The 134,592-nt window shown below is 40.9% G+C and overlaps 13 protein-coding genes across 21 annotated transcripts; 5 read left to right on the forward strand and 8 right to left on the reverse strand.

The window, feature by feature from the left end:
- Positions 1–18,672: 18,672 nt before the first annotated feature.
- Positions 18,673–22,378, reverse strand: LOC124537987 (apoptosis-inducing factor 1, mitochondrial-like). Its single transcript, XM_047114988.1, has 9 exons — positions 22,098–22,378; positions 21,633–21,670; positions 21,011–21,202; positions 20,666–20,723; positions 19,925–20,590; positions 19,716–19,847; positions 19,258–19,643; positions 18,914–19,186; positions 18,673–18,821 (listed from the first exon to the last, which is right to left on the reverse strand). The coding sequence occupies exons 1-9, from the start codon at positions 22,168–22,170 to the stop codon at positions 18,750–18,752; spliced, it is 1,890 nt and encodes a 629-aa protein (XP_046970944.1). The 5' UTR covers positions 22,171–22,378; the 3' UTR covers positions 18,673–18,749.
- A 281-nt stretch (positions 22,379–22,659) lies between these two features.
- On the forward strand, positions 22,660–30,644 carry LOC124537928 (hamartin). Its single transcript, XM_047114888.1, has 3 exons — positions 22,660–22,922; positions 23,931–25,530; positions 28,496–30,644. The coding sequence occupies exons 2-3, from the start codon at positions 23,941–23,943 to the stop codon at positions 29,543–29,545; spliced, it is 2,640 nt and encodes an 879-aa protein (XP_046970844.1). The 5' UTR covers positions 22,660–22,922; positions 23,931–23,940; the 3' UTR covers positions 29,546–30,644.
- On the reverse strand, positions 30,645–59,554 carry LOC124537929 (rho GTPase-activating protein Graf-like). 3 transcript variants are annotated; one of them, XM_047114890.1, is made up of 17 exons: positions 59,116–59,554; positions 54,690–54,847; positions 48,843–48,914; positions 48,356–48,457; positions 48,064–48,279; positions 47,514–47,588; positions 47,367–47,436; positions 47,193–47,290; positions 46,929–47,111; positions 46,652–46,788; positions 46,387–46,577; positions 44,196–44,301; positions 43,859–44,128; positions 32,124–32,166; positions 31,908–31,995; positions 31,188–31,281; positions 30,645–31,066 (listed from the first exon to the last, which is right to left on the reverse strand). In XM_047114890.1, the coding sequence occupies exons 1-17, from the start codon at positions 59,273–59,275 to the stop codon at positions 30,895–30,897; spliced, it is 2,235 nt and encodes a 744-aa protein (XP_046970846.1). In that variant the 5' UTR covers positions 59,276–59,554; the 3' UTR covers positions 30,645–30,894. The 3 variants fall into 3 exon arrangements, with proteins under 3 accessions (XP_046970846.1, XP_046970845.1, XP_046970847.1); XM_047114889.1 differs by having other exon boundaries at positions 31,188–31,284; XM_047114891.1 differs by lacking the exon at positions 59,116–59,554 and adding an exon at positions 55,064–55,297 and having other exon boundaries at positions 31,188–31,284.
- Positions 59,555–61,495: 1,941 nt separating this feature from the next.
- On the reverse strand, positions 61,496–62,878 carry LOC124538084. Its single transcript, XM_047115089.1, has one exon. The coding sequence runs from the start codon at positions 62,876–62,878 to the stop codon at positions 61,496–61,498; it is 1,383 nt and encodes a 460-aa protein (XP_046971045.1).
- A 3,021-nt stretch (positions 62,879–65,899) lies between these two features.
- LOC124537877 (zinc finger protein 330 homolog) lies at positions 65,900–70,836 on the reverse strand. The gene is made up of 7 exons (XM_047114828.1): positions 70,552–70,836; positions 70,229–70,379; positions 69,134–69,245; positions 68,810–68,929; positions 68,483–68,644; positions 66,462–66,533; positions 65,900–66,139 (listed from the first exon to the last, which is right to left on the reverse strand). Exons 1-7 carry the CDS (start codon positions 70,689–70,691, stop codon positions 65,994–65,996), a joined length of 903 nt encoding a protein of 300 aa, XP_046970784.1. The 5' UTR covers positions 70,692–70,836; the 3' UTR covers positions 65,900–65,993.
- Positions 70,837–71,060: 224 nt separating this feature from the next.
- On the forward strand, positions 71,061–74,662 carry LOC124538022 (lysoplasmalogenase-like protein TMEM86A). Of its 2 annotated transcripts, XM_047115022.1 has the most exons (5): positions 71,061–71,104; positions 71,257–71,391; positions 73,022–73,194; positions 73,971–74,352; positions 74,419–74,662. In XM_047115022.1, exons 2-5 carry the CDS (start codon positions 71,362–71,364, stop codon positions 74,506–74,508), a joined length of 675 nt encoding a protein of 224 aa, XP_046970978.1. In that variant the 5' UTR covers positions 71,061–71,104; positions 71,257–71,361; the 3' UTR covers positions 74,509–74,662. The 2 variants fall into 2 exon arrangements, with proteins under 2 accessions (XP_046970978.1, XP_046970977.1); XM_047115021.1 differs by having other exon boundaries at positions 71,067–71,391.
- Positions 74,663–79,270: 4,608 nt separating this feature from the next.
- On the reverse strand, positions 79,271–81,404 carry LOC124537954 (charged multivesicular body protein 2a). The gene is made up of 6 exons (XM_047114946.1): positions 81,106–81,404; positions 80,662–80,836; positions 79,978–80,190; positions 79,714–79,811; positions 79,472–79,569; positions 79,271–79,397 (listed from the first exon to the last, which is right to left on the reverse strand). Exons 2-6 carry the CDS (start codon positions 80,827–80,829, stop codon positions 79,297–79,299), a joined length of 678 nt encoding a protein of 225 aa, XP_046970902.1. The 5' UTR covers positions 80,830–80,836; positions 81,106–81,404; the 3' UTR covers positions 79,271–79,296.
- Positions 81,405–81,489: 85 nt separating this feature from the next.
- Positions 81,490–84,062, forward strand: LOC124537951 (replication factor C subunit 2). Its single transcript, XM_047114941.1, has 4 exons — positions 81,490–82,218; positions 82,382–82,603; positions 83,499–83,735; positions 83,805–84,062. Exons 1-4 carry the CDS (start codon positions 81,853–81,855, stop codon positions 84,030–84,032), a joined length of 1,053 nt encoding a protein of 350 aa, XP_046970897.1. The 5' UTR covers positions 81,490–81,852; the 3' UTR covers positions 84,033–84,062.
- Positions 84,063–84,423: 361 nt separating this feature from the next.
- On the reverse strand, positions 84,424–87,489 carry LOC124537952 (glucosamine-6-phosphate isomerase). Of its 4 annotated transcripts, none has more exons than XM_047114945.1 (6): positions 87,092–87,486; positions 85,819–86,054; positions 85,562–85,744; positions 85,312–85,496; positions 84,947–85,120; positions 84,424–84,613 (listed from the first exon to the last, which is right to left on the reverse strand). In XM_047114945.1, the coding sequence occupies exons 2-6, from the start codon at positions 86,042–86,044 to the stop codon at positions 84,569–84,571; spliced, it is 813 nt and encodes a 270-aa protein (XP_046970901.1). In that variant the 5' UTR covers positions 86,045–86,054; positions 87,092–87,486; the 3' UTR covers positions 84,424–84,568. The 4 variants fall into 4 exon arrangements, with proteins under 4 accessions (XP_046970901.1, XP_046970898.1, XP_046970899.1 ...); XM_047114942.1 differs by having other exon boundaries at positions 84,470–84,711; XM_047114943.1 differs by having other exon boundaries at positions 84,505–84,711; positions 85,819–86,060; positions 87,092–87,489.
- Positions 87,490–87,729: 240 nt separating this feature from the next.
- LOC124537950 (E3 ubiquitin-protein ligase TRIM33) lies at positions 87,730–97,127 on the reverse strand. The gene is made up of 20 exons (XM_047114940.1): positions 96,625–97,127; positions 94,795–95,059; positions 94,598–94,714; positions 94,407–94,521; positions 93,865–93,979; positions 92,854–92,964; positions 92,637–92,785; positions 92,246–92,408; positions 92,028–92,172; positions 91,757–91,950; positions 91,572–91,589; positions 91,291–91,495; positions 90,874–91,011; positions 90,633–90,794; positions 90,410–90,558; positions 90,202–90,303; positions 89,933–90,132; positions 89,649–89,856; positions 89,442–89,573; positions 87,730–89,373 (listed from the first exon to the last, which is right to left on the reverse strand). Exons 1-20 carry the CDS (start codon positions 96,766–96,768, stop codon positions 89,239–89,241), a joined length of 2,967 nt encoding a protein of 988 aa, XP_046970896.1. The 5' UTR covers positions 96,769–97,127; the 3' UTR covers positions 87,730–89,238.
- Positions 97,128–97,660: 533 nt separating this feature from the next.
- LOC124537971 (ADP-ribosylation factor GTPase-activating protein 3) lies at positions 97,661–102,419 on the forward strand. The gene is made up of 9 exons (XM_047114971.1): positions 97,661–97,819; positions 97,896–98,087; positions 98,179–98,310; positions 99,005–99,118; positions 99,392–99,496; positions 99,636–99,734; positions 99,824–100,089; positions 100,182–100,455; positions 100,598–102,419. Exons 1-9 carry the CDS (start codon positions 97,745–97,747, stop codon positions 100,832–100,834), a joined length of 1,494 nt encoding a protein of 497 aa, XP_046970927.1. The 5' UTR covers positions 97,661–97,744; the 3' UTR covers positions 100,835–102,419.
- Positions 102,412–104,647, reverse strand: LOC124537972 (tRNA:m(4)X modification enzyme TRM13 homolog). 2 transcript variants are annotated; one of them, XM_047114972.1, is made up of 7 exons: positions 104,393–104,647; positions 104,235–104,272; positions 103,962–104,152; positions 103,618–103,812; positions 103,086–103,403; positions 102,897–103,018; positions 102,412–102,825 (listed from the first exon to the last, which is right to left on the reverse strand). In XM_047114972.1, the coding sequence occupies exons 1-7, from the start codon at positions 104,546–104,548 to the stop codon at positions 102,445–102,447; spliced, it is 1,401 nt and encodes a 466-aa protein (XP_046970928.1). In that variant the 5' UTR covers positions 104,549–104,647; the 3' UTR covers positions 102,412–102,444. The 2 variants fall into 2 exon arrangements, with proteins under 2 accessions (XP_046970928.1, XP_046970929.1); XM_047114973.1 differs by lacking the exon at positions 103,086–103,403.
- Positions 104,625–108,237, forward strand: LOC124537970 (prolyl 3-hydroxylase sudestada1). Of its 2 annotated transcripts, none has more exons than XM_047114968.1 (9): positions 104,625–105,170; positions 105,298–105,464; positions 105,540–105,827; positions 105,981–106,196; positions 106,289–106,444; positions 106,536–106,661; positions 107,038–107,191; positions 107,332–107,567; positions 107,704–108,237. In XM_047114968.1, the coding sequence occupies exons 1-9, from the start codon at positions 104,942–104,944 to the stop codon at positions 108,022–108,024; spliced, it is 1,893 nt and encodes a 630-aa protein (XP_046970924.1). In that variant the 5' UTR covers positions 104,625–104,941; the 3' UTR covers positions 108,025–108,237. The 2 variants fall into 2 exon arrangements, with proteins under 2 accessions (XP_046970924.1, XP_046970925.1); XM_047114969.1 differs by having other exon boundaries at positions 106,292–106,444.
- Positions 108,238–134,592: the final 26,355 nt, after the last annotated feature.

Raw genomic sequence — 134,592 nt, forward strand, 5'->3', positions numbered from 1 at the left:
TGATTTATATAATAATATGTGTAAAGCTTTTACTAACTTTAAGAAATCTCCGAAAGTAAGACTTACTGAAGCATATGGGGAAACTAGATTAGAAAATTTAGAAAAACAGTGGAATAGATTTACGGATAATCATTCAAAAATTGTTATGTTACCTAGAGATGTAAGTAAAGGCTCGGATTATCTTTCTAGCGATTTTTATGAAAAAGTTGAAGAGTTGTATTTAGATTTTAAAACAGAACTTAAAAAGCTGATTAAAACTTATAATGTATCCGAAGAGTTTCAGTCTAGTTCAAACACAAAAGAGTTTAATGTTAGACTTCCCAAAATATCCATTCCTGTTTTTAGGGGCAAATATTCAGAATGGTTCTCGTTCCGAGATCTTTTTCTTTCTTTAGTGCATAATAATCCAAGTCTGGATGATGTTCAGCGGTTACATTATTTAAAAACTCAACTTCAAGGTGAGGCAGAACAATTAATAAAACATATCCCCATTACAAAAGCCAACTACAAAAAATGTTGGGATTTGATAGAGAATCGATATAATAACAAGCGATATATGTGTAATTGTATCTTTAAACGTTTGTTTGCTCAACGGGTAATGAACCATGAATCGTCCAGTGGTTTAAAAGATCTTCTTGATACTACTTCAGATTGTATGCATGAGTTGTCAAATTTAGGTATTAATGTTGATTCATGGGACCCTATTGTTATATATGTTGCCAGCTTGAAGTTGGACGCTGAAACTCGTAAACAATGGGAATTACATGCAAATAGTTTAAATGAAGATTTACCTACCTTGACTCAATTTAAAGATTTTTTAGAAAGTCGTTTCCGCGCCTTAGAGTTTATGGAACCTTCAAAAAATAAAGCTAAAATAACCCCAAACACTTACCAAACTAAGTCCTTGCATGCCGCTTCAGATGTTAGATGTCCTCACTGCACCGAAAGCCACAAGTTATGGTCCTGTGGTAAATTTGCCAAGGAAGATGTAAACGTACGGCAAGATATTGTGAAGTCATTAGGACTTTGCTTTAATTGCCTTGGTAATAATCACACCGGAAAGATATGCCGTGTACCAACGACATGCCGTATTTGTAAGAGGAAGCATCACACACTTCTTCATGGCAAAGCCAGTTCGTATACAGTGACAGTTGCTACAGATATAGATGAATCTGATGCAACTGAAAATGAACAAGAGGAAACCTACCCGGAATCGTCAAACCTGACGAATGAGGTCACTAATGGTATAATTAGTAATTTTGCGACGAAACAGACACGTGCACAAACATTATTAGCTACAGCTTTTTGGTCAATATGGAGATACGAGAAAAATAGCCGTAAAGAGATTAATAGCATTAGAAAAGAGATTATCGAAAAATCTTGATCAAAAAGAAAATTATCAAAAGGTTATAAAAGAGTACATGACCCTCGGTCACATGGAACCAATAAGACATGAGTCAGTAGAAAGAGAAGGAAATGAGAATGTCTGGCTACCCCATCACGCGGTTATTAGACAAGACAAGAGTACGACGAAGACTCGTATAGTATTCAACGCTTCAGATAGGAGTGCCAATGGTATATCTCTCAATGATACATTAATGGTCGGGCCTACTTTGCAATTGGAACTACGTCAAGTTATCATGCGATGGAGACTGCATCCAATTTGTCTTACGGCTGACATTATCAAAATGTACCGTCAAGTTAAAGTAGCCAAAAAGCACGTAGATTATCAAAGAATAGTATGGCGTGATGATTCTCTATCTGAAATAAAAGACTTTCGACTATTAAGAGTAACGTTTGGTACATCCTGTGCGCCTTATTTGGCGGTCAAAGTTTTACAGCAAATCGCTATAGATGAAGGAGAAAAATATCCGTTAGCAGCAGGAAGAGTAAAAACTGATTTCTATATCGATGACCTCATGACCGGATGTCAATCTGAAACAGAAGCAAAGGAAATATATAAACAGATGAATTACCTATTAGAAAAGGGTGGATTTAAGCTACAAAAATGGACTAGCAATCGAGAAGAATTGATGAAGTGGTGGCAAGAAGAAAATATAGGAATAAAGGATAGAGAAATAAGTGAAGACAGTGTAACTAAAATTCTTGGTCTTACCTGGAATCGATGCTCGGATACATTTCATTATGTAGTAAAAATGCCTACAGAGATGCCTGAAACTAAAAGACAAATTATCGCTGAAATATGCCGTTTGTACGATCCTCTTGGGTGGATAGCTCCATGTGTAGTCACAGCAAAGGTTTTTATACAAAAATTGTGGCTTACAGGACTTGACTGGGACGTTAAATTACCATCTGAACTTTTGCTTGAATGGAAAACCTACCGGAAAGAATTGTGCAATTTGAGTCGCTTCCAAATACCCCGCTGGGTTCAAAAGGCAGATAGTGACATACAGGTAGAGCTACATGGTTTTAGTGATGCATCGACTGTAGCGTATTCAGCCGTCGTATATCTAAGATGTATTACAGCTCTAGGTCAGGTTGAGTCCCATTTATTAAGCGCTAAAACTAAGGTAGCTCCAGTGAAACAAGTGTCTGTCCCACGTCTGGAGTTGTGTGGAGCTGTTTTGCTTACTAAGTTGCTGGCTGAAGTGTCCAATGTTCTCCAAATAGATAAAGCGAATTTACATGCTTGGACGGACTCTACGATTGTTTTGGCATGGTTAAGCGATCATCCAAGCCGATGGAAAACCTTCGTGGCAAACCGGACATCTGAAATTCTTACGCGTTTAGATGCAGCTCAGTGGTCGTATGTCAAGACGAAAGATAATCCCGCTGACTGCGCGTCACGAGGTGTAAAACCATGCGACTTAATATCTGAGGAATTGTGGAAGTGTGGGCCAACTTGGCTACGCAACAACAAAATAGAATATGCGAAACCATTGTCTATATGTACCAAAACGGATTTAGAAACGCGACTCGTAAAAGCACATATGGAAGTCATAAACTCTAACAACGACGCTGAAGATTTAACCCTAAGGTTTTCATCATTACGAAAATTAATAAGAACTCTAGCGTACTGCCGAAGATTCCTAAGGTTGACACAGCCAAATGTATATAAAGAGAAATCTTTACCATATCTTACGGCCACAGAACTTCAGGATACACTGTTCAGCTGTGTTCGACAGCATCAATCTCATTTTTTCGCCGATGAAAAACGAAATCTTGTGAAGTCAAAGAATGTCGGAACTAAGAGCAAGATAAAAGCTCTAAACCCATTCCTCGATAAAGTTGGACTCTTACGAGTAGGAGGTCGAATGGAGAATTCAGAGTTACCAGACAATAGCAAACATCCTATTATTATTAACGGAGACTCTCATATAGCCAAACTTATTGTTACTGATGCTCACGAAAAGACATTACATGGTGGTCAGCAATTAACGTGTAATCTAGTTAAAACAAAATATTGGGTCACTAACTTAAAAAAATTAGCCAAAAGAGTAGTTCATTCTTGTATTGCTTGTACAAGAAATGCGGCCAAATTTCGAACTCAGTTAATGGGTCAGTTGCCACCTTGTCGGGTAACACCTGATAAGCCGTTCGCAAACTCCGGTGTCGATTACGCGGGACCCATTGCCATACGTACATCGAAGGGAAGAGGCCATAAATCTCATAAAGGATATATTTGCCTATTTGTTTGCATGGTCACGCGAGCTGTTCACATTGAAGCCGTTTCAGACCTCACGACGGAAGGATTCTTAGCTGCTTTTAAGCGTTTCGTCGCCCGAAGAGGTCGCTGCAATCATTTGTGGAGCGACAATGGCACTAATTTTGTCGGGGCCTCGCGCGAGCTTAAAAACTTATTTTCACACGAAAAGTCGTCTATGGGAACTGAAATCGCAGCGTTACTGGCCAACAATGGTACAGAATGGCACTTCATTCCGCCGTATGCACCAAATTTCGGTGGACTATGGGAGGCAGGAATAAAAAGCACAAAGCACCATCTGCGCAGAGTTATAGGCGACTCTACCTTAACATACGAAGAATTGTCCACTGTTCTAGCACAAATCGAAGCATGTCTCAATTCGCGACCACTTTCAGTTGCTGGATCAGACCCAGACAATGCATTACCATTGACACCTGGCCATTTTTTGGTTGGCGAGCCATTGTTAACAGCCCCTGACCACAACTATGAAAATAAATCAACAAGCTCACTGCGTCGTTGGCAATTAACACAAAAAATGTTGCAGTGTTTTTGGAAGAGATGGTCTCAGGAATACTTGACCCATTTCTTTCAAAGATATAAATGGAATATAAAAATCCCAGAATTGAAAATAGGAGATGTGGTTTTAGTGCGTGAGGACGGCTTACCTCCGGCTAAGTGGCTTTATGGAAGAGTGGTAAATCTTCATCCGGGAAGAGATAAACTCACTCGAGTAGTTTCTCTTAAATATAAAAACACGATCGTTCAGCGTCCAGCTTCGAAGGTTTGTCCCTTACCACTTGCAACTTAAAAGTGCAACTTCAATCTTTACTAAAGTTTTTTTTTTTATTGGTTTAAGTTTATTTTTGTCTTCTTTATCTAATATGTATAAATTCGTATATTTAAGTTAGCTGTTACGTTACTTCGTTTATTATAATTTATTTTGTTATTGTGATGGGCATATTGAAGGACTATTTAGTCCTTGGGGGCCGGTATGTCCAATCGATTTTATGAATTATATTTTTTAGTTTACTATTTTTTAACTAGATGGCGCTAGTAGTACATTGAATCACGCTATCGTTTGGTTTGGTCAAAGGTATATAGTCTAAGTATGGAAAATAAATAAACACCTATACGTTCCGGGAAGTGTGTTTCATTTTAGCATGCATATCACTATCCCTGGCTTTGTAGACACATGATCAGTACCTAAATAAAACAAAATCTTTACGTAATCAAAACAATAGTTTTTTATTTATTAGTTACAGAAAACCTCATCATAAATTATCCTCTCAAAGATTAAGTCACTGGTTTAAGGATACTCTTCAGCGCAGCGGTATTGACACTAGTATATTCAGTGCACACAGCACACGACATGCTGCTACATCAGCTGCGAAAAGGTTAGGTGTTAATATCGAACTAATTAGAAAAACCGCAGGTTGGAGTCAATCCTCTTTGGTATTTGCTCAATTTTATAATAGACAAGTTGTTGAAAATAATTTCGCTTCTTCTATTCTTAGTTTACTTTAAGATGTTTATTTAGATTATTTAATTTTTTTTTTATAAAGCATATACCTACATAGTAAAATATACATATATATATTTCCATTTGTTTATTATTTTCTTATTTCACGTTACCTTCTCTGAACATCCTACAATATGTTAAAAGTAAATCGCAAAGAATGAAGCTGCGAAACATAATTAATGGTCAAACGAACTTACCTGTAAGTGAAGTTCGACCACAATTATGTGAGCGGCTTCATTCGAAGCGATTTACAATCACCCTCCCGTAATAGTGTTGAAATAATTTCATGCAGTATGCTTTACCCTACCCTGCTACGTGAAATAAGAATAGAAATACTTTAAACGAAATGACGAGTCCGAGAGAGATTAGACCGAACCGGCGGGCAGAGGGGTACGTAAACAAAAAAAAAAAAAAAATGAAGGTACCCTCTGAAAATCCGTGCAAGGCTGATACGTGGGAACGCATCTACAACATGTTAAAAGTAAATCGCTTCGAATGAAGCCGCTCACATAATTGTGGTCGAACTTCACTTACAGGTAAGTTCGTTTGACCATTAATTATTGTATTCAACAAAATATTTTATCTGGTTTCTTATTATATGTGTACAACTTTTAAGTAAACTCGGAAGGACGTTCCTTCAGTAACGTCCTTGGTGGGCGGTATGTTCAAGATCAAATGACATTATGCCAAATAATCATTTAGTTTATTATTTGGTCAATAGATGGCGTTAGATGTATTTTACATCGCGCTATAGAAATGTTTTTTTTAAAGTACAATACAATTTTTGTAATTTGTTTGTATATATGCTTAGATCTTTAAAATCACGCAACGGATTTTGATGCGATATTTTTAATAGATAGAGTGATTCGAGAGGAAGGATTTAATATGTAATACATGGATATTTAGTAAAGAATGAAGAAAAATTCTGTAGTATATTTAGTATCAGCATTGCACCTGTGCTGAGTCAGTTTATGTCGCTAGTTTTATTATATAGATTGCAGGGAAGTGGTCACAACTTATTCGTCATAATGCGTCACCAACCTTGGGAGTTACGATAGTAAGCCTGTAGGTATAGTGGTACTCTTCAAATCGGAACATAAAAAGACTAAGTATTGCTATCTGACGGTAGAACAGTTGATGATGGTACCTACACGGACTTGTACAGTCAGAGTAAGAAAACCTTCGTAAGTTTTCAAATTCATTCCATTAGCAACTATTAAACTCTTATTATTAATACCACAGGCCGGTGACGGGCAGCAGCGTCACCGGTGTGAGAAGCTACGTTCTGCGATCGCCAACCCGCCTGCCCAGCGTGGCGATTATGGGCAATAACCTCCACATGCAGCAACGGGCTGATGATGATGATGATGATTATGAAACTCTTAGTCCCTTTTGAATCTAAACATCAAATAATTACGACGCAAATCAAATCAAATCAAAATAAACTTTATTCAAGTAGGCCTTTACAAGGACTTTTAATTCGTCATTTTACAATTAAATGAAGCTACCACCGGTTCGGAAAGTATATTCTACCGAGAAGAACCAGCAAGAAACTCAATAGTTTTTACAGCATTTAAAAAACAAATACAGTCATGTTAGTTAATACAATTATTTATATTAAATAATCCTATAATCCTAGCAAAAAGAGTGTCTCTTTTTGATCTCGCGGGTCGACCAGACAGCCTTTTCACTTTTTTTAGATTTATAAATGTACATCGCATACCAGACTTCCTCCAACCTCAGGATTGGATGTGCAAGGTGGATTTGTTGCAGGCCTATTTCAATCTGCCGGTAGCCCGGTCACATCGTCGTTTCCTACGGTTGATATACAAAGATCAGGTGGTAGAAATGCCATGTCTCCCTTTCGGCCTCAGCACAGCACCGAAGATATTTGCTTGTTTAACGAATTGAAAAACCTCGACGATTACCTCATTGTACATCAAGACCCGAGCGTTTTGTCCAAGCAGGTAAATCTCCTATTGAACACCCTACAGTTCCTGGGTTTCCAAGTGAATTACGGAAAATCGATAATAGTCCCACGAAAATGCATAACTTATCTAGACATAGTTTGGGATCCATGGTCAAATCGCAAATACCTACCACAGGAAAAATCTGTGGCCATAGTCACCAAAGTCACACATGTTTTAGAAAGCGGCAAGGTATCTCTAAAAGACTTGCTGAGTTTGGTGGGTGTATTCAATTTTGCCAGTTTTGCTGTCCCTCGGGGGAGGTTAAATCACGAGTCCGAGGCATCCTCGGACCTTGCCTTGGGCACAACTGGACATCAGAACATTATCAGGCACCTGGAATGTAAAGAAGCAACAACTGCACAGCAATCAAAAAGAGTTGCTTGCCATTTTGAAAATCACGCAGAGAAAATGGCTGGGAGATCGATCGATAATGATTCAATCTGAAAACCGATCAGCGGAAGCATATCTTCGCAACGAGGGGGGAATGAAATCTCAACCTCTAACGAAACTAACTCACCGCATACTTCGAATCATCGACGATCAACAGATACACTTTAAAATCCATCACATTCCGGTTCTATTCAATCCACAAGCGGATTCATTGTCCAGGCTTCACCGTCCTCTGGAGTGGCATTTAATGCCGAATTGTACGTAGATCGTGTTTGTGAATATGGAAACACCTGTGATCGCCCTGTTTGCGTCGAAGACCGCCCGAGTGGTGGCGAATTATGCAACCTTAGATCTCAAGGATCACGAGGCAATGTATCACGACGCTTTCAATATACCATGGAATTTTCCGCTGGCATGGATCTTTCCTCCACCCTTTCATATACCCAGTGCTAATTCATCTGAACCAAGTAACAGGCCTATATCCTATATCCTATCAGTGGTTCCTCGTTGGGAAAAGGTATTTTGGAGAGCGGACCTGAAATCACGGAGCATCGCACCTCCATTCACATTGACAAACCTGAAGCGGTTTTTGATCGACACGATGACAGGGCTTCCACCTCCGAAAGTTCAGGGCATGACTCTGGAAATCTGGAAATGTGGGGGTGGTCTGAGAAGTTATAAACTTTGAATTTCGCCCAGATATTATTGCTTAGACGTTCCTGGCGGCCATCCACATAGAAAACATATAATGTAGCGTGGTCTCGATGGATAACATGGGCAAAACTGCATAAAATAGACGCAACCAAACCAGAAGATTCTGTTTTAGCACAGTTTTTAGCTGATTTATATTTAAAACATAACCTATTTTATAACACAATTCTTCTCCACAAATCTGTAATTCTTACGCTATGTAATGCAGAATTGTCCGGTAAACTGAGTGAAGATGTTTTGTTCAAAGATATTCTGAAATCCATCATTGAAAAACCCTAAAGTACAGAAACCTCCAATTTGGTATATTAGCATTCTGTCAAATGACATGGAAAATTATTCTGTAGATAATAATAATATATTTCAGACGGTCCGACACGTGGATCACCATCCCCAGCCTCCCGTACAGTCATTGCAGGGGGATAAAAGCGGTTTTGAGAGATGCAGGCATTAAAACAACCCCTGGAAGCATACGTTCCGCTGTAGCTTCGAGCAATTGGATTAACAATTTTCCTCTTGATTATATTTTGCCTCGAGGAAACTGGAGATCAGCTAACACTTTACAAAAAATTTATCGGCGTGAAGTTTTATCTTTTTCAAATAGTAATTCCACCTTGACTTCACTGTTTAATCCTGTGCATTGAAGTCATTTAAGGAATTGTATAAATTGAACTGATTTAAATGATTCATTTTCATAACTTAATTATTCATATCTAACTTGTAAAAGGAAAATGTTTTCAAATATTTTCATTTCGGTTGAATTATACATTATTTCCATTTCTAATTAAAAAACTTATTCTTTAGAAGCGTTTTACCTGAAAAAAAAACGCATATTAAACTACTTACCTTATTAGAAGCTTAGCTTCTATTTCTGCCTGGTGCATAATTACAGACAATGATTACAAGGGAATCGCTGACTGCTATCAGCGCTTCCCACCAGGCCAGGTGAAAAGAGAGGGTAGGGAGAAAGAGACATACATACCAGGGTAGAAAGAGAGGTAAAATGTGACGGGAATCGGATATGCCTATCTCATTATTTAAGCTTCTAATAAGGTAAGTAGTTTAATATGCGTTTAATTTCAGGTAAAACGCTTCTATTACATAGACGAAAATGATGACTGCCAATTTAACATGCGAGAGTTAAAAAATGTCATAACTACAGAGCATATTCCCGATGAAAAAACTATTAAAACATGACTCATAGACCGCTATCACAATGAAATTGTTATTTCGACTAAATATGGATCCAAAACCATCATATGTTTTAAAAAAATCAACCCCGATATATTAACAGAAAATTCAAATGCACGATAATAAAGAGGAAGAGAATATTTGATGCAGATCAGTGTACGATCCACTAGTCTCTGGGATAACACTCACTCTCCCTCTGGCGTCGAAATAAAACATCATCACCAACACAGTGATATGAATCGTGGTACCCGACTGTATATTTCACAAACCACAAGTACAGGACCGACTACGACTACAATAGGCTATTTGACAATGCGAAAAATAAATTGTGAATTATTGTCACCAGTGTATATTATGAGTTTAAAAATGGTTATTTAGTAACGACAGTTGAAAATAATACTTATTTATTTATTTATTTATTTATTAGGTTTGCTAGCATTTACATGCTACATTTTAATGATATAATTTATTAATTTACATACTAATTACTTTCTAAATGTACAACTATATTAAAGCAAACACGACATGTACGATTAATATATACATCCTGTTTAAGTGGTTCTAATTTGACAAAAATGTAAAAAATGATCACATGGTAGAAAAAATTAATAATATTACAATTACAACAATTAAAATAAAGTTAAAACGATTTCTTACAATTTAAAATAAATTGGTTATTTAGATTACAATATCATCAATTTAATAATGGGTTAACAGTATTCAACAATCAATCTAGTTAACATTTAATAGCGTGATTATATGGTTAGACGATTATTATAACATATTCATTAACGACATATGCGACTGTTTCTGTAATTCTAATTATTTCTTATTTGCTGACGATCTTAAATTTCGTATCATATCCTCCTCCAACGACGTTGAGTTGCTCCAATGCGATTTAAATCGATTAAGTAACTGGTGTGACAAAAATGGAATGAGTCTCAATGTTAGCAAGTGTCATCTGGTCAGTTTCAGCAGATTGAAATCCATTCCACAAAGATCATATATACTTAAAAATGTCTGTTTACGAGAATTGACTGAGATTCGTGATCTAGGCATCATTATTGACAAAAAATTACGTTTTCACACTCATATTGATTCCACGTGTTCAAAAGGATTTAAAAGTCTTGGTTTCATTTTACGCAATTGTAGTGATCTGAAAAATCCTTCGACTTTGATCACATTGTACAACGCTTTTGTCCGTAGTGGTCTTGAGTATGGCAGTGTAGTCTGGAACCCGCACTACGATGTTTACGTCAAAAGGTTGGGAAGCATGGCCGTAGGCAGGCGGGGGTTTTGGGGGTTCAAACCCCCCCCGAAATTTTTTCGCTAACCGCTATCGTATTATCAAAAAAATATTTTGCGCTAATTAAACAAATAAACCGTAAGTATTTATTGGTTTTTTCAGAAAATTAAGGCGTTTGGTCTACATACGATAATAAATCTAAACAAAATGAATCATTTTACGCAAAGACTAGAGGCAATAATAATAATTATTATATAAAAGAATAGTCCCGCATTTTTAAATTTGGACCGACAATTATTGTTTCAATATTGACAAATATCCAGTGATTAATCGTTTTTATAAAACAAAAGTAAAAATAGATATTAATTCATACATTTTTTAAATAAATTTTTGAAGTTGCATTTTTGACAAATTTTGAGAAAAGCTAAAAAACGTGCTAACTATAAATTGGTTCACTTTTGGATTATGCATATGGGGGTTAAAATTATAGCAAAAAGTCATCCCTGTCACCTCCTAACGGATATACGTCGAATTACTAATAACCCTGTATATTTTATTCAGAATATTTATACTATATTATTATTAAAAAAAACCGGCCAAAAATGTGTCGGACACGCACATAAAAGGGTTCCGTAGCTTTAAGATGGGCCATAAGATGGGAATTTAGCAATCTTTATTTCTACCCTGGCTCACTTCTGTATGTAGGTATGTAACATTCCTACTTATTTTCATCTAGGGCAACTATCAGTTAGGGCAACTGCACGTCATAAGTTGGTCGAGTTGTATAAAAATAACTATGTATCGTACAGAGTCCGCTATAGTTTTCGTTGAAAGTACTTACTTGGAGGTATACAGAGCACATTTTTTTCAGAATTATTGTAATAGTATTTTTTCAGAATTATTGTAAAAGTTAAGGGGGGGGGGGGCATCTAATTTTAACTTTGTAGTAGTATATCTCAAAATTGGATGATATTGATGTGTCCAAGAGACTCGAGACTGGGGGGTTTGATCCACATGGTTTCAAGGCAATTTTTGTTGTATTTAAAGATAACTTTTTAACGATACCCCACACGATAAGTCGATAAGTCGATTTTTTTTTCGAATTAACTTTTCTTTATACAACGAGGGGGTTCAAAAATGGTTATTCTTCGATAATTTTAAAAACCGATTCTTGGATTACCAGTATACATCTCTCCACCAATTTTCGTGGCAATCGGTGCAGAAACGGCGGAGAATGAGCCAGGACAGACAGACGGACAGACATGACGAAACTATAAGGGTTCCTAGTAGACTACGGAACCCTAAAAAATGGATAGTCGGCGCTCTTCACCGAATAGTCGCCGACTACGAAAGCAGCTTAACTCCTGGAAGACTACTTTGGTGCATCCTATTATCCTTCCTTCCTTCCTTATATATCCTTCTTCGTCGTCGTCGTTCAGCCAATGGTAAATTACCTTAGTCATGGATGGGCGGAAGCAGTTGAGAGCAAGAGGGTGGCATTGGCGGCCAGTCTGGACACAGCGAAGGCCTTATATAGCGTATGGCACAAAGCGCAAAGCTTCCTTCCTATGGGCTTCCCGGGAAATTATGCAATTGGATCACCAACTTTTTGACAAATCGGAACATTAAAGTCGTTGTATATGGTAAATGCTCTAATTTTAAATTCGTTAATGCCTGTGTTGAACAAGGCTACGTTCTATCACCCACTCGGTTTCTTCTGTATATCGGTGACTTATTGCAAATCTGTAACATTCACTGCCATGCAGACGACAGTAATGTAGACACCTTATACACCGGTCGGGCTAATATTTCTCGGGAAAACGTAGGAGAAAACCGGAACAAACTTGAATCTGAAATCGAGTCTTCATTAAACAAAGTCTCCAGCTAATTTTAGTCCATATATGATTGCTATTTTGCTATTAAAATATCTGATGACGGGGATTTACTCTCCCTTAGTAGCTTCGGACCCCCCGGCTGAAATTAGTCCACTTCAACCCCAAAATGAGGCAAGTTTGTGCGTTAGCCGCTATAAAAAATTCAAATTTCTCGTATCTCCACGATTTCAGAAGATTCAAATAGCCGCCACAGCTAGTATTGGAATACTTGACGTGGATATTTCGACCCTCGTTCACTTCCGCGGTCAATGGGAACGCAAAGCCAAATTGGCATCAAAAAAGCTCGGTGTGCTCAGCAAGCCAAGACAGTATTTTACGCCGGCCCATCACCTAAATCTATACAAGGCGCAAATTGAACCCCATATGGAATATTGCTCACACCTCTGGGCGGGTGCTCCCCAATACCAGCTCCTTCCATTTGTTTCTCGAATTATCGACGATCAAGCCCTCTTCGACCTGCTTGATCCTTTGGCTTTGCGTAGATATGTTAGATCACTCTGCATCTTCTACCAAGTATTTCACGGAAAATGTTCGGAGGTACTGTTCGGATTAATCCCAGCTGCTGAATTTCACCTTCGGACATCTCGTCAAAATTCAAAGTTTCACCCGCACCACCTTAATGTTCAAAAATCCACAACAGCACGATTTTTAAGACGTTCTCTACCTTGCACAACCACGAACCGATACGACTTCGAAACTTTAAAAAGAGAGCGTACTCCTTTCTTAAAGGCCGGTAACGCACCTGCAAGCCCCACAGTTGTCCATGGGCGATGGTAATCACTTTCATACATTTTTTTTTTCATAAGGTGAGCCTCATGCTCGTTTGCCCCCTATAAAATAAGTCGTCGGTTGTCTTTTACATAAATGTGTATAAATTATGTATAATTTTAATATATTTATGTTTATTTTATTAAAGGAAAAAAAGTAACAGGTTTACCTGTTACTTTTTTTTTTGGAGCACGAACCCCCCCCGAAATGAAATCCTGGCTACGGCCCTGTTGGGAAGCATTCAAAAACGTTTCTTATGGCATCTCTGCTTTAAATTCGGCTTAGCAAAAAACCTCCCTAATTACAAAGATCGAATAGCCTTTTTCAAAATGAACACCCTTGCCGATCGAAGACGCTTACTGGACAACATGTTTATCTATAAACTAATTAAGGGCACTTTGGATTGTCCAGACTTATTATCGCAAATACATATTTCTGCACCTTCCAAGTCATTACGCACTAGCAAACGCACGTTTTTTCAGAGCATATGTCTAAATCTAATTTGGGTCATTACTCCCCTCTCAATAGAATTATGAGAGCCTATAACTCAATAAGCGGAGACAAAGATTTAGATATTTTCGGTAATATAAAAAAATTTAAAAATAAAATATTAATTGTAAATACTCAAAATTGTTTAGTTTAGATAGTTTACTTATGTTATCTTTATTTTAATTTATTGTTGTTATGTAAATAGTCTTTAATTAGCTTTTTACCTTCTATTTGTTGTCGCTTAACTTTAATTTTGTGCATGCTGTTATCACCTATAAGTAAGATACCACTAGTCTTATTTTTTATTCATGTATTTGGAATTTTTTTAGTGTGTATTATGTTGGTGATCTAATAAATAAATAAATAAATAACGTAAAATTTCGCATAAATTAAAAATTTGAAATTTGGATATCAATAAAGTATTAGACGTTTTAATTCTGTCTATAACTAGGTATCGGAACTTTGGGAGGCTTACAATGTTTAAATCTATTGAATCGCTGAAGTCATTGAGCAATTTGGACATTCGAGCAACTGCTGAGTGATTACCAAAAACTGTTTTCCGCCGTGGGGCGGAGAGAGGTTTTCCTGGGTTACGAGGATATCTGGATGGTGCTATAAAGTTAAATTTGGATAGTAAATGGGGACAGTCAAGTCAAATACTTAATTTATTCAAAAATCAATAAATAAAAATGCATTTTTCCAAACGTTTGTCACGTGACACAAAACGCTCCTGATTGGCCGGGCTTATGATGAAGTCATTTTCTTGTAAACCTTGCCTTTCTACTATATGTACCGCAGATTAAAATACAGCAAAGTGACGTCACCGACCCCATTGCAGCGCCATATTGTCCAAGTATCGTTTTCGCGCGTTATTTAAATATGGAATTTTTAATATGATATTTTGCGACAAATATGTACTAGAAATAAAAAAATCAAATTTTACTGGATCCCTTAACCTCTACTGAATAATATAAAATGGATTGCAATAACCAGTCAAATTTTTTCAGCCTATTTGATTACGGTTATCAATCGATTACGGTTACACATCGAGTACAAAAATTCAAAACATAAATCAAAATTTCTACTTATAAAAGTAGAAAAGCCCATAACGCGGTTTAACTTTTCTACGGCGCTAACTATCGACGAACAAACAAATAATATTAATATTCGTAATTTTACAATATCAAAACAATAGCGTGATTCAGTATACACTCAGCGCCATCTATTAGTGTAAAGTGTAACTAACTAAATACTTCCGAAATTACTATATTATATTTTACATAAGAACAAGACAATAGCGTGATTTAACTCACTCGCAATACCATCTATCGGAGAATAGTATAAATGAATAATTGTAATTTTTTTTTTTTTTCGAAATGTGTATTGCTGTTGGCCCTATTGGCCTCTACAGCGTCACCGGGTGGGGTAGGCGAGCTATATGCTCAGGCCTAGTGATGAGAGCCCACTGAAGGGCCCAGAATACGCGCATCCTAAGGGTGCCTCCTATGAGGCCGGACCTCGGCTTAGGACGCCGTCGTCGACTCCAGGGAGGAATGACGTGTGCATTCAACGTCGTACGCCTAGGCGCCGACGTGTCGGTAAATAGGGACCTCGACCCCGCCGGCGGGGTCGGTGTGTGTTGTCTGTACCTATCTGGGTAATGTTGTCGGCAGTGAGTCTGTCGACGGGATCGTGTAGGACGTGCTTAGGACGCCTACGGATCGGATAGGGAATAATTGTAAAATAAATCAAAGTTAATATCTACTAGTCAAACCAATCAAACCATAGCGCGATCTAAATGACGCACAACGCCATCTAGCGACAAACAGTGTAACAATTATACAAACAGTGATGTCAAATGATTCAAATTACGAAGAGCAGTTTGGGTTCCGCAGCAACCATTCGACGACGCTCCAGCTGACGAGAGTTCTCAGCCACTTAGCCAGTGAGAAGAACAAAGGGCATCCCACGGTCGGGGTCTTTCTGGATATGGAAAAGGCCTTCGACCGTGTGTGGCATGCTGGACTCCTGGCTAAGCTCTTGAACACCACGGCGCCTCTCGCGATGGTGCGAGTAGTAGCGTCATTCCTAGAAGGCCGAAGCTTTTATGTCTCGGTGGAAGGCGTGGATTCCCAACCGCGCCCCATACGAGCCGGAGTACCCCAAGGTAGGTGTTTGTCACCGCGCCTATACGCGGTGTACACGGACGACATTCCCACCCTCCGCGACCATCTGCGTGAGGGTGAAGAGGACGTACTGTTGGCCCTTTATAGGGACGACAGTGCGTTCTTCTCGTCGTCCTATCACCAGATCGTCGCCGCGCACAAGATGCAGCGCTTGCTGGATCTTCTTCCGGAATGGCTCGACAAGTGGAGGATGGCCGTCAACGTCGGTAAGACGGCCGCTCTGCTGATCGGAGCCAAGAAGCCGCTACGTCAGCTCACCCTACGAGGCCAGGACGTGGAGTGGCAAACCTCAACCTGCTACTTGGGGTGTCACATCGATCGATCGTTGCGCATGGTTCCCACCGTTGATAGGGTGGTGAGTCGTGCCGCGGCGGCTCGGTCGATGCTGTACACCCTATTCACATCCCGGTTGCAGCTGAAGACCAAGTTGAGTGTCTACAGAGCCTACGTCCGCTCGCGCCATGACGTATGCGGCTCCGGCCTGGTTTGCCTTATGTTCGGTAAGCCAGAGGAAGAGGATACAAAACCAGCAGAATCGATGTCTGCGTCTCATAGTAGGAGCTCCAAGGTACGTCAGAAATGACGTCATACATAAAGACACCAGGACGCCCACCGTGGAGGAGTTCGTCCGACACCTCGCGCGCACCATGTTCGCTCGTGCGGACAAGAGTTTGAGCGGGCACCTCTACGGTATCGCACCGTTACATGCCAGACCACCTGAAGGGCGTCCTCAACCTCGTGAGCTCCTGCTGCGGCCGACCACCTGCCCCGACGCAGACATCGACGCAGACGATCTGGAGCTAGGATAGGACGACAAACCACCGGACATGACACCCCAAGGATGAGACAACCATTAGAAAAGACTGCCAATACTAAGATGAAGACACCACTGGGTCCACGCACCCAGACCCATTGGGTCAAGAATAAATGACGCGGTAGCCGAGGCTACCGAGGAGGACAAGCCCGGGTAAGGAGGGTAACCTCGAGGCCCGTACCCAAGCCTAGCCTATGGCCAGGCTGGAAGACCCGTGATGATGTCAAATGATTAAATAAACCAAAATTTTATTTCAAATGTTTCTTTTTTTCGATTATCCTTTCCCGCTGATTATATCTATAGAGACCTCATAGTACTTGAATAATCCATTATAAAAAAAATTCAAAAGCACAAATTTTCAACTGGTAAACTTTTTTATATATGTTACTAGCGACCCGCCCCGCCTTCGCACGGGTGCAATACTGATACTAAATATACTACAGAATTTGTTTATTAACGTTATCACATTGCAAACTTATCAGTTAATTAGGTGTTAATCTTCACTTAAAATTAAAAAATAACTGTATGTAAAATGTACAAAATCACATTAGAAACCTCTAAAATTATCAGTATTTATCTTCTATTTTGTCCACGTATTATGTATACAAAATCAATGTCTTTAAATCACTCTATCTATTAAAAAATACTTCATCAAAATCCGTTGCATAGTTTTAAAGATTTAAGACATGAACAGACAGTCAGCGATAATCAATTTTGTTTTAAACTATTTAGTGATAACAAATAGACAGTTGCAACAATATACACAGTTTTCACTCATTAGGAAATACAAACCGCTTTGTCCCTGCGTTTTAAAACTGTAATATCTTCGACACTATTCATTTAAATTACATGCTGTAAAGGGCCATATTGATTTATATTTAATGCACAATTTATTTAAGTGCCACGTGCCACAGGCACGCGCCTCAACAATCAAAAGAAAGATGCGATACGAGCCCCTTGATTGACCCAATATAAACGGTAATTTGTAACAAACATATTTCTTAAAGTATTCTCGTATTGTTTTTTGATAGATATACTTTAGGATTTCTTGGCTGACACCAACTCCAAATATAGCAATAATTATAACTACGTTATATAATCGTAAATCGACTTTTAAGTAGTCTAATATTTTTCATTTCATTTTACTTAGGAGGACTCTAAAAAATATGTTGAATACGCAATTATTTTTAGTATTTTTTAGTGCATATTTATTTGTTATAAAATAGTGTTTTGTGTGAAGTCGGGTTTTTCTTTTTGTTAAAATTTTTATTTCTTCTATGGGCATTTTTTCTGTATAGTTAGCTCGATTGGAAGCTCTACTAATCAGGGTCATTTCTCTGCATGTCTCGTCTATTGTGATTGACTAAGCTAACTAGTTGCTTCTTGGGTACTTTTTCGCAGCATTGCACAGGAGTTTTATGGAATATTATTGCACAAAAACTCCGTATTTTCTGATAAAAAAAAAACAGTTTTGAAACATAATTACAACATAATTTGAGTAATATTTTTTTTATGCTATAGATTGCCGGACGACCATATGGGCTACCTACTATGTTGAGTGGTCACCATTACCCATAGACAATGAAGCTGTAAAAATATTAACTATTCCTTACATCGTCAATGTGCCACCAACCTTGGGAACTAAGATGTTATGTCCCTTGTGCCTGTAGTTACACTAGCTCACTCACCCTTTAAATCGGAACACAACAATACTGAGTACTGTCGCGAAAGTAGGAAAGTCGCTTTGAAAGTCGCGGTCACGCTTTAATCGCACCTCAGTGTTCAGGAATCAGTCAGTCAGTAAAATACATAAAAAATTATTAAACACAATATTTATAAACGTCATAGTTTAGTTTAATACATCTTTATTTCTAAATAATTTATACAGTACAGTAAATGCTCAGCGATATTAATCTTCCTCGTGCGGTGAAAACAGCTTGGCCACCTCGAAGAGATCGTCGAACTCGCCCTGCGACAGCACCTGCGACACAACGACACATTGTAGCGACGGAACCGCAACCCGCGTCCCCCGCGCCCCGCGCGCCCTCACGCCCCGCACCCCCCGCCCCACACCTGTCTGGCCACGTGCATGCGGTTGAACAGGTTCCACAGCAGCACGCCCACCACGCGCCGCTCGCGCACGTAGAACACCACGCCGCGATCGTAGCGCCGCGGGGCGCCGCCGCCGCCGCCGCCGCCGCCGCCCGCCGCCTCCCGCGCCAGCTCTGGCGCCACCTCGGTCGCGCCGGCCTCGGTGACCGCTTTCGTCTCCGCCGCCTCGTCACCCACGGCGTCCGCCGAGAACACTCCGACTGTCGGCAGCCGAGCGTCTACGATACCGATAGCCTGAAGCGCAAAGGGAGAAGTTACTCGGGGTACTGTAGGCGACCAGCGAACGTGATCGGTCTCGAGTGCACCTCGTAGCCGAGTCGCGGGCCGAGGTCGCTCCAGAACATGCTCTGGTGCTGGTAGTGGCGGGGCGGCGCCAGCGCGGCCATGTTCTCGCCGGCCAGGCGGCCCGACACCACGGCGTGGTCGTGGTGCTCCACGCGGCGCCGGCCCAGCGCCTCGTCGTAGAAGCACGCCACGTCGCCCGCCGCGAACACGTCGGAGCGCGCCTGCAGCTCCGCGTTCACCAGCACGCCGCCCAGCTCGGGGTGCAGCTCGAGGCCGGACGCGCGCGCCAGCTCCGCCTCGGGCTCGCTGCCGACGCACTCCACCACCAGGTCGGCCTGCAGCCGCTCGCCCGACGACAGCTGCACGGTCACGCGCCCGTCCCGCACCGACGAGTCCGTCACCTCCGCTGAGGATGGAGCAGGAGCGCATCAGTGTATACGGCCCCAACGGAGCTGTGGGCGCCGCCGACCCCACTGACCTTCGGGTAGCAGCTCGACGCCGGCCGCGGTGAGGCGAACCGCGACATCCTCTGCCAGATAGCGCGGGAGCACACCCGCCAAGGGAGCGCTCTCGCGGAACACTTGAATGACTCTCTTGCCGTCCTCGCGCACTGCAAATAAAAAGCAATGAGAGAAAATATCGTCGCCGTTGCCGAACACTCGACGTGACGAGAGTCAGGGCACTGACGTCGGTCGGCCAGCGCGACGGCGAGCTCCGAGGCGAGGAAGCCGCCGCCGACGACGGCCACGCTGCGCACGGCGGGCTCGTCCAGCGCGGCCGCCAGGCGCGCCACGTCGCGCACGCCGCGCAGCGCCAGCGAGCGCCCCGCCGCCGCCGCCGCGCGCAGCCCCGCCACGCGGCGCGCGCGCACCCCCGTGGCGATGAGGCACTTGTCGTACGTGACGGTGTGCGTGGCGCCGCCGGCCGCCACCAGCTCGGCCGAGTGGCGCGCCGGGTCGAGGCGCGTCGCCCGCCAGCCGCGCGCCACGCCCGCGCCCGCGCCGCCCTCTCGCAGCCTGTCCGCCGGGGTGTAGAAGGCGTTCGGCTCGTACGTGACGCTGCGGCGGCGGCCGTTCCACTGGCGGAAGGTGAGCGCGTCGGGGCTGGCGGCGCGCGCGGCGAGCTCGGGCTCGCGCCACAGCTCCTTGCTGAGCGGGGGCCGCATGTAGGGCAGCGCGGTCTCGGCGGCCACGATGAGCACCTGCGCGTCGGGGCGCGCGCTGCGGATGGCGCGCATGGCCGCGAACGAGGCCGTGCCGCCGCCCACGAGCAGGTACTGAACGTGAGCCGGCAGAGCCTCTCCGCTGGCCGGAATCGCGATTTCAACTGTCTCCTCCGCGTTTTTCTTATCACCTAAAACATTATACGTACGATGAAACGTTGCAAACCATCGACCACACTAATGTACCCGACGATGGCAATACATACTCGGTATCGTTGTCTTCTTCTCCTCGACGTCCTCGCTCATTTTGCGGTACCAGTATACCTGTTAATAACTTTAACAATTAGACAGAAATTTAAAAAAATATACCGGTCGAATTGAGAACACTCCTTTTTTTGAAGTTCCTTAATTATCCAGCCTGCCTTAAGGGCAACCATAACAAACTCCAGATTTCTACATAATCTTGTACATGTCTATGTAATATCAAAAATATATTCTTTAACGATTTACTAAATCTTCATGCATAATTAGATGTTACATATAACGGTTATCTTACATTTGTTTCATATAATCAGGTGTCTATTAATTATAAAGCATGTAAAGTAACTTACACCACCCAATGATGCCGTTAGAGCAGTGAGTGCAGCGAGAGCCGACCAAGCGCGCGGGGTCCGCGGGGGCGGCGGGGGAGGCGGGCGCGGCGGGTGCGGGGCGTGGGGGGACTCGCCCTCACCTGTGTTAGATGTTGCATGGCTTGATCTTTCTGCTTTTGTCGTCTTTGCTCCAGCAGAACTTAACACTGTCTACAGAAATAAATACTATATATTATAATTAGTAGTAGCATGGATAGCTCATAACTATTTATGCAATATTTGGAAGGTAAACAGAATTTTTTTAATAAAATAAAAAAATAATGTAATTTATTATTAAAACAAGTGTTGATCATATCAAACATTAACTACAATATATGAACAGCCAATACTTCAATATATATTAAGTTTTTTATAAGCTACATAGTTAAGTATTTCAAAATGTGGTGAAATATACTAAATAGTTTTACCGTTCGATATTTCCTCAACTTTCTTGTTCGCTTGTAGAAAAATAATAGTTTAGTATATACATATTCTTATATGAATTACTATATAATTTTAGCAACATTGTACTAATAATTGCAACTAAACTAATTTATTAGTATCTTGTGTAAGTTCTCAAAAAACTTGGAATAGATCTCACCTGTTCCTCACTGGCTGCACTGGAATGAGCACAAATACCTTAACAAAATAAAGTTGGTTTTAAAAAACATCTAGAATCATCTTGACAACTTGCAATGTACTAGTTTATCTATACAATAAATACATGCTACTCTTTTTAAGTGCAGTTACTCATTGTCTGGTTTTATCCATCTAATGCAGTATTTTATAATTTTATCAGAAATTATAACAGCAAACATTCTCATAATGTAATTTTTAGAAAAGTTTTTACGAAGTATGTAATGTTTTTGTCAAACTATTAAGCAGAAAGTTTTCTTTAATAAGTGTTATCAAATATTGAACTTTTCAAATATAATACTTCCTTTACTGAAAACCTAAAGTGATTCCATAAGAACCTCTATGTACGTTTTAACATACTGCTACATAAGCTAATTTTATTTTCATTATATTAAGAGTACAACCAATATTATTTTAATTGCTCACTCACGGAATACTTTAAAAACATCTCTTCGAGATACTCCCTGGCCCTCGATATAAATGCTTGCCAATGCTCTGAGCATGGTAATTGTCTTTTAATAAAGTCACAATAGTAAATATCCTTGTGTTTTTAAGTAACTTTATCTAATTATTAAGTTCATTTCTATAAATTTCATAATACACTTAACTACAATTCAAAATACAGAAGAAAATGTAGGTTAGGATTTTCATTTCAGCCTAGCACAGAATATATTCATTGTCGGTATGTTTGACATTTATTATTATTAACGTTAAAAATATAAAAGTATGTAATGCCTTAATTTCAGTCTGAACTCTGAATAAAGGCCGTTTTACAAAATAATATGAAGAAGACATTTTTTTTTAATAATTCATTAAAAGACGGACATTCATTTAATGAATTTCATGACAGAATATATTTTTATTTTATTTATTAATGCCAATATATTCATAAAACAAAAAAAAATTAAAAAAATATATTTTTAAAGTATAACAATAAAATATATTAAATATTGAATTGAGTTTCATTTCTTACCTGGCAATCCTTTTGTCCAATACAGCTGTAGGTTATCGGAATACTTACTGTCAAAAATAGCTATAGAAATTCGTATTCTAAATTATGTCAATGTCAAATGTGTCGGTCTTTTTCGTTGTGTAGATAAATATCATATTTATTGTAGTTGTACAAATATAGCTTAGAAAAAATTAAGAATAACTACTCGGTAGTTATAGACATCTTTTTTCCGAGTGACAAAGCCTTTATCAAAATTCCTCCAGCTGCGATAAACGAAGGAACTTCTCTCCGTACTGCTAATTGGTGAGTATTTACTATTTATTGCATCACAAGTCACAACAGTGAACGTATGGTGTATTTGTTATTAATATTATTCAGTGTAGGACCGATCTATTTGTTTTATAGTTAATTAATAAAGCAAACACATCTTAGAAATCGTAGAGAATATAGTCTGAGCTACTGCAATGGGATTCAGCTTTGATGGATTCTAATATAAGGGAAAAAAAAGTAGCTGTTTACTTGTTAACACTTTAAAGTAGTTTGTGAAGCAGTGCTACATACACTCCCACAAAATTAACATTCAGGAGAGGCAACACACCTATCTCTGGCCAAAGTACTGGTTTAAGAATATAGTGAATTTGTCTGAAATCATATCAGATTTATCAATGTCTCCCATAATTTTGATACAGATTTGTGTTCTTATGTTTTATTTTGTCTTTTTCTACATGAATTGGTCTAAATCTTTCCTTAAATGGAAGCTAGAAATAGAGATTATTACGATCATCGAAATGATTACACTCAATTCAGTTAGTTTTAGCAGTTGCTGGTTACACCTGACATGTCTTAATTTAATAATATTTAAAAGGAGTACATAATGTAACATTCCACTTAGTTTCTAAAAATTATCATTCAATGGGAACTATATAATATAATTTCTAGAATGGTTACTTTTATTGTACATTTTAAACACTATATTATTTTTGCACTGACTTCAGACATGCTCTAGTAAATAAAGTGAGTTTTTTCTTAGCAAGTCAAATTGAACATATTATGTTTCTTCATTCTATTAAGACAAAAGTAGCTATTTTTTACCTAATCATATCAACATAACATCTTTGGAAAAGTAACTTTAATAGTGTCTTTGAGTATTGTCAATAAGCTCTGGTTATATACTGTAAAGGTATAACATCTGTAAAATTACTCATGTGTGCAATATATAGGTCAGTCAGGAAAAATAAATCAATTATTATTGTCATTTTTTTTATTGCGCGGCAGGTGTTGGAATATGCATTAACATATACTACATTTCAGGTGGTCGGAGATGTTGGCTGCGTGCGAGACGGGTGAAGTGTTTGCGTTGCTAGAAGCACGCGACACCGTCGACAACTTCGCCGCCCTATACAACAGTGTCCGCGAGCCGTGGCTCACGCGCGCGCTGCTGCTGTACCACGCGCGCACCGGCTCCACCCGCGCCCTCGAGCTGCTGGCGCGCGCGCCCGACGCACACGTGCAGCACCTGCTGGACGCGCTGCTGGAGCAGCTGCGCGGCGAGCGGCCCGCGCGCCTGCACGCCCTCGCCGCGCTCGCGCCGCTGGTGGCGCGCCGCCCGCTGTGGCTGCACCGCCTGCCGCACTCGCTCGCGCGCGACTTGCTGCGCGCGGCGCGCCACGAGCGCGACCCGCTGCCGCTGCTGCACGTGCTGCTCACGCTCGCCGCGCTGCTGCCCGCCGTGCCCACTCTCGCCGCGCCGCATTGGCCGGACCTCGCGGACGCGCTCCTGCGGCCCTCCGCGCTCGACCCACCGCCGCCGCCGCCGACCCGAGATCACTTGCAACTGGCGCAGCTCGCCCTTTTTCACGCCCTGTACGCCACGCACCCATGTACCCTGCTGGAAACTCTTCGAAGCGAATGCGCCACGGGAAGCAAACGTGACATCTGGGAACGGGGCGTGGCCCCTCTGCTGCGGTCGGTGCGTCTCCACCCCGCGCTCGTGACGGGCTCCCGGCAGCGTGAGGCGGACGCGGCGCGCTGGGCGCATCTCGAGATACACGACGTGCTCGCCGAGAGCCGACGCCTCTCGATGCGCGTCCGAGACCGAGCCGACGAGCGAGCGCACTCGGCGATCGCCGTTCCCGGCCCCGTCGCCCCGCCCTCCCCGGCGCCCGGCTGCGGTGCGCACGCGACTCGCGCCGCCTCCGCCCTCAGGCCGGGCGCGGAGCCCTGGTTCGCTCTCGGCGACCGCTGCGGCGCAGACTCCGCACCCAACACGCCCCTCCCCGCCGACGTCGACGCCGCCGAACCGCCCGAGGCCGCCGTCGAAGCGACCCCGGAGAACACACCGGCCAAGGAGACCCGAGCCCAGTTCCGATTTCCGACGGAATCCGCCGCCGTTCGCGCCATCGGACGGCGCTCTCAACCGCCCTCGCCGCTGCGCAAGGAGACGTCCCCGCCCGCGGGCGGCGGCCCCGGCGAGGGGTACGCGGGGCGCCTGGCCCGCGTCGCTCTGGAGAGGCGCGCGGCAGAGTCACCGGTGCCGTTCGGTGGGGGCCCGCCGCCGGCCGGCGCCGTGGCGCGCCCGGAGCCGAGCCGGGCGGCGCCGGCCACGGACAACGAGCCACTCAACGTCGAAGACCGCGAAGTACTGGAGCTGACGGAGCGCGCGCGCACGGAGCGCTCGTGGTCGGGCGCCGAGGCGCGCACGCCCGTGGCGCGCGACCCGCGCGCGGCGGAGCGCGGCGGGCGGCGCGCGGGGGCGGCGGCGCCGGCGCGGCGCTCGGCGTCGTGCGAGGCGCGCGTGCGCGGGGCGCGCTCGGCCGACGCGTGCGTGCAGACGCTCGACGTGTGGCCCGCGCCCTACGAGTTCCTCATTGCCGATTTCTACCGCAGCCTCCCCGCCGATGAGCGCAAACAGGTCAGTACGTGCCCGTGTATTTAGATATCCACGTCGTACAGACCGTCCGTTATTTAAGTGTTCAATGTTCGGTTAATTAAATATCCTCCTAAATACCTCTTCTCCTCTTCCCATTGGAATAGACTATAATATATACCATTCGATGCACAGAAGAATAAGTAAGGTGGCATATATTTGAATTAATGTGAGGCTTTTCATGGTATAGAGCGTGAGCGCTTCAATTTAACGAGCTTCCATAAAGTATTCGTGTTCAACCAATATATTACATTTTGATTGCTTTTCGGTTCTTTGTGCGTATGGTTTGTGATACAAATAACAACATATATTTTCTCAACGTAATACAGTACCTACAATATTTCTAGGTATCACTTTAATCAAATCAAATCAAAATACTCTTTATTGTACACCAGTAAATAAATCACATATACACGGTTAGATGAAAGATGTACAAGAGGCGGCCTTATCGCTAACACAGCGATTTCTTCCAGGCAACCTTAAGGTAGAGGAAAACAGATATAGAAAGAGGTAGGGGTGTACAGAGCAGATATAAACATAATAAATAAATACAGTGTAATATTAATATATTAAATATATATATAAAATAATGTACAGTACCTGATATCTAAAATGCATACATATATATATCTATCTAATTAAATTCAAATTATAATGTACAAAAATCAAATTAATGTCTCGCGGAAAAAAAAAAACAATAAAATAAATAAGTAATTCTATTAAGTACAGCAATTAAAGTGCAAGATAGTATTGTCTCAAGGAATTTTTAAATGAAGCAAGTGATTGTGCACGTCATACTTCAACAGGAAGAGAGTTCCACAGACGAATAGCCTGAACAGTAAAGGAGTTTGTATAGAATGAGGTGGAATGAGGAGGGATCTTTGAAAGTAAATTATCTTCTGAACGAAGAGAACGATTGTGACTTGAACCTTGAAGGATGAAAGAGTATTGAGTAAAGTAGATGGAGTATATGAGTATTCCTGCGATAACGAATCGGGAGCCAGTTGAGCTTTTTGCGAAAGTCGGAGATGTGATCATATTTACGGAGACCAAATATGAAACGAATGCAAAGATTTTGGAGGCGCTCAAGCTTGTTAAGTTGCTCCTCTTTTAAGTCAACAAAGCATGTGTCAGCATAATCGAGAATTGGTAATAGGAGGCTCTGTGCAAGCGAAATTTTGGTGGGAATAGGTAGAAAGTTACGCAACCTTCGGAGCGACCCTACCGCTGAAAACATTTTTCTGCTTATGTTACTCACCTGTGGTTGCCACGATAAATGTTGATCAAAAATAACCCCTAAATTTTTGCATTCGGTACTAAACGGTAAATCAACACCATCCAAGCGCACAGTAGGTAAGTTCGAAAAAGAAATGCGTGATATTAATTTGGAACTTCCGATGACAACAACTTGACTTTTTGTAGGGTTTACCTTCAATCCAAGAGATTTTGACCATTTAGCAATTTTATCTAAATTTTCATTTACTGAGTGAATAGTTTTAGCTAAATCGGTAACTTTACTCAGTGAGTATATTTGGAGATCGTCTACATACAAGTGGTAGAGAGATATAATATGGGAGGAGATAGAACTAATAAATATTGAAAACAAGAGAGGAGATAACACGCTACCCTGCGGCACGCCAGCAGTAATAGGAGACCAGTTGGAGAAATAACCGTTAACTCCTACACGCTGCCGACGCCCACGCAGGTAAGAATGAAACCAATCAATTACTTGTGGAGATATGTTAAGAGAACCGAGAATAGCAAGAAGGATATCAAAGTCCACGGCGTTGAAGGCATTGCTAAAATCTAGTAATGTCAGCACCGTAACTTGTTGATTATCCATTCCTAGCCTAATATCATCAGAAACCTTGATCAAAGCAGTAGTCGTACTGTGACCAGGTCGGAAACCAGATTGTAAAGGATTCAGAAGGATATTTTTGGAAAGGAAATAATTTAATTGAGTATGGATGAGACGTTCAAGGACTTTCGAGAGAAAGGGAAGGATAGAAATGGGACGGTAGTCAGAAAAAGAAGGATTTGCTTTTTTTGGAAGTGGTATAATTTGCGCGTCCTTCCAGGAATCAGGATATTCACCAGTATTAACGGAAAGGTTAAAAATGGAAGTGATAATTGGAGGAATAATACCCAGGATAGGAATGATAATTTTACGACTAATACAATCTGATCCAATGGCGTCAGAATCAATTGCTAAGATGTTCTTCTTAACATCACCCTCAGTAAATTGATTAAAGACAAAAGCAGGAAAGTCGGGAGTAGATTTAGCTGAAACTTCTTTTAAAGTGTTACACTTAATAATAGTATCGAAAGTTTCGGAACGAGAGAAATGTTCATTAAACTTATTTAAATTGAAATTGGAATAATTTACACTTTGAGTAGCTTTTCCAACTCCTAAAGACTTGAGAAATTTCCAGACTTTAGCTGGTTCTTCCTCTTTGGAAACAGATTTATGAATGTGGCGTCGTTGATTGTCTCTACACATCATGTTGCATCGATTTCTCACCTTTATATATTTTAAATGGTAGTAATCAGTAGGATTTGATTTATATTTTAATTTGGCCCGATTTTTTTTTTCTTGTATTTGCCTTATTTCTTGGGTGAGCCAAGGCGCTGGAAGGTGCTTTATACGTACTGGTCGAATTGGTGCGTGGACATCATACAAGTTTGTTAAAAAGGAATTAAAAATCGTAGCCTGTTCGTTGACGGATTCGTAACTTGCAACTTCAGCCCAGTCAAGCTTAAGAGCATCTTCACGTAGAGCATTCACTTTAGATAAGGTTTAGACTACTTCGGTGCAATCTTCATTTATCATCTCTGTCAGGAGCAGTGAGGCCCGCGGCCGTCGCGATTAGAAGACTTGGATAACTTCATCACATACTACTTCGGGGTAAATAAAAAATAAAATTTATTCTCAAGTGTATAATTGTTCCAGAATGCGGAGGAGAAGATCGACGAGCCGACCCTCCCCTGCGAACGCCTCGATAGCTATCTCTCCGAACTGTACTCGGGACAGGGCGTCGCCGACGCGTCCGAGCTCGGCGAGCAGCTCGCGCTCGTGCACGCGCAGCTCATGTACGAGCGCTGGCGCCGCGAGGCGCACGCCGAGCGCAACCGCCGCCTGCTGGGCCGCTGCCGCGAGACGCGCGCGCTCGAGCTGCAGAACGCCGCGCTGCGGGACCGCCTGCGCGCCGCGCACCACGAGCGCGACGAGCTGCTCGCGAGACGCGCCCGCGACGCGCCCGCCGCGCCGCCCGCCGCCGCCGCCAGCGAGCGCGAGCTGCGCCTCGAGGCCGCGCTCGCGGAGGAGAGCGCCGCCAGGCTGCGCGCCGAGGCCGCGCTGCGCGAATGCGAGGCGCAGCGAGCCATCGACGCCGCCGAGCTGCGCCGTACGCGAGGGGAGTCCTTCGAGGCGGCGCGCCACGTCGAGGCGCTCGCGCGGGCCGCGCTGGCAGCCGAGCGGCGCTCCGAACACGTGCGACGACTGCGGCGCGAGTTGCTCGTGCTGGCCGAGCGCGAGGCGCGGCTGAGCGGCGCCGTGCGCGCGGCCAGCGGGGCGGCGGCCGGCGCGGAGGCCGAGCGCGCCGCGGCCGAGGAGCGCGCGCTGCGGGCGGCGCTGGCCCGCGCGGAGGCGGAGGCGGAGGCGGCGGCGGCGCGCGCGGAGGCGGCCACGGCGCGCGCGCACGAGCTGGAGGCGGCGCTGGGCGCGCGCGACGCGGCCGTGGGCGAGCTGCGGCGCGCGGCGCGGCACGCGGGCGAGGAGCACGCGGCGCGGCTGCGCGCGCTGCAGGACAAGTGCGCGGCGCTGGCGCGCACGGTGCGCGCGGGCGAGGGCCGGCGCCTGGAGTGGCTGGCGGGCGCGGCGGGCGCGCGCGGCGCGGCGGCGGCGGGCGGCGGGCGCGGCGCGCGGCCGGCGCTGGCGGACTGCAGTCGCGTGCGGCGGCTGCTGGAGCGCGACGACGCCGACGTGGCGGAGTCCAGCTAATGGCGCGTCCGGCGGCCGAACGCTTCGCTCGCGTGCGTTCCGTAAAAGTCTAGGTCTCGTAAGCTCGAATCGACTCCGGCTCCGCCCGAGGCGCCGCCGAGGTAGACGTCGTGTTTCATGAAAAAATATTATATGATATGATCGCTGCGTCACTTCGCTCACTCTGTCGACGTACATTAACTGCACAAGGACTCTCCCGGCTCGCGCGCGCTCGAGTGTTGGTTTTGTGTTTTGTGTCGGGCCGGCGTTTGTGTTGCTGACACGACGTCTGCGCGTTTCACTGACGTCGTGATTAATTTTCAATCGACTTCCCAAGTGTGAATCATTTTAACGATCACTCGACTGCTCCGCGTCGAACTGTCTGATATTATTATTATTATTATATATCCTAATAATTTAAAAAACCTCCCCTGATTGAAATAATCTGATGTCGACACGTTTGTAATAGTTTAACTGTATCAAGGATATACTACTTTTGACACCAGAACTGACTCGCCTGGGAACATTGATAAACATTGTAAAAGATAGTTCTGTTGGCGTACGAATAATCTTTGTAAATAACGACTGGCACCGACGTAACTCCGCCGCCGCCGTGACGTCACGCTAGCAAGCCACTCGTACAAGTTCGCGAGCGGTGTCGCCGTTTGTTCGCACGTGTATATATGTTGAGTAGACTAATGGCCGTTTGCTCGTTTCAAATGCTAGTTAAGCTAAGTCGAGTGTTACGTAACATAGTCGGATTATAATAATAATTAACTAGTTTGGCGTCCGCTGTAAATACTGCTTGAGCCGTGACATGTTGTAAGTAGCGCTAAGTGGAGGGGGGAGGCAGTCCTCTCGCGTAATGCAATGTATTCTGTTCTGGACCTGTTTTGTATTGAATAAGGATAGACATATATTTATTAGGTTGGTAACTATTGTAAGTTAGTTCTGTTATAATTTCACAAGCTTCCGATCAATGTAACGGCGCCCGCGCCCTAGGCTAGTCCGATCGCTTAATGAACGTTATTTAAAGTGTACAGTGTTTAAAGGAAAGAATACTACTATGACTATGATATACTGTGATCTGTAAAGGCGAAATAAAGTGAATTAACGAAAAGGCGTTTTCATTAGTCATATTTTATATTATAATATTCTATGATACAAATCCACATACACTAAAGTATATTTGGTACAAAATTCACAACGTAAGTATAATATATAGTATAAATAGTTAAAATAGCAACAACTCTGTATTTACAATGTACAAAATATACAAATAGTTACAAAAGAATCAACAACGTAAAACTACAACGATATGATATTTGGTGTGCGGCGAGGGCCGGGGGCCCGGGGCCCGGGGCGGGGGCCTAGGGCAGCGGCTCGACGTAGTTCTGCGGCACGAGCCCGCTCTTGCCGTTGAGCGTGCCGCGCAGCCAGCCGGGCTCCGCCGACGGCGACACGTTGGTGATGATCTGGTTCGGCTCGAACGACAGCTCGCCCTCGCTCTCGCCCAGACACGCGTACAGCGTGCGCACCCGCCTGCGGACAGCGCGCCGTCAGTCGCCGACCTCTCGCACGCGCACGCACGCGCGCGCACGCACGCGCACGCACGCACGCACGCACGCGCACACACACACACACACACCCGGCGGACACTCACGTGGTGCGCGGCGGGAAGGCGAGCGGCGCGCGCGGCGGCGGGGACGCGCTGTGGCTGGACACGGACTCCGAGCTGCTGCTGCAGCGCCCCGCTCCTGCTGGCACGGCACCCGTTAGCGCTCTCGCAAACATCATGTATTATTGCAATAAAGGATTCATCGTGGCATTCGTTCGAAAGGATTATTGTGAATGATTTTCGATAGTCAACAATAAGATTACTACAAAGTTAGTTTACAACAAATTAATTTTAACAACCCAATGCTTTTAAAAGAAAACTTTTCAATCATTTTATTTAAATAGTTTTTAGCTTGTTAAACTTCTATTTAGGTATTTTCTATTAGGTTTTAATTTTTCTAATTTTACATTTAATATTCTTTCTAATTCATAAATAAACCCAAATTAAAGCAACAACCTGTAAAATTCCCACTGCTGGGCTAAGCCTGCTTCCGATTAAATACACATGTGGCAGCATTTCAACGAAGTTAGACACATGCAGGTTTCCTCACGATGTTTTGGTGGTGCTTGCGTGGGTTTGAGCCCGAAATCATCGGTTAGGATGCATGCGTTCTAAACACTGGGCCATCTCAGCTCTACCCAAATGTACAGCCCATATACACATAAAATAGCGGATCCATTTAGTGGGCTAATACCGATTGCGCCATTAGACAGAATAATAAATGTATGAGTCGCGTAAGTGTGTAATACATGTGTCAATACTAACTGGGGCCGGGCGGCGTGAAGTGCTGCAGCAGCTGGTGGTGGTGCGGCGAGTAGCTGCCGCCCGCCAGCGCGCCCGCCAGCGACACGCTCTGCAACGCAACGCGCAACGCGCTTCGTCAGTACTCGCTCCGAGTATACATACAATCGTCACGCTGTTCGAGACCGAGCGCTCAACAATCAAATATTGATAAAAAATACTGAAATAGTAAAAACTTACGATGTCATTTCTGGAGGCGAGCGGTATCGTCGGTGGAGAGGTGCTGTAAACAAATAAATATATTTTGTTACTGTAAACATTACGCAGCGAAACTCAAACGGATCAAAGAAACTTATTAGATATTAACAATAAAGTTAATTAATTAAAATAAGTTTCAAATCCAATAACTTTCGACTTTAACAATTATTGTAAATTTAATAAAAAACAATCGTAAAATATATGCATATATGATAACCCGTTGGAAATTTTAATAATGCCTACGGTTACCAACCCAGCGATCACAAATCCAGAAAGGCAGATAATCATCTTGTGTAACTTCACTGGGATTCACTTTAATCACAATAACACCGCACTCGTGTGCGCCGCGATACGCGCGGACTGGTCGCTTCGACGATGTGACACCGACTGAGCCGGGCGCTCGGCGACGGGGGTATATATGAGCACGACGCACGTGCCCACCTGCCAGGTGTTGCGCCTGCGCAGGCTTTTAATCTGTTCCCTTTTATTATCCCAAGATATGCAACACAAAAGATGCATTCATATTCTTACAGTTCAAGATACCTGAGTTCAATAGTTCTTTTGATCTCGTCGCAGTTTCATTGGTTCGAAAATTACTATAAATGCGACAGACGTTTGTATATTATGATATTGTTATAAGTATATGTAAAAATATCTTAAATTTATAGTAATATCCGAAACACAAAAGAGCACCTACTCCTCTACATACATGAGAGTTTTGACTCATACTGATTAATTTAAATTAGATGCGAATTCATTTGGAATTTTCTCGACCAACGAATTATTTTTCGTAGACATGACAAAAACGCAATTGCACTCAACAATTCATCCCCATACACATCTTTCTTGAATATAGAGTAAAAAATAACATTCGATATAACTATTATATGGTACTTATTTATTTATTATTATGTTTTTATTACAACGTTTCGTAACCATCCAGGCTCCAAGTATCGCAAACATAGACGTTATGATCTTACGAACAATGAATATAGAGTTGGACGGCGAAGCTGAAGACCCTGCGAGACGAGAGGTTGGGGCGAACATCTGCGCGCGCCGAGATGCGCGACAGGTGCGCATTCCGCGCGCGCAGCTGCCGCGCCGCGCAGCGCGGTCGCCGGTCTAGTCGCCGCACTAGGCGCTCCGCCGCGAGATACGTTGAGACCAAACTTTAAATCGACTCTTATATTATTACTATTAATAAGCGACGGAAGGAAATCATCGCGGTGTTCGAATTAAGGGTAAAAGATTTCGTGCAAAACGCAAGGTGAGCGCCACCTGGCTTCCGGCCTTCACCGCACTGACTCAACTCGGGCACCAGTCGCGCGGCAGATACTACAATACTCTTCAGATTTACACTTGCTTTACGCTAATATATTCCATAAAACAATAAAAACTCAACCGCCGAATGTTCTAGAGATAATTTAGAGCATCGTTAACAATATATTTACCTATAAAATAGATCACGATTGCGCCACACAAACGCACAAAGTAACTCCCGTGGCAATAGTCGCGCTAATCTTAGCGCTCGAGGCTGTCTCGTTCAGGTTTTTTTCGCGCGCAGTGCAGCTGCCGCACGCGCAGCCTCTCCGGCCGTTATCTCCGGTTCGCTCATAAATTACCTGCCCGGTACCCGTTACCGCTCTTTGAGGTCGACCGGAATGATATTTAAGTGAATTATTCTGTCGTCTTATTGTGAATCGTTTTCGCTATCATACTAATCAGGTCGTGACAAATGGTAGGCATATTTATTAATAAAACAAGTTACGTTTTTATATCCAATGTCATAGTAAACATCAACCACAAAGCACAACAACCAAACGGGCGCGAGAGGCCGCATAGTATTATTTCAATGAGTAAACTTTAATTGAAATACAAAAATGTGAATGTATGTATATAATATACAGAAAACGATACTCTTTTAATTTTAAAAGTAAGTAAGTCGACGCGAAATTTGACAAGGCATAAAAAGCAACATCGCTCTATATACACAAAATAAAAGTCGTCAAATATGGAAGGTTGCGGGGGCGGCCGGGGCGGCCGGGGGAGGCTCGGGGAGGCCGAGGCAGATGTGTCCGTCATTATGAACACCTGATTGCGTGCGCCGAGCGCTGCGTGCGCGAAGCCGGCACCACGACTCAACTGATATGACAATGTGCCTTATAATTTAGAGTTTATAATTTTCACTTGGAATAAGAATAACGTCCATGTAATCGTAGAATTCCCAGGACTAGGTTTCTAACTGACTCCAAATTGGAGCGTGAATTGTTTATTTAATTTTATTGACACTTTTTCAACCGAAATGCCTATCATTTTAAGTATTGCACAGATATTGCATAGCAGTACAAATGGCTAAATCAGTGACGCGACGTCGACCGGCGAAACGCACACGAATCCTAGGGGACCCCTGGCAGTCGTAATTGGTACAAAAACACAAAGCTGCACGGATAAGGACGGAGCGAGGAGCGGAGGTAGCGGATGAGACACGTGGCTCCGAGTTATTTGTATTGTATCCCGACTGCGACACACGTGCGGCTGCTGCTTTGCTCTTGTACGTACACTTTAACTTCGTGCAAATTAAATCTTCGTTTGAGTATAATTTTAACGAAATATATGTTTTGGAATAAAAATGTTTGCTAATTGAAAAACTTCAACGGAGTTCATTGACTGATTTTTATATAATGAACAATACGAGGTTGACACACTGTACATAAAAACTCTATACCTAATCAAATTATTTATTTCTTTTTAAGACTAACGCCGCAAGTTATCCCAAAATTCTAATCTCGGAACTTTATTTTTTGCGTCAACAATGTTCTCAATTGCGACTTGATGACTTAATAAGTTGCTTTAGATACGTTACGATATGAAATAAAAATTCTATCCATTGCTTAAGAATAAAAATCACAATGCCTGCTAGGCATATCCTAATAAGTGATAGAAAAAAATATCGCCCTTAATTCTGTGATATACACTAGTCCCCGCAATACTTCACTGTGTTTTGCAGTGTCATATGGTTTTTTTTTCTATTGTTAGGCAAACGCGCCATTGGGCTACTTTATTGTAAAAAGTTACACCACCGACTTATCACTAAACACTTAAAATATATATAATATGGATGGCATTCGAGGTGATACGTCTTTATAGTTGTAAACAAACTTAATGGCAAGTGGTCACACAATCACACAAAGATACTTTAAGGTACAGCCATGGGAGCTAAGATGTTTTTTCTCTCGTTACACTCGTTGTCAGGGTGTTTCTTTTTCCGAACCGGTGGTGTGTGTGTTTAATTTGACCATCAATAAGTAAGTGTCATGCTTCTATATTGAATAAAGGAATTTGAGTTTGACTGGCTAACTCATCCTTAATATTAGAATGTGCAATGACCGGGTGGCACGAAGCCCTACCGCCCAGTAAGTACGCAGTGTGCAACGAGCTTGACAAATATTGACTTTGCTACTGCTATCGACACACGCGGTCTGATCGATTAACGCAATATTAAATGAATATTTAATTCAAAAGCCGGAGCGTCCGCCGCACCTGCCGCTGCCGGGGCTCCGACGACCTGACCTGTAGCTGCAATCTATGCAAGACGAATATAATATTAACTTGCGCGGCGAACACACCTCGTGTTATAATAATGTTTTTCGTTTTTTTAATTAGTTAAACTGGTTTGTTTTATTTTCATTTTGCGACTAAAAGATTTCGACTAAGTAAAGTTAAAATAATCAGAATTTTGAGAACTTGTTACTTGATTGTTTTTTAATTCAAGAACAAATTATGTATAGGTCCCTCATAAAGTTTTGTACTTCCTTTGCAATATTACCTTGGGTTGATTCTCTCAGATCCGAAAACTGTTTGAGATGGAGTAGGTTAAGTGATAATAGGCAGTTCAAAATACAAAGCTAGCATAGCATTTTTTTAAATGTTCTGTAGCGAAACGATATCTAATATTTAAACTGATGTTTATTAAACCTGTGATGCGGAACGATGTGTAATACACATTTGTGTATTGACACATGTATTGTTTTATTTAACACATACGAATAAGTAAATCCGGTAACCGGGTGCCCGCTGCCCGTGGGTGGCGACTCACTGTTCCGCCTGCCTTTGTAATCAGCTCTTGCCCGTTCACATATATTCCGATACCATAATATTATTAAGTTAACTTCATGATTTTAGAGAACGACGTTGAATTATTTAAAATTCATTTCTTAATTAATGGTCATCGTATGTTATTAACACGATTATCAGAAATATTCATTATTTAAATTAATTTTAAGATCATAAAAAATGAATGAATGAAAACAAAAATATATCATTTGAAATATCCATTACAGGATTTTTAATATCTATATATATAAAATATCAAGTCCAAGGCTGACTGACTCATCACCGCCGAGCGTAAACTATTGAAGTTAGGGCCTTGAAAATTGGCGAGTTGGATCGATTTATTGAGTAGGCACCCACTAAGAAAGGAATTTTGGAAATTCTGCCTCCAAGGGGGTGAAATAGGGGATGAACGTTTGTTTTCATATAAAATGCCCGTCATTTTTAAAGTTAGAAGCATGAAATTTTATTTTGGGGTACTAATTAAAAATAAGTCGATACCTATTTCAGCATTTTTGGATATTCTATCCATAAAGGGGTTAAATAAGGTTTGAAAGTTTGTATGGTAGTCCGTAATTTTTTTAAGTTAGAGACATGACATGACGATGCAATAGGGGTTGCCATTTCGTATATATATGAGTCTGGAAGTCCGCCTGAAGTTAGATCCATGAAACTTTATTTTTAGAATACAAAAGAGAAATAAGTAGATATACATTTAAGCATTTATGGAAATTCTATTCCTAGAGGGTAAAATGAGTTTAAAAGTTTGTATGAAAGTCCGTTATTTATTATGAAAGAAGCATAAAACATTATTTTTGGAATATTGGACAAGAATAAGTTAGATGAGAAATAGTGTAATATATACTTTAAGTTCAATAGAGAACAGTTTGCGCTCCAAGTCAATTAACAAAGCACAAGGTCAAACCTTTAAAATGGACTGCATGGACTTGACTGAACTACCAGTTTTGTTTTACAATGAGGTCTTAAATTAACGCAATGTTTTAAATTAGTCTGTTCAGTTATTTATAACCATATTTCACGCGAGCAAAGAAGCGGGCAACAGCTAGTCTTTCTATAAATTTATTTTCTATATTTTTAAATTACAATCAGTAGGTACACTTATACAAAAGTTGATTTATGGATATTTATAATGAGATTGCAGTGTCTGTTTGCAATATTAAAATAACGACTTTTTACTAAATGAATATTTATGAATATGCACACAGTACTTGTACCAAAATAACATCTTTTGCAATTTTTGTTTTCTGTCTGTCTGTTTGTTTCAGTTAACTTCTGCAACGGGACTTTCACTGGCAGACAACTAATCTGATAAGGAGTTACTTAGGCTACAACAATGACTTTTTTTGTAAAGTGAAAACGCGCACGAAGTGGCAGGCTCGTCTAGTTAATAACAAAAACTTGTAAATTCAAAGGCCATTCGCAGTAGAAGGCGCTAACATGCACCGACTATAACAAGCTACTCAATTAGGATTTTTTTCGCACGTTACCTTGTTTTTATCATGGCGAAGCTTTTACATCGTAGGGCACCCTTAAATGCTTCGTACGAGGCGAGCAATAAGGACGAACAATACCAAGGGTCGTGCACAAGCCATTCCAACAAGCCATTCAACTTCGTGGCAGCTAAGCTGTAAGTGTTGTCAATCCTTCTCTTACCACCTTCCCTGCGGCGAGTCCTGACCGCTGCTGGTCGACCCTTTGTAAATGTTACCACTCACCTTAAGAATTCTCGAGTAAGTTGCCCTTGAATTGTCAGTATCATTAATTAAATTATTCATATAATATACCTACATTACGAAATAAATAATCTTAATTAAACTATTTACTCTTGAGTGTAAATTTGCAAAATAATTATATTGCTAGTTTTATATAATAAAAAAACGGCCAAGAGCGTGTCGAACACGCACATGAAAGGTTTCCGTAGCCATAAGATGGAAATTTAGCAATCTCTATTTCTACCCTGGCCCACTTTTGTATATAACATATGTATGTAACATTCCTACTTATTTTCACAGTTTGTAGGTAGTTATTTCCATACATTACCATTTAGTCAGGGCAACTGCACGTCATAAGTTGGTCGAGTTGTATAAAAATAGCTATGTATGATACATAGTCCGCTATAGTTTTCGTTGAAAGTACTTACTTGGAGGTATACCCCACACGATGGGGTAAGTCGAATTTTTTTTTCGAATTAACTTTTCGCTGTATGGGAACCACCAATTTTGGATTATCAGTATACATCTCTTCACCAATTTTCGTGGCAATCTGTGCAAAAACAGCGGAGAACGAGCCAGGACAGACAGACGGACAGACATGACGAAACTATAAGGGTCCCTAGTAAACTACGGAACTAAAAAGCGGCCAAGTGCAAATCGGACTCGCGTCAAGAGGGTTCCATTGAAAGAATCATTCAAGAATCAGCCAGCAGAGGTTTTCCCGTGGTAAAGGCGTCACTCGGAGTGCGGCCACTAGTTTCTTATGTTTTTTAATTATAGCTTCGCATTATGGTCATTAAGGTAGGGAATGTCATGCTGAAATTTTATTTTTATAATTACTTAAATTTGCATTTGTTCACTACAAACCGCAAAAAAGATGACCGATTGACCATATATTATTATTATTTAGATAGTTAATTTTATCTGTGTTCGTCCGGGAGTCACAACACGACAGACAGTCCTCTAGAGGTGCGGTTGTGTCCATTGTAACTTTAAATTAAAATGCATTACAAACAAAAACAAAACCATTGTTATTATATATATTAATTGGTTTTTATGACACTAGTTGTCGGACGCGGCCTAGCTCGCGTTTTAGCGACTTGGTTGTCACGCGACTCATGCGGCAAAAAAGTAGCCATGTCCTTCCTTAGAGTTCAAGTTTGTTTCATACCAATTTGCATCAAATTCGGTTGCATGATGCGTGTAAATATGCTCAATAATTCAGACCTATCTAAATTCCATGAAAAGCTGTTTTCCATGGTGTAAATTTTTATCGACTTCACTTGTCAATCGTATGCAATCCTGCTCCCATTCGGGTCACAGTAGTCTCAGCTATTGATAGAGTCACTGAGGACGTTCGAACTGCCATGGACAATAAGACAAAGCCTTTCTGTAAGGAATGAACACCGCAAAGGCCGCTCTCTCTCTCATTTTCTGTCCTTGATTATGCATATGCAATCTGTCCCAATCTTCCCGAGGACCAACTGAAGATGGACAGATTAAGCAAATTTTAAATCTTGCCATTCAGTTTATGTTCTGCCTCCGCAAATATGGACCATGTCTCAGATTGCTGTACAAAGCTCTTCCAAAACAATGGCTTTTTATAAATTAAGGGATACTGACTGTTGCTGACAACAATATTATGTACATTCAGAGTAACATTGATAAAATCAATGATAATCATTGTATGTGCAATAGGAGTAACGATAAGCTAATAACGCCATGTTTCCGACTCCGCAAAGTCAATAAATCCTTCTTGGGGCAAGGTATCCGTTTCTTTAATAAAATTCCTCAGACACTTTTAACTTTGCCGTTTCGTAAATTCAAATCGTTTATACAAAATACATCGCTAAAAAAGGCATATTATTCGAAACAAGATTTTATAGATGATAAAAAGGCGTGCAGTTAATACCCGTTAACTTCATAGCAGGATATATTAATTTAAATAATTGTATTTAACTAACATGACTTTGTATTTTTTAAATATTGAAAAAGAGTAACTACTGAGTTTCTTGCAGGTTCTTCTCAGTAAAATCTTCTTTCCGAACCGGTGGTAGCTCCACTTAATTATAAAATGACGATTAAAAAGTGCTTATAAAAGCCTACTTGAATAAAGTTTATTTTGATTTTTGATTTTGACTGTTGCATGATTATAAACGATGTGTTGTTTAACTACTAAATAATAAGAAGAATCTTTATTGCAAAACACTCTCCTAAACTCGATTTAACTTAATTTTAGGAAACGAACGTTACTTACCAGCGACCAGCTGTGGTGCTAAGAGTTTATAAAATTCATCACAAATGACTATTATTATAGTATTAAAATAGAATATTAGAAATAAAATTAAGTCGACATAAATAAAATATTAACAAAAAGAAAAACCGACTTCAAACAAAACAGTATTTTAAAACAAATTAAAATGCACTATAAAGTAATAAAAATAATTGCAAATTTAACACATTTTTGAGAGTCCTCCTAGGTAAAATGAAATGAAAAATATTAGACTACTTAAAAGTCGATTTACGATTATATTAACGTAGTTATACTTATTGTTATATTTGGAGCCGGTGTCAGCCACAGGCACACGCTTCAACAATCAAAAGAAAGAAGCGATACGAGCCTCTTGATTGACCCAGTATAATATCGTATAAAAGGTAATTTGTAAGAAACATTTCTTAAAGTATTCTCGTATTGTTTTTTGATAGATATAGTATAGGGTTGGCTGACACCGACTCCAAATATAGCAATAATTATAACTACATTATATAATCGTAAATCGACTTTTAAGTAGTCTAATATTTTTCATTTCATTTTACCTAGGAGGACTCTCAAAAATGTGTTAAATTTGCAATTATTTTTATTACTTTTAAGTGCATTTTAATTTGTTTTAAAATACTGTTTTGTTTGAAGTCGGTTTTTCTTTTTGTTAAAATTTTATTTATTTTTTGATTTTAAGTGAAGCTGATGTAGACTAACATTATTTTATTAATATGGATAGATTAAGCGTGCCGTTTATATGAATCAGAAACTACTTCAGGGACAATTTCAAAAGAAACTTTCGAATAAAGCAAAAATAGACTTTCGAAAATGCGGCTTTAATACGTCATGCGGCATAAACTACAAGGTACCACCCTCGAATGAGCTGTAATCGACCTCAGTAAAAAAACTTTGCAAAAGAGCTATTCGTATGCTATGTCGTACATCATATGACATCACATCATATACACAAAATTTGATTAAAGACAGAAAGAAATTCTGCCCCAAATCGCACCCTAACTGTAAGCCGTTTAGGAGTTCCGTCAATACATAGTATAAAACAAAGTCGCTTTCTCTGTCCCTATATCTTTAAAACTACGCAACGGATTTTGATGCGGTTTTTTTTAATAGATAGTGTAATTCAAGGGGAAGGTTTGTGTATATAATAAATGAACAATATAGTAAAGAAACACTGACAATTTTAGAAATTTGCAATGTGATGTCGTAAATAAACAAATTCTTTAGTATATTTAGTATCAGTATTGCACCCGTGAGAAGTCGGGGCGGGTCGCTAGTTGATTATAATATTCGATTATGACAATTACATGAACATAACCACGTTCCGGAAGGTGATTCTAATATCCAAGTAACCCATAAATAAAAGATTCGACCGAGTATTGCTAACGTCCTCCTCAGAATTGTTCCGTTCCCTCCCGTTCCCTTAATTTGTCATGGATCCTGTGCTCAGAACCTTACCAAACTTTCACCAAACTACCCTTAAAGTATATCCTTTATAATAAAAAAAGAATCATCAAAATTGGTTAACGTGATTTTGAGTTATTCACCTATTTGTCGCGCATATACATAATGCAAATCTAAGACTTATGTCGTTTTCATACGGATACCATCATCGGAAAAAAAAAAATGGGACCCCACGGGAAGCACTACCTTTCAAACAAAAAAAAATTTATCAAAATCGGTCCACCCAGTAAAAAGTTATGAGGAAACAAACATACAAAAAAAAAATACAGACGAATTGATAACCTCCTCCTTTTTGAAGTCGGTTGAAAACGAAATATGTGTAAGTTTAATCACGTGACCTCGCCAAACTAATAGCTTGCTACGTTTTGATTACTAACCTGATATTGATGAAGCCCATTGTATGAAACACACAACATTAAACATATTTTATATGCACGCATACATAATTGTGTATGTATGTGTGTGTAATTTTCTTTTGACATATTTTCTTGTTTCGGTTTTATAACTTTTACTCATCCCCTCACTGTCACAGTACATCGGTATCGGTGTTTCGATTAGTTATTGTCGTAGTATATTACGTCATGTGCCGTATTACTGTGGGGTATGCATTGTTATGTTATCCACAGTAACATTGATCACTGATCATTGCAATGCATGAAGGATAAACTTTTAGATAACTTCATGCTACTGACCGTGCAAAGATAGTTCATCCTTATTTCTTAATATATTCCACAGATATTTTTAACTTTGCTGGTTCATTGATTATAATCTTTTGTTACAAGAAACATTCATAAATAAGTCATATTACATAACAGAAGCTTACTTAGATGATACAATTGTGACTTTCAGGTAGGCATATATTTTATTTAACTGATATAAATTTGTAGCTGTAATTCTGGAAAAGAGATATGAGTCTCCTGTCAGTTTTCACGGTAGAATAAAATAAATGTAAATAAATTCCGAACGGATGGTCACTTTACATTATAGTTATGTAAAATGAGTAATTCTTGTAAAAACTTGCTTGAGTAAAGTATACTTTGATTTTAGTTTGAACTAAGGACCAGTCTGAGATTTGAATCGGATGGAACAATCTCAGAGTCAACTTAGCATTCAACCCTTTACTATTCACGTTTTCTCCTGAAGCCCAGCTCAACATCGAGCTGATCAGAATGACCATACTTTCATTGCTACGAAACGCAAAAACCAGAGCAACATTCCTGACAATTATGAAGATTTTTTTACGGCTGTGAAAAGGTACGGTGTCCAAGACACACTAATATTTCTTCCCAAATTCAAAGGTTAACGATTCGGCAAACCAATGATACGAATCAAGGATGCAGTCAGGCAATCAAACGCAACGCGTGGTGTGCTTAGAAATATTATCAAATATTGGAAATCGGTGAGCCAGTGGGACTCAGCCCTAACAGCCACAAAAGTAGCCTTGTTGTTGATAACAACCACTAACGACTAGGGATAGGCTTCTGCATCGCAAGCGGAGCAGAGGGAGTCGCAATAGCACATCAAAAAGATGTGTTCTGGTAACAGCGCCCAAGCTGTGCACGACACATCAAGGAACTGAAAAGCATGTTTGCACGAAAAACTTAGAGTTTACTCGTATACTTATAAATGCTTAAAAAGCGTTATCAACTTCGCCCAGTTGCAGACGCCATACGCTTGTCCCATTTTATGTTTGTCAATGACAACTGCATACGTAGGGACAAACAGCGGTAAGCGACCTTATTTATATTATGTTATGATAACCTGCTCGTTATTACATAGGTGCGTGTGAATTGTTAAGCAAAGATCCCTAAAGATGCTCAGTTGAGCTACTTTCACTTAATCATAAATTGTTAGAATACTTTTTAGACCATCACTCTCTGGACTTTTTCGTGTTATATGTTTTTAATGTAAACTTTGTTGGTTTTGTCCCACTTTGTCTTCGAGTCAGAAGTGGAGGCCATCGAACGGAATAAGTTCTATTCACAACTCAAACTTTTCCACATCTTCGCAAGAAATTGACTGCTGGCAATTTACTCTGACGAGTTAATAATTTATAAATTACAAGTTGGGCAGCATCACCGCTAAAGCCGCAACGCTAGTGTCGTCGACATGATAAGCAAGCGAACACTACTCACCCAATGACGCCGTTAAGCGCGTGCGGCGGGGCGGGCGCGGCGGCGGGCGCGGGCGCGGGCGCGGGCGGCGGGGCGGGCGCGGGCGCGGGCGGCGGCTCCAGCGCGAACACCGGCCCGAAGTTGTCCAGCAGCGACTCCACCAGCACGTTGTAGAACTTGAGCTCGAGGATCGAAGCCACCGTCTCGCGCTCCGCCCGCAGCAGCGTCGGCCCGAAGCACACCGCGAGGTTCGACGCCGTCATCAGGTTGCGGTCGCTCCTCGCCACCACCCTGCGGGGCAGCGCGGTCAGTGCGGGGCCCGCCGCGCCGGCACGCGGGGGGGCCCGGCGGTACTCACTTGGTGAGGTGCGCGAGGACCAGCCGCAGCATCTCGTAGTTGGGCTGCGGCAGCGCGTGCACCAGCGCGTGCAGCGCCGACACGCGCTCGCTGCGCCGCTCGCACTCTGCGCAGGAGGGGCGGTCAGGGGCGAGACCAGGGGACCATGGGTGCTCGGAGGGCTCGCGGTACGTGGACATTTGTCAAGACCAAACAGTATACAAATGACATACCACACACACATATATTATAACGATATCTCAAACAAGTGACGGTCGGCAAATAAGCATTCTATTTAATGAATATTTCTATACATCCTTTGAACATAGTACACATCTAAACAATTTTTCCTGTAACAGTCAAAATAATAGTGGATATGCTAATACAATTAATTTGTCATCTGTTGATATTTCACTTGCTGATTCGTAAGTATTTGAAAACCTTAAATATTAAAAAAGGTAGCGGACCCGACGGTATACCACCTCTTTTTCTAAGTAAATGCTATATGACTATATCTGTTCCTTTACATTTATTGTTTTGTATTTCCCTTCATACATGTACTATGCCTTCAATTTGGAAACAGTCTTATATTGTGCCTATTTTTAAAAATGGAGATAGACATGATATCAAAAATTATCGACCTATTTCGAAATTAAGTTCAATTCCAAAACTTTTTGAACGTATAATTTATGACAAAATTTTTCCAAGCATACGTCCCATAATTATTGACCAGCTGCATGGATTTATTAACAAGAAATCAACTGAAACTAATTTGTGTGAATTCACTGACTATGTTTTGACTGCAATGGACAAAGGATATCAGGTGGACGTTGTGTACACCGATTACTCCAAAGCGTTTGACAAAATCTCTCATTCTATCTTAATAGCAAAAATGGAGTTCATCGGTGTACATGGTGACCTCCTTAGATGGATCAAGTCATATTTATTGAATAGAAGTCGAGCCGTGACTGTGAAAGGGTATTGCTCATCTTTTCTACCCGTTCCATCTGGAGTCCCTCAAGGCTCACATCTTGGACCGCTGTTTTTTAAAATATATATAAATGATGTTGTTTCGGTATTTGCATCATCTAAATTTCTGTTATATGCTGATGATACAAAAATTTATAAAATTATTAAGAGTGTTGATGATTGTATTAATCTGCAAAAAGATTTGAACTTACTTAGTGATTATTGTACTACCAATTCGCTGTTTTTGAATATAAAGAAATGTAAAGAAATGTATAACATATACCAGAAAAAGAAAAGTGATCATTTACAACTACCGATTTAAGGAAGATGATATAAAACGTGTATCAGTGGTCAAAGATCTTGGAATAACACTCGATTCTAAACTTCTTTTCGTTGAACACATAAATTCCATAACTTCTAAAGCGTTTCGTATGCTAGGATTTGTGCTGAGGATTTCCAGAGAGTTTAAGCGTGTTTCAACTTTTGCTCTTTTATATAAATCATTTGTGAGACCTATCCTAGAATACGCTTGTCTGGAATCCACAGTATAGTAAATAGTAGAATTCATCGAAAATATTCAGGAAAAGTTTTTAAAATATTTAAAATTTTCGTCTATAAATAATTTGAATCAAATAGAAAAGATACCGACAACTGAACAGAGACGATTTGAACGTGATATGGTGTTTTTATATAAATTGATCCACAACATATTTAATTCCCCTTATGTCCTTTCTAAAATAAATATCAAGTGTTCTCGCCCTGGCAGTCGCAACAAATCTATTTTTGATTTTCCATTGACAAAAACTAAATATACAGCAAATGCATTTATTAATAGATCATCTAAACAGTACAATAAAACATTTATTGAATGTGATATATTTCATCTCACCCTTAAAAATTCAAGTACATTGTAGTTTCAAACTACAAGTAAAAGAAATATTACACTCTGAAGAGCCTTAATTTACTCATGCATTTTTAATTAATTAATTATAATTTGATTATTTATTATTAAAATATGTTTTCTTAATTTAAAAATTAAATTTATATTAAATTAAATTATATAAATGAATTATATAATTTCATGCACCTATTAAATATAAAAAATGTCTTGTTTTGTACTTACTTATGATTAATTTATAAATGGAAACTGTTTTGGTTTAAGAATTGTTTTATATATTTTTTATTTTATTGTAATTATTTCACTGTTTGTTTCCTGTATACTAAATAAATAAAAAGTACTCACTGGCGGCGGCGAGGAAGGCGCGGTGCAGCTTGCGCGTGAGCAGCGGCTCGGGCAGCGCGCGCAGGTAGGCCTTGAGCGCGGACGTGAGCGTCTTGCTCTCCCACTCCAGCGGGTCGGCCAGCGCGGCCGGCAGGCGGCGCTCGCGCGCCAGCGCCACCAGCCGCGACACCTTGGAGGCCACGCCCGCCACCCTGCGCCCAGACGGTTACGCTATTCGAGCCTACGTGTCACTAGCGACGCCCCTCGCCTCGCGGCCGAGTCGTACCTGTAGAGGCCCTGCTCCTCCAACCCGCGCGCCTCCAGGACGCCGATGACGCGACGCACGAACGCGAACCCGGCGTCGTCCAGCGCCCACGCCTCGCCGTCCCCGCCCACCCCGGCACCCCCCAGGGCCGGAGCGCTCTGTACGCACGATTACGTCATTAGATGCTCCTCCAAAATAGAGTAAATCACATAGTTTGTAAAAACATCACAAAAAGCAGGCACAATACTTTATTTAACGCATCACTAACATCCGTGCCCCCTGGGTGGGTAAGGCTCACCGAGACGTGCGCGGGCTGCGCGTCGAGCGCGGCGAGCCAGGCGGCGCGCTGGCGCGGGCCGGGCGCCTGCAGCGTGAGCGGCGCGCGCTCGCGCTCGGCCGGCAGCGCGTCGAGGCAGAAGCGCCGCTCGGCGTCGGCCGCGGCGCGCGCGCCCGCCAGCGCCACGCGCTCGGCGCCGCCCGCCTGCAACACGCGCGCGTCAGCGGGGCCGGCCGCGCCCGCCCCCGCGCCCGCCCCCGCCGGCCCCGCTGCCCGCCACCTCACCGTCTTCACATTGATCTGGTTGTACGGCATCAGCGACAGCGTGCGCGAGCCCTTCTCGTACGAGCAGTACTGCTTGCTCCACGTCGTGCCGAACGCCTCTGCGGACGATAGCTCTGCGTTACTCTCCGCTCCGGGTTGGAGATGTGTTCGTCAAACAAATAAATGAGTACTGACTTTTCTCCATCAGGAACAGGTACCCGGACACGCCGCCCGAGCCGTCCTCCATCCTCTCGTCCTCCTTGTTCTGCAACGAGACAATTCGACTCAGTATCCGCCGCCGCGCGCTGGTACCGCGCTTCCCTCTAGTACGGTCAAGCTCACCATCTGTCGAACTTCCATCATCTTCTTCATGAGTGATTCCGTTTGCTTGCTCGTCTCCTCGAAGTTACTTCTCGTCTGCAAAGTGGTAAGAGCGTGAATACGACGGAGCTCACGGACGCGCACTCACACAGCCACGCTCACGCGCATGCGCACACGCGACCTCGTCGGCCCGACGCGCCGACGCGCTCGCTGAGCGATTCTATCCTATTGCAGTTATTCGACTGATGCTAAATAACGGTTAGGTAACGCATTTTTGCAAAATCAACAAAAACGTAATTATAAATAAACACAAAAACGGTTATTCGAAAAGAAAATGTAAGCGGAATGAATTAGTCATTATTGCATGACGCCAACACGAGTGCATAGAGACAGGCGGGTGGACCTACTCTCGGCGGGGCGGCCGTCGGTACTGTACTGTACTGTGCGACGCGCACACGGTACGGTACGACGTTACGGCTACCTGCCAACGCATAACGCAAACGTTACTATCGCAGTCCGGGGGCGCCTACGGGCGACTACGGGCGACTCCGGCGGCGGCGAGGGCCCGTACCCGCTGGATGCGCAGCTGCAGGTCGCGCACGAGCGGCTCGGCGTCGGCGTGCACGTCGTGCGCCGTGTGGTGGAAGGTCCACCAGCCGAACACGAAGCCCAGCAGCGTCTCGACCAGCTCGAACTTCTTGCGCTCCTGCACCGCCTGCAGCTGGAACACGTACTCCAGCGACGCCTGGCAGAAGTCGCGCTCCGCCATGTCCATGGCCGCGTCCGCCTGCGACGCCGATCGGAACGCGTTACTCAACTGACTCGCGACAACTGACGGCGAGCAATACCAGGAGTAGAGTTACCTCTTGGAAGACATTTTCCGGTTTCTTCGTCGAGAGCGAGAGCGTCCGTTCCTGGCTCTGGCAAAATTTGGCAGTCTTCTTGTCGAATTTCTTTTTACCTTCCTAAAGACATAAGTAAAGTAATGTAAAGTAGGCCTCCTCTTCCATTAAGGAGAGGGTTTGGAACATATTCCACCACGCAGTTACATGCGGGTTGGTGATATGCATATGTGGCGTAATTTCGATGAAATTAGACACATGCAGGTTTCCTCACGATGTTTTCCTTCACTGCCGAGCAAGAGATGAATTATATAATTAATGTGTGCGCTTCATTTGTGTTTACATTTATATATATAGTGGTGCTTGTCTGGGTTTGAACCATCATCGAAATCATCGGTTAGGATGCACGCGTTCTAACCACTGGCCATCTCAGCTGATAAAGATATGATAACGCTTAAATATAATTATGCCGATTTGAGTATTAAGGTTTTAAAATTTGTTACGTTACCTTAACAGCACCTATGTGATCTTTGCGAAAGCGTTCGAGGGGCTGGATGATCTGCTCGTGCGCTCGGCCCAGCTGGAACGATATAAGGGTCTTGTTACAAATAAATTATTATTTTATTTATTGAACAAGTTTTAGTATAGTAAAAGCGTAACTTATAATTATGGTAGCGTAATGATTAAGGCGGCGCTGATGCTGCTCTTCCCTGGCTCAGAAAAGTTAACGGCAAAACCGTTGCCGTTGACCGTGTGCCCAGTGCGATTTCGAAATACGAGAGTGATACTATTGTGATACTCCTGTGCTCACGCGCACGCTCGCGCCCTATAGTGTGTCCTGCGACGTTGGCTCGTATCACTCGTTATTCACTCGATCACCCTCGTGTAGTAGAGTATAAGTTAGCGATTTATAAGAGCGATTTGGATTGTTATATTAAATATGAAATTAATATTTACTGTTTAGGAATTCTACAATAAAGTTACTGTTGTAATCATAATCGAAGAAATATTGCATTTAATGCATGTGCTAGTTAGTTATGTGATAATTATTGTCTGCTCGCCGCGGCGACCAATAAACCGCGCTCCGTTTGTTATCTCACTGAGGCGTCAAACCAAACAGCTCGAGTTAGCGCATACGACTGCGTCAGATGAGCGACGAACATCTAGCTACGAAATAAAAGTATGCCGGTCGCGGCAGGTATGCGCAAGCAGTACGTAAGCGGACCTTTGACTGTGACAAGTTCTGCTATAAAGTAGTACGTGTAAATAAACGCGCGAATATGTCAGCAATAGATAGTCGCCACTCGGGGGTAATACTAATGAGCGAGACACGCACAAGTCGCGTCACATTCCCACGCGCGAGTGTGACGACACGCGCCGCGACGAGGCTCCGTGAATGCTAATTACAAGCAACGCTTATCACACGTCAGAGCAGATCCCATACACGGCTCATAAATAAACGTGCGCAAGTATTGTAGAGTTGGTTTGCAACCGAATATATTAGAGAAGGTCGTCACTCGTGACACAATAGTTTGTTTATGAGTTTAGAACACACTCGTATTATTTATATAATAGTTTACAGGTTGGCACTAGACGCCGCGCGCCGGTGACAATACTATAAACCAAGTTACTAGTGGGTCGGCATTTGTCGTTCTTTCTGTGTTTATAGTAACGTGATATAAATCGTTTACATTACGATAGCGGTGGCTGCACGGCTGCGTTTAAGATTTACATGTCGAGGTTCACTTTAAACCAAGATCTCTAGCGCTGTATCGAGTCTAGCCTAGAGGGCGAGCAAACAACTACCTGCCACAGAATGTCTTTATAAACAACGTTCAAAGCTTTTTGTTATTTAAGTTACATGCTATAAAGTGCCATACTGGTCTGTATTAAATGCACAATGTATTTGATGTACTTAATTGGATAGGAATTAATGCTGTTATCATGTAAAATCGCTCCAAAAATAGGCCTTGTATCGTAAAAAGTAAAACTTGTTATTGTGGTTTATTTCTAAGAGATAGACATAGACCGCCATTTTTGTAGATCTTTTGAAGGTGTACAATATTGTAGTATATTACTTTGATCTATCTATCGAAGATCTAAGCATACACAGGGACAGACAGACGGCCGCGAGCGATTGTTTTATACTATGCCGGTTGTAATGGTAACTGGGAGACTCTGTGCAAGTGCTGTTTGGAAATTCAATTAGTTTTCAAATTCATCATCGCCTAGTTCCTCACACAATGCTCAAATAACGGATAATCAATAATCAAGTACGTGTTTATGCTACATGGCCACAGCAAACGTGGACAAGCAGTCTAAGCGCAGCGCAGGTCCCACTTATTGCGCTAGGTCGTCGCCGGTCGCTCGGCCACTTGTCATGCGCGGGCCGACAGCGATAGTAAAAGTGCAGTGAAGGCCGCCCGCCGTACTGTCCACTACGCCCCGGCCTGCGTCACGCGCGCTAGCGGGACCTGCCAGCGGCCGTGAGTTGCGTATTACAATATACGTGAGCGTAAGTTTTATAATGAAAATACTTTATAGCATATCTGCTTTGTACATCGCGCCCATGTTATTTCAGTTGATAGAAAAATAATAAATAGTTTTTAACCTTGGCGCTGGTTTGCCGTTAAATAAATCTCCAGCTATTTCGCGTGAAACGTAAGGTTGAGCAGACGCCCGCCCGCGCCCCGCCACCCGCTCCCGCCCGTCGGCGAGCGCGTCGGTACATGGTTATGGTATTTCATCGAGTTTCATAATGTATGGTCAACTATCGCAACGTTCGCCGGCGAGCTAACGAGGGCCAGGGATTAACATAACCGGGATCGAGTGTAATTGCGCGGTCGCGGCGGTCGCGGCGGTCGCTGGCGGCTTTCACTGCCCGACAGCCTCACAGCGGACACCTGCTCCGCGGGAGCCGGCTTCGATTTCATTAGCATTTTACAAATAGAACTCACGTTCATGAATCAGCTATGGGTATGGCGAGTTTGTTACGGATGTTACGGCAGCGACATAGACGCATATTTTTATTAACATTAATTTCTCAGGTAATAATAATCTGATAAGTGTTTACATTTGATAACGGTAATGACGTAAGGCGGATATTGTTTTTCTTATCGAGGACCATTAATGAAGGACGATAAAACAAAACCGAGCATTGATGACAATCGTTAAACTATTATATGTGATCCACGGACACTTAGGTATGCCACGCTAGAATAATCGTACAAACTTTAAAAGTATCAAGTTTTCTGCTGTTCGAGCAAACTTGATAGGTACTTTTAAATTTTGAGAGGGCATGGGGGCGTAGCACTGCTGGTCTAGTCGCCGCGCCCCCCTCCACTTTTAACGTGTTATTCTTCGAATCACATATAAACTAGTCAATAGGTTACAATTAGCTTTACGAAATATTTCAAATGGTCTTAGTTTAAGCCAAACCGAAGATGAGGAGTAACAAAATAATAACAGGTGTCAACCACTGTCGGAGCCACACTACACTAAACATTTACTGCAACTGGAGTGATCGTTTAGTCGATGGTGTAAAAGATAATGTAGTTACACAAAACATTAAAATTTCAACGACACTATTAAATTTTTTTTTTCAGAATATCGAGCTACGAGTAAATATAAAATAACCTACCGAATAAATCTATAAGTACTTCCATTATTAACGAGAAGACATAGACTCCTTTTATTAAATCACCTCTCATGGGGCTTAAATGGGGGTGACGGCAAATGTATTAAGGTAAGGTTGTCATGCATTTTACTGCAAAGGTCTGTTTAAAACTTAGCTATTAGTACTAGTATTACACCTAGGATTTAACGTAAATTATTTTTATTTCAAGTCGAAGGGATTTGGTTACATTGTTTAAACTCACTGTGATCCAAGTATACGCTAGTCGAGACATGTGCCAACAGCACTATGTCATAGTTCCGCATGCTGTAAGTGCTTTGTAAAATATTATCACATCAATAATAACAGGTTTAGCTTGCTCGTTTCATCTCTATTTACTCAAATCGCAATAACCAGACATATTCAATTGAAACGTTGCTTCAGAACTCGTGATTCTTCAAATTAAAATTAATCTAAACGTTTGCGTGAGCCATTATCTACTTTTTATTTATTTCGTAAAGGGGGCCCGTCGCGGTATAACTTTCAATATTGTTATAACATCAGCACAGCCCGCTTGTACGTACTTATAACGAGCACTTTGTCCGTATCAAAATAAATGTTGTCGAGCATTTTCCGCTATTAGAATTGTTCTTTGACATTTTGAAAAGTATATCAGTAGTTTACAGAAATCGAAATAATGTTTAAAAAACATATGAGAAAAAACCGCTTGGGGCGTGCGGTGCGATGTTTCAACAATGGGCGATAAGGCCGTCATCGAACTGGCGGCCAAAGTATTACATTCCCGGCGCAGGTCGAGTCTCCTCGCTGGGACTGAGCCGGGCACCATATTATATACATTTTACACAATATAATATGCCTTGATCTTACTTTTATTATAGCATATAATAAAACAGTAGGATCTGAGAGTGAGAGAGAATGGTGTTATGAGAAGGGCAAGATGAAGGAACCTACTATCTCCGAAGCTGCTGCTGGCTTTTTTGATTCTATTAGCAATCAACTAGACTAAAGGGGCATAATATACATGACGTGAACTAAAGCCACCTACGACATAAAACGGGCACGGCGCGCTAACAACAAAGGCCTGCTAGGTAACCGGAAGGGAAGACCCTACACTAGATGAGAGGACGAGAATAAGCTGGTTTCTGGAAAGCAAGAGTATTTTGGTTTCGAATAGCTTAATCTCGAGATCATTGGGCTTCTTTGGGGGAACTCTCCACCTGATAACTAAAAAAAACTAGAATATAATAATAACAAAGTTAAAATTAGTTATAAAGAACTACTACACCTAGTTTCATGATGTCGTTTATTATAAGACAAAAATTTGATTTTAATTAACAAGAATTAACAAGAAACTCGGTAGTTTTATTTTGCAGCGATTAAATTACACAGACCAATAATTAAATGCAATTGAATTATTATTTAATCATCTATGTCATTATTTATTGAGTAATATGCATTTTTGACCAAATGTTGTATGTTAACCGTTATGTTAGATTTAAATTTATTAGCTGAAATCTGCCGTTATGATTTTGTTTGATTAAAATCTTAAAGAGAAACAGAATTGGTTTGATCGAAAATAAAATTAAAATGGCATACACATTTTCTTATCGAATATTTTTTACCAACAGGCGAACACATTTAAATAATATTATATCATTACTTTATTTTCATAATTTCTGGTTGAATATCTTTTTAAATAATGCTGGAAGTTTTTATGACTACATAACTTTACGAAAGATTGTCTTAATTCCAGAAATTAAATAACATTAAAACTGAGATAATGGCAGTTATTTTTGTACTCTCCAGTCCGGCAGTTATTAGGGGAGAGTTGGTTATATCGTACTGCCATTTAAATCGTACCACTTCCAAATTTCCAACTAAATCAGTATTTTTTTCAACTTTGGCAACACCAAATCATAGCCCTGCGCAATCCCCCGCCGCCCGCCAGTTGTAATTGATGTGAATTGACTAGCGTGCGCGTGAGTGAAAAAATATATTTTTTTGTCAATGTTACTGCAAATTTTGTCGCAAATTCGTAAGGGTATAACTCGTAAACAAAGTAAGATACAGATACTCAGTTTTCTCCTTTCTACTACAAATATAAACTAGATTATTTATGATTTTCATTGCGTGGCTCAGGTTTGAGGTTATGCCGGAATTTTGATATTATTTTTTAAATTACCTTGTTCGTTAAATCGTACCACTTGGTAGTTGGGTAAATTGTACTGGTACGATTTAGCCGACTAGTCTAAACGCATATATTTAACGGGCTTTATTTATGTTGTTATAGATGACCGACACTAAAGCTAAAATTAAATATTACAATTGGAACAAGGAGGACCTAGAAAGGGCTATTGCAGCTTACGAAAACAAAGAATCAAGTTTGAACCAAATTTCAAAGACTTATTCTATACCAAAACCTACAATTCTACGGCATGTAAAAAAGAAGAATAAGATTGCTATTGATAGAAAAATCCAAAAAGGGAGACCGGTTATCTTCGATGTCGAAACTGAAAATAAGTTGATGTTATAATGAACAATTAATTAATTACGCTAACTAACTGATGTCACGAGTCGTTGCGGGAATTCTGCGGATTCCATTCAAAAGCGGGGAGACCGTTTGAACTCGAATGATACTTATGAATAGCAACAATAGTACGGCACTTAATGCAGTCGGATAGTCAAGTTAATACTGAGCTATGAAACAGGAAGAGGACTCACCATCCGGTCGCGCTCGTCTTCGATGGTGCGAATGAGCTGCGCGAAGTGCTGCAGCGAGCGCCCGATGACGCGCTCGTCCTCCGTCATGGAGGCGCCGATGCACGCGAACTCGAACTGCTCCATGCTGGCCGCCAGCGCGAGCTGCGCCGCGCCCAGGCCTGCCGTGCAGTCTTTACGTCAGCGACAGCGTGTATGGTGCATTCAACATTTAGACTACAGATCCCAACAACAACTTCACACGTTTTGCCTTCACGTGAAATTTATACAAACTCTAACAGGATGCTGCACACATCATAAATTAGTTTATACAGGGGTGAATTAAAATTGTAGACGGTCCGTCTTATTGTGATATCCGCCTTGCGCGCATTACTAACCTAAGACGTATTCGACACTCTCCAATAATACCACATTATCAGTTACAGAGGGGTCGGTTGTTGCTTGGAGTTACGCTTAATTAAACATCTGATCCAGTAGAAGATAAGTTGTATGCAAAACCGTACGGAGGGAGAAGACTGCGTACATCTATTATATAATTAGAAAAACGGTTGTCCTTATCCAATATTACCGCCGATTGAATTATAATATTCAAAATAAGTCTCTACGTCAATGATGTTTTAGTAAACAGATTATGTTATTAACGCGCAAAAAGTGAAGACTAGAAAACGTCCTAATTGGGACGTTTTCCTTTAGTCGTTTTACGTAGTAATACGTTATAATACATCATAATTACGTAGTAATACGTTTTGCGTAATTAAAACATCTAATTATCCCTTTTACTTATTGTTCTTATCAAGCTATTCGTTTTACTTTTAATGAAATGTAAAAATAAACTAAAATAAACGGTCCCCGGCGCGGCACACTTTTTTCTGTTGTTTAGTATGGATATAACATATCTGTTTATTAGAATATCATTGCTCTACGTTATATAGGATATATTCCAGGTGGCAATGATTATACATAGTTGTCTGATTGTCTCTAAAAGATTCGTCATCGTAAACAAAAACATTTCTTTCTTGTCTTTATTCAGTATTCTTTAAGTATTTAATAATTATTTCATATAAAAAATTGTATAGTTAGGTATTAATTGTAGGCGTTTACTGTCAAAATATTGTCGTTACTACTTAGTATTTCGAACGCAGAGAGATAACAATAAGTATTATTGTTAAAACATGAGTAATATGTAAAGTTTATTAAAAAAATAATTCTCCTGGTCCGCAGACAGGTTGGGCAGCTGGAATCTTATAATATGAATTTAAAATGTATGCGGAAGTTTCTAAAATATGTTTAGTTAGCCTTCTGATTATGTCGATAGGTGAAGCGATTATTATTTTTAGTATTACCTAATACGTTACACTAAACCACGGCAGTATCGAACGTGTGCCTTCACGAATGTCTGTTCTCTTCTACATCGTATTTCGAGTTTCTCATTTGCTCCATTGTTTTCCGATTGTCTATTTTTCATGGCACCGATACACTTGTATTTAATGATGTGTACAACTACATAACTATTACTCATCATTCGCGTCATATGTTTCAATAGTTTGAGATAGTGAGAAGTCGTGATTGGTTGTACATCAGTTGTTACAGTAAGACTCCGCCGATGTAATATTACGTGAGAGATGGAGCGGCTTCCTCGAACTACAATAATTAAAAATAAAATATACCTTTGAATTCAAGTTTTTTTAATTATAAATAAAATCAATATTTTTCTTATAATTGTTACGAAATGTAGCAGGGAGTTAATTCGTTGCTAGGATATATTAATTAATCACGTTTCAAGGCCATGATTAGAAATTATAAAGATAAACATGTAGCTATCAGATAAGAGAACGAGTGTGTACTGTGTAGCCTCACGGCGAGCCGGCGCGCAGCGTCACCGCTGCTGACAAACTTACTCCATACTGATCAATCGTATCGGGGATCAAACCATTTTATGTATATACTTATCTTCTTTGATGAAGTAATACCGTTTTTAAGACAAATGCTTTAATCTGCAATGGCATCAATAACAATGTACCACGCAAGATTAGGAATAATATGTGAGCCATATCAATGTATTTTCTAAAACTGTTTGTCGCTATTGAGGGAAACAAGTACAGGTAGGCGCTGGACAGTCGCGCCTTCAGGGCCCGTATCTGTTATATCAGCGCTTATCAGCGTGACTCGTCGTACTCGACTCATGTAAGGCATCGACAGTAATTGCTTTTTATAATATTCGTTTTTATATACTGACTCTCGTAATGTATTTCGATGAATTTAATATCGAGTTTTATGCAGTTTGTATCTTTTATATTGAGGATACTAAGTCCGTAAGGGCTTTTCAAACATAATATGTTTAGGCACTTGATCATGCTTACTGGGGGTATTTTTGTAGAATGACTATACATATCTATATTCTATAAAAGAAATTTATTTTTATAAATCATATTGCTGCGTTTTAATTCTAATTCGAAATATTCAGTAGCTCTACAAAGCTGGCCGATTTACACCTCATGGGTTAGGCTTTTCTGTCACCTGTCATCTACAATAGATATTAAATACACCTGTGTTTGCACACACACACCTGCCTCACAATAATTGATCTTAGGTGGTAAGCTACTCTTTATTTATTCCCAATTCTATTTGCTATATGAGACTTTTTTTAATCATAATTAAATATGAGCTTACAATTTGCTTCCTTAAATTAGAATAGTTGTATATATAATCAGGCACAAGAACACTTAGCTTGCATCAGTTCCAAGTGATGTGTGAATCTGATCCCGTTTCCCACTAAAACATATTCCACAGTATATGGTTTATATATACTCTTATTAATGTGACATAAGTTCATGATTATTGTAAGTATATCATACAACTTGTTACCATATTAACAAGAATGTAATATTAAGGCCAAATAATAACACATGTAATCATAACTTATGACTCATGTGTTACTCCATACTCTCAATAAAATGTCCCAAAACACAGGTTGCTCTGTGAAGCAAACAAGCCAAAGCCATTGATACCAACTGGATACTAGTTTCAACTGACACACATGTTACTTGAAACAGATGAATATTCATTTACACTGTCCGTGTCCTTAATATTGTGTATAGAGAACTGATAAGCGAATGCTAATGACATTATTGTTATTGATTTTAGTGTTTGCGTTGGTGGGAGTTATGGCCGATGATGACCAGGACAGTGACTCACCTACATGCCTACATCGTCGTAAATATGGCACTCTCACACTAACACAGTGTATAGTTTACACAAGAGACTCTTAACACTAACACTTCAATTTTATATTTACCTATTTTTAAATATAACAGAAACCTTGTCACTGTGTTAAATACAATTATGGAGAGGATAAGGGAATGAATGAGGTCTTAATCAATAATATATTACAACTGCTATATATCTCTCTCAACTCAGTACAAAAATGACATAAACACCTTATATTTGTTTACAGTTTGGTAAGAAAGAAATAAAAAATTAAGCACATTTCAAGAACTTGAAACATGTTTACTTCTGGTCATCCATTGAAACCCACAAATGCACAAACATATATACAAAGCACAGAGACACACACATATATTCCTTTACTTTGTTGCACTTGTCAAGCAGAGTGGGGTTTGCTTGTAAAGATACTCTAACAAAAGGAAGGGGTCGAATATAACAGTGTATTTTCATTATAATCTAATTAGAAAAAAAAAGTTTTTATTTAAAAATGAGTAATACAGTTAATTTAATAGTAAATTCTGTAGGAATCATAAAATGAGCAACATATATAATCAACCACAAGTCTTCTCCCTGACTGAGCTACACACACATCCACAATGCAATAAATGACATTATGTGAACAATACTTTCAATTAAGCAGCAAGGTTGTATAATCTTAGAGCCCTCAAGGGCAGGAACTACAAACTGGCAAGTTCATATGTAAAGGTCTTGTTTACTTTTACTTTTGCAATCCTCAGCCGCCCAGCCACTGCAGCAGCAGTTGTAATCTGTGCTATCTGTGCAAATGAAGCTATTCATGGCAAAGCTTGTCATTTCAAGCTTTTCATTCAACACAACTAATGGTCATCTCATAGCAGATTGTGTTAAGATTTATTTAAAATTATGCAAAGCATCTAACTTGGAGTTTGTTTATTTAGTTTAATACTTTGTTCTTCTTTATTAGTCATACAATTGTTGAATAATCCTTTGCCACCTAATTTGTAGTAAAAAAAACCATGTAAGCAAGTATTGAAAACTAATTAAATTATGGACACTTTAAAATATTACAAATACAGAAGATGTGTTGTCAAGTCATATTTAATAGAACCTTCAACATATTTGTTTGGTAATTAAGGTAATAGTGTTTCAAGTTATGTTAAGTTGTTAGAACTTGCTTTAACTTTATACTTCCAAAAGGATTTAAAATGTGTAACCACATCCTTACGTTTAGCAGCTTGTACGACATCCTTGACCTCCTTGATGAGCCTCTTTATCTGCTGACTCGTGCGCTCGAGCTCCTTCTCGTGACGCTGAAGGTTTTCGCGAAAATGCGGACTGTCCGCAAGACACTCGGTAAATTCGAGCGGCTGCAGGCCCACGCCCATCCTCGCCCACTGCGCCTTCTGCGCCTAGTCCGCCTTACTGTTGCACCAACAACACTTTCACCAACCCTTTGACGACATTGCGCCCTTCGCACAACACTATAAAAGGACGGAATATTTTTGATAATGGGACGAAGACACCATTCGATATTTAGTTCACTACACTACTCGTAAATTTAATAAAAATGGTAACATAAATATTTCGATTCAATACATCATTCATCGCAATAGATATGTAAAATACTGACACTGTCACTTAAGTTAGTCTTGACTCTGGGGCTTAGTACATACAACCATAGATTATATAAATAAACTTGAACTCGGTAATCGATATATTAATAAAATAAAATTAGTAGGTAACGATTAAATAATTGGCAGAATTTTTTTCTATCTAAATAATATTTACAATTTTTATGTTATACGAAAAATGCGCCACGGCTTTATGTCGATCATTGTGAATTTGACATTTTTATACGCAGCGTAGCAACGCCATAGAGTATCGCGACAGCGCTATCTGGCGCCTGCCTCTGAAACCATTTACCATAGAAACCATAGTGGCATGCTCATATTTACCAAAAAATAGCTATGCTGCCTATGCTCGGATGAAAATGTATTTGTGCGTAACTTTTGTAACTTATGTTTTCCTTAAACAAGTAACAGTATGTAAAATTATGTATTTTTCTATAATATCCATATCATGCCATATAAAGAGTTGCAAGTCGGGAGTAAATATAACGGTTTTACATAACAATAAAACCGATATTATGTGCCGAGAAGGAAAACATACAGCATTGCATGTGAAGAAGCAGTGTATACTTTGCCATTTAGTAACGGTCTTTTGAATATGTTATCTGTGGTACAGCTACCCTAAATGACGGTAGTAGAAAATCCAGCTAGGACACGGTTAACCGTTGGCGCTTTGATCGTCATAGTCTTCACCAGGAAGGACTTCCTGCAATGCTGTATGTTTTCCTTCTCGGCACATAATATCGGTTTTATTGTTATGTAAAACCGTTATATTGATGTGCCTCCGGAAAACATACAGCATTGCATGTGAAGACGTGTTTGTTATCTGCTGGTGAAATATATATACATATATATACACACATATAAACACAACGCTATGATGAATAATAAAATGAGACAAATAAAAGTTTAACCTGGAGGTTAAATAATTTTATTTTAATGACAATTTTTAATCTTTATTAAACACGCATTTTAAATTGTATATGTCTTAATTATTATTTATTGATAACTTTTAATTTATATAAATTTATAATGATGTAAATGTATTGAAAAAGGAACTACAATCATTTTTAGATATTTCAAATACTTTACAATAATGATTAAAAAATGTAGAAGATGATTTCCAGTTACCCCGAGCTAAAATATCATCTAAGGGCTGATTGTTTAACCATCCTAGTGAAGCTACAGCGGACCTACAACTCCCTGGAGTAGCTTCAATGCCACTTTCCTTAAGAACTGTACGAACCCAGTTGCTTATTACAGTGCGCGAAGCATTTTTAACTTTATTACAAATTGTAATGAAGAGGCTATCTAAGCCTTTAATATCCGATCTTCTCTTTTTAGTTTTCTCTATTAGGCACCTAACTAAACTAACAGGGCAGATGTTATCAGGGTGTTTAGACAGTTTCCAAGCGGATTGACGAAAATCATGTCTGTCAGTTTTTGACCCAAATACAGGTATTAAATATATGTTTTCCCCGTTGTCAAGATAATTGTCTTTGGAAATTCGCAGCAGCGTAAGGTCGTGGACTCTACGACCAGTAGCTAGTAGCAACACTGTTGCTGTTCTACGAGATATTTCAAACAGCGATTCTTTAGGTGAATTAGCTGAAAGCCATTCCAAAACAATTCTAGGGTCCCAGGTAATTAACGGTCTAATTACTTTTGGTTTGACTACCCCAATTGCCTTAAGGGTATGTTTAATGATGAAGCTTGTAAATGCTTGTTGTTCTACAAAAGGGCCACAGAAAGTTAATATTGCTGATTTATGAACTAAAATAGTGTTATAAGATAAGTTTTCATTTAAGAAAAGATAAATTAGAAATTTTGCGATATCAGCCGGATTAGGTGCTTTTGGGTTGACTTGAGAACTGTTACACCACTTCAACCATCTCTGAATGGCAGGCAGGTATGTTGCTAAAGTAGACTGTCGCCAGCTGTTTTTTAGCAGCTCCTTCTCTTGGGTAGACCACTTCTTTATTTGGGAACCCCACCCCCAATTTTCCAAACTTTCAAGGTTAATAAATGTACTTGAGGTGGTGCTTGTAATGTTGTCATGTCTATCATCGTTTTCGATAGATTCTGTATTTCGTGTGGGTGATCCAACGCTCTGGCCTTCTGGTCTTGCAGCCAGAAAGCCTGGGGCCACTCCGGTGCTACTATCAAATAAGTCCCCGTCGCACGGTTCAAGTGTGCCAGAACTCTGGGCAATAGGCTCGGTGGGGGGAACACCCACGCTAGTTTGTGTTGCCAAGTTCTGCTGAAGGCATCTATATAGCTTGCCGATTGATCTCTGCAATCTATTGATACGTAGTTTGTTACTACAGCACTTCGACTGGAAGCGAAGAGATCTATTTCTGGTCGACCCCATTTTCTGAAGACTTCTCCAGTTGCTTGGGGCAAGAGGTGCCATTCTGCAACTTCTTTCTTCCGTGACAATCGGTCTGCTATGGTGTTGTACCTTCCTGGTAAGTATTGTGCCGACAGAGTTATCTTGAACTGGTCTGTTAGAGTTAGAAGTTCGTATGTCAACCCTAGTAGTGTCAACGATCTCGTTCCGCCTTCTTTCCGAATGTATGCAATTAATGTTCGATTGTCCGATTGGATGAGTATGTGAGATTTGCATAGGGCTGCAGTGTTTGCTCTGATAGCTGCCATTACTGCATAGAGCTCTTTCCTGTTGCTGTGCCATCTTCGTTGTTGGGGAGACCAGGTTCCCCACATTAGATGGCCATTTAAGTGAGCACCCCAACCTAAATCGGAAGCGTCCGTCGTTAGGAAATGAGTAACCGGCTTCTTGTGAATTGCCGAAGAGTGAAGTGTGGCGCCGAGCCACCACCTCATCTCTTGATACACCATGTGGGGAATTAATTTTCTCTGCCGTGGTTGTTTCTTGTTGAAATACCGAAGCAAGATTTGTGCTTGTCGACAATGTAACCTTCCCCGAGGTATGACAAAACTGGCGAAATTGAGCTGACCCAGCAGGCTCTGCAATTCGCGAAGCGTGATCTGACCTCTTACTAACGATCGATGTATGTTTGCTTTGAGACTGTTTATCTTCATTTCCGGTAACGACATCCTGTTCTTTAAAGTTTCCCAACGGATGCCGAGGTATTCTAGGTCTTGTGTCGGAGTTAAGATCGACTTTTTGTAATTGACTATCCAGCCCAGATCTTCCAAGTGCCTCACGGCCTCCGAGGCCTGAAGACATAACTTGGATTGGTCTTGGTTGACCAAAAGGAAGTCGTCTAGGTAGACTAGTACACGACATCCCTTGGCACGCAAGGTCTCCGCGACCCAGCATGTTACTGAAGAGAAAAGATGTGGCGCCGAGGCCAGGCCAAAAGGCAAACATGTCATTTCGTACAAATGACCTAGGTAACTGATACGAAGGAACGGGCAGTGTGTTTTTGCTGCCGCTACATGAAAGTATGCTTGAGAGATATCTAATTTTATCATCCAGTCCCCCGGTTGAAGAAAATCTGGCACTGCACTTTGAGAGATAAGGCGAAAACGCTTTATCTTTACGAATTTGTTTAATTCTCGTAAGTCGAAAATCGGTCTCATCGTTCCGTCGCTTTTCTTCCGGAGAAATAGCTTCGAGATAAAACTGGGGGTTAATTTTGTAACTGGTTGCATTATTTTTTGTTTTAAAAGGTCTTGCACTATTTGGGTCAAGGCCGGAGACGGTTTGGTTGCAAATCGGGTCATAACCCGTCTTGTTGGCATTATTAAAGGAGGTTTTTTGCAAAAAGGTATTCGAAAACCCGTGATTGCTGATATAATGAATTTGTTCGCGCCAAGTGCCTGCCACCGGTTTTTGAATGCCTTTAGTCGCCCCCCCCTGAAGTGTGTCGGATAGTCATTTCTTCTTGTCTTTATTTCGAAAGGACGGGTTTTTGGGTTGTTTGTAGGCGTCAGTCTTTCCTTTGTATGTTTGTTTAGCGTTTGATTTTTTGTGGGTATCTTGATGATAATTCTGATCTTGTCTTAGTGGTCTAGGTTTGAATGTTGATGATGTAGATTCGTTGTACTTCCTTTTTGCCTGCGTCCTATTTTTGACCACCTGTTGAGGCGACAACCAGTAGTGGGGCCCTCCGAGGGATTGTACCAACGACATAAGTTGTGTTTTCTCGAATAGGAATTCCTCACTAGGGGGTATGCTTACAAGAGCTGCTTGAATATTTTTATCAGGAATTTCATTAATTAATCTTTTACGTCTAGTTTCTATGCATTCAGCTCGTTTACCGCACACAATTTGTAATGTTTGTTCAGATAATTTATAAGACGACGATGTAGTTCCGAAAATTTCGCTTATTTTATTGAAGAGATTATTAGGAGTTAGTTCTGCAGGAGTACTGTGAGACCAATTAACAATTTCTTGTAGGCCTGATTGTAATAATTGCCTTTGGGATAATAAAGCATTGGTAATTGCAGCCATAATTTCTTCTGTTGAGGCAAGAAAATCTTTGCCTCTATTTAAGCAACATATTTCGTCATTAATTTTTAAGTTACAAAAACCTGGGAATGCAAGCATGTCTGTTAATGCTTTTTTATATCGAATATGTTGCCACGTAGACGAATTGAAATGTTGTAATTCTATTAATTGTTTTAAACGTTGTTCATCGGCTGGTTTTAACACTTTTTTCTCATCGAAATTAGTTTTGCAAATACCTAAATCTAATGATTTTGGTGTACTAGTACAAGGATTGATCAAGAAATCGCCCTTACTCTGTTCAGGTTGCTCAAAGACGTCATTAGTTTTACCGGTTACATTTGTGTTTAAAGATAAAGCACATTGTTGTTGCATAATTAAATTAGTAAGGAAACTAACCTGTTCGTGTAACACGTCGATCCGTGAATCGACTGTTACCTGAGCATCACGTTTAGATTTCTTGCGCGGAGGTTCAGAGTCGCTGCTTGCCGCATCGCTGGAGCAGGAAGACTCATCCTCCCCGCGTCCTCGGTCCCTCTCGGTCGTCGGTGAGTCGGAGTCATTTGGCCGGTTTGCCTCGATGGCTTCATCCACCTCACTCGGCGCGTGATTCATTACAGTACACTGCACTTACTACCTTTACACTTATAACTTTTACACGTTTCACGGTGCACTCTCGTTAAAAATCAAAAACACTGATGGGTATTGATTTAATATTAGTTCACTAACACTTCGGAAAATTATTTTTCGAAATATTCTACGGATTATTTAAGTACTTTCGGAATACGACCGCACTCGGCGAAAGTACACAACGCTATGACGATCAAAGCGCCAACGGTTAACCGTGTCCTAGCTGGATTTTCTACTACCGTCATTTAGGGTAGCTGTACCACAGATAACATATTCAAAAGACCGTTACTAAATGGCAAAGTATACACTGCTTCTTCACATGCAATGCTGTATGTTTTCCGGAGGCACATCAATATTCAATTTCCTTTCTAAAATATTAATTGGAGCCATAAAGTAAGGCAAGATAGCCCAGTGGTTAGAAAGCTTGCATCTTCTCCGGTGATTGCGGGTTCAAACCCAGACAAGCACTACTGAATATTCATGTGCTTAATTTGTGTTTATAATTCATCTCGTTTTCGATGGTGAAGGAAAACATTGTGAGGGAACCTGCATGTGTCAAAATTCATAGAAATTCTTTCACATGTGTATTTCACGCATTGGAAGAACGTGGTGGAATATGTACCAAACCTTCTCCTCAATGGGAGAAGAGGCCTTAGCCCTGTAGCGGGAAATTTACAGCCCGTGGGGTAACAAAATTGATGATGATGTGGGGATGTAATAATGTATTCAGTAGTTGGCGGCCGCGGCTCCGCACGCGTTTAAGGGTGTTGGTTAGTTATCACATTTTAGGCAAAAAAGTATTCTATGTACTTTCTTGAAGTTCAAGTTTGCTTCATAGCAAATAGGTTTGGTTGTGAGTTACTTTCGCATTTTTACTATTTATCTATTTATTTTTACTATACAATTAATGAGTTTATGATCGATAGCACACCTTGGGAATGAAACGATCGCTTTCTGGCTATTTCATCTCATATTAAATTGTTTATATAATATATAATATTTTAATTTTATTTATTTATTTATAATATATGAGACAAACAAAAAAAAAGCCCGTTGAGTTTCTTTCGCGGGTTCTTCTCAGGTCAGGGTATTTTCTTTTCCGAACCGGTGTTAGTGTTTCAATTGACCATCAATAAGAAAGTGTAATGCTTCTATATTGAATAAAGTTATTTGAGTTTGAGTTTGATTTATAATATGAATATAGATTAGCTACAGGTACTACTTGTTAAGGAATAATCTATGATATTTTTTTACAGGCAATAGATTAAATACTGTATACATATTCAAGATATAAAATATTAATTAAACAATATTACAACCGTTTAGGAAAAGTATGTATATTTGACATAATTATTTCGTTCGAATCCTGTTACATAAGCGGATACGAAAGTTGTAAAATGCTTCAGTAGTCTACGTAGTCTTGCTCGCGGAGGGGACAGATTCAGCTTCGTCTTCTTCTTCAGAGGATGACTCCTCGGATTCTTCGTCGTCGTCGTCTTCTTCTGATTCCGAGTACGAATAATCTCCGCCTTCCATTCCCCCGTCGCCATCGTATCCTGATAACACAACAACATCATGAGACCTAATACATATAATAAGTGTAGAATATGTGTGCTGTTTTTAAAATTTACAACTAAGAGAGCAAACAATTCGAACAAAACAATTCGATATATGTCCACGAAGTCAGTGGAAGGACTTGTAGGAAACTAATTGCAAGTAAGGTGTCTCGTGAGCTGACCAGGCACTTGCCAAGTGGCGTCGTATCAAGGAACTTATGACAAGATGACAAGTGGCAACTCAGCTAATGAAGTGAGATTTTATATTTGCGAGTAGCAGTCTCTCAATAACAAACAGCACTGCAAGGCGAGCGCTCCTCACCCGCTCCGTAGTCTCCGTCGTCGTCGTCGTCGGCGGCGGCCGTGCCCTGCCGTCCGTAGCGATGCGAGCGCGCTGCAAATATTCAAAACGTAAAGCAGTTTATAATGCGGTTATATTGAAATTGCTATTTGAAAATAGTATATATATAGTATAGTTTATTTTTTAATTCGGCTCCTCAGATTTTGCATCGAATAAGTGTTCACTTTGATTCACGAACTGAAAAGTAAAATTCAACTTAGTTTTTTGTTTGCCTCATTTAGATTTCTTTTTCTGTCCCTCCGATGACGTGAGGTGCAGCGCGTAGGCGCGGGCGCGAGAGTGTGCGACTCACTGGACATGCTGAGGTCGGCCGTGAGGTGCAGCGCGTGCGCGCGGGCGCGAGAGTGTGCGACTCACTGGACATGCTGAGGTCGGCCGTGAGGTGCAGCGCGTAGGCGCGGGCGCGAGAGTGTGCGACTCACTGGACATGCTGAGGTCGGCCGTGAGGTGCAGCGCGTGCGCGCGGGCGCGAGAGTGTGCGACTCACTGGACATGCTGAGGTCGGCCGTGAGGTGCAGCGCGTAGGCGCGGGCGCGAGAGTGTGCGACTCACTGGACATGCTGAGGTCGGCCGTGAGGTGCAGCGCGTGCGCGCGGGCGCGAGAGTGTGCGACTCACTGGACATGCTGAGGTCGGCCGTGAGGTGCAGCGCGTAGGCGCGGGCGTGCGAGTGTGCGACTCACTGGACAGGCTGAGGTCGGCCGTGAGGTGCAGCGCGTAGGCGCGGGCGCGAGAGTGTGCGACTCACTGGACATGCTGAGGTCGGCCGTGAGGTGCAGCGCGTAGGCGCGGGCGCGAGAGTGTGCGACTCACTGGACATGCTGAGGTCGGCCGTGAGGTGCAGCGCGTGCGCGCGGGCGCGAGAGTGTGCGACTCACTGGACATGCTGAGGTCGGCCGTGAGGTGCAGCGCGTAGGCGCGGGCGCGAGAGTGTGCGACTCACTGGACATGCTGAGGTCGGCCGTGAGGTGCAGCGCGTGCGCGCGGGCGCGAGAGTGTGCGACTCACTGGACATGCTGAGGTCGGCCGTGAGGTGCAGCGCGTAGGCGCGGGCGCGAGAGTGTGCGACTCACTGGACATGCTGAGGTCGGCCGTGAGGTGCAGCGCGTGCGCGCGGGCGCGAGAGTGTGCGACTCACTGGACATGCTGAGGTCGGCCGTGAGGTGCAGCGCGTAGGCGCGGGCGCGAGAGTGTGCGACTCACTGGACATGCTGAGGTCGGCCGTGAGGTGCAGCGCGTGGGCGCGGGCGCGAGAGTGTGCGACTCACTGGACATGCTGAGGTCGGCCGTGAGGTGCAGCGCGTAGGCGCGGGCGCGAGAGTGTGCGACTCACTGGACATGCTGAGGTCGGCCGTGAGGTGCAGCGCGTGCGCGCGGGCGCGAGAGTGTGCGACTCACTGGACATGCTGAGGTCGGCCGTGAGGTGCAGCGCGTAGGCGCGGGCGCGAGAGTGTGCGACTCACTGGACATGCTGAGGTCGGCCGTGAGGTGCAGCGCGTGCGCGCGGGCGCGAGAGTGTGCGACTCACTGGACATGCTGAGGTCGGCCGTGAGGTGCAGCGCGTAGGCGCGGGCGCGAGAGTGTGCGACTCACTGGACATGCTGAGGTCGGCCGTGAGGTGCAGCGCGTGCGCGCGGGCGCGAGAGTGTGCGACTCACTGGACATGCTGAGGTCGGCCGTGAGGTGCAGCGCGTGCGCGCGGGCGCGAGAGTGTGCGACTCACTGGACATGCTGAGGTCGGCCGTGAGGTGCAGCGCGTGCGCGCGGGCGCGAGAGTGTGCGACTCACTGGACATGCTGAGGTCGGCCGTGAGGTGCAGCGCGTAGGCGCGGGCGCGAGAGTGTGCGACTCACTGGACATGCTGAGGTCGGCCGTGAGGTGCAGCGCGTGCGCGCGGGCGCGAGAGTGTGCGACTCACTGGACATGCTGAGGTCGGCCGTGAGGTGCAGCGCGTAGGCGCGGGCGCGAGAGTGTGCGACTCACTGGACATGCTGAGGTCGGCCGTGAGGTGCAGCGCGTAGGCGCAGCGCGGGCAGGGCACGGGGCCGCGCGTGGGGCGCGCGCCGCGGCGCCGCACGTGCTCGTCGCAGAAGCACGTCTTGCAGCGCAGGCACGAGTACTGCCCCAGCCGGTTGCAGGACTGACCTGCACACGCGCATATAGTAGCTTGTAGGGGTGGTAGCAAACTAGATAATTCACAGTCAGGATTAAAGTCTGAATAAGATAATGAAAGGATTATATGTAATGGATCTTTCTAGATAAATATATTAGATATGAGTTTAATATAAAAAAAATTGTGACAAATCATACACTTGTAGGTTTCCGACTCCAGTACTTGGCAGGAGGCCTGGTGCTCGAACTGGTCATCCTCGCAAAGGAAGCCTTGGCAAAAACAGCAGCGGAACACACGGCCGCCATGCTCCCACACTCCTAGAAATTATTAAAAAAAGCTGTAGAACACAATTTACCTGCTCTATGTAATAAATGATAATGCTGTGTTCATTTCCTTTAAAAGTATTTTGCACAAAATATGGTATTTTACGTTTTAATTTGTATAAAACTATTAACTAGTAAAATAATAAATAAATGACCATATAACTTGCAGTTTTGAATGCTGTTCCTTTAGCTACAAACCTCTCTCACACTCCAGACAGACAGCATCAGCTAAGGGGCAGGTGCAGGCATGACTGTTCAGACATTTCCGGCCATGACAAACCCAAGCTTCACAGAAGTCACAAATAGCACCCTGGAAGACATTTCCTCAACTTTAAATATCCATATACTATAAATAAGAGATTACTAGCGGCCTTGGCTTACTTTAATACTAAATAACAACAACCTACAATATTCACAGCTTTTGTCATAAGACAATACAAATTGCTATATCCTTGCATTTAAATCTGTATTGTGTTCAAAAATATTTATTTCAATTACAAGCTGCAAAGGGCCATGTTGATCTATATTAAATGGACAATGTATTTAATGTACTTAACTGGATAAGAATTAATGGCAAATTTCTTAAAATCACTTTGTAAATAAAACTTTATTTACTCTTAATAGGTAAAGGATGAAAAATGGCTGGTGTTGTTAGAGATAAACATACCATTGGAGGCTTAGACTATGTAGAACTTTTAAAGGTGTACAATCCTATAGTACATTATTTTGATATATCTCATTTAGGTCAGCTGTTATTTGCAATGTAAACACAAAAAATATGTTCATTTATAAGATCACATTAGTAACCTCTAAAAAATTTATCAAAATCCAGACTTCGACAATCGACAGTTTTAAAGAATTAAGCTGACACAGGGACAGGCAGACAGGAGGAGACTTTGTTTTATACCATGTAGTAATTAGTGATAGCAGTCAATATTTTTTAATTATATCTGATGATATTACTAATTGTTTCTAGTAGTATGACATTCTTGCCCTTTTGATATAAAATGGCAGGCAGCCTGGAAAGAGACTATCTGAAGGTAAATTGTCAGCACCACCAAATTTTAGTTTTACCATTGCAGATGGGTGTGACATACCACTGAAAGGTATGAAGGAGAGCAACTTTCCTCCTGCCTAGAAATTGCCCAATGTCTTAGTAATTAAAAGTACTTATCCCAACATCACAGAGGTTACATAAGAAAAAATAATAGTAAATGTAAATAAATATAGTAAGTGAAACATTTGTCTGATTTTGTCTCACATATAAACAGAAAAAATGTTAAAATAACTTACCACCATACCAAGCCCAGTGGTAAACACTCCAGGATGTCTCACTACACAGTCTCCAGACTTGAGCATACATTTAATCTTGCCACACTGTGCACATGCAGGCAGTCTCTGCACTGCAGAACAGAAGTAACAGAATGCTCTGCTTTTCTGTTTCCTACATAATTGACCAATTATATATTTTTGATTTACTTAAATAATATATTGACACATTTAAAATATGGCATTTAAGACAAATTTGTATATTCCAAAAGACATGTGTATGGAATAAAAATATATAGCTAAACACGAAACTTATTTTAATGTTGTTATCATAAATATAAATTTACTTTTGGCATTTATCGCATTCCATGGGGAGGTTGCAAGGGTGCTGTGCTAAGTCGACGTGTTCTCTTGCATTACGGATCTCTTTTTGGCGCTGTTTTTGTTTCTCAGCTTTTTTGCGCTGGCCTGTTTTTTTCTTAGGCATTTTTTAAATATACTTATAACAAATCTGTATAAGAATTTAATACGATTACTAACTGCTCAAGTTGCAAAACTCGAAAGTCAGATCGAAAAATGAAATAATTTTTCGTTTTAAGACTTTTATCATATTGGCATTGTTCTGTCAAAAACTCAACTGTCACTTTGCACTCATTGACATATTTGTATGTCGTTTTGAAACAAACCTATGATTATTTCGAAATATTCCATATTGTATTATAATATATCACATTAAAACAGTTCCATAGAAACTTAATTGATAACCCATTTAAGTATTCATTTTGAATTTTGTTATTTAATTCTTTAAAAATGTCACTTATTAGTATTTCTGAACTGCAACATAATACATACAAAACAAAGGTAGTGTTATGTCTAGATTTTATGAAAAAATGATACTAGGTATATACTTTATTCAATACTTTCTATATTTTTACGCTTCACGTATCACAAATCAAACCAAATACTGTACATGCTGTGATTAATAAATAACGAATACCTATCACGACTTATTAGATTTACGTAGAGTCGCATCGAATATTTTTACTTCGCAGTTCGCAGTGCCGTGCCGCGTCGTGCAGGACGGAGTCCTGTTATTGTTCGTTGTTTTATTTCGTGCGCAGTTAATTTCGCTATCAGGACAATATTGCAAATTGTTTATGTTAAAAATGATATCTTCTTCTGATCTTGTAAGTACAAATTTAAAATATTAATTATTCGCTAAACTATTATGGCATTTGTAAATTTTGTCCTTTAATAATTGAAAATAAATTTTTGTGGGAATTTTTGCACAATCTTGAACTTTTGTTTTTTTTTTTTACTTCTTTTATAGAGTTGAAAAAATTATACTCTTTTTTTTCACTTTATGTTAATAATATTATACATAGCCAATTATCCTAAATATACATACATGGATTGTTAATTGTGATGTTTTATCGTTATTGTATGTTGTATATTTACTTTGTATTGACACAATAACTTACGTCGTATCGTTTATTCGCTGCTCGCGTTATTCTAATTTAATCAAATAATCAATAACATGCATTTTGCACTTATTATTAATAAAATTACCAGAGTTTTTAATTTTTTATTATTAGTGATTATAGATTCGTTTATATTACGTTTTGTTTGACAAGTCAGCTTCACAGTGACTATATATAAAAATGCGGAAGCTCCCGGACTCGCAGGACCTGTAGTGCCGGTCACTCTATCCTATTTGTATCATCCTTTATTTGTAAAACCGATCTTGTTGTTACTGTTTACAGGCTTAACCGCAGCAAGATTAGCGAGCGTAGCGGAATTAAATTAATTAAACTCTAATATGCACATTATCCTATGAGATAATGGGCTAGTATGACGAATTAGCAATTCCAGTACATATATAGAACTCAAGAGCATAGGTCAGATGGAATGTTTGGATGCATTCTCTTTAGTAATTAAGTTGCATATATGGTTTAGGTGGTATTCGTCAAATCTGCTCAAACGCGGAAGCGTTGATTTGCGCTCTACATACGCTACAATGCTGTCGGCTATTTCACTGTCACCGACTAGGAATAATAATTGTTTATTAAAAATACAGGCAAACAATGTGAGAGAAAATTTTCTAAACTACCTACTGCCGCTACGATTTTTCTAGTTTCCTAAATAAGCGAAGTTGTGAACTTTCAAACTTATTTATCAAATACCTTCAACTGTCGATTTTTAGACGTACAAGTACTTCACATGCTAGCATTTTTTTGTTTATAGAGATACGCTTTATTCCTCAAGTACATATATAATATTTGTGTATAATACGATCGCGATCGATGGCATTGTATGCAGTGTAACCGTGTTGCTATTAATACATCTTACTTCACTTCGCTTCGCTTCGAGATTTGCCCCTACTAAGGCTACATACAGTCATACCATAGATATTTTGGACATTGACTATTTTGTGTACAAGGGTTTAAATTTTTTTTAGATTATATGTAACTTTGAAACCAGCATTATATCATTACATCTGTCGCCTAGCCCAGTTTTTAGCTGTTAATTGTGCGAAATAAAAATGCGAATTTTGAAACAAGTTATTGTAGTGCCTAAAATCTCAAAATTTGTATAGAGGGCTATTTTCTTGTAATATGTATTTACTACAACTTGGAAGTGTTTTAACGGTCTAGTAGTTTATTTATGAGTTCAGCTTTATATAAACACCACTTTTCTCATTATAATATTGTTCAAACTTTCGGTAGAACCACTGATAAAAATCAAGAAATTTCTAGGATATAAAAGGAAACATACTGGTCCGCCACAGCCCGCCGTTGACCGTGTACGTGTGTGTAGATGAAGGCGGTCGGACGCAGCGGCAGGCTGGTGCCCTTCTTCAAGGCGGTTTGCGTATATTTCGTGGTGGGCGGCGGCGCGCCCTCGTTGTCGGCGGCCGCGCTGAAGTGCGCCCCCGTGCTGTGCCTGCTGCTGTGCGTGCTGGTGCGGGCGCGCGGCGCGCCGCAACCACAGTACGTTGTGTGCTTGACACGCATGACAGCATTGACAAACTAAAAGAGTTTTCTCTCCTGTAAGGTGTAGTGTAAGCTTTGCGAATAAATTTAATTCTCATGTTAAAAGAAAAATAAATAAAGCGTGCGACTCTATAAAGCGTGTAAAAACATATACATTCATATGCATGTACTCTTAAAGCCGTATAAAAATATTTAGATAAAAAGGTACAATGAGTCCGCAAAGAGTTTTTGGAGTGATTTGTGGCTAGAATGTCCATTTTGATTTGCTCTTTATGGTTTTGACACCATTTTAAACGCGATTTGAAAAATTTTCTTGCCTCACACATTTCCTCATAAATTTTAATATGAGTTGTCATTGAAATTGAAGCTAGTTCTTTTGCCATTGATAAGAACCTGGTGCTTTTTCTAGTTCCTGTGAATATTGATCCTTCTGTTTCAAGCAATAAAATAAATGAAAAAGCTCATTTTTTTAAATTATAAATAAATAATCGATTTATGTTGTTATGATAACAAATTATCATTCGACGTTTTCTTTCACAAAAAGTAGTCATATTATCTTTGTCATTCGACTTTCCCACGCAGGGTGACTGGCCGCGTGACTTTGTCGAAGACTTGTTATGATTTTGTTATCGTTTTAATAGACGACATAAAAGAAATTCGTCCGTTCGTTTCTCATGGAGCGCCGACTCAGATGCGGACGTTTAATACTGTTCCGAGGATCGCGCCCCCAATACCATCACAGACGTCACCGATAGAATTCCCCTCGGCCGCAGCCGCCGCTACGCGCACCGCGTGGCGACGGGCCTGGCGCTGTCGGCGGCGGGCGACGCGCTGCTCGTGTGGCCGCAGCACTTCGTGGCGGGCATGGCGGCGTTCGCGGGCGCGCACGTGGCCTACATCCTGGCGTTCGGCTGGCAGCCGCGCGCGTACGGCGCGGCGCTGGCGCTGGCGGCGGGCGCGCTGGCCTACGTGCGCGCCGTGCCCGCGCCCGCGCCGCTGCGCGCGCTCGTGCCGGCCTACGCGCTGCTGCTGGCCGCCATGGCGTGGCGCGGCACGGCGCGCGCCGGCGCCCAGCGCCCCGGCGCGCTCCTCTTCCTGCTGTCCGACGCCATCCTCGGCTACGGCCTCTTCGCCGAGCCGGTGCCTTACAATCAGGTGCGACTCCGAATGGCGACGCCGGTGGCTTTCCGGGGCGAGTGTAAACCCTCCGGGTGATTGCAGGCGCTGGTGATGTCGACGTACTACCTGGGCCAGCTGGGCATCGCGCTGAGCGCCCTGGAGCCGGCCCGCGCGGTGGCGGCGCCGCAGTAGCGTCAGGCTCGCGGCCGAGGAGTCTCATCTGCTCTATGTTTTTAAGTTCATTCTAGCAAGTTACCTTTACAGGGGGGAAACGGATCTTCAAGCCTGAAGCCTTTTTATTGATCTTCCGTAAAGATGACTTTTAGGTTCTGACGAATATTTAATTAGAAAAAAAATACATTTTTAAATGTTAGTACGTACAGTATTGTATTTATATAACAGGAGCACAGGTCACGGTCGTGGTGAATGCGTCTGTGATATGCCCTATAAGTGTTCACCTCCAACGCGGCCGACCGTCGCGAGCGCGCAGTGCCAAATGATCGAGCCCACCACTAGTGTTCCCGTCTCGGCACTCGTTGCCCGCACGCCGCCGACCCCGAGCGCGCTCCCGACTCCTCTGACATATCCGATTCCGCAAGTCTTCCCACACGCCACACGCACGCGGGTGTCGACGCTCGCGTGTACTGCGCGGCAGGCGCACGGTGCAGGCGACATGTTCGGTAGCGCTACTGATAAGACTGATCCCTTATATTTTTGTATAGACTATTGATTTACTGCTGGACGAGTGAATCTTGTTGCGAGCATACTGTTTTTTTTACGATTAGAGTCCGCTGAGAGTGGGTCGTTTTCTAATAAGCAAAAACCTTTTATTTATGATTTTCTTCCAAGATTAATATTTACATGTGTAATGGACTCCTATGTTGAATATTGTTTAATGAGGTCAACGTGCAAAGCATTTATACTCACTATTATTTACATATGAAATTGGCGTTTTGTACGTGAAGAATGTAAAGTTTCTTTTGTAAAAAAAAAAATTAAAATTAAAGTATGCACCATTGTTATCGTGTGCATTTTTGCCATCTCGTATGTAATTAATTGATCCCTTTACTAAAAAACCATGGATTCGAGAATCAATAAAATCTTTGAGGTTTGGACTGTCCGCCCCGGAGTTGAATTTTTCCTTGTCAAAAGGAAATTCGAATTCTGGAAAAAATGATAATCTTTTATGGTGATGTCGCAGACATTCCTATCAGTGGTTGTTTGTGGTCTGGCCGCCACGCCTCGAGCAACTGACCGATCTGAGCTGTTTAGCAGCTAGTTCTTCCCTCTTGGTTTGCAGTTGCCGACGTAGATATCTGCGGTAATCATTTGGCCAAATCTTAGAAAGCTTTATTTAACGACACCTATACTTGTCCACCAAACATTCATAAGTAACATGTTCTTACTCAATTTTCGTTTAGGGTGAAGGTTCAGAAGCCCTGAGACTGAGCCAAACCTTGGCGGCGAGTGCTTCCGATTATCGTACAGTAACCACTTTCATCACAAGTAATGATTCGATTTAAAATCCCTTCATTATTGTGTCGGCTGAGCGAAGTGTCCCAGCAGTCGACGTGTTGGTAAGTTCTATTCACTCTCTTCATGAGGTACCCATCGTTCAAGTTCTTTTACTTTCCCGATTTGCTGGATTGATACAGTTTTATCACTGACCCCGAAGCTTGCAGCTGTCTCCAAAGTGCTTTGTGATGGATCCGCTTCCGCTTACGAAAACGCAAACGTTGAAGCCAAAAACGTACCGTGCTTTCTTTTGAGACACCAGCGCCATATACATCAAATAATAATCCTTTCAGCTGTTTCTGCGATACTGGTGCCACGGTGGAACTCCTACTCGTAAACATATGGATATTTCATGTAATTTTGTATGCGGTAATAAGCGACGCCAAAGAAAAAAAATATGTAGAAAAAACAAAAGAATGACTGATTTCAAAACACTAATGTACGTACTAAATGAATTTATAAATTTTAACTTTTAATTCTTAACCAAAGAGGCGATACTTCAGATCAAAGTCGTCAGTAGTTACGGCAAAACGCTAATTTCATATGTAAAGATCTAATTCCCATTGAACTAACGTCGTTAGAAGCTGATTTAGTCTCATGTGCAGTGGCGACATTTCGAAGGCTACTATCATTTTAAATAGTTATATATTGCACAAGCACGCAACGTGAATAAAGTGACATTGCTAAAAAAATATTACTCTAATAATTTAATATTTATTTTTCCTCAACCTATCACTCAGATGTTGAAAATAAATTATGCTCACGTTCGTACACGGCTGCAAGCTCATTTCGTCCATAGAGTTATCACCCACTCGCATGCTTCACGCATGCCTCTGTAATCTGTATTTTACTTGATCTACAAATTATTGTCAATAGAATGGGCAACTCGATACATATCTAGAAATGTGGACAATTGAAAGTATTTAAAAACCTAGTAAATATATAATGTTTTGTATAAATATTGTAGAATAAAGATGTAAGACGTAAAACGTGCGGTGCAAGTGGTCATTGACGTCCGGCTTATTGACTTTACAAAAGATCGCAACATCGGAAGATCTCCCTTGGTGGTTAAGATGACTAGGCCGGCCGGACGGTGGAGCCGGTCGTGCCGTCGCGGTGTCGGGACCGCTTGGCAGCCGCGCCTTCGTAGACAAATCGTTTCGTCGACATTCGTAACTTATTATTGGTAGTAAGATTGAGTATCTGTTTAAAATATGTGTAATTTTAGATATCATTATTGAATGTTACATTGTGTAATACTTTATTAAATGTGTCAACAAATGTACTACGTAGTGTCATCGCACACCACTGAATAAATTGTTAGACGGACTCGGATTTGTTTTCATTCATGGAAGCTCCTTAACTATTGATCTCCTTTGATTATATTTTAAAATACTCGTAACGGGTAAAACTTGCAATATAGAATAGGTATCGGTAAAATCTGTTACGGCCTCCTAGAAAAATATATATAACAGATGTGGCTGGTTTGTGCGAGCGCGATGGACAGGACTGCGTGCGATATGAACGTATTAAGGTACGAACACTATCTGTTCATATATATATGGGGGACATGGCGGTGCAGTAAGTGACTGAGCTAGAGTATAGCAATAACTATACATGCAGTGAGTGTGCTCAATAAAGATGATGATTGCCTTGCTTGGCTATCTAAACAGTCCGTCGTGTTAACGTTTGCAGCCTAACCTTCCCAAAGAAGATAACGCTTTTTACACTTCTTTGGTAGTTGAGATTTCCTATCATTCGGTGTAGCAAATGTTTAAGGTTTAGCCATACACAGATTGCGTGCTGGTCGAACGAACACATGGGGAGTCACACTGTAGAGATAGCTGTAACATTCCCTTTGACCATTTCAGGTGTCTTACGAGCACAAGTGACGAAAACTTCGATGACTCGACATGTTCCAATTTAACAAACAAACACGCATCAAAAACATTATGTCCGAGCACAGTTTTTCTTACATGGAGGTTTCAGTTTTTCTGACGTCAGAAAAACCATGTTTCCGCAAACGCCGCCTCAGACAGTACAGAGCTCACATGTTTTTTAAAATTTCTGCATCTACGCCTCAAAGGAAATCTTATCGCACAGCTGTTCAGACTTGATTATTGCCAGGAAAATGAAAGCCTTATGCTTCTAATAAGCTTTCCTCGCCTTCTTGTATCCCTCGAGTCTGAATGCACTTCTTATGTAAAAAGAAGTGATAGTGCTGAAGACATCTTTAATGACTCTTTTTACTGACTGACTCTTCATATTTTACAAAGAGTTACTGCTCGTAAGAAAAGGTTACTTTGCAAAAGACAGGAACCCCCTACGGTTTTGTGAGAGTATACTCGTATCCCTTAGGACTCCCCCACCACTTGTAAGTTATAATACGGTTTAGAGTTTCAATAAATTTTCTAAAATATAAAAATTCTAATGATTCTTCGGTTTGGCTGGAGGACTTCGCGGATAGTCTAGTAGTTCCTTCTGTTCCTTGTGCTTTCCAATTGGTAAAGGAAAACAAGCTAACCTACCGCCGCATGTCGCCGTGGTTTGGGTCAGGCATGCACACCGGTCTTATATCTCTCTTTTAATGTGGTGTGGACGATTGGACAGTTATAGATCATATTTTTTTCAATTTTCCGTCCAGATTTAACCTGACCTAAACTCAAACTCAAATAACTTTATTGAATGTAGACATATTACACTTTCTTATTGATGGTCAATTGAAACACTACCACCGGTTCGGAAAAGGAACTCAGCGGGTTTGTTTTTGTCTCATATATTATATAAAAATTTAATATGAAATGAAATAGCCAGGAGGCGATCGTTTCATTTTCAAGGTGTGCTATCGATCATTGTTCACTCATTAATTGTATAATAACCTTTTGCACATAAGCATTCCTTAATATATTTTTTTAATTTGGCATCATTTTGAACTTTCTGGGATCCTGTTGTAAAATCGTATACTTTCCCCACAAAGGAGTTACTGATTCGATATAGTCAAGTAACAGGAGTAACAAGTTTGTATTTGTTCCTTGTACCAATGCTAAGAGTATCATATTTTATCATAAAATCATAATACATAGATAATATTGCAGAATATATATTTTCAAAACTAAACACCGAATATTGAGTGTGACTTTTATGTGTGCTAAATCTGTCTCACACAAAATAAATGTGAATGCTAGAGGGGGAAAGAAGAATACTTCTAACACTTCATCAGGATGAAAACGTCCACACATTGTTATTTGTAACTTTTTTATTCAAATAATATAATATGCAATATATTTACATTCGTTTATCGATAACACTCGAATAAGCTGTACATCTGACACTTCGCTACGTCGGTGTGTTAATTAACATTACATCTGAGATTAAAGCCCCTGAAGCAGCTTTACAAAGGAACGGGATGGCTCGAACGAATCCGCGCAGGCATCGGGTCGGCGGCGGGCGCGGGGGGCGGCGGCGCTACTCGCGGCGCAGGTTGTCGAGGCGCGCCTGCAGCTCGGCGTCGGCGTCGGCCGCGCCCGCGCCGCCGCCCGCCACGGCCGCGGCCGCCGGCGTCTTGGCTGCAACGGAACGGCACGGTCAGTCAGCGGGCGCGGGGCGGCGCGCCTGGCGCTTGCGACGCGCGTGCACGTACCGGTGGCGGCGAGCGAGCCCGTGGCCTGCGGCAGGCCCGACAGCTGGTCGTTGAGCTGCAGCCCCAGCTCGTCCAGGATCTGAGACACCACCGCGTCGCTGTCGAGAGTTATTTATTTTAATGAGATCTTTATAGTATACCAGCAATTACTCCAATAACGGCGATGACAATTTTCCTAATGAGCTGTAATAGTACAGGTTTATAGACCCCTCTCGAATATTGTATTAGTAATGTTCGTTTACCTCTCTTCCTCGTCATCGTCAGCCTCCATCGCCTCATCTATAGAGTCATTCATCATTTCCTCCTTCATGTCCATTATTTCAGATTGCTTCTCAAATTCCTATTGAATGATTTAATTTCCATTATTACTACAATATTACAACAATGTACCGAATGCTACACAAAAGTTTTTAAATACAAAGCCTCGGGCAGTTAATTGGTGTTACAAGCAAATCAGTATGCTGCAGGACATTGTGAACTGGGTTTGAATATAAAACATATACAACCTGCAATATTTTTTGTATCTGTGGGACGTTGAGTTGTCTGTTCATAGTCGCCATAGCGCGCGTGACGCCGCGCATGGCCTGCGCCATGCTGCTTTGAGACTTGAGGGTTTGTATCTTGAGGAACACAGCTTGAATGTTTGCCTTCATCAACATGAACTTGCGCACATAGCGCCGTGTGCGCACTAAATCTTTTGCCATTATTTTTACAGCATCCTGTAAAATGTCATACCATGTTCATACAATATTTTTTATATGAGTCCTTCATGACAGTCCAAATGCAATGAGATGAAAGCAACTACTTTGAAGGAAACAAGCAACATAAAGTACAACATGTGTATTGCCATATTATATTCTCTACTCAACCTTAAGAGGAGAAAAGTCTAATAAATGCCTTTGATAGCAAACTGATATCATGGTTGAGATCTTGATAATCTATGATATCCTTATGGATTTGTGTAAAACTAACAATTTTGAACTCCCTCAAAACTGTTATCAGAATTTTGGAAAATTAAAGTGGATATAATTAGGTAAATGTAATATTGTTGTATATAGAAAGACACATTAATCAACTCTTAGTAGTACACAATATGGCTGAGATAACTCAGCAACCACTTGAAACCTAAGTTTTGTTTATCTTTTCCTACTTTGATTGGAATATGCTACAGTCATGTTACAAAAGCACACCATCTGCCCATCCTTAGCAAGTTTCTTGATGTCTGCTATGACTTTCTTTTCCTGCTGTTCCATCTTAAGACGCTCCCGATCAAGATCACGCATGGCCTTATTTAGTGCTCGCTGATTCTTCCTCAGCATCTCCTCAGGAGTCATTCGGTGACCAAATAACCACTCCATCTTTTACCTGCAAAAACCGTTGAATTCATTCATAATGTGATAATTCTGCGTATGATTTATACTACTTTTTAAATCTAAAGTATGTCAATTTTAAGATTGTTTTAAGGATTTAATTAAATATCTTCGATTATTAAAAATAGTTCGTACAGGCCATTATACTTTAAGTACTTTTTCAAAATGTTATTTATTTCAACAGTTTCAAATGAACTTAATTTAACTTTAAATAGCGTAACAATAATCTTTTTGGAATAATTCACATAAAACACTTTTAATTACCTCTATATGAATCCTCTAGATGTATTGCAGAATCAACACTTGTTTTGGGATGATGATTCACCAACACACAGCATAAACTCTAACAAAATCACAAGTAATATTTATAAAAACTAAATGCAACAAGCGAACCGCTAAATTGAAAGTAAGTTGTGTTAGGCAATTAAAACTTCATAAAACTAAAAGAAAATTGACCCGAAGCTTATATTAATATAAGACATTTGAGTGTTTACGATTATATTTTACAACAAACGAAATTTCGTTTCGCTATCATTGTCAAATGTCAGCTGTCACTGTCAGTCTGTTAATATAGATTTTACCTTTCAGTTCTGAATGACATTTATTATTCCTGTTTATGTCTCTAAAATAAAAACAGATGCAAGAAGTTATCGAAAATTATATAATAATATGTCTATTTCAATTCCTTTTTTTGTTAAATTATGTTTATTTTAAAGAAACTAATTAATTAACGGCTAATGTGAAAACCGACTTTATAAGTTTAGTATGATATTGCCATAAGTCACAACTCACACTTCACCGTATCTATCTATCTACACAACCGGAACACCAAGTTTTGAAGTTAACTATTTTGACATTATTATGAGTTTTGTAAATGTAAAGTTCGCGCGTTTTTGTCCCTGCCTTGTTATTATTATTTTTATTTCTCAATTTGTTATCTTAGTTGTATAAAGCTATAATTGAAATCGATTAATTATATGTAGAGTTTAGAGTAAAAGTATTAATAGTAAAATGAGTGACGAGGACGTAACAGTTATGGAAGTAGACGAAATGGACCCAAAACCTAGCAAGCCACCAGGGCCGAGCAAATCGACTTCCAATTTACCGTGGATAGAGAAATATCGACCACAGAAATTTACCGACATCGTAGGCAACGAGGATACCGTATCGAGGTTGTCGGTTTTTGCGCGCACCGGCAATGCTCCAAATATTATTATCGCTGGTCCGCCTGGAGTCGGCAAAACAACTACAATTCTTTGTTTGGCGCGAGCACTCCTCGGCTCTTCTTTCAAAGACGCCGTGCTTGAGCTTAATGCGTCCAACGACCGTGGAATTGATGTTGTGCGTAACAAGATAAAAATGTTTGCCCAGCAGAAGGTTAGTATACACTGTACAAACTTATTAAAAGTTAAATTAATTATGTCTAAAATTCTTCTTCTTAATGTCCCTCACTAAGAAGTTATCATGTTCTAAAACGTTAAAATAAGCAATTCAGTGCATTGATACACCTTTCTATAATTTACTTGTTTCATGTGATTAGGTTACACTGCCAGCCGGTAGGCACAAGATAGTGATTCTAGATGAAGCAGACAGTATGACTGATGGAGCTCAGCAGGCCTTACGGCGGACTATGGAACTTTACTCGAGCACGACACGATTTGCTCTTGCTGCCAATAACAGTGAGAAAATCATAGAGCCAATACAGTCTCGATGTGCTGTGCTGCGGTACACCAAGCTCACGGATGCCCAGATTATGGCTAAGGTACATGTCTTTTTTTATTTAAAAAAATTTTTCAGCTTGAGTAAGTCCTTAAAAATAATTTGTTATGTAATATAATTATTTATTGTATTACAATTCAACAAACTAACACAGGCGTTGTGCTTTTTTTATTTGTACATACTATTAATACTAGAAACAAGAATAAACTTGTTGCTCAAAGTACCAAAGCAAAAAGGGTTAGTAAGTTTTTTGTATGTTAATGATTATGTTTTTACATCAGGTTGTTAGAAAATGTAAAAAATATTAAATTTAAAATAATTGTTAAAGAGTGTTTTTTGCATAGAGCATATTGATGTCACTAATGACTTCTTAGGTGATTTAGATGATCACCTCCAGGCTGTTTTAAATAACAAAAATATATCTTATTGTTATTGTAGTTAGTGCTGGTTCTTTTGAGGTCTTAATAAGTATGAATTTCCAAACTGATGGTAGATTTTTGATGATCAATAAGCAAGAGTAACAAGTTTCTTAAGCAATATTTATTATATACAAAAACCAGCAACCTGCTCCGGCTTCACATGGGTATAATACTGATACTAAATATTCTACAGAATTTGTTTATTTGCAACATTACATTAGACTCTTCTAAAATTCTCAGTGTTTCTTATATTGTCCAAGTATTATATACAAAAACCATCCTTTCAAATCACTATGTATTAAAAAAACTGCATTAAATCCATTGTGTAATTTTAAAGATTTAAGATGGATAGACTTTTTTATACTATGTAATGATCTGGAATGTTTTATTATTTATTTGTAATATATTTATGGATTTCAAAGATCAGTATTCACAACAAATGTCAGACTATAAATTAATATTAAAATTGTAATAATTATACTTTGCACTTGATTTGCTCAATTGAAATTAGTTTTCCAGGTGATAGAGGTGTGCGAAAAGGAGCAGCTGTCGTACACGGAGGAGGGCGTGAACGCGGTCGTGTTCACCGCGCAGGGCGACCTGCGCGCCGCCCTCAACAACCTGCAGGCCACGGCGCAGGGCTTCGCGCACGTCAGCCCCGACCACGTGTTCAAGGTGTGCGACGAGCCGCATCCCATGCTCGTGCGCGCCATGCTCGAGGCCTGCGTCCGGCAGGACATTCACGAGGCCTACAAGGTGCGCCCGCAGATCACGTCACGTATTATCCGAATGAGTTGAAGCGACGACACCCGTGTCCGGCCGCAGGTGATCGCCAAGCTGTGCAAGCTGGGCTACGCGGCCGAGGACATCGTGAGCAACGTGTTCCGCGTGTGCAAGACGCTGGACGCCGACGAGGAGCTGCGCCTTGGCCTCGTGCGCGAGGTGGGCCGCACGCACCTGCGCGTGGCCGACGGGCTGGCCTCGCCGCTGCAGCTGGCGGCGCTGCTGGCGCGCATGTGCCGCGTGGCCGCGCGCGCGCCCGCCGACTGGTAGCCGCCTGGTAGTCGCCTGTGGCCGACCGGTAGCCGCCTGTGGCCGACCGGTAGCCGCGCGCGCGCCCGCCAGCCGACTGCTCGCCGAGCGCCAGACAGTTTCTCAATATTCGGATATTTTGTTCACTCAAGCTATTTGTTATCAGCTCGGAGACGAAAAATTGACAACATTTTATTTCACATCAAATACTTAAAAATATTTTATTTTGAATTATCAGACTGTACATTTTTTGCAACAGTTTTTATAAATTATTAGTAGTATAATAGTTTTATTTAAATTAATATAACAATGAGCCAAAAACTGTGTATAAATCATTATTTTTGTACTTCGTAGATTATTGTAAAGGTATAGAAAAAAAACAAGTTTGTAAAAAAATATATGTATTGTTAAAAATAATGATATAAAATGATATAAAATTAAAGATACATTACTGATAAATCTTATCAAATACGAAAATTTGTAACACGGCATATTTTATATGCCTGATCGAGTACAGCGAAGGGCGAGCAGGGGCGTGAGGACGCGGCAGGAGCGAGTCACCGCGCGGCGGCGATCAGCTTGTTGTGCTCGCCCATCAGACTCTGCGCAGAGAGGAGCGCGGGTTACGGCGTCAGTGCAGCACGTGCTGCTGCAGCACGGGCACGCTCGCGATCATCTTCTGGTGCTCGCCGCTCAGCGCCTGCGCGCACACGCACCCTCAGATACGCTTACGTTAGCTCCCCGAGCGACCCGTACCCGTGTGAGCACCCAGCGCATGCACCGACGGCCATTGTCAACCTCATTTGCGATTTGAGGTAGTAACGGCTTTTTCGTTATTACCTCAAAGCGATTCTTTGCGACACTAAATGGCTATCTATTTGTTAAGTAAGCTCTCGTTCTCGAGTAGTTAGTACACGTAGGGGCGTGCGGCTCACCTTGAAGTACTTGACGGTCTTGACGCGCAGCTCGAGCGTGGCGTCCTCGTCGCACACGAACAGCGCCTGCGCGTGCTGCTGGAAGGCGGACACGGTCCACATGTGGTTCACGCCCTCCTCCACCGCCTTGGCCAGCGCCAGCGCCTTGTGCACGCCCGTTATCAGGATCATCACCTGCGGAGCCCCAAGCGCTGTGTTATGTCGCGATATCCGGACGCCGCTACCGGATCATCATATCCGACTCCTTTATTCTTTTGTAACCTATTAAGAACATATTACTAAAGTTTTCAGAGATCGACGACTACCAAGTAAATTAAAGTCAATTGGCAATTTAGTTGCTAAGATTAGTGGCTGAGATGGCGCACCTCCTTGGCGTCCATGACGGTGCCGACGCCGACGGTGAGCGCCTGCCGCGGAACCTTGGAGATGTCGTTGCCGAAAAAGCGCTTGTTGGCCTCCAGGGTGTCGTAGGCGAGAGTCTTGACGCGCGTGCGCGACACCAGCGACGAGCCCGGCTCGTTGAACGCGATGTGGCCGTCGGGCCCGATACCTGCGCACACCCAGCCGCTCAGTGAGGCCGGCGAGCCTCGGCCCGCGAGGCGGCGCCACACAAACCTCCGATGAAGAGCCGCACTCCGCCGGCCTCCGCGATGAGCTCCTCGAAGCGCTTGCACTCGGCGACGAGGTTGGGCGCGTTGCCGTCCAGCACGTGCGCGTGCGCCGGGTCGATGTCGATGTGCTTGAAGAACTCGTTCCACATGTAGTAGTGGTAGGACTCGGGGTGGTCGCGCGGCAGGCCTGCAGCGACACACTCGGTGACTAGGGTTCGTCTACTCGACATCGGAGTAGCGTACAGTCGGAGCGACACTGACCGACATACTCGTCCATGTTGAATGTGGTGACGTATTTGAAGGAGATGCGGCCCTCCTTGTAGAAGTCGATGAGGCGGCGGTACATGCCGAGCGGCGTGCCGCCGGTGGGCAGGCCCAGCACGAAGCGGCGGTCCGGGCCCGGCGCGAACTCCGTGATGCGCTGCAGCACGAAGCGCGCCGCCCAGTCCGCCACCACCGACGCGTCCTCCAGGATTATGAGACGCATGCTCGCTGCCCTGCAACTGCTCGCGTTAGCAAACTCGCTCGTGGGGGCTGTGTACTGATTTGAATGATCGTTAAAATAAATTCTCTTCCTATTCCCGATGTGTAAAATCTAAAGATTCACAATTTAACTGTTCTTGCTTGTGACCGAATTTGTATATACAATGCCGAATTCGACGTAGCACCGCTGCCGGACCCTAGCAACTGTCAGCCCAAACTATTTTAAAATATGAAGTTTCATTACAGAATTATTAATAAATCGCCACCCTGGGCACAAGCGTCGAGTGTCCCGTGTGTAAATACAGCCCGAAGGATATAGGACGTAAAACGAACAGGCGTGGGAAACTAAGATCTCCAAGCCTTTCATATATGTATTTATAATTATTGTACACAGTAAATTAAATGAGATAACATTTTTCATAGTTATTTTTACCGCAAACAATAACAAAACTACGGTGATAAGGTGTCGATGTCCTAATTATCGATAAAAGCGTCGACCACACACTCGACCTGATATAAGAGCTCAATAAACTCATATAATTGCTCCTACTATGCTAAAAGAGATAAGGTTCAACGTCTTGTCATATCTTTTATTTATACTTTCGAATGAATTCTAAAATATTTTAAATAAAGGTAGGTGTAAGCCATAACAGACGTGAAACATTTTTATACAAACCATTGTAAGTTAACTTATACTTTCAAGAAATGTACAAGTTACAACTGAATATCTGCTAACAAAATGACAATCTCTTTTGTCCTAAGAAATAAAATGTATACATGATTATTGCTTTTTGTGGCTTCTCTATTTCTGTAATTCAATTATTGTTTATTATTTTAATATATATTAAGCTTCAAAGAATTTAATTTTGACCATCTATGTTTATTATAATTTGGAATTAACATTAGGTAATAAATCTTGAATTTAATTTTTTAACATTAATATACATACATACATTTCAAAATCGAAAAATTAAGAACAGGTACTTAGGTCTCGAAAATAAAATTGAATAAGAACATTTTAAAAGTCATTAACCTTTTGGAGTTCACTAACCTTCAAAAATCCTTTATGCCCTGTATAGAAGTTTCGTCTTGTCGTAATTTATTAACTTTGTATAACACACCCGCTACGCTTATACTCGCGTCCAACTGACAAAACACTACGCTAACTAGTAACTAATAATTACTTGGCACAGAGTTATGACAACAAGTGATAAGCACCCAACTAACTTTTACAAATTATACTTTTGTAAAGTTGGCAAACCGTTCTACATTAACAATAAAACGAAGACATTGAATGGCGTTTGAGTCGATGACTATTCGGCATTCGGTGCTGAAGTTTAAACATAACGCGATTGGTTGTTGTAATATTATCAGTTTATCAAACTCCTGTCGTATTGGTGTACGGTAACCTTTTCTTTTGTTTTTCTGTTTTATTGTCGATGTGTCAAGGGTGACATTCAGTTGACGTTGCAAAATGTTGTTGCCATTCAATTATTGGCGGTGACACTTTATATGATTTACTCGATTTTAAATTTTCGAGCCCAGTTCTTCGAATTGCTATTTATTTTGATTCGAGAAGAATTATATGTAGTAACATTATTAGTGACTTGCATTGCATTCGATTTTAAATATCTTAGGACTTCATATATATTGTTTGTTAAAAATATTGCAACAAAAAATAAAACGCAATTCAGATAAATGATATTTATTTTCTAAGGTAATAGTAATAATTATGAGAATATCTAAAATATGAAACAACGTAGAGCCTAGTCTAGCAACATACCGGCCAACATCAACAATGTAATTCTAACGGAGTTTTACTCACTTTGAATTGCATATTAATGCTAAAAAGATATTAATCAAATTAAGAGAGCATCATGAAAATTAAAAATTTAAGAAAAATATTGTTATAAGTAAAATGACCATTTTAAGTATATTTATATATAGTCAAATTATACTACCATACAATCTTCACCGATAATAATTACAAAGTAATAAATAAAGTATCGGTATTTAGTTACATAAACAGAAGACTTTTTATCTTAGCCCATTTTCAAGAGATGGCAGTATTTAAAGATATTCAGATTTTTATACATAGTTATTTTCATTCAAATTGTCATAAGCTTATCAAGACATTTTTTCTCAAAATAATAGTTCCATTAGATAACTCAGTCTTTGATGGCGCAAACTAAAATAAACGCATATACCATATGTTCCTAAAATAAAACTTAATAATAGTGTGATTTGTGCATTTTATATTATAACATAATGTACAACGTTATCGCACGTTACAAGTAATCTAATATGTCGTCGCGTTAGCTCATCAATATGTACGCGAAACTCGAGGCACCCGTCGGCTCCGACAATTTATGAATGCCTGTAAAATTGCAGATTTTTACCTCCTAGGTATACGCCAAGAAGGTTATGAAATGTACATTACGATGACACATTATGTATTTCATTCGAAACTTACTGGTTTAGGTGTGATATACAATTAAAATAAAACAATTGTATCGCTATTAAGAAATGAGCCCGGAGAAACCTTCCAGCATGAAAAATGACAAAGTAACAGGGCTTTTTTATCACAGTTAAAAAACATATAACAATATATGTATACAAGTTTAACGAGTAATGCTTAAGCGGAGAACTGATTCTAAAATGATGGGTGATACCGAGGCAGTATTACGTGTTCTAGTAGCACTAGTAGTTCTATAATGTAATCTGCAGTGTGGTATTGATCTGCACTGTATGAGATAGCAGTCGATTGTATACCTTCAAAATAACAAAACGAAATAATTGATACTATTTGTCATAGAAAGGTCCTTTAAATACGAATAATATATTAATAACCTATAATCTTTTTCATGTGATTTCAGAGGAACTTCTACATTATAAGAAATGTATAGAAAATATTAAGAATATCTACGGCGAATACTTAACAGCATCTCATCTCGACCCCCGTCCAGTATCACTACGAACATTCCGTATTCTCATCGTTCGCAGTGTAATAATAATTAGCCACTTTCAAATATTTACATGTGGCATTTTATTTCGTACAACTGGCCATGTGAACAACTTTAAACACATCGAAAACAGGTGCACCCGAGTTCGAAATAAAACTTTAACTTTTTGAAGATTCTAGATAAACTGGACTGTTTAGTTCCAAACGCGTTCAGTCGGGCCCTCGCCGCCGGCGCGTCAGTCGCAGCGCGCGCGCTTGGCGGGCGGCGCGCCCTCGCCGCTCCAGCTCGTGTAGTCGGGCAGCCACTTCAGCAGCTGCGCGTCGAAGAACTCCTCCAGCTTCTTTGCGTCCTTGTTGATTTGGGAATCCGGCTGCGTCATCAAATAATTGTTAAATAATATATCATGCGACGAAGCGATATGCAAAGTTCCGAGCGTACCGGGTTATATCTATAGGCGTTGCGGAAGAGGAGCCGCACGTCGGCGACGAACTGCGAGATGTGCGTGTAGCGCCCCTCCGCGCTCGGCTGGAGCTTCAACCGGATCATGTCCAGACACATGGGCCGCTGAATCTGAACCGTGACGATGGAAACTTAGTTCGCCGAGGCCGAGGCGGTGAGGCGCAACGAAGATGGCGACTGCGTTACCTTGGTGTGGTAGTGCCGGTTGTGCGACGGCACGGGCTCGCGGAAGGGCAGCGACTGCTCGTACTGGCAGTACAGCTCCAGCGTGATCCGCTCCGCGATGCGCCGCACGCGCCCCGCCAGCTCGCCCGCCTCGCTGTCCTCGCCCGCCTCGCCCTCCGGCTCCTCCGCGAAGTTCACGCACAGGAGGCACTGCCACGACTCAGTCTCCCTGCGGGGTAGGACGCCCGCGTCACGTCTCGGTACACAGACATAAGACTCGCCGACGACCGAAGTCGGTCACTCACTCGGGCAACTTCTCGATGGTGGGTATGTGGCAGTACTGATGGAAGACCTTGGGGCACTTGTCGCAGCACATGAGCTCCCCGCCGTCCATGCACACGGCGCACCAGTCCTCGTTGGGGTCGCCGGCGGCGCGGCCCGGCGCGTCCGTGGACGAGTGCACGGCGGCCGGAGACGCGTCCCCGCCGCTCTGCTCCGCCACCACCTGCCGGCCAGGCGCAGGGCTCGTCTACGGCGGCCACGCGTGTCCACGTGACCCGCCTAGACCTCATACCTGCACACCGTTGGAGTCGAGCTTCGCTATGGTGGCCATGAGATCCTGCACCGACTCCGCGCACACCTTATCCAGCTCCGACGCACACCCGGCACTCACGCCCTGATAACGCGCAATCGATTTGAATCAATAATATAATGTCGAAATGCATTCCATGAAAATTCAGTCGGACCGTCGGACATATTTAAAAAATATTAGCGAGACGTACGTTGAGGCTGGGGCTGGGCGTCTTCGGGTTGGTGGAGGTGACGGCGGAGGAGGTGCGCGCGCGGCCCAGCGTGATCTTGTAGTCGGCGCCGCCCAGCGCCGCGCCCGCCGCCGCGCCCGCGCCCGCGCCCGCGCCCGCCTCCAGCGCGCCTGCGACACACGAGCCGTCAGCTGGCGTCGCCCGCGCCGCGCGCGCCCGCCCGCCGCCGCTCACCACCGCTCACCGTTGGGCAGCGCGTGCTGCGGGATGTGCCACTTGGCGGACGGCGCCGGCGCGTGCGCGTGCGCGAGCGGCGCGGGCGACGGCGTGCGCGGCCCGCCGCTGCGCCGCCCGCTCGCCGCGCCGCCGCCCGCCGCGTACGCGCCGTTGCCGTAGGCGCCCATCACTGCGGGAGAGACCAGCTCTTACTGTATTGTTATACCGGAGACGCAGCTAGTTTACTTATCAAACGGACAGAAGCTAACTTTGGTGGTAGGCGTGCTGTGCGTGCTGTACGTGCTGTGCGTGCTGTGCGTGCTGGGGGGGCGGCGCGGGGTGCGCGGGGGGCCGGCCGCGCGCGCCGGACGAGTTCAGAAGCCCACGGAGATTCATCTCGTTCATGCCTGAGTAGAGATATCGATATTACTTTATACAACGTAATAGCCTTATAATCGCACTAAAAGAATGTCTTTCATGTACTTTTTTTATCTTATATGTGCAATATAATTCTTTTACAGGTGAATGGACTTGATCACGTATTCTACTGAAAAACTGCAATACTTGGTAGTGGTGTGTTTCGCACAAGTAAGGCCTACTTATTTTCAATTAAAAATAAATGGATTGCGGACTGTTCGAGGCCTTCCATAGACTCAGCGGGGCATGGAGATATAACATCCATTTACCGTGCAAGTGATGCGGATGCGTGGTGGACGTGACGTGCGGGTGCCGCAGCGGCGTGTGCGGGCGCGAGCGCTGCAGTGCCATGTATCCGCCAACCCCCGCCATCCCCGGTACGCCCACGCCCACTCCGCCCAGCATGGCGCCCGACGAAACGCCGCCCACGCCCACACCAGGGCCCGTCGCTCCCGTCACCGCTTGCACGTACGACTGCGCGAGGCAAAAGAAAAAAATGTAACAAATGAATGCAAGCACAGCTTCGTGCACGCTGCCCCACGGAACGTACCTTATACCTCGCCAACGTCTTTAGACATGAAAAGAACATTCGTGATTGAGCGAGTTTCAAACGAAACGGTGCTACGTTAACATCGATTACTCGTACGAATCTATCCACCTACACTTATAGCATACGTGACTTTTGAAATATATACAACTCGATCGACGCATGCAGTATCAAAGTTTCGCAGCGACCTGGTGCATGGCGACCTGCTGCAGCGCCACCACGGCCGAGTGCGGCGGCGCGCCGCCCGCGTGGAACGCGCCCGCCGGCCCCGGGCTGCCCGCCGCGCCGCCGCCGCCGCCGCCGCCGCCGCCAGCGCCACCGCCGCCCCCGCCGCCGCTGTCCACTTTGCCGTCCACCACGATCGCACCAATGTTCGACAACACTATGACGAGATAATTCAGTTACAAGTGCGAGTGAGTCACTCCCATTATTTACGTTATTTTGTCATATGCGGCTCACCTCGCACGAGGTCGGGCAGCTTGTCGAGCGCGAGCGAGATGCGCACGGGGATCTCGGGGTTGGGGATGTCGGCGCGCCGGCTCTTGATGCGCTGCAGATGCGCGCACACGGCGCGCTTGCTGTGCAGCACCGCCGTGTCGCTGCCCTGCAACACGCCACGCGCCGTTAGCGCCGCGCCCCGCGCCCCGCCCCCCGCCCCCCCGCGCCCGCGCACGCACCTGCTCCAGCGCCGTGTTGACGAAGTCGACGCAGTGGTCGGTGATGGCGGCCAGCTGCTCGAGCGCGTCCTTCTTCTCGCTGAGCGTGCGCTGCTTGGCGTCGCACACCTCGTTGAGCCGCAGCACGAGCTGCTTGCCGCGCGTGTTGATGGCGTTGGTCAGCCTGCGACCACACGCGTGTTACGTCTCACCCGGCCCGGTGCTCGCGTACGGACCGGGTAGGGGCCTAGGCTCTCGCTGTTTTGATTGGTTAACATTTCCTTTTTTTGTCAAGTAAAATTATTTCCCTAATTTTTTTTGCGAGGTATAAATTGTGGAGATACGCCTTACAATTGACTACACTTAGTGTAAACTTATTGGAGCCACGTAAAATGTAAGCTGAGGTACCGACTTGACGACGGTCTGCGTGATCTCGTGCACGAGCGCCTTCTTCTTGTCGGCGATGAGCGCCTGGCGGTCGCGGATGACCTTCATGGCGGAGCCCAGCAGCACCCGCTTGTAGCTGACCTCGGACAGCAGCGCCGCGATGCCGCCGCGCGCCTGCAACGGTCGGGAGTGAGTGCCGGGCGCGTGCCGGGCGAGCGCGCGGGGGGGGGGCGAGCCGGTACCTGGGCCGCCATCTCGGTGCTGAACTGGTACTTGTGGTCGCGGTGGTGCTGCAGCTGGCAGTCGCGGCACGTCAGCCGGTCGCACGTCTCGCAGAACAGGGCGAGCCGCTCCTGGAACGCGTATTTTTCAATATCACAAGTGTTTTGTTGATAATTCTGCTATATGATTAACTACAAACAGTTCTTGATTAATATATCTTCATTTGTAATGCAACAATATTTCACTAAACTACTTAGATCCACTTTAATTTCACTTCCAAAGTAACGAAAACAGTTTTGTCGACATTCAAGGCGCCATTTTTCGATGACGAACATTTAAAATAGAGGCCTCAACTAAGGATGTTCGCTAAACGAATGTAGACGAATGAATTTATACAGATAAAAAATATATTATTTTAGTTTTAAGATTCATTATAGATATTTTTTTAATATATATTTATTTAATTGGTTGTAATATATAACATGAATTATTTATTAGAAACGTAAAAGGTTACCTAACGATAGATAAAAAAGTTATTTTAAAAGGTTATTACATAAAAATAATATTTTTACCAAAAATGTTAAAAGAATTATTTTACTTAAAAATAATCTCTTATCTCGAAATGTAGATCAGTTTTGGGCATAGCATTTTATAGTTTTGAAAATAATACAATGGTAAGAAAGACATTCGTCTCTCATCTTTCGTATCATGTGCACGGATGCATATTCGGAATTCTCTGAAGTTTTTTATTACGACCTGACTTTGTTTAAACGGAAAATTACTTTTAAAATCAAACAAAATATATCGTTCTTTAGCATTCATTACCCATTCATTCAATTATTTTCACCTCACTAGTCGAAAGCAAATGACATATCAATTCAAGGTCAAAGTTGTTTATTTACCTTTTCTCCTCTTCCCATTGAAATAGACTATAGTTTGCATTATCTTTAGGGATTTAAATTGCAGAGAATTGCAAAGTCAACAAGGCATTTAGAAGTATTATGATTTATGATATAAGAGTGGGGGCCCACCTGCGGGTGGTCGCGGCAGTACATGTCGTGCGCGGCGCGGCCGCCCTGCGCCGCCTGCAGCTCCGACACGGCCTCCTCCTTCGACTTGATCGTGTGATCCTTCGTGATTTTCAGTCTGAAATGTGACATCCATCATCGTTTCTTTCATTTTCATTAAATAATAATAATAATAATCTTTATTGGCTGAATAAATTACACCACTACAGACACATAATGTATAGTTCTTAAAACAGAACAAAACGACACTTATTCTATGTAATACAAAACAAAAATGAAAAACAAAAGAGAAAAAAATAACTTGCAAAGAAATGGTAGTAGATATGTACAAGTGCACAGCAGTGCAACTCAACCAAAAGGAGACCACTCAGTATACGTAGAAACATGGTAGCTTCTACACTGATTTTCTAAATCAGTTTTTTCACTTGTTGTTCAATTACCCAGTGCATTTGACACACTTAAACAAACATTTTTTTTTATTGAATAATAATTTTAAATTACAATACTCATAGTGCAAAAATTTATTAAGAAAAAAATTTATTAACCTCTGGTGCGCGTGCACGCAATTGTCGCATATGAACTCTCCGCAATCGACGCAGTAGCTGGTCGCCGGCTCCGTGTCCTCGCAGCTGTTGCATTGCTGCTCCCCGCTCATGGAGCCTGCCGATTATGAGAACAGATATGGTTGAAATGGCAGAGAAATTGACCGAAATAACAGGAACACGATTAAGATTACCATTGGCACCGGTCTGCTCCAGGGCAGTTTTCTCTATAACAAATCTCTGGTCGATCATATTGCTCGGCTGACAATGGAGGCGACACGCCGAACACAGTATAGTCACGCGACCGGCGCCTGAAAATAAACGACGAATGAGCGGTTACAGTCTGAACAGCCTTCAACGACTAAATCGCCTGGAACAGTCGTTATGATACCTAAGAAGTCCCTGCTACCGGCGAGCTTCTCGTCTATTTTGGCCTTTATGCAGGGCTCGCAGGCAGAGTGGAGACACTCCATGAGCTTGGGGGTGCCGTCCGCCTGCGACAGCGGCAGCTGGCAGAACACGCAGCGCATGGCGAGGAAGGACGTGCGCGCCGTGGGCGACGCCAGCGAGTCTGCGCCCTCGCCCTCCGCCTTGCCGCCCGCGCCGCCCGCGCCCTCCGCGCTCTCCGCCGCCGCCTCCGCGCTCGGCCCGCTCGCCTGCAGACCACCGGCGTGAGCGTGGCTGGATTGACTCTTGTCATTCCATTTTAATATAAATAAATATTACATAACACATGTACAGGCAAATGGGCCATCTGGTAAAAAGTGTTCATCGCCAAGCAGGAGTTGATGAGAAATTAATTTGTAACATTGTCAATGTGCCATAAATCTTAAGTGCTAAGATGTAATGGTATTTCTGCCTGTAGTTAAAACAACTCAAAGAGTTATACTTGTTCATTATCTGACCGAAGCCAGTAATCATTAATCTACTATTATCACAACTCTTTGGTTTCATGAAAGATATACAACCTACCAGTAAAGAACGAGATTTTGAAATTAAAAGTATGTAGATTACTATATACTATATATTCAAACATCTACATTAGTAGCTGTTTGGATAATAGAGCGAAATAAAAGTAATAATCAGGTCCAATATCAATATGGATAATAATTAATTAAGGGCCAAACTTGATTCACCTTCAACATTTGGCTGAAATTTGGTTCAAATGCTTAACATTTATCACTATCAAGTAAAATAAATATCTACTTGCAGTATTTTGACCCAGAATAATGGACCATAACTTTAAAATAAAACTGACATTTATATACCCAAATTTATTTATGTAGGAAAAGTCAACATTAACTTACAATGTGGCTGTATCCAAACAACTTTCATCATTGCTTCCATACTACCAGTTGTTAGCACTACAATATCTAGTAAGTTATTAATATTTTACAAATAACCCCATTATTATATAATATATAGAGGATAATTTAATTGTTATCATTTTAAGTAATGTTTACTTCACATAATTTTGCTCTCAAGAAATCATGGTGATATTGAAAACAACTTTGCTCGAATTTAAATTTTCATAGAATGTTTTGGCAGAATTTCATATTCGATTCAATCTACAGTTAGCATCTCTAAAGACCAGTGTATCACGGTGTGTAAATCAAATATGTTAATTGTTTTGTACATTGGTTTGCCATCAACAAAAATCCTTTACGGAGACCATAATCAAGTCAAGTCTACAATTTGAGTTATAGTTAAGAATTTCTAAATAGCAGCCCAGACACAGATAGCAGTGACATACTTATCCTCAGATAGCAACATATTGGACTACGAACTGATTGCACTTTGAGTTCGAGGGTGAAAAGTGCATACACAATTAAGCACAATGCAGTCTCCGAGATTGGCCAATGAACAGGAAATTCAATGAAAAAATGGAAGGACACACTTGTTTAAATTAATAACAAACCACTAATATTTAATTAACATTCTATACATATATGCCTTTAAGGAAATTTGTAAATTCCACATATGATGTTAGATGTTGGTCACTAGAGTTAGTTTCTGAATTAAATTCAATGGTGCTTGACTAGCTTGATTATTGCTTGGCAAGTATTGGTTAAGATTAAAATACTCCAAACAATGGGTCATCTAAAATTCTTTTTAGTCGATAATTATTCGTGTACAAAATGAATAAATAATAACACGATAGAACATTTGAAAAAGAATAGTTACCTGAATTGTTTATTTAAAAAAAAATAAAAACTCATACATTTGGACGAGTGGCCGTGCCCTCGGTGAGTTCGTCAGGTGTCTCCTCCTTGATCGTCACGCCAAGAAAAGGGCCCAGGTCCATCAGGGCACGTTCAATTTCTTCTCCACATTCGGCTCCCGCAGAAAAACTTGCGTTCTCCATTTTCAATAATGCTTTATACACTTAATATCACATAGCCTGCTAAAGTCTCATTTTCACAAAGAAAAAGTTAATCCAGAACTTTCACTTACAACTAAACCTCGACGCTGGCGTACGTCAACATCACTAATTGAGCACTTATTGCGAGATGAGGCTACTCCAAAAAGATTTATATTAACTATATTCAAACCTCCTCCAGCTGTTATGATTTAAACTGTAAAGACGCTAAATACGTTTGAGTTTTTCACATTTTGAATTTTACTTTCACGATAAATTCTGTAGTTTTATCTACTAAAACTATTTTAAGTTCACAAATGTGCGTCCTTTCAGCTTCAGAACTTTACATTGGTTACAAGCAATAGACAAAATAGAACTTAATGTCATAGTTGTAGTATGGATTTGCCATTACATTTTATTTCTATACCATAAATTTATTTGTAGTGCAAATGATATTAAAATGTAGGTACGATATCTAATCTAAATAAAAGTAGTTCTTCTTAATATAATATTTTTTTATTATAGAATCGGGCATGTAACATATTATTCACACAAATAATTATTAAATAAATCTGAAATTAAATTACTATCCACAGTCGCTACGACTAATTAAAATTTAAATATTATATATAAAATATTTAAAACAAAATAGTTTACACGTTTCATTTATCTTAAAAATAATGAATATAGTATTTAATTATTCGAATTATTTGAATGAAACAAATTCTGCTAGCATTCTTGCTAGCATTCCACGTGGTCGAGATCCATACGGTTAGTATTTTTTAATTAAAACTTGTATAATATGTTTAAGGATAATAATTCTAATGTTGAAATATCGAGCTGCAACGAATAAAAATAAAAAAACATGGTAAATATCCCGTATTTAGTAACTTTATTATGGTTGTCAGATTTGACATATTTAATGTCAAAGCGTGTAAGGTGGTGACACCGTGACAACAAGTCACAATTCTTGAAATCGAAAATGGCTGACTCTGGGCCCAGTAAAAGCGATATTGAAGCTGTATTTCAAAGATTGCGTTCCATTCCCTCGAATAAAGTGTGTATTAATCAGTGAATAATTTGTAAAAGTATTGACGTTTATTGATGGCTTATCATATAATTTTCTCGTGTAGGTATGCTTCGACTGCAATGCGAAGAACCCTACGTGGTCGTCAGTGACGTACGGTGTCTTCATCTGCTTGGACTGCTCGGCAGTACACCGCAGTCTCGGTGTTCACCTCACGTTTGTTCGCTCCACACAGCTCGATACTAATTGGACATGGAAGCAGTTGAGGAATATGCAGCTTGGCGGAAATGTCAATGCGGTATGACGAAATATCATTCTGATGTGGAACATCTAAATATTAATGAAATGAGGGTTAAATAAATAGTTGTTGCATTAATTTATCATTATAGACACAGTTCTTCCGTTCACACGGACTAGCAACAGAGGATGCAAGACAAAAGTATAATTCCCGTGTGGCGCAATTGTACCGCGACAAACTAAGTGCTCTGTCTGAGCAGGCTATGAAGACTTATGGGACAAAGGTATGCATGTGTAAAGTCAATAAGATTGCAATTGATGAAGTCATTGAGTTTATCTAAATATTGTCATATTTTACTGGCTGTACACAGTACTTTACTTAACAATGTTTTAGCAATACAAGTCTTTCACGTCAAATCAATCTTACTTTCTTTTGAACCAAAATCTATACAAGAATGATGATGAGTCTGATTAAAAAAGAGATCTAGTTTCAATTAGATGGTTTTTGAGAAGTTAAATGTATATATACTTATTTATATAATTTATAATACTAAAAAATATTATATTCCTTTTTGCTGACAACACAAGTAGAATAGGCTATCTGACAATGCGAAAAATAAATTGTGAATTATTGTAATCAGTGTATATTATGAGTTTAAAAATGGTTATTTACTAACAAAAGTTGGAAATAGTACTTAATTTATTCAAGATTTTTGATCAATATCAATAAAAATGCATTTTTTCAAACATTTGTCACATGACACAAAACGCTCCTGATTGGCCGGGCTTAAGATGAAGTCACTTTCTTGTTAACCTTGCTTTTCTTCTATATGTGCCACAGATTGAAATACAAGAAAGTGACCTCACCGACCCCATTGCAGCGTCATATTGTCTAAGTAGCGTTTTTGCACGCTATTTAAATATGGAATTTCTGAAAATATGAAATTATGTATACATTTTAATCATTTGATTTTCTAGTTGCACCTGGATCCAGCACCTACAGAGACCAAGGACACAAAGGAGAAAGAGGTAGACTGGTTTGCAGAGCATGGAGAGCTGTCTGACACTAATGCTAATGATATTGCACCACAGGTAACCGCACTGCCACTCAAGACTACGGCAGCTTTATCATGTTTTATTTGAATACATTTTTATTAAATCTAATTCATTGCTTTTGATTTGGTTTGAGTGATAATAAACATTGTTTGTTCAGGTCTGCATAACCATTATATTGTTTTATTGTTTCTGTTTTAGCTTTGTTAATAGGAATCATCCTAAAATAAAAAATTATTAACATTTGAAACAATACAATAAAAATTTCCTATTAAAAATATCTGAAATGCTTTTTACTTTACTCACTTTTAGGACATGACACGTGCCGGCGGCGCTCTGAGCTCGGCGGCTCGTCTGTGGGGCGCCGACACGTCGCACGCCAGCACGCAGCAAGCTACCACCACTCGACGACCCACTGTGAGTGCATACTGTCATAGCGAAAACTGTTCTTGTTATTATTAATATAAACTGTGTCACGGTAGCCTTTCCTTATGAGAGGAGACATCCACTTTTTTGAGAATTTTATTCCATATGTATATTAAAAATTGTTCAACAGCTGGGTGCACGTAAAGGAGGTCTCGGCGCGACCAAAGTGGCCGCCAACTTCGACGATATCGAACGAGAGGCGATCATGGCCGAAAAGCTCAAAATGGAGGTAAAGTCGGTCACTACAAATGTAATATTGCGTAATACTGGGAACGGGCCAGAGAGTTGGATATCGACAAATACACTCGGGCCCCTCAGGCATCGTCGGCGGAGCGCGCGGACCGGGCGGCGACGCTGGCGCACGTGGAGGCGGAGGTGGCGTCGCTGCGGCTGGCCTACCGCGAGCCGCGCGACCGCAGCGACCGCCTCGGCATCGCCGGCGCCAGCCGCGCGCGCCCCGCCGGCGTGTCGCACTCGGCCGCCGGCGACATGACCGACATCGCGCAGGAGGACGCGCCCGCGCCCGCGCACGCCGCGCACGCCGACGACCTCGACGACTTCAACAACGTCTTCGTCATGATCAGGTCTGCCCCGCCCCGCCCCGCCCCGCCCCGCGCCCCGCGCGAGTGGACGTCGAGCGTCGACTGATACCTGATGATGAAATCTTTTTTGTCAGGAACGAGCCGTACAGCAGCAACCGAGGGCTGGATTCGTTGCTTAACGAGACCCCCAGCAGGAAAGTGGACAATGATTCGTGGGAGAGCATCGAGCCCGAGCCGACGCGCGTCGTTCGCAGCATGTTCTCGGAGGAGCCCGCCGCCGCGCCGGCCGCCGCCCCCGCGCCCGCCCGCAGTCGGCCCTCGCGGAAACAGGAGCCCGAGGATGACTCGGCGGTCAAGAAGTTCGGAGCCGCCAAGTCGATCAGCTCGGCGCAATTCTTCGGGGAGCCGGTGAGTTTCGTCACTTGTGTTTTCTGGACTCGTTCTCACAATTTGATATTGATAAGTTTAGCCGGGAAGAAAATAAAAACTTAGAAATGAAGAAAATAAGTATAAATAACGTGCGACTAACCCGGCGGTGCGCGCGGCGCAGGAGGCGCGCTGGGGCGCGCGCGACGGCAACCTGTCGCGCTTCGAGGGCAGCAGCAGCATCTCGTCGGCCGAGCTGTTCGGCGACGCGCAGGCGGCGCGCGCGCCCTTCGCGGTGTCGGCGCCCGACCTGGACGAGGTGCGCGAGTCCGTGCGCGCCGGCGTCACGCGCGTGGCGGGCCGCCTGTCGTCGCTCGCCAACGGCGTCGTGTCGTCCATCCAGGAGCGCTACGGCTACTGAGCGGCTCATTACACTGCATCGACGTTATTTAAAGGAATCCGATGAGTCAAATTATATACTGCATATACTGACGTGATACAAATCATAATTGAACGAAATGTTTGATTTTGTTGATCCAGGCACTTAATTGCAGGATCCATTTTTTTTATATTAGCTTACGATCATTGATCTTTTATCGCCTCCGAGACAATCTGGATAATATATTTAATAACATACATAATAATGCATTAGAAATTATCGTGAAACATTTATATAAATATGTAATAGAGATGAACAATAAGTAACAGTTGTGCTAGTGGGTAGGTCAGAAGTTGTACATAATGTATTATATAAACGTTTCTAACATAACAGTGTCCTAGTAGCGATTGTACAGTCTTTGTATTCAGCTTCAAACGAGAGTTTATTATATTCAGCACCGCTAATGTTTCTTACTATGTCGGCCGACGTATTATACTGTCAGTACTCTTCATTTAATACTACTACTTTACATATAAATGATAAACGGGCTTCGTTTCGTTTATTATTCTAAATTAATTAAGATAATTATTTAAAAGTAGCCTCTAGTATAGATTTGTATATTCTTTAGCACATTTCATGTGATCATGAACTTTCAGTGCACTTGTCTTGTCCAAACATTTCTTCATTTCGTGTGGCGTCGGAGTATTTATTAGACTTATGTACGATGAGGTCAGTAATAGTGATATGGTCAGGACATTCTCCTGTAACTGCTTGCATTCCTACTTTTGCGGTATTTTTTATCAGTGGCGCACAATGGTCCGTCTCACTAATCGCATTTAAAATTGTATTCGGAGTCGTTTTATTATCTATAGGACTGCAATGGATTAATGTTATTATTAGGTGTATTTAATTTAGGCTTTAATATGCTTCCAAATTAGTCCTACGACGATTTATATAAATGCAGACAATAATTTAACCTATCGTTGTCCATCTGTATATACTCGACTTTGTATCGACAATTGTAACAAATTAATGTTTTTTATAAAGATATATTCAAACTTTACAAAGTCATATTCGTTAAAGCTCGTTAAGATTTGTTTGAATCCTCCGTCTCGACATTATTTTCTGTGTAGTGAAGCAACCATAGACAGCGATATGATGTTATTTAGTTTAATGACCTTGCAACACTTTACACAGGCTTTCCGAATGACATGCCTCAACAAAGATTTCACTTTTGTTGTTTTTTTCATTACTTATATATAATTTCATCATAACATTTGTGTCAATAGAGGATACAAAAGCAATGTTTGTTTCTAGATTCTTTGTCAATACACTACGTATTGACGAAATTGTAGAATATATTATATATGAAAATCTTTAGAATTTATGAGTTGTTAAAACCACGTTGTAGGTACTTGTAAATTGCAACACATTACTACTTCACTATTTTTCTTCATGTTTTCGTCCACACTAACTCAACACTTACACCCTAACTTGAGATGCCCAATTGGATTTATGGACTAAAATATTTTGGCATTTGGTTTAGTAATTATTCAAATGTTGGTCTGGATGGAATATTTTTATTTAGATTGTAATTATTATTAATAAATAAAAGAATATATTTGCATCTTGTTTTATTATTTAAAATAATATTAAGATATTTTCTTGGCAACTATACAAACATTCTCTAATGAAACGGTGGAGGGCACGTAGTAGACGAGCTGGGCGTCGAACCCGAGCTCCTTCAAGTATAACACCCGACCCCAGTCCAGCAACATTTTAGCACGTTTTCCGATTAGCTCACGTTGCTCCTGACTCAAATTTAAATTTTTAGTGCCATAAATCTCTCCGTCGGCGTCGGTCACTTCCACCCGCGAGTGCGTGTCCGAGTGCGTGTCCGTCGGTGTGTGCGTGTCCGTGTGCGCATCTGCGAGCTTGCGCTTGCGCACATCGCGACTGCGTCCGTCGCCGCATGTCGCCCACGACACGACGCCCAGCAGTACGTTGAAGTCCACCGCATCGATACCTAAGCCCTGCAAAACCAGTAGACGATGACACGATGAAGAGCTGGTTCACTAGCTTGTGTGTGTGTGTGTGTATATACCTGTAGAGGGCGCGAGGCGAGGCAGGCGGCGCGCTCGCAGCGGTGGTGGCAGCACGTGGCCAGCGCCACGCCCGATACTTTGTCCAGCACGCCGGTCGACGTGATGCAGCGCAGGGCATAGTCTGTTAAAAGGAACACGACATTAGCGCCTCCTGAGGATCTCAATAAGGACGGGGGCGGTGGACGTACCTGTGGCGACTCCGCATAGGTGTTTCGCGTAGCCAACGACTGCGTCGCTCGCTTGCACGGCGGGTACCCGTTCTAACGCGAGATTTGCGAGATCAGCTCGAAGTCGGTGGACATTGTTTGAGTATTTCACGGAGCTTTCATCACCCTCGTCGTCAGGTTCGTTCTGTTCAGATGCATTTATTTTGCATTGGTTTGTCTTCAGAGAGTTATCGCGCAGCTTGTTGTCGCGTTTATGTCGCAAAGACGCACGGTCTATCAGTAACACATTGCTATTTGTGTCCCGACACCACGCCCACCATGCATAATACGATAAATGACCTTAAAAATAATTCTAACACTAAATTCATTCTCATTTCATTATAGAATTAATAAGGGGACAGTTTCATTATATTTGTTATGATATAAAATATATGTATGTGTTACATTTTAACAACATTTATTTATTGATATGCTACTAGTTCATCCATTTTCTCCTTAGTTTTAAAGAAAGGTAAAATTAATTTATAGTTGCAAATTTTATTTTCATGTTTACCTTTTCCAGCCCCTAATTCTATGAAGCAAGTATTGGGCTTAACAAACCCCTCGTTTTCGACAATGTGCAGCAATCTTGAAGCCTGTCTTAAATGCCGCAAGGAGCTCTCGGTTCTCCCTGGGTCATTAAATTCTTCTAGAACCGTTTCATGAATGGGTTTCTCAGGCAGCATTGGAATTTTATCATTAAGATATTCTAGAATTGTAGAAATATAGTTTATATCAATAATAATATATATTTATTTTATTTAAAAGAGGTTTTTTACTGCTGTGACAATAAAAAAATTAATAAATATAAAAACTTGTATATGCTAACAAGTATCCAAATAAACTCTTTAGACTTACTGTCATATAAAGTATTAACTTTGTCAATAACTTTTGATATTGTTTTAAGAGGTATTTTGTTAAGCGGCAGACGAGGACAATCTTCTGTGTCAGTGGAACCATTGATATTGGGTATGATATAGTCTGGCTGTTGCTGTTGGCGAGCATTGCAAATAGACAAGTGCTTCTTTAGTTTGCTGGCATAACAGGTACTGGCATAAAAAACAAAAACACACTACAAGACACGAACTATAAGAAACTATTGTCATTACTCATAAAACTATGAATACTTACTGCTTTGGATCGTTAGGACATGGTATTCGTAAATCGTCCTGAAAAGTAATATAATACAAGCTTATATTATCTAAGAGTTCGACCCCTTCCAAAAGACAAATACAACAACACGATAAATTCGTTAAAGCGTTCTTAAAGCCAGTTTGTCAATAATTTACCTTTCCATTGTCAGTTTTAGGTTGCGGCTCATGCTCACCGCAATACTGGCGGCCTGGTCGCACTGTCATTCGACACAATCGCTTTTTTCTCAATACATAGTATTGACATTGCGGGGCAATTGAGGAAGTTTCCGAACAATTAGAGGGCTTACTCATTTTTATAGTTTTGCTTACGTTTGCGAATTGTTTACATTACATTTTTTTATATTGTACCTTTTGACATTAGTCCCTTTGAAGTTGAGGTTATTTTAGTGTTATATGTTGTAAAATAAACATAGGAAGAAAAATATAATATCATATTATTTAATAATGATTCAATAGACAAAATAGTTATTAAATTAATGATTTATGTCTATATATGTGAGTACACGAATTATGCAATTATAATTTATTTTTTTAATCTAATGGTCATTCGAGGTACCGTAACTCATACATGGGATTTGGCAATTTTATTTCAAACGTCAACATTAAAAATTTTGAGGTTAGACGTCGCATCATTTTGATTTAATATTGTTTTTCTTGTGTATTATGTAGTATTCGTTATATAAAATGAGTCCTCCAAGCAAAGAAACGGAAGAGCCTTCGTCGAGCAGTGTAGGAGTAGGAAGCCAAGTAGGTGGTAGCAGCGACGCAAACTCGTCGGACCAACGACCGCCCGCCAAGCGGCAAATTTCCGCCGCAGTAATAGAAATATCCGATACCGATAGTGATGACTCCGATGTATGTGCCGTCAATTCATACCAGGCTTCAGCTGATGAAGTCAAAAGAATTCGGCGAGGTGAGCTTTAAGTTTATAGTTCTTTGCATTGTAGCTTACAATTTGGCGGGAATATTATACTCTTTGAATTTTAAAAAACATACATTTAATGAATATTATAAGATACAGTATTCAAATTTGTTTATAGAGTATTCCTCGTCGTCATCATCCTCCGACTACAGCTCCGATTCGGAGTCTCCCTGGGAGGATGACTCTGTTGTTATAGAAGACAAGCTTTCAGAGAAGGTAGTGAGGACACAGCTTAATACTAGAGCTAATAGAATGGATGATCCCAAACTAAGCCCTGCTTTGAAGGTAAGCTTTTTACAAATTTATTATTAGATACAAGCTTAAATAAGTGTCCTCACTGAACTATTTTTGTCCTAACAGTCACAAGAAGTTATAGACAAAGTAAAAAAACATTGGGAAGAGGAAAAAGATCATACAAGTGATGAAGTTAGCTTGACTTGTAAACCTTTCCGCCTGTGCCGCCTTCATGGGCTTCTGGAAAATCCAGATGTCATAAACAATATTGTCGATGATATGAATACTCTAGACTGGTCAAGGAAGAAGATGGACCTGTATGAGTTCCATCAAACCACAGATTTAGCTAACTTAACTTGGCAGCGAAGTATTAGAGGAATCTATGAAATGTTGAAGACTGAAATTATGAGTTGGGTGAGTCATTTGCTTTATTGTTTCAAGATTTGACAGAGAAATCTTATTATTCATTGGCATGCCTCATTATGTCTGTGTAATTAACATAACATGAGAGATGTTATAGTAATAAGTTTGGTCAGAGAAAAAATTGTCAGTCAAACAAAATTACAGGTTTCACAAGTTACTGGACTAGAACTGACGTCGGTATCAGCTTCCTGTTCACTCTACGGTCCAGGGGACCACTTGCTGGTACATGACGATCGGCTCGGAGACAGACGTGTGGCCTTCATCATATACCTGGCGCCCTGGACGCCGCGCGGGCCGCCCGCCCACGCCGCGCACAATGGTGCCGGACACGGGGATTTCCACGACAAGCACGAGCCAGAGGTTGGCGTCCCATACTATTCAGTAAATGAAATATAATTAAATGAAGTTAAAATGATATGAACAATATGCTATATATATAAATAATGTGGAAGGAGGTCTCGGGCGAGGGCTGGGCGGCGCACATGGGCGGCGCGCTTGAGCTGTTCGAGTGCGACGCGGACGGCAGCCCCACGCGCGTCGCGCTGCGCTCCTTCCCCGCAAACAACACGCTCGCCTTTTTCACCGTCGGCCCGACATCCTTCCACCAGGTACGAGAACTACGTTTATCGTTTGAGATGAGTCGCCTTCGGAAATGTCTCGCAGGAGCACGGAAGTGATGCGAGACACAATACGTTCCAGGTGGGCGAGGTGCTGTCGCTGGAGCTGCCGCGGCTCTCCATCAACGGCTGGTTCCACGGGCCCGCGCTGGCGCCCGCGCCGCAGCCGCAGACTCCGCCGCGCGCGCTGGCGCCGCACTCGCGACCGGTGATGTTGCCTCCCCTAGCTCTCGTGCCGGCCTGCTGTAGGCCGCCATGTCGTCGACTGATGCCACAGTCGAAAAGAACTAAAGCTTATTCATTTTAGAACAATTGATGAGAACCAAAGCAATTTTTTTAAATAATATTTAAGCAATAGCTTAATCATTCCCATTGTATGGGTAAATGGTTACCTTGAAGTATTTTAATTCTACACTTTGGCTGTTTACGTTCTTGCTCTAGTTCACCTAAACTTACTGTTTTTATTTTTCCAATCCAAATTTTAGTTTTGCCTAATTCAAATGGAAAAGGTTCTATCTTAACAGTACTCGAATTGGGTAGCGGTATGTCAAAACGTAGTAGAACTGTTATCGTTTCGGGCGCAGGTCCTGCTGAACCAGTGGGTGGAGAGCACGTACATGTCGCCGCGGGTGCGCGCGCAGGTGCAGGCGCAGATGGAGCGCGCCAGCGAGGTCTGCTTGCGGGACCTGCTGCAGCCGGCGCGCTGCCAGGCCCTGCTGGAGGCGCTGGCCTCGCCCGGTAGTCATATCTATATTTAATACGATTAACGTTTACTCGAAGCTTAATGATTGGCCTTGAATTAATTAATAATCGTTACCTTCTGCCCCTGTTTATATATTTGCCCGATATAGCGATAACGTGAAATTTTTGCTTTTCAGAGGTCGAGTGGGAGCTGTGCGGACCAGCGCAGCAGCGCCGCTACTGGCGCGTAGCGGAGAGCTGGCTGGTGGAGCAGGCGGACGTGGATTGCGAGCCTGAGCCGCACCCGGTGCGCGGGCTGGCGCGGATCCTCAGTAGCACCGCCTTCATGCGCCTGCTAGCCGACTGCACCGACCTTCCCTTGAGCTCCTACCGACGCCTCGAGCTGCAGCGATGGGCACCGGGAAATTTCACAGTGAGTTATCTAGTACTGGGGATTTCATTGATTTAATAGACTTATATACGTAATTGAGCTCAGTATTGGATCCACTTTGAGTAAATAACATCTTCCTTACAAGATATGTCTCGACAAATTGTACTACGTTACATAGCTGCTGCCGCCGCGCGAGTTCTACCAGCAGCCGCGACTGGAGGCCGTGCTGTACCTGGGCGTGCCGGAGCACCCGCTGTGCGGCGGGCAGACCATGTACGTGGCGCCCGAGGAGGGCGGCGAGGCGGGCGAGGCGAGCGAGGCGGGCGAGGCCGGCGAGGCGGGCGAGGAGGGCGCGCTCGTGACTCTGCCGCCGCGTCACAACGCTCTCAACCTCGTGTACTGCGACGCGGGCGCCGCCTCCTTCACCAAGTACCTCAGCAAGCTCACCATGAAATCTGATGAACACTTCTACATAGTGACGTGTACTTACACCGAGTGATATGAACTGTGCTTGTCAGTGTCACTCGTGTTGCTTGTGTCAGTGTGTGCCCGTACTGTACTGTGCGTGTGGTACGTGTCGGTACCTGCGGTACGTGTCCCGGTTGTGACGGTGCTGTGAAGTGTGTCGTGATACTTTGACGTATTACATGTTGAGACTTCATCAAAGAGAACTGAAAAAAGACTTCAACAATCTAATATTACACTAGTATGAAGACAGATATAACATAAATTATAATAATTTATGCCGATAGATGGAAATCTAATGTTTGTGGCACTTTCAATATTTGCAGGACAATTTCTAAAAATGAGCACCTAACCTCATCCACAACTGCTTTGTTAGCTTGTGAATGGAGATTGTTTTCATTAGTTAAACTACAAACCTTCCCAGTTCTTTCTATTTATGGATAACAAGTATTCCATTTTGTCAATTACAAGCTCAGAATTAGGAAAAAGAATACATAAATAATTGGGAATTATAACAAGAGGCTGGTGTGATGTCTACAGGGTTGCTGATAGTTTAAATATAATAATGAAACTTTACTTTTAGAGCTAACTACAATTAACCTTTTATAAGGGACACAAGTAGGACAAAGCTTCTTTAACAAATATTTAATTTAACGAAGAAGTTTTTTGATACTTAAGTATCTTTTGAAAGCAGCACTAGTTTATTAACTATGATAGATGTTATATACTTTTACTGTGACAGTTATTAACAATTCGTTCTCTGTATTTTATACAATGGCATTGAAATAAAGATTGGCTAGGCTCATAAATCCAAAAAGTAGACAGATTACATTAGGCAGGTTGAAGCTGGGTCTTCATATCTAAACTGCTGTTTGGTATTGCTTTGTTTGCTTAGACAAAGCTGCATTATGTTTAGCAATATAGTTACAACAACGCCGAAGGCTGACAACTCTCATTTTATTGCGAAAACGAAAGTCATGAAGAGCCTATAAGCAGAAATTAGTTCTGATAAATGCCCAGCCCGTTGTTGTGTTGCATAATCCCATTCTCGGGGAACCCGATAAATAAGCCTCGTAGCTTTAATGACGTCCTCGTCACGTGTCTCTCGAGATCATATTTCGTCGCCAACATTTGATCGACAGATGTCAGACCATTATCAATATTGTGCAATAATTGTTAGAAAACAAAGTACACTAGATTTATAGATATTAGTATGGAAAATAATATTTTTCTATTCAAGTGTGTAGCCATAAACTGTTTTTTGATATTGACAAATCAAATCTGTTGTTACAATTTATACAAAAACTATAATAGGAGTTAGGCAAGTCCTCAGAGAGATATTTAATCAATAGATGAAGAGTACCCCACTTTGCACTGCAGCGAGGCAGGAAACATGCACAGAATCTGCAGAGTTATAGTGTAGGAACCACTCAGGATTTAACGGTCATTCATAGTAGCTATTTATTATAGAACTAGTACGTGAAATTATACAATGTTCTGAATGGTGTAATTAATTTAATTTTTTTTTTATCTTGTACCAATACTCATAAAAGGCTAATTCCTCGGTGACATGACCACTGATCTAACACACTCTCTAGTGGCAGTCACGTGTCCAATGCTCAGGTCTAAACCGAGATCATACCAAAGGCAGCCACTTTGCCTTCCTATACTTTGTGTCATCTTATATTAAGAATTTTTCTTTGGCGACGATGGGGACTGTTCTAGATCTCAGCCGCAGGCGGACAATAAAATTTGGTCTTCGGTTTAAATTGCTTTGCTGGGTTTTATACGAATGAGTATTAATGCGCGGTGAGTGCACAACTTTAAAATTACCTCGTAACTTGTAAAACCGCGGGACCTCCGTTGGGCAGCCGTGACTACCGTTACACGCCAGCCCGGCCGATGTAATTCGTTATAATAATGAGTGATATGAATTGTATTAACATAAAATAATCTGTATGTTAATTATTTTATTTATGTATATCGTTTTGAGAGATGGGCAATTTAATTCTCGGTCATAATAAATGTTACTATTGATTTATTTTGTATGATTATTTGTTTTGTGTTCTTATTTACGGTCTCAAATGCGGTGTCGCGTGCGCTCCCCCCGCGCGGGCGACTGCGACGCGCGACACCGCTGCGAATACTAAACGAATATTTGTATATAGACTTTTGGCGTGGATACGACTTTTGTGTGCTAGCCCTCTTTAGTTATCGAATAATATACATAAAAACGATTTAAATAAGTTAATTGTATTGATATTGACAATAAAATTACCTACGATTTTTTGTTAACAAATTGAAACGAACTTCATTTTCTAGTTGTAAATAATAATTTGAATTATTCCGTGTTATGCGATGTACGTCTGTCAACGTGTGAGTATGCATACGTAATCGTAAAGCTCTCGACTGCAATTAACGGGTGGTTAGGAGCTCCGTTGTATCCACGTAAACGCTAGCGTATGTGATTTAAACGATGCATATATTTTGTAAAATAATGTTTAAAGATTTTCTATGAGGAATCTGAGCCAACGAGTCGAGATGTCAACGTGTAGCTAAACTCCATTTAATGATGAATCCGACGGAGAACGATATTTAAAACAATTTTGTAATTTTGTATTGAACTGTAAATTCGATTTACATCGAGAGCTATCATTTATTTGTTAACTATGATTTCACTACTAGGCGAAGATATACTTATGATTAGGTGTGTCCAATTCTCAAGAGAACATGTGTTGATGTTGTTTGTTTGTAAATATACTGCTGTTTGGACGCGCGAGTTTGATGTGTTTTAAACGATCACGGTGTGTGACTCGTTCTCATTGTAATGAACATCTTTGAAAGACAAACATTACTTTAGTAATTACACGAGAATATCGGCTGCCATTTTTCTAAGGCGGATCTTGTCTTTCGAAGAAAAGCTTGTCGTTCGCGACATAGACTAACATCTTGTTTGTTAAGTTAGGTTAACTTATTTGTGTTCTGTGTTCACTATTATATGTTTCTGTCGACGAACGAAGTATGTGTTTAAATTTTGTACATATTGTAAAAGAGTCCTTGTAATAAATGACATGAAGCGATTGCATTATTCCTTTACACACTACCTATGTGAACCTGGCACCCTAATTAAGAAAATCGCATTTTTTTTTAACGCATTATCAAAGAGCTTGGTATGTAGTTGATTGTAGTGAAAAAAAAATTGTTTGTAGTTTGACCGAAAAAAAAATATGGGTCATCCAAAAATAGCCATCCCCCGGATATGCAAAAAATAACTTCTAACGGTTGATTCCTATAGGAAATCGTTAGTAGTTGATTGTAGTGAACGAATTTTCGTTTGTAGTTATTTGTTGAATTTTTTTTTTTTTATTAATAATTTTTTTTTTTTTTTTTCGTTAAAGTTAATCTTTATTGAAGTTTTTGCCTAAATTGTGCTTCAAAGTAAAAGAATTTTCGATTGTGGTAAAACAGCAGTTGATAAGGAGCAATCAACTTGAGTCAAACTCGCTTCGAAGTGATGAAGATTGAATTACTCCGGTTGTGAACACTAGACGACTACTACAAACGTCGAAAATGACTCAAAGATGCTTGTTGTGGTTTGTAGTAAAGGAATTGTTGATTGTAGTAGAACGGAAGTTCATAAAAAGCGACCAATTTGAGTCTAACTCGCTTTGGAGTGATTCCGGGTGAATTACTCCGATTGTGAAGATTAGACGACTACTACAAACGTCAAAAACGACTCAAAGATACTCGTTGAGGTTTGTAGTAAAGGAATTGTTGATTGTAGTAGAACGGAAGTTCATAAATAGCGACCAATTTGAGTCTAACTCGCTTTGGAGTGATTCCGGGTGAATTACTCCGATTGTGAAGATTAGACGACTACTACAAACGTCAAAAACGACTCAAAGATACTCGTTGAGGTTTGTAGTAAAGGAATTGTTGATTGTAGTAGAACGGAAGTTCATAAAAAGCGACCAATTTGAGTCTAACTCGCTTTGGAGTGATTCCGGGTGAATTACTCCGATTGTGAAGATTAGACGACTACTACAAACGTCAAAAACGACTCAAAGATACTCGTTGAGGTTTGTAGTAAAGGAATTGTTGATTGTAGTAGAACGGAAGTTCATAAAAAGCGACCAATTTGAGTCTAACTCGCTTTGGAGTGACTCCGAGTGAATTACTCTGGTTGTGAAGATTAGACGACTACTACAAACGTCAAAAACGACTCAAAGATACTCGTTGAGGTTTGTAGTAAAGGAATTGTTGATTGTAGTAGAACGGAAGTTCATAAAAAGCGACCAATTTGAGTCTAACTCTCTTTGGAGTGATTCCGAGTGAATTACTCCGATTGTGAAGATTAGACGACTACTACAAACGTCAAAAACGACTCAAAGATACTCGTTGAGGTTTGTAGTAAAGGAATTGTTGATTGTAGTTGAACGGAAGTTCATAAAAAGCGACCAATTTGAGTCTAACTCGCTTTGGAGTGACTCCGAGTGAATTACTCCGAGTGTGAAGATAAGACGACTACTACGAACGTCAAAAACGACTCAAAGATACTCGTTGAGGTGTGTAGTAAAGGAATTGTTGATTGTAGTAGAACGGAAGTTCATAAAAGCGACCAATTTGAGTCTAACTCGCTTTGGAGTGATTCCGGGTGAATTACTCCGATTGTGAAGATAAGACGACTACTACAAACGTCAAAAACGACTCAAAGATACTCGTTGAGGTTTGTAGTAAAGGAATTGTTGATTGTAGTAGAACGGAAGTTCATAAAAAGCGACCAATTTGAGTCTAACTCGCTTTGGAGTGACTCCGAGTGAATTACTCCGATTGTGAAGATTAGACGACTACTACAAACGTCGAAAATGATTCAAAGATGCTTGTTGAGGTTTGTAGTAAAGGAATTGTTGATTGTAGTAGAACGGAAGTTCATAAAAAGCGACCAATTTGAGTCTAACTCGCTTTGGAGAGACTCCGGGTGAATTACTCCGATTGTGAAGATTAGGCGACTACTACAAACGTCAAAAACGACTCAAAGATACTCGTTGAGGTTTGTAGTAAAGGAATTGTAGTTTGTAGTAGAACGGAAGTTCATAAAAAGCGACTAATTTGAGTCTAACTCGCTTTGGAGTGATTCCGGGTGAATTACTCCGATTGTGAAGATTAGACGACTACTACAAACGTCAAAAACGACTCAAAGATACTCGTTGAGGTTTGTAGTAAAGGAATTGTTGATTGTAGTAGAACGGAAGTTCATAAAAAGCGACCAATTTGAGTCTAACTCGCTTTGGAGTGATTCCGGGTGAATTACTCCGGTTGTGAAGATTAGACGACTACTACAAACGTCAAAAACGACTCAAAGATACTCGTTGAGGTTTGTAGTAAAGGAATTGTTGATTGTAGTAGAACGGAAGTTCATAAAAAGCGACCAATTTGAGTCTAACTCGCTTTGGAGTGACTCCGAGTGAATTACTCCGGTTGTGAAAATTAGACGACTACTACAAACGTCAAAAACGACTCAAAGATACTCGTTGAGGTTTGTAGTAAAGGAATTGTTGATTGTAGTAGAACGGAAGTTCATAAAAAGCGACCAATTTGAGTCTAACTCGCTTTGGAGTGACTCCGAGTGAATTACTCCGGTTGTGAAGATTAGACGACTACTACAAACGTCAAAAACGACTCAAAAATACTCGTTGAGGTTTGTAGTAAAGGAATTGTTGATTGTAGTAGAACGGAAGTTCATAAAAAGCGACCAATTTGAGTCTAACTCGCTTTGGAGTGACTCCGAGTGAATTACTCCGGTTGTGAAGATTAGACGACTACTACAAACGTCAAAAACGACTCAAAGATACTCGTTGAGGTTTGTAGTAAAGGAATTGTTGATTGTAGTAGAACGGAAGTTCATAAAAAGCGACCAATTTGAGTCTAATTCGCTTTGGAGTGACTCCGAGTGAATTACTCCGATTGTGAAGATAAGACGACTACTACGAACGTCAAAAACGACTCAAAGATACTCGTTGAGGTTTGTAGTAAAGGAATTGTTGATTGTAGTTGATGGGAAGTTCATAAAAAGCGACACGACTTTTGTGGGTTCATCAGACGATGTTTCAACTGAACCGGAACAGGTTTCAATGGCTTTCCTCAATGAGATCGAAAACTGGCGTGGTCTCACGAAAAAAACAGAACCAATCCAACCGAAAACCCAATGTCGACTAAAAAAACGGGGGAAATATGTGACACCATGCCCTGATATACGAATAATACGCGAGCGGCCAAAATTCAGCTTGACTTTGCCTCTGCTTGTAAATGGTAATAGCCTGAGCCCTGTGAAAATCGGGAAAGTAATTATTGCTGTGCGGAACACGTGTGCATTCGACTCTACCGCGCAAAGTATATTAGCTGCTTTTCACGATTTCGCAACGTATCACAATCACATCACTAAGTCCAAGATTGCTTTGCATGATTTCGTAGAAACATTGTCGACATCTGGTTCATGTTGCAAAATATATAACAAAAGATTCGAAATTTTGAAGCACACATCAGAGATCAAGAATGGAGTGTTAGATTGCGAAATCAACATCGCTAACCTGATAGAGTCATACATTCTACCAAACACTCCGTCACTTGAGATCAAAGTTTGTTGTAGTGATTGCCAGCGAAAAAAACAACCATTATTCCAGTCCTCGATCTTAATCCAGATCCGATTTTCAAAGATGCAATGAAAGGCCTACAGCAAGCTGTAAGCCAGTCAGCAGAATATTACTCATCTAAAACAGGAAGCGAGTGTTGCTTTTGTAAAGGAACCAATGTTGCTAAGACGTTTGCTGGAGGAAACCATATTTTTCTTAATCTCGAAGCTGCCGAAATCGAGCTGCTTGCTGCACGGCATGGTCTCGCAAATTGCAGGAAACAATTTACTCTTTCGGAAATTCCTGAGAATCTGAATTACTGCAATCGTCAGTATAGACTGGTTTCAGTTGTCATTTACGTGTCTGGGCACTATTACGCTTGTATCAAACGAGCATCTGGTACGTGGGAAGAACACAACGACCTTTGTTCATCGCGAAGAGTAATGGCGATTACCAATCGGGAAATACTGAAACAACGTCGAACCCCATTGCTATTCTACGTCCAAATATAGATTAGGGCTTTAGTTTTACTCCGGAGACAGACACATTGATTCGATTGACTCTTAATCATTCATCATTCAGATAAAAAGAAATATAGAATATTGAAAAAAAAAAAAAAAACAAACAAAAAAGAATAAAGATTAAAAAAAAACCGAAAAACATAAAAAAATAAAAACCAAAAAAAAATACAAAAAAAGATAAAAAAAAACAAAAAAAAAACCAAAAAAAAGTGAAACCGGTTTTCCGCCACGTCCTCGTCGTCGGTTTTGGGTGATGCCAAGAGCGGAAAGAAATAATACGAACAGCGAATACATTCGCAAATAATAACTACAAGAAATAACGAGAAAAAAGGCTCTGCTAGAAATAGAACAACGTAAATCGTAGTGAGAGTTTACTTCTACCCTGTATCGAACACCCTGCAACAAAAGCACTGAGGATCCCAAACATTATGCCTCGTAATTCGTTCTTTTTCGGTAGTACCAGCGTTGATTCCGTTTGTAGTACTGTTTTTGTCGTTTATAGTAACCTTTATGAATTTGGAGTGGTTGAGTTGAACCAATGTCGTACGTAATCACTAGATCCGTAGGCATCACTCCAAAGCGAGTTTGACTCAAATTGGTCGCTTGTCATCCACTTCCGTTCCACTACAATCGAAAATTCCTTCTCAATAAATCTCAACGAGTATCTTTGAATCATTTTTGACGTATGTAGTAGTCGTCTAATCTTCACAATCGGAGTAATTAACCCGGAATCACTCCAAAGCGAGTTAGACTCAAATTGGCCGCTTTTTATGAACTTCCGTTCTACTACAATCTACAATTCCTTTACTACAAACCTCAACGAGTATCTTTGAGTCGTTTTTGACGTTTGTAGTAGTCGTCTAATCTTCACACTCGGAGTAATTCACACGGAGTCACTCCAAAGCGAGTTAGACTCAAATTGGTCGCTTTTTATGAACTTCCGTTCTACTACAATCTACAATTCCTTTACTACAAACCTCAACGAGTATCTTTGAGTCGTTTTTGACGTTTGTAGTAGTCGTCTAATCTTCACAATCGGAGTAATTCACCCGGAATCACTCCAAAGCGAGTTAGACTCAAATTGGTCGCTTTTTATGAACTTCCGTTCTACTACAATCAACAATTCCTTTACTACAAACCTCAACGAGTATCTTTGAGTCGTTTTTGACGTTTGTAGTAGTCGTCTAATCTTCACAATCGGAGTAATTCACTCGGAGTCACTCCAAAGCGAGTTAGACTCAAGTTGATCGCTTTTTATGAACTTCCGTTCTACCACAATAAAAATTCCTCTACTACAAACCTCAACGAGTATCTTTGAGTCATTTTTGACGTTTGTATTAGTCATCTAGTGTTTATTTACCCTGCGTCAACAAAAAAAAAAAAAGTCTTCTAGTGTTTACGACCGAAGTATCTCACTCGGGATCACCCTAAAGTGAGTTTGACTCAAGTTGATCGCTTCTCATCAACATCCGTTTCACTACAATTTAAAATTCCTCTACTACAAACCTCAACGGGTATCTTTGAGTCGTTTTTGACGTTTGTAGTAGTCGTCTAATCTTCACACTCGGAGTAATTCACTCGCAGTTACTCCAAAGCGAGTTAGACTCAAATTGGTCGCTTTTTATGAACTTCCGTTCAACTACAATCAACAATTCCTTTACTACAAACCTCAACGAGTATCTTTGAGTCGTTTTTGACGTTTGTAGTAGTCGTCTAATCTTCACAATCGGAGTAATTCACCCGGAATCACTCCAAAGCGAGTTAGACTCAAATTGGTCGCTTTTTATGAACTTCCGTTCTACTACAATCAACAATTCCTTTAACAATTCCTTTACTACAAACCTCAACGAGTATCTTTGAGTCGTTTTTGACGTTTGTAGTAGTCGTCTAATCTTCACAATCGGAGTAATTCACCCGGAATCACTCCCAAGCGAGTTAGACTCAAATTGGTCGCTTTTTATGAACTTCCGTTCTACTACAATCAACAATTCCTTTACTACAAACCTCAACGAGTATCTTTGAGTCGTTTTTGACGTTTGTAGTAGTCGTCTAATCTTCACAATCAGAGTAATTCACCCGGAATCACTCCAAAGCGAGTTAGACTCAAATTGGTCGCTTTTTATGAACTTCCGTTCTACCACAATAAAAATTCCTCTACTACAAACCTCAACGAGTATCTTTGAGTCATTTTTGACGTTTGTATTAGTCATCTAGTGTTTATTTACCCTGCGTCAACAAAAAAAAAAAAAGTCTTCTAGTGTTTACGACCGAAGTATCTCACTCGGGATCACCCTAAAGTGAGTTTGACTCAAGTTGATCGCTTCTCATCAACTTCCGTTTCACTACAATTTAAAATTCCTCTACTACAAACCTCAACGAGTATCTTTGAGTCGTTTTTGACGTTTGTAGTAGTCGTCTAATCTTCACACTCGGAGTAATTCACTCGCAGTTACTCCAAAGCGAGTTAGACTCAAATTGGTCGCTTTTTATGAACTTCCGTTCAACTACAATCAACAATTCCTTTACTACAAACCTCAACGAGTATCTTTGAGTCGTTTTTGACGTTTGTAGTAGTCGTCTAATCTTCACAATCGGAGTAATTCACCCGGAATCACTCCAAAGCGAGTTAGACTCAAATTGGTCGCTTTTTATGAACTTCCGTTCTACTACAATAAACAATTCCTTTACTACAAACCTCAACGAGTATCTTTGAGTCGTTTTTGACGTTTGTAGTAGTCGTCTAATCTTCACAATCGGAGTAATTCACCCGGAATCACTCCAAAGCGAGTTAGACTCAAATTGGTCGCTTTTTATGAACTTCCGTTCTACTACAATCTACAATTCCTTTACTACAAACCTCAACGAGTATCTTTGAGTCGTTTTTGACGTTTGTAGTAGTCGTCTAATCTTCACAATCGGAGTAATTCACCCGGAATCACTCCAAAGCGAGTTAGACTCAAATTGGTCGCTTTTTATGAACTTCCGTTCTACTACAATCTACAATTCCTTTACTACAAACCTCAACGAGTATCTTTGAGTCGTTTTTGACGTTTGTAGTAGTCGTCTAATCTTCACAATCGGAGTAATTCACCCGGAATCACTCCAAAGCGAGTTAGACTCAAATTGGTCGCTTTTTATGAACTTCCGTTCTACTACAATCAACAATTCCTTTACTACAAACCTCAACGAGTATCTTTGAGTCGTTTTTGACGTTTGTAGTAGTCGTCTAATCTTCACAATCGGAGTCACTCCAAAGCGAGTTAGACTCAAATTGGTCGCTTTTTATGAACTTCCGTTCAACTACAATCAACAATTCCTTTACTACAAACCTCAACGAGTATCTTTGAGTCGTTTTTGACGTTTGTAGTAGTCGTCTAATCTTCACAATCGGAGTCACTCCAAAGCGAGTTAGACTCAAATTGGTCGCTTTTTATGAACTTCCGTTCAACTACAATCAACAATTCCTTTACTACAAACCTCAACGAGTATCTTTGAGTCGTTTTTGACGTTTGTAGTAGTCGTCTAATCTTCACAATCGGAGTAATTCACTCGGAGTCACTCCAAAGCGAGTTAGACTCAAATTGGTCGCTTTTTATGAACTTCCGTTCAACTACAATCAACAATTCCTTTACTACAAACCTCAACGAGTATCTTTGAGTCGTTTTTGACGTTTGTAGTAGTCGTCTAATCTTCACAATCGGAGTAATTCACCCGGAATCACTCCAAAGCGAGTTAGACTCAAATTGGTCGCTTTTTATGAACTTCCGTTCTACTACAATCAACAATTCCTTTACTACAAACCTCAACGAGTATCTTTGAGTCGTTTTTGACGTTTGTAGTAGTCGTCTAATCTTCACAATCGGAGTAATTCACCCGGAATCACTCCAAAGCGAGTTAGACTCAAATTGGTCGCTTTTTATGAACTTCCGTTCAACTACAATCAACAATTCCTTTACTACAAACCTCAACGAGTATCTTTGAGTCGTTTTTGACGTTTGTAGTAGTCGTCTAATCTTCACAATCGGAGTAATTCACCCGGAATCACTCCAAAGCGAGTTAGACTCAAATTGGTCGCTTTTTATGAACTTCCGTTCTACTACAATCAACAATTCCTTTACTATAGTCTATTCCAATGGGAAGAGGAGAAAAGGTAAATAAACAACTTTGACCTTGAATTGATATGTCATTTGCGTTCGACTAGTGAGGTGAAAATAATTGAATGAATGGATAATTAATGCTAAAGAACGATATATTTTTTTTTATTTTAAAAGTAATTTTCCGTTTAAACAAAGTCAGGTCGTAATAAAAAACTTCAGAGAATTCCGAATATGCATCCGTGCACATGATACGAAAGATGAGAGACGAATGTCTTTCTTAACATTGTATTATTTTCAAAACTATAAAATTTCTATGCACAAAACTGATCTACATTTCGAGATAAGAGATTATTTTTAAGTAAAATAATTCTTTTAACATTTTTGGTAAAAATATTATTTTTATGTAAAAACTTTACTGTATAAAAATAACTTTTTTATCTATCGTTAGGTAACTTTTTACGTTTCTAATAAATAATTCATATCATATATTACAACCAATTAAATAAATATATTTAAAAAAAATATCTATAATGAATTTTAAAACTAAAATAATATATTTTTTATCTGTATAAATTCATTCGTCTACATTCGTTTAGCGAACATGCCTAGATGAGGCCTCTATTTTTAATGTTCGTCATCGAGAAATGGCGTCTAGAATGTCGACAAAACTGTTTTCGTTACTTTGGAAGTGAAATTAAAGTGGATCTGTGTAGTTTAGTGAAATATTGTTGTATTACAAATGAAGATATATTAATCAAGAACTGTTTGTAGTTAATCTTATAGTGGAATTATCAACAAAACACTTGTGATATTGAAAAATACGGTATGTTTTGAATGTTTCCTTTTGTCATTGGAATGGACTATACAAACCTCAACGAGTATCTTTGAGTCGTTTTTGACGTTTGTAGTAGTCGTCTAATCTTCACAATCGGAGTAATTCACTCGGAGTCACTCCAAAGCGAGTTAGACTCAAATTGGTCGCTTTTTATGAACTTCCGTTCAACTACAATCAACAATTCCTTTACTACAAACCTCAACGAGTATCTTTGAGTCGTTTTTGACGTTTGTAGTAGTCGTCTAATCTTCACAATCGGAGTAATTCACCCGGAATCACTCCAAAGCGAGTTAGACTCAAATTGGTCGCTTTTTATGAACTTCCGTTCTACTACAATCTACAATTCCTTTACTACAAACCTCAACGAGTATCTTTGAGTCGTTTTTGACGTTTGTAGTAGTCGTCTAATCTTCACAATCGGAGTCACTCCAAAGCGAGTTAGACTCAAATTGGTCGCTTTTTATGAACTTCCGTTCAACTACAATCAACAATTCCTTTACTACAAACCTCAACGAGTATCTTTGAGTCGTTTTTGACGTTTGTAGTAGTCGTCTAATCTTCACAATCGGAGTCACTCCAAAGCGAGTTAGACTCAAATTGGTCGCTTTTTATGAACTTCCGTTCAACTACAATCAACAATTCCTTTACTACAAACCTCAACGAGTATCTTTGAGTCGTTTTTGACGTTTGTAGTAGTCGTCTAATCTTCACAATCGGAGTAATTCACTCGGAGTCACTCCAAAGCGAGTTAGACTCAAATTGGTCGCTTTTTATGAACTTCCGTTCAACTACAATCAACAATTCCTTTACTACAAACCTCAACGAGTATCTTTGAGTCGTTTTTGACGTTTGTAGTAGTCGTCTAATCTTCACAATCGGAGTAATTCACTCGGAGTCACTCCAAAGCGAGTTAGACTCAAATTGGTCGCTTTTTATGAACTTCCGTTCAACTATAATCAACAATTCCTTTACTACAAACCTCAACGAGTATCTTTGAGTCGTTTTTGACGTTTGTAGTAGTCGTCTAATCTTCACAATCGGAGTAATTCACCCGGAATCACTCCAAAGCGAGTTAGACTCAAATTGGTCGCCTTTTAAGAACTTCCGTTCTACTACAATCTACAATTCCTTTACTACAAACCTCAACGAGTATCTTTGAGTCGTTTTTGACGTTTGTAGTAGTCGTCTAATCTTCACAATCGGAGTAATTCACCCGGAATCACTCCAAAGCGAGTTAGACTCAAATTGGTCGCCTTTTAAGAACTTCCGTTCTACTACAATCTACAATTCCTTTACTACAAACCTCAACGAGTATCTTTGAGTCGTTTTTGACGTTTGTAGTAGTCGTCTAATCTTCACACTCGGAGTAATTCACACGGAATCACTCCAAAGCGAGTTAGACTCAAATTGGTCGCTTTTTATGAACTTCCGTTCTACTACAATCAACAATTCCTTTACTACAAACCTCAACGAGTATCTTTGAGTCGTTTTTGACGTTTGTAGTAGTCGTCTAATCTTCACAATCGGAGTAATTCACCCGGAATCACTCCAAAGCGAGTTAGACTCAAATTGGTCGCCTTTTAAGAACTTCCGTTCTACTACAATCTACAATTCCTTTACTACAAACCTCAACGAGTATCTTTGAGTCGTTTTTGACGTTTGTAGTAGTCGTCTAATCTTCACAATCGGAGTAATTCACCCGGAATCACTCCAAAGCGAGTTAGACTCAAATTGGTCGCCTTTTAAGAACTTCCGTTCTACTACAATCTACAATTCCTTTACTACAAACCTCAACGAGTATCTTTGAGTCGTTTTTGACGTTTGTAGTAGTCGTCTAATCTTCACACTCGGAGTAATTCACACGGAATCACTCCAAAGCGAGTTAGACTCAAATTGGTCGCTTTTTATGAACTTCCGTTCTACTACAATCAACAATTCCTTTACTACAAACCACAACAAGCATCTTTGAGTCATTTGCGACGTTTGTAGTAGTCGTCTAGTGTTCACAACCGGAGTAATTCAATCTTCATCACTTCGAAGCGAGTTTGACTCAAGTTGATTGCTCCTTATCAACTGCTGTTTTACCAGAATCGAAAATTCTTTTACTTTGAAGCACAATTTAGGCAAAAGCTTCAATAACGATTAACTTTAACGAAAAAAAAAAAAAAAAATATTAATAAAAAAAAAAAAAATTCAACAAATAACTACAAACGAAAATTCGTTCACTACAATCAACTACTAACGATTTCCTATAGGAATCAACCGTTAGAAGTTATTTTTTGCATATCCGGGGGATGGCTATTTTTGGATGACCCATATTTTTTTTTCGGTCAAACTACAAACAATTTTTTTTTCACTACAATCAACTACATACCAAGCTCTTCGATAATGCGTTAAAAAAAATGCGATTTTTTTAATTAGGGTGCCAGGTTCACATAGGTTTACACACTTTAAAAACAAAATATAAATATATTATATCTACGAATGTTCCAAATCTCATCCTGTTCATTTGTCAATGCTTCATTAAATGTAAACGTGAAAAACAATTTTCAAACGTAATAATATTAAGTGTATTTAAAATAGACCAACCAATGATATTCTAATAAACAGATATGTTATACCCATACTAAACAACAGAAAAAAGTGTGCCGCGCCGGGGACCGTTTATTTTACATTTCGTTACAAGTAAAAAGGATAGCTTGATAAAAACAATAAGTAAAAGGAATAACTAGATGTTTTAATTAAGCAAAACGTATTACTACGTAATTAAGATGTATTATAACGTATGACTACGTAAAACGACTAAAGGAAAACGTCCCAATTAGGACGTTTTCTAGTCTTACACACAATCTTGAAGTGGTATGTACCTGCTGGCTCCTATGCGTATATATAGCATACCGAATGCTTATCAGAATTTTATTATTGTCGTGTTTTTTAATGCGCACTTTTAAATATAAAATACTAAGCAAACAAGGCTGCAAAAATCTCGACAGCATGATTTTGGATATTTATTGTGAGGTCATTATTATTATTATTAGAGTAAAGAGCTAATATTTAAATATTATTTTCATAATTTTGAATCTTTCACAGTCAGTCCATGTATTTAAAAGTATGAACGAAAAATTGGTTACATTGTCATCCTCAAGCCTGCATTTATTTGTTTATAGAAGCCATTCATTTTTGTGCTTTTTATTTTTTTCCATGTTTGTAGTGATTATTTCTGCTTAATTTATTATCTTATTTTGATTTTGGTACCATAATAGGTGGACTGGTTTTTAAAATCCATTTTATATTATTTAGTAGAGGTTAAGGAACCCAGTAAAAGTTGATTTTTTTTAGTTAGTACATGTTTGCCGAAAAATATCATATTAAAAAACGCGAAAACGCTACCGCTACGGATAATATTGTGCTGAAATGGGGTTGGAGACGTCACTTGCCTGTATTTTAATCTATGGTACATATAGTTGGCAAGCAAGGTTATGAAGCAAGTGACTTCATCATAAGCCTGGCCAATCACAAGTGTTTTGTGTCGCGTGACAAACGTTTTAAAAATGAAATTTGTGTATTTTTGAAGAAAATAAGTTTTATTTTAATCTTTTGTTAATAAGTAACCATTTTTAACTCATCATATATACTGATTACAATAATTGATACTTTATTTTTCGCATTGTCAAATAGCCTATTATTGCAATTGATTTTAATGTCTTCTATTTTTATATAGTTTTACAATATTTCCATGTAGGTATAATTTGCGCGTCCTAGCGTGTTTTTCAATACATAATGATTGATACGAGGTGTGGCGAAAAAGTATCGGACAAAATTGAATAAACGAATTTTCTGGTGATCTGGCATTTTTAAATAGAATGCGGGCGAGCGAGCGCCGCTTAGCGATAAGTCGCGCAGCGTAAGCGGCGACATAAAGGGCACCCAATATTCCGCGTCGGCGGATCATCCGCTGATATTAAACTTTCAGCTAATGCCGTTGGAGCACACGTCTAAGATAGGTCACCATAGGAAGATTACTTGCAGCGGGGCCCCTTCAACTGAATAATTTAGATATGTGTTCACTAAATCCTTGCATTTATATCATTGTTTATAATAGCTGTATGGGTCTCCGTAACAAACTACGAATGACCAAACACACTCCTCCAATGTGCGGTGGATATATACATGTGGTGTATTGTATCATTTAGATGAGATGACCCAGTGGTTAGAACGCGGTGAGTTCTTAGTAACCGAGTTCTCGAATCCAAGCAAGCACTATTAAATTTAGATGTGCCTTTTTAAAATTATTAACCAATACTGTTTTGAACCGCTCTATTCTGCACAATCCAGTAAAGGTTATCTGGTCAGTAATCACTTTCTATCCCATCGAAAACAGGCGCAGTGGCGCTAATTTGAAAAAAAAAAAATGGCTGAAAATGCAGTAGCGCTGGTGTCTACGGATATCGAAAAATAATTCGGTAATACATAATTCGACAATAGAATGCTAAAACTGTTGAAGAGATATTTAAACGATGCAAAGATTGTTAGCAGTTACGCAGGAGCTCTGACGTTAAAGGAAATAAGATTGCAACTGAGGAACCGCTGCGGAACATATTGGTGGATTCTAAGAGGCCGCATGTGGGAGACAGGCATTCGATAACGATATCCTGTTCATTTAATTTGTCTTGTCGCATTTCGCTAAGTGGGGTGAGAACAGCAAACTTCGCTGAGGAACACTACGAGTGCATATGAACAGATATCAGTTGATGTCTGTTATTTAAACCTTTTAATTTTCTACTATATAATATCGTGCAGTTGATTTGCTCTATTCAATTCAATAAAATATCTTACAACTTAGATGTAGAACCGGCAAATTCAATAAAATCGATTACTGCCGATTTATACAACCAATAGAAATAAATAGTTCCCTAACGCGCCATTCGATGCTATTCGTCGCTATAGTTTCTCACGTCAGTTTAATTTGAAAAAGCAAGTGCATGTTAATCGACGTGTCAAATTCATGAATATATTAGTTCACATGATATTACAAGCTATTTACGTTTGTGTAAAGATCATATTCACAGAAGAAATAAATATTGATAATTTGGGATAGCGTACTTAATTCGGATGTGATCGGTTTCACGAGTTTTGCCGATGCGATATCTAAGTTGTGTCGTACTGTACTGTGTGTTTTGTTTTTCTCGCTGGAACAACGCCTTACGCGCTTCCCCCACGTGATGGAAAGTGGGGAGGTGTGTGGGACTCCCCGGAGCCCTGGACGCCGAGCGTGCCCAGGTCCACCGTGTTTACCCACTAAAAAACCAGTGGTACCCTCTCCGTGTTTCGACGGACGCCACGGGATTGCTTACGCGTGCTACCGTGACGATACTGTACTGTGTTATGTTAATGCTAATATTAAAACAAAATTCTAAATATTAACGAAACGTACCACGTATCGTGTCTCGATAGATTGCTTCCTCACGTGCACTAGTTTAAGTTGTCGTTTAGCGTTGTTTGCTCCACTTCAGCGTCACGTAGCGCGGTCGCGTCGGCGGCGCTGATTGCCTCCCGCGGGACGGCGCGGACGTGATGCAATACGTCCCGACACGTCTCGGGACGCGCCGAACGTGAACATTGCGACCACATCACATCTAGAAACTATTACGTGACAATACGCATCATAATGCCATGTCATAGCTTACATGAAACTATTAAAGTGATTTAATATACCGTCTTACTGGAATAATAATACATATTACATATCATTATCTAAAAAACCTATTTTTTTGAGATTGTGTATATTTATATAATAATTTTGAATATAATAGTAATTATTTATTAGATACTAAATGTCGCCCGCGGTTTCGTTCGTGGTTTAGGGGGTTGTTTATTATGTGTCAGGCAAAAAAGGTAGCCTATGTCCTTCCTTAGAGTTAAAATTTGCTTCATACTAAATTTAATCAAAGTCGGTTCATTGGTTTGGTAGTGAAAGATCGACAGCAGACAGAGTTACTTTCACATTAATAATATTAAGTATAGAATAGAAATTCTGATTTTAGAAGATAAAAAGATATAAGTTTTACTTGTTAAATACAGATTGGTGAAGATGTGGTGCTCATTTTAGATACTTGAGTAATTTTCATTCAATGTGTTTTGAAAATCGAACTGCGAAAACACAGAAAAGTACAGTCTCTAAAGATGCGACGCAATAATGTGTAACGTTTAATATCAGCGCCACGAGCGGCGCCGCGGACGTTTCCTATGCGAGGCTGTTTAGTGCACCGAGGCGCGCCGTTATTAGTTCGGCATCTGCTAACGTGGCACGAAGAAAATTGTAAAATAAAGTTTGGTATCCTATTGAGATTGTTGTTCGTTTGACCAAAATTAGAACAGTAATAAATTGTAGTATAAAATTCCGGAACGATAGAATTGTGAACAACGTGATCTTCAACTATTTCAATATTTAAGCTTCGAATGTGATAACCGTCTATACCTATGTCAAAAAATATTGCTGATAGGTGATGTTTATTCGAGATGGCCCAGTGGTTAGAACGCGTGCATCTTAACCGATGATTGCGGGTTCAAACCCGGGCAAGCACCGCTGATTCATGTGCTTAATTTGTCTTTATAATTCATCTCGTGCTCAGCGGTGAAGGAAAACATCGTGAGGAAACCTGCATGTGACAAATTTCATAGAAATTCTGCCACATGTGTATTCCACCAACCCGCGTTGGAACAGCGTGGTGGAATATGTTTCAAACCTTCTCCTCAAAGGGAGAGGAGGCCTTTAGCCCAGGAGTGGGAATTTACAGGCTGTTGTTGTTGTTTTTGTATTGTGATGTTTATTTTAGTTCAAAGAATAGGAAATCAAAAAAATCAAAATGAACTTTATTCAAGTAGGCTTATACAAGCACTTTTGAATCGTCATTTAACAATTAAGTGAAGCTACCACCGGTTCGAAAAGTATGTCGATTTTGCCGATAAGAACCGAAGTGACCGATCATTAAATATAGTAACTGTACTGATTGACTGATATGACAGCGTGGAATAGAAGCAAGAATGCTAGCAGCATTTCTCCGGCAGCTGATCTTACTACCGATCTTTTGGGCAAACAATGAACCAATCCGCTTGTCACCAGTGGAGGCGAAGTGTTGTACTTGCAGTACTTCTCGAAGGTTAGGTGTTTCATTAGGAAATGCGCCAAAACGATAAATTGAATACACATCACTTAATACAAACCACATTAAAATGACGCTAATAATACATAGGTGACGCTTCCATGTTTTTAATAGAACTTTAATATGTGTACGTGTACGGCGTGTTAGAGTTCAAACAGCGAACGCAAAAGTTGAATTCACACTAAACCAAGCCGCGAGAAAGTTATAAAATAACTTCCTCGCACAAAGTGCTCCCGTTATTGATTTAGTAAAAGTTTAAAATTCCGGTAAATATCACACAATGTCAGCCCCACAAATATATTTCTGCTCTGAAGAGGTAGCCACTTAATGAATGAAAATAAAAATATATTTTATTTTCCAATCGCTATTTTACAAGATAACGCAAGCACCAGTTCCGAATGACAATTTGACCGATTAGGTTAACGAGTAACGAATGAAAATTAGTGATTATTGACTAGACATCTTCTTTTTTATTCTAGATGTCTATTATTTATGGCATAAAAAAGCCGGGAAGGCAAATGGGCCACCTAATCGCAAATTTGCCACAAACTTTGAGAATTGAGATGTTATTTCTTTTGACACCCACAACCGTTATTTCTCTTAAGACTTTAATATAATGTTCTAAAATCTTATAAAGAATAATAGATATACCTCATTCATTTTAATTTCTGAAGTCATTAGCTGGGAGCACGGATTAAGTGTAAAGTTAAGAAAACTAAGAATGCCAAATTAACAAAGAACAAATTAACGCGAACTATTCCATGACTACATTTTACGTGTCACCGCCCTTGAAGTGATTCCATGAAATTGAAGGAATTTTAGTAAATAGAATCCAAACTTTACAGGTACCTAACTATAGCTACTAAGCGACGTAGTGCTTAAAACTTTGCGATGCGAATTTTATGAGTCAGATTGATTGGGATTTTTTAAGCACTCGCTATATATAATTTCATATTTTCGTATTAGATGACAAAGTTCAACTAGTGATCTATCTCATGACACGCTACTCTAACATCGATTACGCTTAAACGGTGATAAAGCTAAATCGAAATATAAATCAAGGAATAACTTGACGCGGTAGTTTCTACACGTTTCTTCTTTAATTGAAAATAACAATATTATTTGTATATAAATATGTGTATAGATTATTTATTTTCATTATTATATGTCGAACATGTTCGTGGGAAATAATGAGCGGGATTATTGAGCGTTTTCTCAATTTAGCGATATCGTTCACGCGTAATATTCACCTCGCAATAACGCGAGGATGTATTTCGCCTTCCGAATCGATGAGTGCTTACAACGTGAATTAAATGCTGATATAAATCGAATGTGTGTTTAAAGTCAATTAACTGAAATACGCGATTTCGCTTACATTGTTGTATGTAGATATTTCTTAGCATTTCTGAAAACATAAATGAAAAGTAACTTATAAGTTCTTAGAAAGATAAGAGTCGACTGGTACTCTTAATAAGTATTAAAGAGCTGGCATATATCATAAAGATTTCTTTTGAATCATTAAAATAAACAAAAGTTATTCGTTCTCTCTCTCTAAAGATTTAAAAATCAACCATTGGAGTATCGAATACGCAGAGAGTTTGGAATCCGGTACTATTTAGTAATAGTGAGTAACATAACCCTACTTATAGTTAATCAATTTAGTTAGAGATATTTCACATTTGTGCTGGCGATACCTTTCTTTCTCAGCTGGTCGGAATGGTATTTGGCCAATTTGTCCATAATTTTCATTATTACCCTGTAATCTATAATTTCATTAATATTCGTTGTTTGCGCCCTGTTCACCAGTATCCCAACATATTTTAGCTGTCGCCTAGATAGCTGTGTGATATTGCAATCATTGCATAATATAAGCTGTGGCGCATTATTCGCTTTCTCGTTTGTGATTTTTGCACATTCGACAATGATGACCGTTTTGTAACCAAGACCTCCGCCATTTCCATTACCGATTCGTACGTCCTGGAAAGATCGCTGGCTGCGTTTACGTTAACCAATGGGTCTCAAGCTGAGTTTTTAGGATTATGGTACTGTTAGATGCACATAGATGCAGATACTTTATTACTTTAATCGATGAGCAGATGCTTCTGTAAAGTTTAAGAAGTCTGTAAGTGTACTGACTTCATAAGTGTATGTATGTAGTGACATCAATCGGTCATCTGTGTGTGTACAACCGTAAACTATCTCACATGATAGTTTATCGTCTCGCCTCTCCTCAGTCATAAATCATAATGCGGCATAACGACAGATTGGAGGCGTCATAAACAGAACCGTTGTTTCTAGAAAAAAATAAACTCATATGCGTGAAACAATAAGCAAAAATATCACTGATTTTAAGATTTGTGAAAAATGTTATTAAAATAAAAATGTTATAAAAAATAAATGTTATAAAAAATAAAATAAAATGTCATTGGAAAACACATAGTATAGTTACTTACTATACTATGTGTTTTCCAATGACACTATACTTATACTCCAATGATTACTATACTTATCAATAATGAATGCAAATGTTGATAGAAAAAAAGCCATGTCCATACTAAAATGTAGTGAGAGGCCTACAAATAATAACATTACTAAGTTTAAAGACCAAAAAGCTTTTAAGACCTGTAACAGACTAAACACATTGCTTCCGTCAAAACTTGATTTACATTGCGGAAATTAATTCACGCTGGAAAAAACTTTCGAATTATGCTCCGATACTTCAAGACTTGTATAGAATAGAGGGGCATATTTTTTACCATAAACAGCATACAGTTTTAATATTTTTGTTCATAGGGATGGCATTCTTGACAAACATACTGATACTTTTCTACTGTACTTTGGTTTTCTAATAGCTGGAAATTTTTTTTCTTAAGCTGGTAACATTGGAGTGTCCGCCATTGGAACAACTACATACACACGACAGCTGCGAGCTGATGCGATTTGTTCAATCCACTATCATTAGGTCAAACGCATTGATTGTATCAATAGTAATAACGAACAAAATTATAGTATTGTTTAATCCAAACTTACCGCGATAGACTTACCTTGACAGGTTATAACGGCCATTGCAAGCGCTTTTCTGGACCTTAAAGCGCTTTCAAGCTACTTAAACGTTGCTGAATAACAATTGAACACAATCTGTCGTATAATAGACGAAAATGTCCATTGATGTTAAAATTATTTATTTATGATAGTCATCGCCTCTGTGATGCACTTGTGCAGTAAAACAGATAACAGTTGAGTGACAAAACTAGTGCAGTTTTGTAAGAGGGGCATCATATGAGGGGCCAATAGAAAAGAAAATTAAAAATCTTTGAAATGGTTAATTATAAATAGGTTATACTACTAATATTACAGACACACCGTCTAATAAACGATATTATGCAAGTACACTTGATATCATAAATGATTATCGCAATAACATAAGGTCCGAACTTTTATCCAGCTGTCAGCTGTGTGATACATATAGACTGCTACTATTAAAGGAAAAAAATATTACAATATAATAAATTTATTAATAAAATGAAATTATAATTATAAATTCACTCATCCTTGTATACATAAAATTGCTAAACTACCTAAAGTTAAATTCCTCAACGTCCGAGCGAGATAAAAAGCAAATCTTTGTAGTTTCGATAATATGTGTAACCATAAAAACAAAAATGCAAAAATACTATACAACAACAACAACAGCCTGTAAATTCCCACTGCTGGGCTAAAGGCCTCCTCTCCCTTTGAGGAGGAGGTTTGGAACCTATTCAACCACGCTGTTCCAATGCGGGTTGGTGGAATACACATGTGGCAGAATTTCTATGAAATTTGTCACATGCAGATTTCCTCACGATGTTTTCCTTCATCGCTGAGCACGAGATGAATTATAAAGACAAATTAAGCACATGAATCAGCGGTGCTTGCCTGGGTTTGAACCCGCAATCATCGGTTAAGATGCACGCGTTGTAACCACTGGGCCATCTCGGCTCTTATAAAATACTATAATATAGTGAAAATAGAAGAATTAAGATTGATAGGTTATGTCTTGTGATAGTAAAAATTGGAAGACCAGACAAATGTAATCTATAACAAATCTTGTCAAAACACGTCGAACGTCACAAGCGGTGACATCTTCTCGAAACATACCTCGTCGAGATAAAAGTGTTCGATCTGAAATCGTGCTCGAATTGCCATACCCAATATACATAGATAAGAGTAGCGTGTGAGTTTTGTAACGTGTCTTTGTTCTCGGAATAAATTCGTCGCGGGAGAAGTGAGATGTTCTCTAAAATCGTAAACCGTATCTATTAAAATATATTCATTTGAGTCTGCTATATATATGAATCTATTGGACATAATCTACTGGACAAAACCATCATCTGCCAATAAAGAAGGGAATCATAAAAACAAATTAACCACAAGGATATTTGGTGTGAGCACGTAATCCTGGGAACTATGTAGCTGTTGCTTAAGAAATCCGTGTTGTCAAACTGTCACTGTCTCGTACACGATTATCACTCTTACCGAAAGGGTATAAAGTCTAAATTACCGTGCTGCATGAAAGTAAAAATGTATTGGTAGAAATAGAGATAACTTTGTTTCGTTGTATCGTCCATTCGTTTGCATGATACTAACGTTTTTTACACGTCGGAGCTGTCGGAGTCCAGCTCGGCATTACTTTGCTTGTATCAGAGATTATCGAGTCACATCGTTTATGTTAGGCGTTCTTTGGATTTTACTAGTAAATGTGTGCCGCGTATATTTCCGAGAATGGGGGAAAAGGTAAAAAAAAAAGTAATAATCTAGTTTACACTTCATCTGTCCGTTATACAAAAAGTTAAACAGTTGAATATCTGTTACAAATTTCTGTATAAAGTTATTTATGCTGACCGATGATTGCATTATATTTCTTTTGTAATAAAAAAATGTAGTAACATAACCGGCTCTAAAGTGTTTACATTATTTAATTTTATTTGAAAAAAAAAGAACTTACTGAAAAATATCTGCGAACACGCTACAAAGCATTCTCTACGAGTTTCATATTTCTCTCTCGAGGTTGCTCTTTGAAACAATTAGTTGGTAACGCAATACTGACCTTTACTAGTTGAAAGTTTAAAGTGAGCGGTGGAAACATTCCGATAAGTAGATGAAATTATAACTCGGAAGATTAAAACGAAAACGAAATATAGAGCACTCTTTTATTGCAGTGCGCAATAGGTCTTATGGGTTAATAATAACTCGGCGATGTCTTGTTAAAATATTTAGCTTCAGTTCCAGATGTCCCGATTATTATAACTACGATTCCATCTTTTATTGAACCTAATTTAATTCATAAGAATAAATAATTAGGTTATTATCATAATGACGCTATTTAGAAATGTATAAAACAACAAAAACAGCCTGTAAATTTCCCACAGTTGGGCTAAGGCCTCCTCTTCCTTCGAGGAGAAGGTTTAAAACATATTCCATTACGCTGCTTCAATGGGGATAAGTGGAATACACAAGTAGCAGAATTTCTATGAAATTAGAGGTTTTTTTCAGGTTTCCACACGAAGTTTTACTTCATCGCCGAGCACGAGATGAATTATAAACACAAATAAAGCACATAAATATTCAGAGGTGCTTGCCTGCGTTTGAACCCGCAATCATCGGTAAAGATGCCCGCATTCTAATCACTGGGTACAATTGGCTCTTGGGCCAACTCGGGTCTATAAAAAAAATCTCTAAAATGTATTAAACTTATGTATCTTAATTTATGTTTCCTGTGATATAATTTTCTGTTTTTCTAATTCGACATTTCATTCGCTGTGTTATAAATAAAATACTTAACTAAACGACAGCCGGTGAGAGTTTTCCTCGTATAATTCTTTAAAATTATATTTCTTCGAAATTAAATCTTCCATTCAACCTTAATAAAAGTACTTTACCTGAGCTTCAGCAAAAATTTAATATTTTGTGAAAGGAGTAATAAGTGGAACACGTGTTTAATCCCGGGATTCATCTCTAATAGAGCTTTGTGAGTCGAGATGGCCCAGTGGTTAGAACGCGTGCATCTTAACCGATGATTGCGGGTTCAAACCCAGGCAAGCACCGCTGATTCATGTGCTTAATTTGTCTTTATAATTCATCTCGTGCTCAGCGGTGAAGGAAAACATCGTGAGGAAACCTGTTGTGACAAATTTCATAGAAATTCTGCCACTTGTGTATTCCACCAACCCGCATTGGAACAGCGTGGTGGAATATGTTCCAAACCTTCTCCTCAAAGGGAGAGGAGGCTTTTAGCCCAGCAGTGGGAATTTACAGGCTGTTGTTGTTTGTTGTTGTAGAGCTTTGTACATTTTGATAAGAACAGGGAGAGTCGCTCATGATTTACTCTTTATTTAATTCTACATATTTAGCTAGTAGCTTGTATGATGGAATAGTTGACAGGAAATATTTTAAAATCATGTCATTTTTTTAATGGTTAATATTGTATGGCAGCCAATCCGAACAAAGGCATTTCTTTATCATTTCCCGTTCACGTGTAACCTTAAAATTGCAAATGCGAATTGTTAATGTGACAGTGTTTAGAACGCGTGCATGTTAATCGATGATTGTGGGTTGAAATCCGGGTAAGCACCACTGATTGTTCATGTGCTTAATTTGCGTTTAAGAAAGAAGAAAACTGCATGTGTCTAATTTCATACAAATTCTGCCTATTGTCACTAAAAGGCATAGGAGACCTTAGCCCAACAGTGGGAGTTTAAAGGCTATTATTGTTGTTGTATATAAAAGAGGAGCAATGCCTACTCAGTAAAGAAACAGCAAATCTCTAGACATGCGGTAGCGTGTCAAACCCAAGTGAGTTCTAGTAACAGAACTGGCAAGCAGTACCATGTGTAATATTACATGAACCAATTGGAGCCACTTTTGACCCCATCATAACTCTAAAACTATTTGACATAAACATTTCAAATGGTATGGCTCTCATTGCATTCAGGACTGGCCACTGTACTTGGCACCCATTTAGATCTCACTTATTTTGTCATTGTAGTCAACAACCAATCTTGTTGGCTTGTATCTTAATATTGTATGTACTTGGCTCTCATTTTACATTTATATTTTTGATGGGATATGTTAAAGTCATACACGAGCTACGACACGTCGCCCGCCCGCGCTGCGGTCGCACCTCCGCTTGCTCTCGAACTTGTCACTTGTCAGATCGTCGCGTCTTGTTTATTTTTCATGCGAACAATACAATTCACTTTGAACTTGTCGGATCAGATCTTTTGAAACTAAAATTTCTTGTTCAACTGTAGGTGACTTTGAGAAAGAAATACGAACAAGTTTGCAATACTTTTAACTCGAATGTCGATACAAAATGTTT

This window comes from Vanessa cardui, chromosome 19 (assembly GCF_905220365.1).
Source record: "Vanessa cardui chromosome 19, ilVanCard2.1, whole genome shotgun sequence".
NCBI lineage: Eukaryota > Metazoa > Arthropoda > Insecta > Lepidoptera > Nymphalidae > Vanessa > Vanessa cardui.

Excerpts from the sequence above, each read along its gene's own strand:
- LOC124537987 (XM_047114988.1), bottom strand. The coding sequence starts at position 22,170 with ATGCTCAGAGCATTGGCAAGCATTTATATCGAGGGCCAGGGAGTATCT. Across the intron at positions 21,671-22,097 it reads AGATGTTTTTAAAGTATTCC|GTATTTGTGCTCATTCCAGT; the intron begins GTGAGTGAGCAA and ends TATTTTGTTAAG. Across the intron at positions 20,724-21,010 it reads TAACGGCATCATTGGGTGGT|GTATACTGGTACCGCAAAAT; the intron begins GTAAGTTACTTT and ends AGTTATTAACAG.
- LOC124537928 (XM_047114888.1), top strand. The coding sequence starts at position 23,941 with ATGTTGGCTGCGTGCGAGACGGGTGAAGTGTTTGCGTTGCTAGAAGCA. Across the intron at positions 25,531-28,495 it reads CCGCCGATGAGCGCAAACAG|AATGCGGAGGAGAAGATCGA; the intron begins GTCAGTACGTGC and ends TAATTGTTCCAG.
- LOC124537929 (XM_047114889.1), bottom strand. The coding sequence starts at position 59,275 with ATGGGCGTGGGCCTGCAGCCGCTCGAATTTACCGAGTGTCTTGCGGAC. Across the intron at positions 47,112-47,192 it reads ACCAGATCAATGTGAAGACG|GCGGGCGGCGCCGAGCGCGT; the intron begins GTGAGGTGGCGG and ends CGCGTGTTGCAG. Across the intron at positions 31,996-32,123 it reads TCGCCTCCAGAAATGACATC|AGCGTGTCGCTGGCGGGCGC; the intron begins GTAAGTTTTTAC and ends GTTGCGTTGCAG.
- LOC124538084 (XM_047115089.1), bottom strand. The coding sequence starts at position 62,878 with ATGACATGTTTGCCTTTTGGCCTGGCCTCGGCGCCACATCTTTTCTCT.
- LOC124537877 (XM_047114828.1), bottom strand. The coding sequence starts at position 70,691 with ATGCCTAAGAAAAAAACAGGCCAGCGCAAAAAAGCTGAGAAACAAAAA. Across the intron at positions 69,246-70,228 it reads CCACTGGGCTTGGTATGGTG|GGTGCTATTTGTGACTTCTG; the intron begins GTAAGTTATTTT and ends AATGTCTTCCAG. Across the intron at positions 66,534-68,482 it reads GGCCGACCTCAGCATGTCCA|CGCGCTCGCATCGCTACGGA; the intron begins GTGAGTCGCACA and ends GAATATTTGCAG.
- LOC124538022 (XM_047115022.1), top strand. The coding sequence starts at position 71,362 with ATGTTAAAAATGATATCTTCTTCTGATCTT. Across the intron at positions 71,392-73,021 it reads TGATATCTTCTTCTGATCTT|ATGAAGGCGGTCGGACGCAG; the intron begins GTAAGTACAAAT and ends ACGTGTGTGTAG. Across the intron at positions 74,353-74,418 it reads AGCCGGTGCCTTACAATCAG|GCGCTGGTGATGTCGACGTA; the intron begins GTGCGACTCCGA and ends GGGTGATTGCAG.
- LOC124537954 (XM_047114946.1), bottom strand. The coding sequence starts at position 80,829 with ATGGAGTGGTTATTTGGTCACCGAATGACTCCTGAGGAGATGCTGAGG. Across the intron at positions 79,812-79,977 it reads AGATACAAAAAATATTGCAG|GAATTTGAGAAGCAATCTGA; the intron begins GTTGTATATGTT and ends ATCATTCAATAG. Across the intron at positions 79,398-79,471 it reads GGGCTCGCTCGCCGCCACCG|CCAAGACGCCGGCGGCCGCG; the intron begins GTACGTGCACGC and ends GTTCCGTTGCAG.
- LOC124537951 (XM_047114941.1), top strand. The coding sequence starts at position 81,853 with ATGAGTGACGAGGACGTAACAGTTATGGAAGTAGACGAAATGGACCCA. Across the intron at positions 82,604-83,498 it reads ATGCCCAGATTATGGCTAAG|GTGATAGAGGTGTGCGAAAA; the intron begins GTACATGTCTTT and ends TTAGTTTTCCAG. Across the intron at positions 83,736-83,804 it reads ACATTCACGAGGCCTACAAG|GTGATCGCCAAGCTGTGCAA; the intron begins GTGCGCCCGCAG and ends GTCCGGCCGCAG.
- LOC124537952 (XM_047114942.1), bottom strand. The coding sequence starts at position 86,044 with ATGCGTCTCATAATCCTGGAGGACGCGTCGGTGGTGGCGGACTGGGCG. Across the intron at positions 85,745-85,818 it reads CAACATGGACGAGTATGTCG|GCCTGCCGCGCGACCACCCC; the intron begins GTCAGTGTCGCT and ends GTGTCGCTGCAG. Across the intron at positions 85,497-85,561 it reads AGTGCGGCTCTTCATCGGAG|GTATCGGGCCCGACGGCCAC; the intron begins GTTTGTGTGGCG and ends GGGTGTGCGCAG.
- LOC124537950 (XM_047114940.1), bottom strand. The coding sequence starts at position 96,768 with ATGGAGAACGCAAGTTTTTCTGCGGGAGCCGAATGTGGAGAAGAAATT. Across the intron at positions 92,965-93,864 it reads ACTGCCGCGACCACCCGCAG|GAGCGGCTCGCCCTGTTCTG; the intron begins GTGGGCCCCCAC and ends TACGCGTTCCAG. Across the intron at positions 89,574-89,648 it reads ACCGGCACTACCACACCAAG|ATTCAGCGGCCCATGTGTCT; the intron begins GTAACGCAGTCG and ends GTCACGGTTCAG.
- LOC124537971 (XM_047114971.1), top strand. The coding sequence starts at position 97,745 with ATGGCTGACTCTGGGCCCAGTAAAAGCGATATTGAAGCTGTATTTCAA. Across the intron at positions 97,820-97,895 it reads GTTCCATTCCCTCGAATAAA|GTATGCTTCGACTGCAATGC; the intron begins GTGTGTATTAAT and ends TTTCTCGTGTAG. Across the intron at positions 98,088-98,178 it reads TTGGCGGAAATGTCAATGCG|ACACAGTTCTTCCGTTCACA; the intron begins GTATGACGAAAT and ends TTATCATTATAG.
- LOC124537972 (XM_047114972.1), bottom strand. The coding sequence starts at position 104,548 with ATGAGTAAGCCCTCTAATTGTTCGGAAACTTCCTCAATTGCCCCGCAA. Across the intron at positions 104,153-104,234 it reads TGTCCTAACGATCCAAAGCA|TACCTGTTATGCCAGCAAAC; the intron begins GTAAGTATTCAT and ends TTTTTATGCCAG. Across the intron at positions 103,813-103,961 it reads AGTTAATACTTTATATGACA|AATATCTTAATGATAAAATT; the intron begins GTAAGTCTAAAG and ends CTACAATTCTAG.
- LOC124537970 (XM_047114968.1), top strand. The coding sequence starts at position 104,942 with ATGAGTCCTCCAAGCAAAGAAACGGAAGAGCCTTCGTCGAGCAGTGTA. Across the intron at positions 106,197-106,288 it reads ACGACAAGCACGAGCCAGAG|GAGGTCTCGGGCGAGGGCTG; the intron begins GTTGGCGTCCCA and ends ATAATGTGGAAG. Across the intron at positions 107,192-107,331 it reads GGAGGCGCTGGCCTCGCCCG|AGGTCGAGTGGGAGCTGTGC; the intron begins GTAGTCATATCT and ends TTTGCTTTTCAG.